At 45.2% G+C, this 142450-nt stretch overlaps 11 protein-coding genes and 1 pseudogene across 23 annotated transcripts in view; 5 read left to right on the top strand and 7 right to left on the bottom strand.

The window, feature by feature from the left end:
* The window catches only part of LOC114803388 (uncharacterized), an 80848-nt gene extending 46015 nt beyond the window's left edge, over nt 1-34833 (bottom strand). The window contains 4 exon segments of the mRNA XM_029002916.1: nt 29470-30848; nt 34225-34392; nt 34561-34648; nt 34772-34833. Of these exon segments, the coding sequence (XP_028858749.1) occupies nt 29470-30848; nt 34225-34384 (1539 nt within the window). The 5' untranslated portion in view covers nt 34385-34392; nt 34561-34648; nt 34772-34833.
* On the top strand, nt 4722-22021 carry LOC114803392 (zinc finger protein 420-like; annotated as a pseudogene).
* Nucleotides 34834-37532: 2699 nt separating the features above from the next.
* Nucleotides 37533-44644, top strand: tmem151ba (transmembrane protein 151Ba). The gene is made up of 2 exons (XM_029002986.1): nt 37533-37909; nt 40651-44644. The coding sequence occupies exons 1-2, from the start codon at nt 37826-37828 to the stop codon at nt 42100-42102; spliced, it is 1536 nt and encodes a 511-aa protein (XP_028858819.1). The 5' UTR covers nt 37533-37825; the 3' UTR covers nt 42103-44644.
* Nucleotides 44645-45182: 538 nt separating this feature from the next.
* drc5 (dynein regulatory complex subunit 5) lies at nt 45183-50307 on the bottom strand. 3 transcript variants are annotated; one of them, XM_028953321.1, is made up of 5 exons: nt 50258-50307; nt 48686-48831; nt 47193-47761; nt 46585-47034; nt 45183-45777 (listed from the first exon to the last, which is right to left on the bottom strand). In XM_028953321.1, exons 2-5 carry the CDS (start codon nt 48828-48830, stop codon nt 45607-45609), a joined length of 1335 nt encoding a protein of 444 aa, XP_028809154.1. In that variant the 5' UTR covers nt 48831; nt 50258-50307; the 3' UTR covers nt 45183-45606. The 3 variants fall into 3 exon arrangements, with proteins under 3 accessions (XP_028809154.1, XP_028809153.1, XP_028809152.1); XM_028953320.1 differs by having other exon boundaries at nt 48686-48835; nt 50258-50303; XM_028953319.1 differs by lacking the exon at nt 50258-50307 and having other exon boundaries at nt 48686-49706.
* Nucleotides 50308-51094: 787 nt separating this feature from the next.
* Nucleotides 51095-56672, bottom strand: rnf8 (ring finger protein 8, E3 ubiquitin protein ligase). 4 transcript variants are annotated; one of them, XM_029002947.1, is made up of 8 exons: nt 56461-56672; nt 55637-55765; nt 54150-54755; nt 53869-53931; nt 53431-53487; nt 53237-53344; nt 52764-52968; nt 51095-51556 (listed from the first exon to the last, which is right to left on the bottom strand). In XM_029002947.1, exons 1-8 carry the CDS (start codon nt 56581-56583, stop codon nt 51318-51320), a joined length of 1530 nt encoding a protein of 509 aa, XP_028858780.1. In that variant the 5' UTR covers nt 56584-56672; the 3' UTR covers nt 51095-51317. The 4 variants fall into 4 exon arrangements, with proteins under 4 accessions (XP_028858780.1, XP_028858781.1, XP_028858783.1 ...); XM_029002948.1 differs by having other exon boundaries at nt 51360-51556; nt 52757-52968; XM_029002950.1 differs by having other exon boundaries at nt 51456-51590; nt 52757-52968.
* A 204-nt stretch (nt 56673-56876) lies between these two features.
* LOC114763377 (alpha-1,6-mannosyl-glycoprotein 2-beta-N-acetylglucosaminyltransferase) lies at nt 56877-59260 on the bottom strand. The gene is made up of 2 exons (XM_028953024.1): nt 59115-59260; nt 56877-59029 (listed from the first exon to the last, which is right to left on the bottom strand). Exon 2 carries the CDS (start codon nt 58944-58946, stop codon nt 57714-57716), a length of 1233 nt encoding a protein of 410 aa, XP_028808857.1. The 5' UTR covers nt 58947-59029; nt 59115-59260; the 3' UTR covers nt 56877-57713.
* An 11897-nt stretch (nt 59261-71157) lies between these two features.
* On the top strand, nt 71158-73750 carry thbd (thrombomodulin). Its single transcript, XM_028953200.1, has one exon. It carries the CDS (start codon nt 71240-71242, stop codon nt 72704-72706), a length of 1467 nt encoding a protein of 488 aa, XP_028809033.1. The 5' UTR covers nt 71158-71239; the 3' UTR covers nt 72707-73750.
* A 3436-nt stretch (nt 73751-77186) lies between these two features.
* Nucleotides 77187-81121, top strand: tlr5b (toll-like receptor 5b). Its single transcript, XM_029002676.1, has 2 exons — nt 77187-77200; nt 78428-81121. The coding sequence occupies exon 2, from the start codon at nt 78435-78437 to the stop codon at nt 81069-81071; it is 2637 nt and encodes an 878-aa protein (XP_028858509.1). The 5' UTR covers nt 77187-77200; nt 78428-78434; the 3' UTR covers nt 81072-81121.
* Nucleotides 81122-82692: 1571 nt separating this feature from the next.
* Nucleotides 82693-124611, bottom strand: disp1 (dispatched homolog 1 (Drosophila)). Of its 6 annotated transcripts, none has more exons than XM_029002937.1 (8): nt 124488-124611; nt 95127-95694; nt 87876-87905; nt 87423-87546; nt 87123-87250; nt 86638-86741; nt 86453-86550; nt 82693-86375 (listed from the first exon to the last, which is right to left on the bottom strand). In XM_029002937.1, exons 2-8 carry the CDS (start codon nt 95651-95653, stop codon nt 82860-82862), a joined length of 4527 nt encoding a protein of 1508 aa, XP_028858770.1. In that variant the 5' UTR covers nt 95654-95694; nt 124488-124611; the 3' UTR covers nt 82693-82859. The 6 variants fall into 6 exon arrangements, with proteins under 6 accessions (XP_028858770.1, XP_028858773.1, XP_028858772.1 ...); XM_029002940.1 differs by lacking the exon at nt 124488-124611 and adding an exon at nt 124068-124156; XM_029002939.1 differs by lacking the exon at nt 124488-124611 and adding an exon at nt 109545-109680.
* Nucleotides 124612-125557: 946 nt separating this feature from the next.
* LOC114803414 (transcription factor Adf-1) lies at nt 125558-128076 on the bottom strand. Its single transcript, XM_029002942.1, has 2 exons — nt 127925-128076; nt 125558-126219 (listed from the first exon to the last, which is right to left on the bottom strand). The coding sequence occupies exons 1-2, from the start codon at nt 128052-128054 to the stop codon at nt 125735-125737; spliced, it is 615 nt and encodes a 204-aa protein (XP_028858775.1). The 5' UTR covers nt 128055-128076; the 3' UTR covers nt 125558-125734.
* Nucleotides 128077-129501: 1425 nt separating this feature from the next.
* On the bottom strand, nt 129502-135728 carry tdrd15 (tudor domain containing 15). Its single transcript, XM_028953414.1, has 4 exons — nt 135720-135728; nt 131080-135339; nt 129606-130467; nt 129502-129515 (listed from the first exon to the last, which is right to left on the bottom strand). Exons 1-4 carry the CDS (start codon nt 135726-135728, stop codon nt 129502-129504), a joined length of 5145 nt encoding a protein of 1714 aa, XP_028809247.1.
* Nucleotides 135729-136909: 1181 nt separating this feature from the next.
* Nucleotides 136910-142450, top strand: part of rfx6 (regulatory factor X, 6) — a 7578-nt gene continuing 2037 nt past the window's right edge. For 2 of the 3 annotated variants that reach the window (XM_028953312.1, XM_028953314.1), the window contains exons 1-15: nt 136910-137433; nt 137744-137897; nt 137981-138104; nt 138216-138277; nt 138360-138437; nt 138527-138554; nt 138731-138838; nt 138916-138993; nt 139252-139365; nt 139456-139505; nt 139591-139750; nt 139818-139959; nt 140043-140152; nt 140244-140361; nt 141809-141931. In XM_028953312.1, the coding sequence (XP_028809145.1) occupies nt 137355-137433; nt 137744-137897; nt 137981-138104; nt 138216-138277; nt 138360-138437; nt 138527-138554; nt 138731-138838; nt 138916-138993; nt 139252-139365; nt 139456-139505; nt 139591-139750; nt 139818-139959; nt 140043-140152; nt 140244-140361; nt 141809-141931 (1528 nt within the window). In that variant the 5' untranslated portion in view covers nt 136910-137354. The remainder of the gene's footprint in view (nt 137434-137743; nt 137898-137980; nt 138105-138215; nt 138278-138359; nt 138438-138526; nt 138555-138730; nt 138839-138915; nt 138994-139251; nt 139366-139455; nt 139506-139590; nt 139751-139817; nt 139960-140042; nt 140153-140243; nt 140362-141808; nt 141932-142450) is intronic. The other variant, XM_028953313.1, reaches the window with a different exon arrangement.

Raw genomic sequence — 142450 nt, 5'->3', positions numbered from 1 at the left:
CACAAGGTCTCAGGGGGCACAACATAACCTGTGACAATTTTTTCACAAGCTACAACTTGGGTCAGGAGCTTCTAAAGAGAAAGCTCACGATGGTTGGAACAGTCCGAAAGAACAGGGCTGAACTCCCTGCTGAGCTGCTGGTAACCAAGAACAGGGCCCCTCAGTCTTCCATATTTGCCTTCACAGACACTACAGCTCTGGTGTCTTATTGCCCCAAAAAGGGGGAAAATGTTGTGCTCATGAGCACTTTGCACAAAAATGCTGAAATCAGCACACGAAGCGACCAGAAACCAACTATGATCCTAGACTACTGTATCAGCCTACAACGCATTTGTCATTTGGACGGAGATCGTTCCTGAGTGGAACGTGTCAAAGCTGTACAAGAGGCGCATCTTCCTTGAGGAGCTGGGGAAGGCGCTTGTGGTACCGCATATACAACGGAGGCAGCACATGCCAAGGACCCCAGCTGCTGCAGCTACAGTGAGGGAGATCCAGGAGAGGACTTCACCTAGTACACCAGTGCGTGAGGTAAGTGTGTGTGTGTGTGTGTGTGTATGTGTCTGAGAGTATGTTACATAGTAATCATCATCCTCTTCTTTAGGTTGCTGATGGGGGAAAAAGGAAGAGGAAGAGGTGCCAGGTCTGCAAGCCATCTGATGATGTCAAGACAAGCACGACCTGTGTAAAATGTATAAAATTCATTTGCACAAAACACACTGTGATGACATGTCCCTCATGTGCTGTGTAGACACACACACCATGTTCATTTCACCTATTAATTTTTGTGTATTTGTGGTTCTAAACATTTCATAGTGTTTACTATCACAACATGTGACGACATGTCACTTGTGTGCTGTGGAGTTCATATTGCTGATATCTTATTTTGTTGATTTGTTATTTTGTTCCAAAACAGTGCTTAAATAAAGTTTACTTTCAATACAAATCCTCTTGAGTCATTAGTTTTGATTTTAAGTCAGCGGGTCAATTTGACCCAGAACAGTAGATATGTTGCATGTTACTTTATCTACATCACTAAATAAAAAGAAAAAAAAAGAAACGAACATAACAGGAGGGTTAAGAAAAAAAAAACAGAAATTAAAAAATTTACATTTAAGGCATTTGGCAGACGCCCTCATCCAGAGCGACTTACAATGTGCTTTCATGTTACCATTGATGATCAATTCTGGTTCACTAGGACCCCCAACTATGAATACAAGCTTTTTATTCACTCTGTTGTAGTTTCTATACATAAGAAGGTTACAAGTTAATCTAAATATTCTATAAAGAGGAAAGTACGGAACACCAAAATAATATGCATGGTTTGCTCGTTCCTGTTACCATATCTTCTGTTCCTCAAAAATAAATGAAAAACGAACACAGTGAGCCCAGAAATCCACACACAATTGTCCACAGTATGAAATGTAACTGAAGAACTAAAACCCCTGTGCTGTAGCACGGGTAAACTATAGTCCCAAACAAGGTGTCGGAAATTCCACCTCAGTACCCGGGCCTGCTCCTGGATGCAAATAATCACGGCGAAATAAAAAATAAATTCAATTCCAGCATTACGCGCTGACGTCAGCCGCCTATCGGATAAGATAAGATCAACCTTTATTAGTCCCACAAGTGGGAAATTGCAATTGTCACGGCAGAAAGTGGATAGAAGCAGAAGGTAATAGCAGCACAAAAAAAATAAGATAAATATGTATCTGTATATATCTACAAATTTACAATTTAACAAAATGTACCAAAGTGTGTTTGTTTTTCTGTGTGTGTGTGTGTGGTCAGCTGTGAGGTCTGTGTTATAGAGTCTGATAGTGGTTGGAAGAAAAGACCTTCTGAACCTCTCCTTCCCACATTGTGCCACTGAAGGAGCTGCTCAGTGCTGTCAGAGTTTCCTGCATGCGGTGGGACATGTTGTCCAACAGGGATGACAGCTTAGCCACCATTCTCCTGTCACTCACCATGTCCACTGGGTCCAGAGGGCATCCTAGAACAGAGCTGGCCTTCCGGATCAGCCTGTTCAGCCTCTTCCTGTCCCCAGCGGAGATGCTGCTGCCCCAGCAGACCACACCGTGAAAGATGGCTGATGCCACTACAGAGTCATAAAAAGTCTTTAGGAGTGGCCCCTGTACTCCAAAAAACCTGACCCTCCGCAGCAGGTACAGCCTGCTCTGCCTTTTTTATAAAGTTCACTAGTGTTATGAGTCCAGTCCAGTTTATTGTTCAGGTGAACACCAAGGTACTTGTAGCTCTCCACAGCCTTAATGGCCATACCACAGATGTTAAAGAGACAATGGCAGTAATGCATCAAACATTCCAAACAAATAAGAAAATTCCTGTGTTTTCTGTGAGTGGTTCTCCTTTCTACACATTATCACAGATACAGTTATGCTAAATAGCAGCTAAATGCTCATTCACACTGATGTCTGGGATCATTCTCACTTTTAATGCCGAAACCTTTTCTTCACTATTCTTTGTCCAGCCCACTTCCCCACATCCTCCAATCAAATTTAAATAAGAAAACACTCTGTGATTGGCTGTAAAAGACTGCAGCAGCTCACGTGTTCTACAAGCCTTTATATGTGAACAGAGAGAAGTTGGAGTTTGTTGTGCTCAGTGTAAAATTAGCTGGAACTGAGGAATCTCCGGGGAAACATTTCAAAAAGTGACTGTGTGTCTTTATCTGACTTTTTATACCCCAAAACCTGCTTTGTCGATTTTATTATATTTTCCATGTGTCTTTGTAAAACAATATTTTTCTGTCAGGAATAATTCTAGAATTAAGTTTGGTTGAGGGGATAATTGTAGAATAATTACAACAAGTTCTGCTTCATTCCAAGGTCTCAAGATGGATCCCAGTCCATCTCTGTTTCCTACTGATCTGTGGAGTGTAGACCAGAACAACACAGATGTTAAACCAGAAATATCTTCAGATACCATCACATCTCTGAACTGTGGTGAAACACTGGAACCGACAGCAACTCATGTGAAGAAAGAGTCAGATGATGAAGACTATTCAGGTGAGTGAAGTTAAAAAGATTGGAGGGTGTTAAAGTGATTTGAACATTAGTAGGAATTTTAGAAGCTTTCACTGTTTGCCAAGAAACACATGGCTATGAAGATTAAGAACACATAAATACTGAAACCCTTACAAATAGTCTTGCATGAGGTGGAATCATGCAAGGAAATAAGAGCCACTCTATGTTAAATGTAAAAAACGGTGATTATTTTGATCATTAATAGAGAGAATGGGAATGAGACACGGTGTTGCTAGACAGGATGATAATTATTGTGTTTGTACCATAATTTTACCCTCTGTACAATGTACAATCAATTATTCCAAAAATCCCATAATGTAATAGAATTTTATCCCTTCAACTTACTGTATTTCATTAGACCGACAGTAAAGATCTCTGTTTATATCTGGCTGCATGGACATCCCTTGTGGTAGCGCACAAAGTAAACAATGATGAGTGGTTTAAGTGCAGAGTTGCAGCTAAACATTCTCTTTCATACTCAGCATCGCCATAAGAAGCCAAAAAACACCGTCAGACTTACAGAAATGAATGGGACAAAGATGGGTGGTTAAAACCTGTAGCTAGCTTTAACAGTAAAGCTTCCTGATGCTTTTGTAACACTCAAATGGTATTCTCGGCTGTTTATTGTAAGGACCAGTGTGGCCAGATCCTAAATGTTTAAGTATCGTACAAGCTGCCAAACATTATCGTATTATTGTAGAAAATTTCCATTCAGACGTTGCTCAGAAAACCTACACACACCATAGACTGTTCAGAACAGCGCCTCTACCTAAAACCTGGAGCATTTCTCCCATTAATTTCTGTAAGTCTAATGGAGATGTTGCGTATGCATACTCTTTGAATCTTCCATAATGTCGACTCTGCCAAGTAAATCCAATTAAAACGCTCATCATTGTTTACTTCACCACATGTTTGCATCACCACTTGTTCGGCAAGACAAAGCATGGGATTTTTAGTTTGTGTTATCAGTGTTTAATGTCGCCGGATCATTAAAATATCGTTACCAATCGTGCATTGATTGGTTGTAAGGTGCGGGAGTCGACGGATTAACAAGACAGTTATGTCTGTGCAACATAACTGGTAAATTTATTGGTAAAATTATCATACATTATGACATTTGGAATTATTGATTTAGGATCTGGCAACACTGATGAGACTTTTTGAAAGTTGAAAGAGTGATGTTTGTGTTTCAAAATAAAGCTCTGTCTGTGAGGCTTATAGAGCAAAGAGCTATTTCTTTTTACCAAATTTTATTTTCTTTGTTGCGGGAGACGAGATTCCATGTCATCTGATTATTGTATTTTTAACTTTTCATATTTGTATCAAACAAGGGTTATACATATATTTCTGTAATCACAAATACTAACACCTACTTTAAATAGTATAAATTGTTCCTATATTTGCAGAAACAGATCAACAATGTAAAAACAAAACTGAAAAAGAAATGCTCCAGTTCAACAACTGTATCTACAGCTCAAGACCAGAGAAAAACTCTGAAACACGACAGAGATTCCTTTCTGGAGAGAAGAGCCACCAATGTGTAGAGTGTGGGAAGAGTTTTACACGAGCATCAAGCCTTCAAACGCACCAGAAGATACATACTGGAGAAAAGCCCTACCAGTGTGTGGAGTGTGGGAAGAGTTTTAGAGACACATCAAACCTTAAAATACACCAGAAGATACATACTGGAGAGAAGCCCTACCAGTGTGTGGAGTGTGGTAAGTGTTTTACACAAGCATCACACCTTAAAATACACCAGAGGATACATACTAGAGAGAAGCCCTACCAGTGTGTGGAGTGTGGAAAGAGTTTTACACAAGCATCAAGCCTTCAAACGCACCAGAGGAAACATACTGGAGAGAAGCCCTACCAGTGTGCAGAGTGTGGGAAGAGTTTTACACGAGCATCAAGCCTTAAACTACACCAGATGATTCATACTGGAGAGAAGCCCTACCAGTGTGTGGAGTGTGGAAAGAGTTTTACACGAGCATCATGCCTTCAAACGCACCAGAGGATACATACTGGAGAGAAGCCCTACCAGTGTGCAGAGTGTGGGAAGAGTTTTACAGAAGCATCAAACCTTAAAATGCACCAGATGATTCATACTGGAGAGAAGCCCTACCAGTGTGTGGAGTGTGGAAAGAGTTTTACACAAGCATCTAGCCTTAAAATACACCAGAGGATACATACTGGAGAGAAGCCCTACCAGTGTGCAGAGTGTGGGAAGAGTTTTACAGCAGCATCAAGCCTTAAACTACACCAGATGATTCATACTGGAGAGAAGCCCTACCAGTGTGTGGAGTGTGGGAAGAGTTTTACACAAGCATCTAGCCTTAAAATACACCAGAGGATACATACTGGAGAGAAGCCCTAGGAGTGTGGGAAGAGTTTTACAGAAGCATCAAACCTTAAAATGCACCAGATGATTCATACTGGAGAGAAGCCCTACCAGTGTGTGGAGTGTGGGAAGAGTTTTAAACAAGCATCGGACCTTAAAATACACCAGAGGATACATACTGGAGAGAAGCCCTACCAGTGTGCTGAGTGTGGAAAGAATTTTACACAAGCATCAAACCTTAAAATACACAACAGGATACATACACGGTAAAAACTGAGTGTAATTTTATAGTAGATTTTAACTCAAAATTAGAGTAAAATTTGAATAAAATTTACTCTATGGCTGTTGACGTTAATTTACTTAATTTAGTGTCAAAATTAAGAATGAAATGTGTAAAAATATTTAACACTGATGTTTATTCATACTGTAAAATATGGCAGTGGTTTGCCTAACGAGTAAGGAAAAGGACAAGTCAATGTTTGTGTGACTTTAGTGCGACTCGAGTCCCCATGTCTGGTGAATGTTCGCTAACGCTTCTACTGAGCTGTGCAGACAATGCATTCTGGTACTAATCCACACTGTGTAGAGTTGAATCTCCATCAAACCTTCAAATATATGAGAGGATACATACTGGAGGGAAGCATTAAGTGTGTGCAGTGTGGGAAGAGTTTTTCAACTAAATCAAACCTCAAAACACACTGGATGTGAATAATTTTATGAAAATGTACAGACAAATGTACAAGTGTACAGACATAGTTGAATTGATATCAGATATGATCATGCCTGTAAATTGTGGTAAAACTATGGAAGCAACATTGAATAATGAGAAGCAGGACAAGGTTAATGAAATAAAATTGGAGCAATTTAGTCAGTGACGGAATTTCTTTAAATATGGATTTACTACCACAAACTAAATTTTTCCTGCCAGAGTTTTCCTGCAGTAATGTGATACAGCACAACTACTATGCATCCAGATTTTTTTTAGAAAGTATGGAAAATTCAGCCCCCCTTCAATTTTTCACTTTGTTATTGCAGCTATTTCCTCAAATAAGTTTCTCGTTAATGGACACACAGCACCCCAAAGGAAGATGGCGAGAAATAAGATTCTCTGGTCTGATAACTAAGATAACCAGCATGGAGAAAAGCAAATTTTGGCAGATTTATTAACAAAGAATACATCGCATTGTCCGAAGTTTTCAGACCGTTTGCACAATATTTAGTAGAAGCAGCCTTTGATCTATTACAGCCATGAGTCTTTTGGGGAAAGATGCAGTATTTCACACCTGGCTTTGGCCATTTTCCCTTGCAGATCCTCTCCATTTTTTGGGAGGTAAACATTGGTGTACAACCATTTTTGTGTCTTTCCAGAGATGCTCAATTGGGTTTAACTCAGGGCTCTGACTGGGCCATTTGAGAACAGTCACAGAGTTTTTTGCGGTGTGCTTAGGGTCATTGTTAGGCCTGCAGCGACGCGTCGATGACGTCGACGACTAAAAATAATCCATGTCAAATGCAGTAGTCGATATATCACGCCCACTCACCACATGCACATGGGCGACCAAAACAAAGCAGCATGGATAATAAAAGAGTTGGCAACGAATTTCCTAATCGATTCCTTGTGTCGCGCGACGCGGAGACATTTGATTGTTAAAAAAAAACTTTATTTGAACACACACGGTCTCTCTCGCGCACAGATGCAAGCAGAGTTTGGCGCCTCATAGACAGCGCGGAGCAAAAAAAAAAAAAAACGATCGGAGGTAGAGGACTGATACATGGCGGAGGCAGAGAAGAAAGGGAGTTCAACAGCAGGGTCACTACAGAATCCTACTTTTGTTCCGCTGTGAAGTGAGGAACATAATGTTCCTGGAGCTGGTGTTTACTCGTTATCCAGCTCGACAAGTTAGCGTTAGCGTGTTAACAACAGTAGTAAAGCAGGGGTGGTATAGTTACTTTGCACTTTGCATTAAAAGACTAAAGACATGTTTTTATTCACTAGCCTTTTTTGGACCATTCATTTTCAATCTGTTGTCATGCAAAGCTTTTCTTACCTAGTCATTTTGTCTAGTTTCCATTCCAACACGCTCGCCTATGAACCAGAAGACCCAGGTTCAAATGCCACTTACTACCATTGTGTCACTGAGCAAGACACTTAACCCTGAGTGTCTCCATGGGGGACTGTCCCCATAACTACTGATTGTAAGTCGCTCTGGATAAGGGCGTCTGATAAACGCTGTAAATGTACATATTAGCTGCAACTAACGATTATTTTAACAATCGATTAATCTGTCGATTATGTTTTTATTAATCGTAGATTCGGATAAAAAAAACTAAAAACAAGAAAAGCATTCATTTCCAACCCTTTATTCAAAAACAGAACCAAAATCTTTTTAGCTGTTATAATAATAATAAAATATAATAAAAATTGACTAAAACGAAAAACATACACATGTATCTTTTACATCTGCCAAATATACTTTTTTTTTTATATAAAGTGCCATCTGAGCTGCCAGAACGATAAATCATTTATAAAAAAAATAAAGAACAATTCAAATCAGAAAATTTAACAGGATTTGTTTGAATGTCAGTTCTCTACACTACACTGCAGATGCACACACTCGCAGACACAAACTCTCACACTGACACACACACACATTCTCTCTCTCTCTCTCTCAAGCTCACTTGAAGCTTATTCATTAAATTATTACCATCAATGTAGTAAGTGCAAGGTTCATTTATACACCACATTTAAACACATCTTAAGATGACCAAGTGCTCTAAAATAACAAATTAAAAAGTACAACACACACAAATATATGTCAATAATAACCTATATGGGACAAAGCACAGAATATACACTGCAAAAAATGCTTTTCTAACTTTAAATCAAGATACATTTACTAGACACATGAAATAGCATAAGAAATTATGTTAAGTGATTGTTTGCTTATGTTACGTCCCCGGTCTAGGGTCAGGGACATAACAAATGGGACATATGAGTATAAACTCCAAAACGACGCAACAACACTTAACGCTACTCTTTTATTACAACAAAGACATTTAAACAACAACAGAAACACAAAACAGGTCTGGGCAGTCTAAGTCCTATCTTCTCGTCCTAATACTTCACTTCACCAACAACAGTCTATCTTCACCAACAACAGTCTATCTTCCTCAAACACTCTCCTCCTCTTTTCACCAACTCTCTCTTCTTCACCAAAGCAGCCACCATTTTGAATCCTCTTCCCGATTACAGCCCACCAATCACAGCAGGAAGTGGGAGGAGTCCAATCATGGGCTGATGAGGAGCCACCCTGCAACATTACACAGAAAGAAAGAGAGAGACACACACACAAACACAACAGAAAACACCCATAGTCTGTCACGGGACGTCACACCCCCACCACCAAAAATCAACGTACTATGTTGATTCACCCCAAAAAAAAACTAAAAGGCCCGTGACAAGGCGTCAGCCAAAACGTTGTCCGTCCCACGTTTGTACTTAATTTCTAAATTGAACCCGTGCAAAACCAAGGACCAGCGCATAATACGCTGATTTGTGTTTTTCATCCGAGATAAAAACACCAGGGGATTGTGGTCAGTAAAAACTAAAACAGGTTGTGCGGTAGACCCAATGTATACTTCGAAATGTTGCAATGCTAAAATCAGTGCTAGCGCCTCCTTTTCAATGGTGCTGTAGTTCACCTGATGTTTTAAGAACTTTTTTGAGAAGAAGCAGATGGGATGATCAACTCCATCCGCATCTTCCTGTAACAGCACAGCCCCAGCTCCAACCGCACTGGCATCCACCTCCAGTTTGAAAGGGCGCTGGAAGTCAGGAGCAGCAAGAACAGGGGTACTGCAAAGAAGGGTTTTCACAGACATAAAAGCATTCTGGCATTCATCGTTCCAACTAAACTGTACTCTGCCTCGCAGCAGTTCAGTCAACGGACACACTACCTCCGAAAAGTTTTTACAAAAAGCCCGGTAGTATCCAGCCATTCCCAAAAATCGGCGCAGTTCCCTTTTCGATGTGGGAACTGGGAAGGCAAGAATGACCTGAATCTTAGCAATCACAGGTTTTACCTGGCCTTGACCCACCTCTTTACCTAGGTAAGTCACAGTGGCTTTGCCGAACTCACACTTTGCCAAGTTCAAAGTCAGCGATGCATCCTGCAGCCGCTTGAACACAGCTGTCAGAGTGTGGATATGCTCGGACCAAGTGGACGAATAGACAATAATGTCATCTAAATAAGCGTCGCAGTTTTTAATTCCACAAAGCACTTTAGCCATTAGACGCTGAAAAGTTGCTGGTGCATTACGTAACCCAAAAGGCATAACCTTATATTCTAAGAAATTATCCGGTGTGACGAAAGCAGAAATTTCAGAAGCTCGGGGAGTCAACGGAACTTGCCAATAACCACGAAGCAAGTCTAATTTACTGACAATACGAGCCGAACCAACCCTATCAACACAATCTTCCATCCGGGGCAATGGAAAGGAATCGGGTCTAGTTACTGCATTTACTTTTCTGTAATCAGTACAGAAACGAACTGTACCATCAGGCTTAGGTACTAACAGACAGGGACTACTCCATGGACTACAGCTTGGCACGGAGAACCCATGTTCCAACAAATAATCAACCTCAGACTGCATTACCGTACGCTTAGTGGGATTTAGTCTGTACGGGTGCTGTCTGATTGGGGCATGTTCACCAACATCAATGTCATGCTTTAACACTGTAGTACATGATGGAACATCACCAAACAATATCTTATATGTCCGAATTAAAATCATAACCTGCTCCCGTTCGTTAAGAGGCAAATGTGACAGATGTGCATCTAAGTTTTGTAAGATCACACTGTTGTGTAATCTGGGCGAAGACACAGGAACATTTCCTAGATGTAACCCATCCTCCTCGGGAGAATATGCATCCAGCAGGGGCATAGAAGCCACGGATAACACAGCAGCTCCTTTACCTGGTGGATCTACATTGTCCTGTGTTGCATCACTGTCTCTCATAACGTATTTCTTGAGCATGTTCACATGACATACATGCATTTTACGTTTACGGTCAGGAGTGCGAACAACATAATCAGTGTCACTTAACTGGGACTCAACCACATAAGGACCTGAGAATTTTGCTTGGAGAGCAGACCCCATTAGTGGTAATAAAACCAGAACTCTGTCACCCGGCTGAAAAGATCGAGAGACTGCTTTCTGATCATATCGGGCTTTCATAGACCCTTGTGCATGTTGTAAGGAAGCTCGAGCAGTAGCACAAGCATTATGAAGCCGTTCCCGAAAGGAACTGACATGATCCAGCACATTAGTCTCTGTCAATGGTTCAGCTACCCAGGCTTCTTTAAGAAGCTTGAGTGGACCACGCACGGTGTGACCGAATACAAGGTCAGCAGGACTGAATCCCAAAGACTCCTGAACAGTTTCACGAATGGCAAACAACAATAGTGGGAGACCCTCATCCCACTCTTTAGCCGAGGCTAAGCAATAAGTACGGAGCATGGACTTCAGAGTTTGGTGAAAACGTTCCAATGCTCCTTGCGACTGGGGATGGTAAGCACTTGATACCAGATGCTTTATTTGTAATTCCTCCAAAACTTGCTTAAAAAGGCGAGACAGAAAATTCGAACCTTGGTCCGTTTGGACCAATTTTGGAAGTCCAAAAGTAGAAAAGAACTTCACTAAGGCTCTCACTATATTCTTAGCCTTTAGTGAGCGTAACGGAACTGCTTCCGGGAAACGTGTGGCACTACACATTATCGTCAGCAAGTATTTAAAACCTGTTTTGGTACGAGGAAGTGGACCAACACAATCTAAAATTATCTTCGAAAATGGTTCGGTGAGGACAGGCACAGGACAGAGTGGCGCGGGTGGAATTGACTGGTTCGGTTTACCAGCCAATTGACAAACGTGACACGATCGACAATATTGAGCAACATCGGATTTCAACCCAGGCCAAAAGAAATGGCGCAAAATCCTGTTATATGTTTTTGTTACTCCTAAGTGTCCAGACATCACGTTGTCATGCCCTAAACACAGCACCTGAGACCGAAATTTAAGAGGAACCACCACTTGATATACTGAATTCCAACCTACGTCATCAGCAGTTGGAGGATTCCACTTCCTCATCAAGATCCCTTTATCCCAGAAAAAGGCTACCGAATTTGCAGTTATGTTGGCCTTGTCAACAACAGCCGAACGACACTGCGTTAAAGTAGAGTCTTTTCGCTGCTCCTGGGACATAAGCGTTTTACTTACAGGCAGCGACATTGTTTCATCATCATGGACATTAAGAGTGCGCGTCCGCGGCGCTCCCTCTACCACTCCGCCGTCTGATGGCGCTGCACGGGAGACCAGAGGGTCAGAAACAGCCATAAACGTATCACACAGCTCATCCGTACTCTGCCGGCGTGCCTGCGCTCGGGTGACTGCACAAGCAGGGAAAACTGACTCATAACCCGGCACCACTGAAGAGGGTGGAACCGCAGGGTTATCAATGACCTCCGGAAGGGGAAGAACTTTCCCTCCAGCCAAATCGTTCCCAAGAATAAAATCGATTCCCTGCATAGGCAGTTCGGGGCGCACTGCGACTTTGCACGAACCTGAAAATAAAGCACAGTGCAGGTTTAGAACGTGCAGTGGCACTTTAACGATGCCTAATTCAATACCCCGCACCAGTACATAAGAGCCACAGAACGTGTCATCAGAAAAGGGCCAGACATTCGCTAAAACAAAAGACTGCGCAGCACCGGTGTCTCGTAAAATGCGCACTGGCACTGTACTACTGTTTCCAGCAGCTGCGGAAACTGTACCAGCAAGCACAAAAGGTTCATAGACAGGATCAACCATAGTGGGGACACTCACAGCAGACTGAACAAACCCAACCCCTTTTGGTGAGGATTTAGGAGGTGAACTGTGCTTCTTTAAGAGTTTTGGGCATTTAGCGATGAGGTGGCCGGTCTCGTGACAATAAAAACATGCGCGACCATCACTAAAGGAAACGGGCGAAGATCGAAATACGTTCCGATCCCGTCGGAAACTCACATCCCGATCTGGTTTTCGTGAGACTGAATAAAACACAACTTTATGAGTAAGCACGAATTCATCTGCGCAGACGGCTGCCTGCGCCAGCGTGGACACTTTCTGGTCGTTTAGATGAGTGGCAACAGCTTCCGGGACGCCGTTTTTAAATTCCTCCAAAAGGATTAATTCACGAAGCTGTTCCCATGTACTGACCTTACTGGAAACACACCACCGGTTAAACAAAGCTTCTTTCTCTCTGGCAAACTCCACATACGTAATTTGCTCACCCTTCCTAGACTTCCGGAATCTTTGACGGTACGCTTCCGGGACAAGTTCGTACGCGTTCAGAATTGAAGTCTTTACCACATCATAGTCAGAGCTCTGCTGCAAAGAAAGTGAAGAGTAAACTTCCTGAGCCTTGCCCACAAGAACACACTGCAGTAGCAGCGTCCAAACAACTTTAGGCCACTGTAAAGTTGTTGCTACTCGTTCAAAGTGACTAAAATATTTTTCCACCTCGTCCTCAGAAAATGGAGGCACCAGTCTAATATGTCGGCTGACATCGAAAACAGGGGTTTGCGACTCGACAGACAGGACAGACTTGGAAGCTAATTCAAGTTCGAGACGCTTAAATTCTAGGTCTCGTTCTTGACGTTCACGCTCAAACTGGCGTTCGCGATCACGTTCTTCCAACTCCATTTGCTTAAGGTGCAACTGGCGTTCGCGATCATGTTCTTCCAGTTCCAATTGCTTGAGTTGTAGCTGATGCGCTAGCTCCTTTTCACGCAGCCCACGAGCTTCTCGGTCAGCCCGCAGTTTTGCTGCTTCAAGCTGCATCTGCTTCTCTTGCAGTGACATTTCCTTTAACCGAATTTCACTAGAGAAACTCTCGCCGGACTCTTCCAAGCCCTCAGCAGAAAGTGGACTACCAGATTTAACCCATGGTACACCCTTTTCCACCAACCCAATTTTTAACGCTGTTACTAATAAGTCTTTCAACTTTCTATCGGCACTGGCAATGGGTATGCCATAAAAGTCAGCTACACCCAATAGCTGCTCTTTGGTTAACTCTGCTAACATCTCATCGGAAGGGAACTCAACAAAACCCTCAAAACCTTTTTCCATAGTGACCTGTAATTCTAATCTCACAACAAAATATAATTTGAATTACTTTGTGAACCCACCAAAACAAGGAGAAACTACACAGACCCAACTACGGCTCACTGGGATGTATACCAGAGTCAGTCTGCTCCTGTGGGATTCTAGGAACTCCAGCTCCTAATCTACCTAACCAGCCAGCTACCTAAGATCTAGCTAGTCTTCAGGGAAGTTACCAGTTTTAGGCACCTTTAAACGCAAGCTCGCAACATTTCCAGTCTCTGACTGAGACAGAAATGCTCGACGCGTACCTCCCCCTGGATTTTTCCCCAAAAACAATAAACCAAAACAACAAACAAACATAACAAACAGCGTCCGTTGGAAGGACCCGCTCAAGGCAGAACCCAGCTGGACAGCTCTACCTATCCAGAGTTCACCAGAAAACCCACATAAACAGAAAAAACTCAAACTTACCCAGATGAGAACAGTTGCCAAGGTCCACAGCCTACACAATATCCTACCTACGCGATAGGAAATCCCGGACGAGCCCCCAAAATTTGTTACGTCCCCGGTCTAGGGTCAGGGACATAACAAATGGGACATATGAGTATAAACTCCAAAACGACGCAACAACACTTAACGCTACTCTTTTATTACAACAAAGACATTTAAACAACAACAGAAACACAAAACAGGTCTGGGCAGTCTAAGTCCTATCTTCTCGTCCTAATACTTCACTTCACCAACAACAGTCTATCTTCACCAACAACAGTCTATCTTCCTCAAACACTCTCCTCCTCTTTTCACCAACTCTCTCTTCTTCACCAAAGCAGCCACCATTTTGAATCCTCTTCCCGATTACAGCCCACCAATCACAGCAGGAAGTGGGAGGAGTCCAATCATGGGCTGATGAGGAGCCACCCTGCAACATTACACAGAAAGAAAGAGAGAGACACACACACAAACACAACAGAAAACACCCATAGTCTGTCACGGGACGTCACAGCTTAAAACAAGCAAAATTATCTGCCAATGGGGTAAGAAAACTAATCTTAATGAGAAATAATCTCAAATTGAAGTTTTAAGCATCACTTAATTTTCTCATGCCATTTTTCTTGTCTAGTAATCTTGATTTAAGATTTTTTAGATATTTGGACTGGAAACAAGACAAAATTACAAGGTAAGAAAAGCTTTTGCAGTGTAGCTAAGCATGACAGCAGATTGAATGGTCCGAAAAAGGCTAGTGAACAAAAACATCTTTAGTCTTTTAATGCAAAGTGCAAAGTAACTATACCACCCCTGCTTTACTACTGTTATTAACGAGCTAACGCTAACTTGTCATGCTTGTCATAGAAGTAAATTTTTTCCAAAAAGCTACTCAAGTAAATATAACTCGTTATTACCATCCTCTGTTTTGATTGTGCATAATTAAAGTAAGTTATAAAGATAAATGAAATAGAGTAAAAGAAGAATAAGGCTTGTTAAATAAAGTTGTAAAAAAAAAATGACCTGCAGGGATGGAAGACAAGATTCTGGCAAAAATTAATGCAATTCTGGATAGAAATAAATGTTGTGACTCCATTTCCTTAAAACTCTCCAGTATTCAACCTGATGGCCACAAGGATGCAGGTTCAACGAAGCTATGCATTCCTGTCTTCAAGTCAGCCTCCAAACAACGTTTTGGCTAAACGTAGGCATTAACTATTTAGACTGTTCTTAGCTGTTTGGTTAACTTTTCTCAAACTTTGAAGGTTTCCTAAAGAAATTCACCTCAGTTTACAAATATTAACCTTAGCTAAGCTAGCAAAGCTATGCATCCCTGTGTTCAAGTCAGCCTCCAAACAACGTTTTGGTTAAAAGTAAGAACTATAATACGGGATTTTATAATGGCCAAATATAATCAAAACAGTTGTTTAGCCTTACCAGGGTTTGACATTCGACAGTAATGTAAAGAGTTTTTTGTGATTATTTAATTTTGTAGAATACTTTACTTTACTTTACTTTACTTTATTTGGCAGACGCTTTTATCCAAAGCGACTTACAAAATATTGTATTTTGAAAGCACTGGGCATTTCAAGTTGTTATAAGTAGTTTGTATGTTTCATTTTGAAATTAAACATTTCACTATTAGTAATTTGTATGCAACTTTTCATTGATATACAAGCAAGTGCCCTTTATCATATCGCAATCGCAATATTGATCTCAATCATTGAAATATGTCTTTTTTTTCCCCAAATTGTGCAGCCTCACTAACAACAACATTTATTTCTTATATAGCTCAAGATCATATACATTATGTCTCAATGGGCTTAAGCCCTAAGCATAATGTTTCTAAGAACATGTTTTTTTTATTATTACCATTAAAACACTTCTTTCTTAAACATCTTGGGGAAGGATTTGTGCATGTATTAAATGTTAGGTTTGCCTTCTTTAAACAGCTGACACCACTTAGCTGGCGCTCAGTTCATCACATTGTCACTAAACGGGAGGGTTTAGTGACAATGTGATGAATTGAACCTGCAACCTTGTGGCCATCAGGTTGAATACTGGAGAGTTTTAAGGATTTCATGAATTCACTAAAAGTGGAGTCACAACATTAATTTCTATCCAGAGTTGCATACATTTTTGCCAGAATCTTGTAGACAGATGCAGCCTCTGCAGCACATCACACTACAGAACGTGAGCCGCACGGCAGAACACTGCTGCAGGTCACCTCTTCCATCCCTGCAGGTCATTTACTCCAAGAGATGCAGGACCATCAAAGTCTCACCCAAATAAGACTTTCATCTAAAATCAGGCAAAAATTCTGAAGAAACACGGCCCAGTGATGTCTGTGTATAATGTCTCATTGAACATATATACCTTTTTCTTGCACAATAGTTTGCTTACTTTTTTGTTTTACAACTTTTTACTAGCCTTGTTCTTCTTTTATTCTATTTCATTTATCTTTATAACTTTGATTATGCACAATCAAAACAGAGCAGGGTAGTAACGAGTTATATTTACTTGACTAGCTTTTTGGAAAAAATGTACTTCTATGAGTAGGTTTACAACACAATACTTTTACTTGAGTACATTTGTGAATAAGAAACTGTACTCTTACTTTGCTACATTGGGCAACACTTGACTCGTTACTTCACATGACACCATTCATACGTAGCCATGCAATCACATGGCCGCACACAAACCGGGGCAGTGGTGGCCTAGCGGGGCAGTGGTGGCCTAGCAGTTAAGGAAGTGGCCCCGTAATCAGAAGGTTGCCGGTTCGAATCCCGATCCGCCAAGGTTCCACTGAAGTGCCACTGAGCAAAGCACCGTCCCCACACACTGCTCCCCGGGCGCCTGTCATGGCTGCCCACTGCTCACTCAGGGTGATGGGTTAAATGCAGAGGACAAATTTCACTGTGTGCACCGTGTGCTGTGCTGCTGTGTATCACACGTGACAATCACTTTCACTAAACCAGGGCAGCATAGTGGCCCAAACTTCACACAAAACAGATATGGAAATGATAAAATGCAGATGCCACTGTCTTCAGTGCTAAAACCAAACTAAAGGATACAGAAAGAATTCAGAATATTTGTCTTTCATATAGACCCCTTTAAACATTTTGTTAATCGGTGCCATGAGCTATGTAGACATTATAGCATTGTAATTAGCGTTGTCATTTAGCTGTTCTATTTAATATATCAATGCTAACACATACATTTAACATAAATAAGATAGTTTGTACTCTCAGATTTATTCCATTAATTACTTTAATAACAAATCATACTTTAATAATTAATACATTATTGTGGCATACCAGATTTAGCACATGTATATTTCTTTTTGAATATATTGTTTCTAAAAAGTAAATGAGATATAACAATCCTATAGTTACTCATTACTTGAGTAGTCTTATCACAAAATAATATTTGTACTCTTACTTGAGTAATTTTTCGATGACTACTTTTTACTTGTACTTGAGTCTGATTATTTTGGAGAAACGGTACTCATACTCGAATAAAATGTTTAGCTCTCTACCCAACTCACCATGCATTTTACTGCGTGTTGTACTGCTATAACTATGCATGTGACTAATAAACATGTCAGCGCGCCCCCTGCTGGCGGCGATGTGAACGGTAACGAAAATATGGACACATGTCACCAAACAAATAAAATCTGCTTTCGGGTCTTATGTGAAAAATCACAGAATGAATTTTCATAAAACACAAAACAAGCTCGCTGTTACACGTAACACACTTTAAGAGAAAAAAAAAACAGAAATTAAAACATTTACATTTAAGGCATTTGGCAGACTTACAATATGCTTTCATGTTACCATCGATGAAGGGATCAATTCTGGTTCACTAGGACCCCCAACTAAAAATACAAGCATTTTTATTCACTCTGTTGTAGTTTCTATACTACAACCTAAGAAGTTAATCTAAATATTGCTCGTCCCTGTTACCATATCTTCTGTTCCTCAAAAATAAATGTAAAACGAACACAGTGTGCCCAGAAATCCATACACAATTGTCCACAGTATGAAATGTACCTGCGACGCAGAACTAAAACCCCTGTGCTGTAGCGCCGGTAAACTATAGTCCCAAACATGGTAGTAGAGACAACATTCCAAACAAATAAGGAATATTCACGTGTTTTCTGTGAGTGGTTCTCCTTTCTACACATTATCACAGATACAGTTATGCTAAATAGCAGCTAAATGCTCATTCGAACTGATGTCTGGGATCATTCTCACTTTTAATGCCGAAACCTTTTCTTCACTATTCTTTGTCCAGCCCACTTCCCCACATCCCCCAATCAAATTTAAATAAGAAAACACTCTGCTGTGATTGGCTGTAAAAGACTGCAGCAGCTCACGTGTTCTACAAGCCTTTATATGTGAACAGAGAGAAGTTGGAGTTTGTTGTGCTCAGTGTAAAATTAGCTGGAACTGAGGAATCTCCGGGGAAACATTTCTAAAGGTGACTGTGTGTCTTTATATTTTTATTCCAAGAAACCTGCTTTGTCGGTTTTATTATATTTTCCATGTGTCTTTGTAAAACAATATTTTTCTGTCAGGAATAATTCTAGAATTGATTTTGGTGGAGGTTATAATTGTAGAATAATTACAACGTGTTCTGCTTCATTCCAAGGTCTCAAGATGGATCCCAGTCTGTCTCTGTTTCCTACTGAGCTGTGGAGTGTAGACCAGAACAACACAGATGTTAAACCAGAAATATCTTCAGATACCATCACATCTCTGAACTGTGGTGAAACACTGGAACCAACAGCAATTCATGTGAAGAAAGAGTCAGATGATGAAGACTATTCAGGTGAGTGAAGTTAAAAAAATTGGAGGTCGTTAAAGTGATTTGAACATTAGTAGGAATTTTAGAAGCTTTCACTGTTTGCCAAGAGTTACATGGCTATGAAGATTAAGAACACATAAATACTGAAACCCTTACAAATAGTCTTGCATGAGGTGGAATCATTTTTAATTAAGGAAATAAGAGCCACTCTATGTTAAAATTTAAAAAGGTTGTTAGTTTGATCGTCAATAAAGAGGATGGGAATGAGACGCAGTGTTGCTAGACAGGATGATAATTGTTGTGTTTGTACCATAATTTTGCCCTCTGTACAATGTACAATCAATTATTCCAAAAATCCCATAATGTAAGAGAATTTTATCCCTTCAACTTATTTTATTAAAACGACAGTAAAGATCTCTGTTTATATCTGGCTGCATGGACATCCCTTGTGGTAGCGCACAAAGTAAACAATGATGAGTGGTTTAAGTGCAGAGTTGCAGCTAAACATTCTCTTTCATACTCAGCATCGCCATAAGAAGCCAAAAAACACCGTCAGACTTACAGAAATGAATGGGACAAAGAATTCACTTTTACTGGGGGACGGTGCTTTGCTCAGTGGCACCTCAGTGGTACCTTGGCAGATCGGGATTCGAACCAGCAACCTTCTGATTACGGGGCCGCTTCCTTAACCACTAGGCCACCACTGCCCCCTGGGTGGTTAAAACCTGTAGCTAGCTTTAACAGTAAAGCTTCCTGATGCTTTTGTAACACTCAAATGGTATTCTCGACTGTTTATTGTAAGGACCAGTGTGGCCAGATCCTAAATGTTTAAGTATCGTACAAGCTGCCAAACATTATCGTATTATTGTAGAAAATTTCCATTCAGACATTGCTCAGAAAATCTGCTTTGATAACACACACCATAGACTGTGCAGAACAGCGCCTCTACCTAAAACCTGGAGCATTTCTCCCAAGTCTAATGGAGATGTTGCGTATGCATACTCTTTGAATCTTCCATAATGTCGACTCTGCCAAGTAAATCCAATTAAAACGCTCATCATTGTTTACTTCACCACATGTTTGCATCACCACTTGTTCGGCAAGACAACTGAAGCACGACACTATGGGATTTTTAGTTTGTGTTATCAGTGTTTCATGTCGCCGGATCATTGTAATATCGTTACCAATCGTGCATTGATTGGTTGTAAGGTGCGGGAGTCGACGGATTAACAAGACAGTTATGTCTGTGCAACATAACTGGTAAATTTATTGGTAAAATGATCATACATTATGACATTTGGAATTGTTGATTTAGGATCTGGCAACACTGATGAGACTTTTTGAAAGTTGAAAGAGTGATGTTTGTGTTTCAAAATAAAGCTCTGTCTGTGAGGCTTATAGAGCAAAGAGCTATTTCTTTTTACCAAATGTGATTTTTATTGTTGCGGGAGACTTTAACCAATTCCATGTCATCTGATTATTGTATTTTTAACTTTTCATATTTGTATCAAACAAGGGTTATACATATATTTCTGTAATCACAAATAGTAACACCTACTTTAAATAGTATAAATTGTTCCTATATTTGCAGAAACAGATCAACAATGTACAAACGAAACTGAAAAAGGAATGCTCCAGTTCAACAACTGTATCTACAGCTCAAGACCAGAGAAAAACTCTGAAACACGACAGAGATTCCTTTCTGGAGAGAAGAGCCACCAATGTGTAGAGTGTGGGAAGAGTTTTACACGAGCATCAAGCCTTCAAACGCACCAGAAGATACATACTGGAGAAAAGCCCTACCAGTGTTTGGAGTGTGGGAAGAGTTTTACACAAGCATCAAACCTTAAAAAACACCAGAAGATACATACTGGAGAGAAGCCCTACCAGTGTGTGGAGTGTGGAAAGAGTTTTACACAAGCATCAAGCCTTAATAAACACCAGAAGATACATACTGGAGAGAAGCCCTACCAGTGTTTGGAGTGTGGGAAGAGTTTTACACAAGCATCAAGCCTTAATAAACACCAGAAGACCCATACTGGACAGAAGCCCTACCAGTGTGTGGAGTGTGGGAAGAGTTTTACACGAGCATCATGCCTTCAAACGCACCAGAAGATACATACTGGAGAGAAGCCCTACCAGTGTGTGGAGTGTGGTAAGTGTTTTACACAAGCATCACACCTTAAAATACACCAGAGGATACATACTGGAGAGAAGCCCTACCATTGTGTGGAGTGTGGGAAGAGTTTTAGAGACACATCAAACCTTAAAATACACCAGAGGATACATACTGGAGAGAAGCCCTACCAGTGTGCGGAGTGTGGAAAGAGATTTACACAAGCACCAGACCATAAAAAACACCAGAGGATACATACTAGAGAGAAGCCCTACCAGTGTGTGGAGTGTGGAAAGAGTTTTACACGAGCATCAAGCCTTAAACTACACCAGATGATTCATACTGGAGAGAAGCCCTACCAGTGTGTGGAGTGTGGAAAGAGTTTTACACGAGCATCATGCCTTCAAACGCACCAGAGGATACATACTGGAGAGAAGCCCTACCAGTGTGCAGAGTGTGGGAAGAGTTTTACAGAAGCATCAAACCTTAAAATACACCAGAGGATACATACTGGAGAGAAGCCCTACCAGTGTGTGGAGTGTGGAAAGAGTTTTACACAAGCATCAGGCCTTCAAACGCACCAGAGGAAACATACTGGAGAGAAGCCCTACCAGTGTGCAGAGTGTGGGAAGAGTTTTACAGAAGCATCAAACCTTAAAATGCACCAGATGATTCATACTGGAGAGAAGCCCTACCAGTGTGTGGAGTGTGGGAAGAGTTTTACACAAGCATCTAGCCTTAAAATACACCAGAGGATACATACTGGAGAGAAGCCCTAGGAGTGTGGGAAGAGTTTTACAGAAGCATCAAACCTTAAAATGCACCAGATGATTCATACTGGAGAGAAGCCCTACCAGTGTGTGGAGTGTGGGAAGAGTTTTAAACAAGCATCGGACCTTAAAATACACCAGAGGATACATACTGGAGAGAAGCCCTACCAGTGTGCTGAGTGTGGAAAGAATTTTACACAAGCATCAAACCTTAAAATACACAACAGGATACATACACGGTAAAAACTGAGTGTAATTTTATAGTAGATTTTAACTCAAAATTAGAGTAAAATTTGAATAAAATTTACTCTATGGCTGTTGACGTTAATTTACTTAATTTAGTGTCAAAATTAAGAATGAAATGTGTAAAAATATTTAACACTGATGTTTATTCATACTGTAAAATATGGCAGTGGTTTGCCTAACGAGTAAGGAAAAGGACAAGTCAATGTTTGTGTGACTTTAGTGCGACTCGAGTCCCCATGTCTGGTGAATGTTCGCTAACGCTTCTACTGAGCTGTGCAGACAATGCATTCTGGTACTAATCCACACTGTGTAGAGTTGAATCTCCATCAAACCTTCAAATATATGAGAGGATACATACTGGAGGGAAGCATTAAGTGTGTGCAGTGTGGGAAGAGTTTTTCAACTAAATCAAACCTCAAAACACACTGGATGTGAATAATTTTATGAAAATGTACAGACAAACGTACAAGTGTACAGACATAGTTGAATTGATATCAGATATGATCATGCCTGTAAATTGTGGTAAAACTATGGAAGCAACATTGAATAATGAGAAGCAGGACAAGGTTAATGAAATAAAATTGGAGCAATTTAGTCAGTGACGGAATTTCTTTAAATATGGATTTACTACCACAAACTAAATTTTTCCTGCCAGAGTTTTCCTGCAGTAATGTGATACAGCACAACTACTATGCATCCAGATTTTTTTTAGAAAGTATGGAAAATTCAGCCCCCCTTCAATTTTTCACTTTGTTATTGCAGCTATTTCCTCAAATAAGTTTCTCGTTAATGGACACACAGCACCCCAAAGGAAGATGGCGAGAAATAAGATTCTCTGGTCTGATAACTAAGATAACCAGCATGGAGAAAAGCAAATTTTTGCAGATTTATTAACAAAGAATACATCGCATTGTCCGAAGTTTTCAGACCGTTTGCACAATATTTAGTAGAAGCAGCCTTTGATCTATTACAGCCATGAGTCTTTTGGGGAAAGATGCAGTATTTCACACCTGGCTTTGGCCATTTTCCCTTGCAGATCCTCTCCATTTTTTGGGAGGTAAACATTGGTGTACAACCATTTTTGTGTCTTTCCAGAGATGCTCAATTGGGTTTAACTCAGGGCTCTGACTGGGCCATTTGAGAACAGTCACAGAGTTTTTTGCGGTGTGCTTAGGGTCATTGTTAGGCCTGCAGCGACGCGTCGATGACGTCGACGACTAAAAATAATCCATGTCAAATGCAGTAGTCGATATATCACGCCCACTCACCACATGCACATGGGCGACCAAAACAAAGCAGCATGGATAATAAAAGAGTTGGCAACGAATTTCCTAATCGATTCCTTGTGTCGCGCGACGCGGAGACATTTGATTGTTAAAAAAAAACTTTATTTGAACACACACGGTCTCTCTCGCGCACAGATGCAAGCAGAGTTTGGCGCCTCATAGACAGCGCGGAGCAAAAAAAAAAAAAACGATCGGAGGTAGAGGACTGATACATGGCGGAGGCAGAGAAGAAAGGTTCAACAGCAGGGTCACTACAGAATCCTACTTTTGTTCCACTGTGAAGTGAGGAACATAATGTTCCTGGAGCTGGTGTTTACTCGTTATCCAGCTCGACAAGTTAGCGTTAGCGTGTTAACAACAGTAGTAAAGCAGGGGTGGTATAGTTACTTTGCACTTTGCATTAAAAGACTAAAGACATGTTTTTATTCACTAGCCTTTTTTGGACCATTCATTTTCAATCTGTTGTCATGTATAGATACACTGCAAAGCTTTTCTTACCTAGTAATTTTGTCTAGTTTCCATTCCAACACGCTCGCCTATGAACCAGAAGACCCAGGTTCAAATGCCACTTACTACCATTGTGTCACTGAGCAAGACACTTAACCCTGAGTGTCTCCATGGGGGACTGTCCCCATAACTACTGATTGTAAGTCGCTCTGGATAAGGGCGTCTGATAAACGCTGTAAATGTACATATTAGCTGCAACTAACGATTATTTTAACAATCGATTAATCTGTCGATTATGTTTTTATTAATCGTAGATTCGGATAAAAAAAACTAAAAACAAGAAAAGCATTCATTTCCAACCCTTTATTCAAAAACAGAACCAAAATCTTTTTAGCTGTTATAATAATAATAAAATATAATAAAAATTGACTAAAACGAAAAACATACACATGTATCTTTTACATCTGCCAAATATACTTTTTTTTTTTTTTTATAAAGTGCCATCTGAGCTGCCAGAACGATAAATCATTTATAAAAAAATAAAGAACAATTCAAATCAGAAAATTTAACAGGATTTGTTTGAATGTCAGACCTTGTTCTCTACACTACACTGCAGATGCACACACTCGCAGACACAAACTCTCACACTGACACACACACACATTCTCTCTCTCTCTCTCTCTCTCTCTCTCTCTCTCAAGCTCACTTGAAGCTTATTCATTAAATTATTACCATCAATGTAGTAAGTGCAAGGTTCATTTATACACCACATTTAAACACATCTTAAGATGACCAAGTGCTCTAAAATAACAAATTAAAAAGTACAACACACACAAATATATGTCAATAATAACCTATATGGGACAAAGCACAGAATATACACTGCAAAAAATGCTTTTCTAACTTTAAATCAAGATACATTTACTAGACACATGAAATAGCATAAGAAATTATGTTAAGTGATTGTTTGCTTAAAACAAGCAAAATTATCTGCCAATGGGGTAAGAAAACTAATCTTAATGAGAAATAATCTCAAATTGAAGTTTTAAGCATCACTTAATTTTCTCATGCCATTTTTCTTGTCTAGTAATCTTGATTTAAGATTTTTTAGATATTTGGACTGGAAACAAGACAAAATTACAAGGTAAGAAAAGCTTTTGCAGTGTAGCTAAGCATGACAGCAGATTGAATGGTCCGAAAAAGGCTAGTGAACAAAAACATCTTTAGTCTTTTAATGCAAAGTGCAAAGTAACTATACCACCCCTGCTTTACTACTGTTATTAACGAGCTAACGCTAACTTGTCATGCTTGTCATAGAAGTAAATTTTTTCCAAAAAGCTACTCAAGTAAATATAACTCGTTATTACCATCCTCTGTTTTGATTGTGCATAATTAAAGTAAGTTACAAAGATAAATGAAATAGAGTAAAAGAAGAATAAGGCTTGTTAAATAAAGTTGTAAAAAAAAAAGTTAGCTAGCTATAGTGCAAGAAAAAGGTATAAATGTTCAATGAGACATTAGACAGAGATCACTGGGTAGTGGCTATGGATTCTGCTAAAGTGCATGGTGCAGAGATTGTGCAATGACCAGAGTAGCAGTAACAGATTACAGTAGACAACAGTGAACATTGAGATGGTCTGGTGTGGTGGCACGTCCTCATTTGGCATTCTTATGGCCTGAGGATAAAAACTCCTCCTGAGTCTCTGTGGCCGTGTTTCTTCTGAGTCTGTTGCCTGATTTGAGATGAAAGACTTATTTGGGTGTGACTTCTACTTAACAACTTTGATGGTCCTGCATCTCTTGGAGTAAATGACCTGCAGGGATGGAAGACAAGATTCTGGCAAAAATTAATGCAATTCTGGATAGAAATAAATGTTGTGACTCCATTTCCTTAAAACTCTCCAGTATTCAACCTGATGGCCACAAGGATGCAGGTTCAACACACTAAACCCTCCCATGTCCCTAAAATGAGTGCCAGCTAAGTAGTGTCATCTGTTAAAGAAAGCAAACCTAACATTTAATACATGCACAAATCCTTCCCAAACACGTTTAAGTAAGATGGTAATGGTAATTGACAAGAAATATAAAAAAAAAAAACATCCTGGTTTTTATAAACATTATGTTTAGGGGTTAAGCCCATTAAGAGATAATGTATATGATTTTGGGCTATATAAGAGTTCAATGTTGTTGTTAGGCATTTCATCAATTTCTGTCACTGTTCCAGTGACCTTTCACCTTCCATATGTCTATCATGGCCTGGTCCGAGGCGCACATTCGCAGACATGGTGCTCGGTTGGTTGCCAAGTGCTCGGCAGGCAAGCATGACGAACTGGTGGTGGCCTGTGCCGCTCACAGGAATAATATGTATCAGGAAACCAGGAATCAAGTGACTGGGCAGAGAAGCGAAGGTGTGGGGCATGCTGTTGAGTGGAGCCGAGGCCAGGTATTGGTCGAATCCGAAAGGGCAATCAGCAGGAAAAGAGAGCTGGAATAGAGAAAAGCAGGAAAAGAGAGTAAAAATAAATCAGTCAGTCAAAAAAGCAATTCCTGCAGAGGAGTTGTGATTAGGGCTGCACGATGTGTGGATATATGCGATATGATAAAGGGCACATGCTTGTATATCAATGAAAAGTCGCATGCAAATTATTAAGTGTGAAATGTTTAATTTCAAAGTGAAACATACAAACTACTTATAACAACTTGAAATGCCCAGTGCTTTCAAAATACAATATTCTACAAAATTAAATAATTACAAAAAACTCTTTACATTACTGTCGAACGACAAACCCTGGTAAGGCTAAACAACTTTTTTTATTATATTTGGCCATTATAAAATCCTGTATTATAGTTCTCACTTTAACCAAAACGTTGTTTGGAGGCTGACTTGAACACAGGAATGCATAGCCTATCTTAGCTAAGGTTAGACTTAAAAACGGGATTTTATAATGGCCAAATATATTCAAAACAATTGTCCAGCCTTACCTATGAAATGTAATCCCCCTGGATCTGGTTTGGAGCGTACAGCGGTTTGTACAGCCCCAATCAGCACAAGAGTGAGGCATTTTTATGCCCTTCTCTCCATAGACATGTATATGCTTCACTCCACAGCAGAGCCTATCGCAATATGGCGGCGACGTTGACATACGTCTACCCATATGTCTATGTGAGTCATGAATCTGAGGTCTCCATTGAACCAAATCAAGTCATGTGACCAAACACGTCACATTCAACTGAAGTGAGACTTCAGTCAGCTTGCAAATTTTGAGAAAATGATTGATATGTTTCCGATTCAATCCATGTAATCATTTAAATCGCAGCATTTTGCGTTCATGTAATCGCACAGAACTGACATCGTGATCACGATTGCGATTAGATTAATCATGCAGCACTAGTTGTGATGAACAGGCGCAGTCGAAAACCAGGATGCGGTCCACCAAAACAGGGTAATCCAAAAAGCAAAGTCATACATGGGAAGACAACGCATGAAAACGGCAGTAGCATTGCTCAATGAGGCAATGACAAAGCGGCGTCTTCCTGGTTCTTGTGGTATTGTTGAGAGACATGGATGGAGGCTTGTTCGTGCCTCTCTCATTCTCTCCACTCAGCACGCCCCCAACACACTCACACTGTGTTCTTATACCTTGCTGTCTACCGTGTGGGTCTGAAGGCCGAATAGCTTGAGCCAGCACAGCTAGTGGACAAAATGTTTATTGGAGCTCAACCTTGCAAGGAAAAAATTATTTCAATGAAAAACAAGGGACAGAGAATAAAGAAATGGGAGCAGGGGCTAAGAGCTAAATAAAATAAGAAACATTGTGTGTCTATATATACACACACATAATAAATCAATCGGTTGCATTAAAGTACATATATAAGCATACAAACAATCACATAACTTAATAGCCATTTGGAAATATCAAAATATATGGAAAATTCAGCCTACTATCCACCCTTATTACACACAGCATCCCACATTGACAGAAAAACACAGAATTGTTGATATTTTTGCAGATTTATTAACAAAGAAAAACTGAAATCACATGGTCCTGAGTACTCAGACCCTTTGCTGTGACATTCATGTATTTAACTCGGGAGCTGTCCAATTCTTCTCTTGAGAACCATCTCAAGGATGATCACTATGAACCATCTGACCTCTACAACTAATACAAAATGGAGCAGCACGACTAATCTTCAACCTTCCCAAATTCTCCCCTCTGCTACGTTCCCTCCACTGGCTCCCAGTAGCTGCACGCATCAGGTTCAAAATACTGATGCTGGCCTACAAAGCCAAACATGGAGTAGCCCCATCCTACCTCACAGCCCTTATTACACCTCGCACTGCACCTCGTATACTCCGAGCCTCCATCTCTGAAGGTAAAAGGAAAACATTCATCTAGACTCTTCTCTCGGTGGTGGAATGAACTTCCCCAACAGGTCAGAACAGCTCAGTCACTGAGCACCTTCAAACAACAGCTCAAGACCTTCCTCTTAAGAATATTTAGATTAAATTGTAATTTTCTTGTTGTCGAACTTGTGTACAGAATCTACAACAGAGTGAATAAAATAGATGTATTCATAGTTGGGGTCCTAGTGAACCGGAATTGATCTCTTCATCGATTGTAACTTAAGCACGTTGTAAGTCGCTCTGGATAAGGGCGTCTGCCAAATGCCGTAAATGTAATAGTAAATGTAATGAAGGTGAGTCCAGCTGTGTTTGATTATACTGATTGGACCTGATTAGAAATCCACACCCCTGTCTATATAAGATCTTACAGCTCACAATGCATGTCAGAACAAACGAGAATCATGAGGTCAAAGGAACTGTCTGAAGAGCTCAGAGCCAGAATTGCGTCAAAGCACAGATCTGGCTAAAGCGCATGCTGGCCTCCATAATCCTTAAGTGAAAGATGTTTGGGACAACCAGAACCCTTCCTACAGCTGGCCGTCTGCCCAAACTGAGTTATGAAAGCCTCACATCACATGAAGCTTGCTTAAAAACAGTTTAAAGATAGTGAGAAATAAGATTCTCTGATTACCAAGATACCCAGTATGAAGAAAACCAGGTACTGCTCATCACCTTTCCAATACAGTCCCAACAGTGAAGTATGGTGGTGGCAGCATCGCGCTGTGGGGGTTTTGCAGCTGCAGGGACAGGACGACTGGTTGCAATAGAGGGAATGATGAATGCGGCCAAGTACAGGGATATCCTGGACAAAAACCTCAGTACCTCAGACTGGGCTGAAGGTTTTCCTTCAAACAAGAAAATGACCCTAAGCACACAGCTGAAATAATGAAGGAGTGGCTTCACAACATCTCAAGTGACTGATCTCGAATGGTCCAGCCAGAGCCCTGACTTAAACCCAATTGAGCATCTCTAGAGAGATCCAAAAATGGCTGTACACCAATGTTTAGCATCAAAACTGAAGAGGATCTGCAAGGGAAGATGGCATAAAATCCCCAAATCCAGGTGTGAAAAACGGCATCTTTCCCAAAAAGACTCATGGCTGTAATAGATCATGGGTGCTTCTACTAAATATTGCACAAAAAGTCTGAAAACTTCGGACAATAATTATATTCTTTGGACAATGATACATTCTTTGTTAATAAATCTGCAAAAATGTGGGGAGGAATATCAAAAAAAAAAATGTATGTCACTGACTAAATTGCTCCAATTTTCTGCTTCTCATTATTCAATGTTGCTTCCATAGTTTTACCACAATTTACAGGTGTAATCATGACGTCAACTCAACTATGTCTGTACACTTGCAGGGCTTTTCATAAGATTATTCACATGTAACTTCTGGTGTGTTTTGAAGTTTGATTTAGCTGTAAAACTCTTCCCACACTCCACACACCGGTAGGGCTTCTCTCCAGTATGTATCCTCTGATGAATTTTAAGGCTTGATGCTTGTGTAAAACACTTCCCACACTCCACACACCGGTATGGCTTCTCTCCAGTATGTATCCTCTGGTGTTCTTTAAGCATTGATAGTCCTGGAAAACTCTTCCCACACTCCACACACCGGTATGGCTTCTCTCCAGTATGTATCCTCTGGTGTACTTTAAGGCATGATGCTTGTGTAAAACTCTTCCCACACTCCCCACACTGGTAGGGCTTCTCTCCAGTATGTATCCTCTGGTGTACTTTAAGGTCCGATGCTTGTGTAAAACTCTTCCCACACTCCACACACTGGTAGGGCTTCTCTCCAGTATGGATCCTCTGGTGTATTTTAAGGTCCGTTGCTCGTATAAAGCTCCTCCCACACTCCAGACACCGGTATGGTTTCTCTCCAGTATGTAACCTCTGGTGTATTTTAAGGTCCGATGCTTGTGTAAAACTCTTTCCACACTCAGCACACTGGTAGGGTTTCTCTCCAGTATGTATCTTCTGGTGTATTTTAAGGTGTGATGCTTGTGTAAAACTTTTCCCACACACCACACACTGGTAGGGCTTCTCTCCAGTATGAACCCTCTGGTGTATATGAAGGCGCAATACTCGTCTAAAACACTTCCCACACTCCACACACTGGTAGGGCTTCTCTCCAGTATGTATCCTCTGGTGTGTTTGAAGGTATGATGCTTCTGTAAAACTCTTCCCACACTCCACACACTGGTAGGGTTTCTCTCCAGTATGTATCCTCTGGTGCATTTGAAGGCCTGATGATCGTCTAAAACTCTTCCCACACTCCACACACTGGTAGGGCTTCTCTCCAGTATGTATCCTCTGGTGCATTTTAAAGTTTGATGCATCTCTAAAACTCTTCCCACACTCCACACACTTGTAGGGCTTCTCTCCAGTATGTGTCCTCTGGTGTATTTTAAGGTTTGATGCTTCCCTAAAACTCTTCCCACATTCCACACACTGGTAGTGCTTCTCTCCGGTATGTATCTTCTGATGTATTTTAAGGTGTGATGCTCGTGTAAAACCCTTTCCACACTCTACACACTGGTAGGGCTTCTCTCCAGTATGTATCTTCTGGTGTCTATTAAGGTCCGATGCACGTGTAAAATTCTTCCCACACTCCACACACTGGTAGGGTTTCTCTTCAGAAAGGTTTCTCTGTCGTGTTTCAAGGTTCTTCGTTTGACCGTAGACACACTTGTTGAACTGGTGTGTTTTTTCTTCCGTTTCCTTTTTATATCTTTGATTCGTAAATTTGTTTACAATTTCTGCAAATATAAGAAAATTTGAAGTGAACATTACACTGTTTAAAATATGTTGAAGTAGTTGTGATTGCAATGTAGTTCTATAATGTGTAACAATTGTTTGAAACGAATGTGTGAAGTTAAAAATCAGAAGACATGGAATTGTTTAATGACATCTGGTTATTCCTCTGATTTGGTAATAAGAAATGTATAGTAGATCTGACTTTTCAGATCCATTTAACAACTTTAAAAGACAAATCTAATTACACTTTTGACAAAACCTCATTACATTCTGTACAGCATTGTTGTCAATAATTTCCTGTAAACCTATGGAATCAGATTTGTGGCAAAAATAAGATGTTGAAATGTAAAACAAGAGGTTGGAATTTTGACAACCTTTTTGCTTACAGCTCACTCATTTTCGATCGTGAGACTTTCAATTTAGATTCTCGTTTTTCAGTAACTTCTCTCCCTTTTTACGTTTACCTATATAAAAAACATATTTAGTTGAGCGTGGTGCGCAGTGAACACACTCAGTCTCTCTCACACACTGATGCCTGCAGAGTTCGGCGCCTCAGACTGGGCGAAGCACAAATAAAATAATGCGGAGGTAGAGGAAAGATACAAGGCCATATGGGCCATAATTCACCTGCATTAACACGTGGTGTTACGCTAAAAACACACACAATTAAAAAAAACCACACTCTCAGATTTAGGAACTACAGGAATTACAGGAACTATACTAAATTGGTTCACCTCTTATCTTCAAGACAGGTCTTTCAAAGTATCATGGGGATACTTTCTAGAGTAGGGTTACTCTAAGGTAACCACAGGGGTCCCACAAGGCTTGGTCCTTGGCCCCCTTCTATTCTCAATATACATTCGCTCATTTGGCCACATCATCCAATCACATGGGTTTTCTTATCACTCCTACACTGATGACACCCAGCTCTATTTGTCTTTCCCACCACTATTACAACAAAAATCTTGGCCTGTCTCTCGGACATATCGGCATGGATGTCTGAGCGACACCTCCAATTGTACCTATCCAAAACTGAGATTCTGATCTTTCCGGGCAACAACTCCCCTCAGCAAATCCTCTCAATTTAAATTGGCTCACAACTGTTAACACCTACGGCGTCTTCAAAAAGCCTTGGAGTTTGGATTGAAGACAAACTGAGTCTGAACCATCATTTTGCTGTGATCTCCAGATTAGGCCTTTTCTTTCACAACAGGCTACGCAGCTCCTCGTCCAGGCAATGGTCATCTCTAAACTCAACTATCGTAACTCTCTCCTGACTGGAGCCTCTGCAGTCACCATAAAACCCCTCCAGATGGTCCAAAATGTGTCAGCCTGCCTCATCTTCAATCAGCCGAAACACACCCATGTCACGCCTCTTCTCATCTCTCTCCACTGGCTCCCGTTAGCTGCTCACATCGAGTTCAAATCCTTGATGCTTGCCTATAGGGCTGTAAATGGAAGTACACCCTCTTATATCCACACCCTCTCAGATCTGCAAATGAGATGAGACTAAAATGCCCTCTTCACAGGGTCTCCGATCCCAATCGACTCCTGTTCTCCTTTGTTGTCCCTGGCTGGTGGAACAACTTGCCCTGCTCCATTCGACTAGCCGAGACTACTAACACCTTTAAGAAACATATGAAAATCCCACAGAGTATTTCAAACGAGTCAAACACTGCACAAAATTAAAAAGTTTTGTAACTCAAAATCTATAGAAACGAGAATTGCTGGTGTCTTCCTCTTGTAAGTAGATTTGGATAAAAGCGTCTGCTAAGAAAAGTAAAGTTTTTATGAGGAAAAGGGGCTGTTTTGAGCAACGTTTGGTCTGTGCACATCTGTGCATGTGCGCAAGACAACACCTGCTACGTGGGCTTTTTTTGCATGTGCTTGTAACATGTTTAGTCTGTTCATGGAGGAAAGTCTGGTGAAGCTTACAGAGAAGGAAGATCCACCTGAAAGAACAAGCTCACACTGCTGCTGGGGTCTCCATCACACTCTCTTTATTACGCTCACAGCAGCTCAGTTCCGCCACACCCGGGTAACCCGGACCTGTAACCGCTCTTACTTGAGATGGGGACAGTACACATTCCAAAACGTCATTATTTATATGTACAGGAAATAATAAAAGGGACCACGGGATCATGGACCAGTCTGCTCGGTTCCTCTGCGTAATGGAAAAAAAAAACAAAACCGGGGCAGATCACTAACTCCGCCCACAGTCTATCGCTGTGTAAATTTAAAGAGTACTACGCAAATATGGTTAAAAGCAGAGGGCACATTTTGTTGTGTCACTGTGTGCTGCACTGTTTCACAATGACAATCACTTCACTTCTTGCCTCTGCTTCCCTGCCACATCTACACCATCTAAGCAGCTGTTTTCTGCAGCATGCAACATAAGTGAAGTGATTGTCATTGTGATTCACTGCAGCAGAGCACACAGTGACACAACGAAATGTGTCCTCTGCTTTTAACCATTGTGAAGGAAAATGCAGGTCCAGCAAAAAGCTATTTCAGACTTGCAATATGAGGAGCACAAGGCTTACCTTATATTAAGGTGTCCTTCATCCTTATCTCTGTGGAATGTGTGAGCTCATCTTCTGTGCAGGCACAAGCAAGCACAAGAAAACACTGGCGTTTTTGTTGCGAAATCACCTGACTTGGTATATGCATGTAACTATAACACTTGGTGAGCAGTGGGCAGCCATGACAGGCGCCCGGGGAACAGTGTGTGATGGTGGTTCTTTACTCAGTGGCACCTTGGCTCTCACCTTAGTGTTTTGGGATTCGGCAACCTTCTGATTACGTTTCCGCTTCCTACCCACTAGACCACCACTGCCCCCATAGCATCAAAGAAAAGAGCCAGGAGCATGTGAACACTTTTGCATTGCAATGAAAAGTGTCTGAACAAAGGAAGCGAGGAAGCGAGAAAGAGTGTGTGTGTGTCAGTGTGAGAGTTTGTGAGTGTGTTCATCTGCAAAAGTGTGTGTGTCTGCATCTTATTATTATTATTGATTAATCAACAAAGTCAAACAAAGTCAGTCAGTTCAAAGCGACAATTTTTTTCATAAATGCAAGTGTTGTGTAAAACCACATGTTAAAATGCAGGCGAATTTGGCCCATGTGGCCCTGTATCTTTCCTCTACCGCTGCGTTATTTATTTTATTTATTTTTTGCTCTGCCCTGTCTATGAGGCGCCGAACTCCGCAGGAAAGAGAGCCCAAGTTTGTTCACTCCGCTTCGTGCTCAACTAAAGACACAACAAATCGATTATTAAATTCTTTTAGCAATAGATTTTTATTGATTTAATCGATGCGTTGTTGCAGCTCTACTAATGTCCAAATCACTTTAACGCCCTCCAATCATTTTAACTCCACTCACCAGAATAATCTTCATCATCCGACTCTTTCTTGATATGAATTGCTGTTGGTTCCAGTGTTTCACCACAGTTCAGAGATGTGATGGTATCTGATGATATTTCTGGTTTAACATCTGTGCTGTTCTGGTCTACACTCCACAGATCAGTAGGAAACAGATCCATCTTGAGACCTTGGAATGAAGCAGAACATGTTGTAATTATACTACAATTACCTACCCAACAACAACCAAATTCTAGAATTATTCTAGACAGAAATATATTCTTTGACAAAAATGCATGGAAAATATAATAAAACCGACAAAGCAGGTTTGTGAGAATACATAAAGACACACAGTCACCTTTAGAAATGTTTCCCCGGAGATTCCTCAGTTACAGCTAATCTCAAGCAGAGTGTCTTTATATAAACGTGATTGTGGGGAAGTGGGTCTGGACAACGAACAGTGAAGAATTAAAAGTGAGAATGATCCCAGACATCAGTCTGAATGCGTATTTAGCTGCTATTTAGCGTAACTGTATCTGTGATAATGTGTAGAAAGGAGAATCACGCACAGAAAACACAGGACTATTTCCCGGGAAGCTGCAGCTCTCGCTGGGTCTACTTGCTCTCTTATCTCAACTTTTTACCCCCAAGGAATGCGGCGGCGCCACTTACTGGTGCGGAGTGTCACTGCAGGTCGGTCTTCCTACACTTGTGTGTAGTCGGGTGACGTCATATAAGAGAAACGTGGTTATTTGGAAAGTTCGTTGCATTACGGCCGTTGTCTCTTTAAGAGCCGTCAGCGCCTAATATTGCCGAGAAAAGGTCTGGAATTTACTTTCTTTTTTATTTCGCCGTGATTAATTGCAACCTGCAGCAGGCCCGGGTTCTGAGGTGGAATTTCCGAATTTCCTTCTCGCTGTCGCCACTACCATGTTTGGGCTGTTTCAGGTGCACTACAGTTAACAGGTGTTGCGGGAAATTCTGTTCCCCCATGTTCCCCCTGGCGCGCGCTGATTTCACATCATGACGTCACACGCTACTGCAACGTTAGGCGACTTCTCTCTACTTAGACGTTTTCGCTGCTTTTTTAATGTCTTTACTTGAAGCGTCTTTCATTTTTACAGATATTATTCGAAACGATTGAAGTCACCGGAATAGATATGCAGTAGTCTACTTGTAAAAGTATATTACGAGTGACTGTTTCCTGTATTCACGTGTAATTATGTACCCGAGTGATTTCCAGATATGTCACATATCTAGTTTAGTGGAAGGAGAATGGAGAATAGAATACACACACACAGCAATATATTGCATGTATATACAGATATTTTAAATACTCTCATCCACTGTTTTCTCAGACTAGTATAGCGAACTCCTTATATTACATAGTTGGCATATTCTCTATGATATTTAGTTTTGCTGCTCATTTTCTGCAATGACTATATAAATTTCCAACTTGTGGGACTAATAAATGATAATCTCATTTTGTCTGACGTCTGGTCACCCTACCTAAAAACTAGGGGGAACAATTTTGCCAGGTACCCAGGATGTAACTGTCCCTCCACCAATAAAACATAATGTAATTATGTACCTGGGTGATTTTCAGACATCTCACATACATATTTGACCAAAAAAGTGTGGGTGAACATATATCTTTACTTGACATTGCATGAGCCAAAGGTATAAGTACACATTCCTTATTGTATGTCTGGTAATAAACAATTAGAAATTTTGTTAGTGAAACAAATGAAAATAATTTTACATTATTAATAAGCTTAGATCACAAACAAAGGGCTTTTTCCAAATCACACACACAATAGTAAAAAATGTAATTAATAAAGAATTTTCTAACACTTTTGTATTCCTGTTCGTAAAGCTACTCATAGAAGTACATTTTTTCCAAAAACCTACTCAAGTAAATATAACTCGTTACTACCTTCCTCTGTGAGACACCCTGTTTTGATTGTGCATAATTAAAGTAATAGTTATAAAGATAAATGAAATAGAATAAAAGAAGAAGAAGCAATGAACAATGTAGCAGTGAAAGATTACAGTAGAAAATGGTTAACATTGAAACATTGAGGTGGCACGTTCTCGTTCAGCATCCTGTGCATAAAAACTCCTCTTTAGTCTATCGGTTCTGGTCTTTTGCCTGATTTTGCTATTGAAAAAATATTTTTATTTGGGTGTGACTTGGGTTGTCTTGCATCTCTTGGAGTAAATGACCTGCAGGGACGGAAGAGGTGACCTGCAGCAGCGTTATGCCCTAAACTTTCTCAGGTGGTACAGGTGCTGTTTTGCTTTTTTGGCCTGAACCTTGATGTGTTCAGATCACATCAGGTCCTCCAAGATGTGGACACCCAGGTAGTTGAAGCTGCTCACCCTCTCGACTCCCCCAGCCGGAGGTAGTTTTCCTGGCACCACAATGTGAGGGTGGCGGTATAGGGTTTGGTTACCATCTGGGGTTGACTACTCAGTTGATTAGTTCAAAGGTTAACAAACCCCGAGACTGACACTCCCCTTTATAAGCCTACGCACAATATTGAGATGCGACAGCATTTTTTTTTATGAAAAATGTATCAGTATACACCGTTATCTGTTAATAAATACCTGCTGGCCACGGTCTGTCATAAAAACCTCACTCAAATACCTGCTGGCCAATGAGGCAAAGCCCCGTCCACACGATAGAATTGTGGCAAAAATCCAACCAAATTCTCAGGCGAAAATGAAAAAAGAGCAAGATGTAAATGAAAAATGTATGTTGTCAAAATTCTAACATCTCGTTGTTATCAATGTTGCATCTTCATTTGATATTAGGTAGGTTTTGTTTCAATATTTTGCAACAAATCCATATTAATGTTCCATATTAATGATGAATGATTCCATATTAATTCTGAAACAGATTTCCTGGCTGTAAGCCTCGCTGAACTACACGGGTACTGCAGCCCGCTGAGCAGAATCCAATGGTGTAATCACTATTCTTCACCATTACTTGAGAATGGCACGTATGTTGTCGTATGGATTTGCAGACATGATTCAAACCTTCCAGGTTAAACACGTTCCAGGTGAGCTCGATGGTCATACGTGGATTTTACAGGCAACGGGTGACTTTCAGTCCAATCCCCTGTCTTCTTGCTGGGAAGGCATGTGCAATGTGAACAACAACAAATGTGCACACAAGCAAAAGATTTAATGCTGGAGAATAAATAAAACAGAGAAAATGAAAAAATGATTTTTTTTTTTTGGTTGTTTTTTTATGTTTTGGCGACGCCTGCCGGCGGAACCGCGTCACTACAGTCGGCTGAACGGCGCTTAAGGTGGAACGGAACAATTCGAATAAAGAGCCGCGAATCAGGCGCCGAATTCCGCGGCGTCAGCGACGCGCATTTGTTTCCAGGGCTGCGGGTGGAGGATCACGTACCCGCCCCTTCAGCCCCAGGGACTCCGCCATCCTCGCCTCGTCCCCGCCACCTGGCCACCTGCGCTCCGGATCGTCGCGGTTCGCCTGCTGCGGGGAGGGGCGTGTTGGCTGCGAGGGGACCGCGGCGAGAGGGGGGAGCGTCCCGGATGATGCCGTGCGGCTCGGAGACCTACGCGCCCCCGCGGGTACCCACAGCGCCAGCATGTCCCCGGCATCGGCCGTGACGGCCGGCGAGAGCAGCGCCACCGGCGCCCCCGAGGACGAGGCGGAGTGCCGCCGGGAGGAGGTGAGCGACACGCGGCATCTACCCGGCCATGCTTCCCCCTCCAGGCCATCGGTCCGATCGACAGCCTCCTCTCGGCTGATGGCGTCTGAGCAGGTGTGAACGTCGATCGGAGCTCCAGGCCGCAGGAATCGTGGCGAGATGCTCAGAAACGTACAGGAATATGCAGCAAATGAGTGCTGTGTATGCATTCTATTGTACAAAATGTGTGTGTGTGTGTGTGTGTGTGTGTGTGTGTGCGTGCACATCCAGGAGTGAAAGCCATATGGACGTAAGCGACATGTTGCCAATTTTACAGGAGAAGGGGGGGATGCCATTTTTCATTTATAATAAATCACACTTCGCATAGTAATGGATGGCAACATTTTTTTTTTTTTACAGTTTTCTACACTTCACCTTCTTCATAGACACACCAGCTTCGGTGTCAAGTCTTTTTTTTTTTTATATTATTTCTACTAACTCTAAAGCTGTTCAGCATTTTAGATTTCACCATTGCCCGTGTTGTTCTAGCCAACGTTCTCCATAATCGAGCGGTGCTCCGTTCTGAGTGCCCTTGAGAAGTGTTTGAAATGTCATGAAATAGCGAGTAGGCTCATATTTTTACACACACTACCAGTCAAAAGTTAGGACGCAGCTGATTTACGGGTCTTGGGGTTTTTTTTTTTTACATTATAGAAAAAACCTGAAGACACATGACTCTGAACTAACGCGTGAGGTCGTGTAATAAACCAAAAAACGTGCGTCTCTCCTTTGCCGTCTCCTCTTGGCTTCTCTCCACCACCTTAAGTTGGACAACGGGGACAGTTTCCAACAGTCCTGAAGGTTTCACTCGCGTTAATGAGCTTTTGATGACGACAACAGTGAACAAAGCAGCCGTGAAGGTAAACGGAGGAGAAAACGGATTCATCAAACATACCTCGCTTCCTCCCGATACAACAAATTACTTTGGCGTCTTCATCCTAGTCTCCATAACCGCCACGGGGTAGGGGCGTCCAGACTTTTGACTGGTAGTGTGCTTTGTTTAGGGAACCGTGAGGTGAAGTTGAGGTGACCCATTCACAATATCTTGTACCACGGCCTAAAACTATGGCCTACCTACATGCTTTTTTCTTCTTCTAAGAATCGATATTAATCAATATTCCACTTTATGTGGAAAGTGTGGCCTTGGTTTGCTACCGTATTTATTATATAGCGAGTGTGTTGGAAAGAGCCTTCAGTGGTGTGTTGTGAGCTCTGAACTGATACTGCAACTCGAGAGGATCTCGAATCTATTGATCGAGCGGGATAGGTCCCTCCACCCTCCCACTGCCTCTCGTGTGGTCACATTGGGGGTGGGCTTGGGGTCGCCCCGTGTGACGAGGCGGCGGAGATAATTACGGAAAAAATGGGCATCTATTATTCAACGCCTGCTGCCGCGTTAAAAGCGTGGCACAGCGGCGCAGCATCGAGTCAAATAAACAAACTGACGGCTGGGAACTAGAGCGCACTGCCTGCGACACAGATGATAAATAATATTAATATGATATAAAAGATGGTGACCCCTGGTATCATCTGATAATCGTTATGGTAGCGATGAAGTCAATTGTCCAGTTCCGCAGGCTGAAATAGTTCTGTAACTGTGTCAGGGCCGTTGCTGCATGGTTCTCCGAGGTCCTTTGATTTAAACCGCGAGAGTTTTGTGGAACGTGTGCATTTCAGATTGGAAATCACTGGCGTGCAGATATTATTCGACTAATCTGGCTATAATCTGAAATGGATCTGAAAGGAGATTCAATTATCATGCTGGCACGGTGGGAAATATTTGATTATGACAAATGAAGTCGCCCAGCTCGCAAGCTCATGCATAAGGCATGCTGAAGCACTTAGAGCACCAAACTGATTAATATTTCAGAAGTGGAGAAGTGTATTTGTGCTCAGATGAGAAGTTTGGTGCAAGCCCACAATCACCAGTAGTGAAAACATAAAGAAAACATAAAATATAAAAGATAATATTGAGAATGAGATCATTTACATTACTACTGCATCTAAAAAAAAGATTTTAAAAGGTAACTCTTCAGCCCAACCAAGTACTGTCTGTATAAATACAATTCAGGTTGATTTTTGGTTGGTATTAGGTAATATTTTAATATTTATTAGATATTTAGAATTTTGATCCATAATAATCAATATAGAAATATAATCCATAATATGGGGGAATGTCTGGTGCTTCTCCAACACTCATTTACTCTCTTGCTATTGGTAGGGGATGTAGAAAATTCGGAACTAGGTGCTAAGACTCTATTGGTGGTTCCAAAAGGGGGCGTGGCTTATGGAGACCTAGGAATAGATTTTATGTTAATTGAAAGTGAAGTGATTGTCATTGTAAGACACTGCAGCACAGCACACGGTGACACAACGACATATGTCCTCTGCATTTAACTATCACCCTTGGTGAGCAGTGGGCAGCCATGACAGGTGCCCAGTGAGCAGTGTGTGGGGACGGTGCCTTGCTCAGTGGATCCTCAGTGGCACATTGGCAAATTGGGGTTTGCACATTGGCAAATCGCAACCTTCTGATTGCGGGGCCGTTCCCTTAACCGCTAGGCCACCACTGACCCCATATTCCTCATATAGAAACAGCAGTTTACATATGAAGGCTAACAACTGACCCTAAGGACGATGGGAGACACACTCTGCACAGTTCAAAGGGCATGAAGTAGCAAATTAGCATGCTAACGCTATCATTTTGTCTCTCTGTGCTGCAGCAACGGCCGGTGAAGCAGTCCCTGAGTAAGTCCTTGTGTCGGGAGTCTCACTGGAAATGCCTCATCCTGTCCCTACTCATGTACGGCTGCGTTGGCGCCATGGTCTGGTGCCATGTCACCAAGGTCACGCGGCTCACCTTCGACAGGAAGTCCATGATTTACCACGACAGCATCTGCGCCAACGGCTACATCTACATCCCGCTGGCCTTCCTGGTCATGCTCTACGTTGTCTACCTGGTGGAGTGCTGGCACTGCTACACCCACAACGAGCTGCAGTACAAGGTGGACGTGGAAAGCGTGATGGAGCGCGTCCAGCGGATGCAGCAGGCCACTCCCTGCATTTGGTGGAAGGCCATCAGCTACCACTACGTGCGGCGGACCCGCCAAGTTACGCGCTACCGCAATGGCGACGCCTACACCTCCACCCAGGTGTACCACGAGAGGGTCAACACACATGTGGCTGAGGCTGAGTTTGACTACGCCAACTGCGGGGTCAAGGACATCTCCAAGAACCTGCTCGGCCTTGAGGGCTTCCCCATTACAAGGCTGAGGTTCACCAAGTGCTTTAGCTTCGCCAACGTGGAGTCGGAGAATTCGTACCTGACGCAGCGCGCCCGATTCTTCACGGACAACGAGGGCCTGGACGACTACATGGAGGCCCGGGAAGGGATGCACCTGAAGAACGTTGATTTTAAGGAGTACATGGTAGCCTTCTCAGACCCAGACCGGCTGCCCTGGTACGCCTCCCACTGTGTCTTCTGGGTGGCAGCCGCGCTCACGCTGTCCTGGCCCCTGAGGGTACTATCCGAGTACTACACCGCGTGCGCCCACTACCACGTGGAGAAGCTGTTCGGCTTCGACTACGTGCCGGTCACGCCCACTGACGAGCGCCCGTACTGCCGGCACATCCCGCGGGTCAACACCATCGACAGCACCGAGCTGGAGTGGCACATCCGCTCCAACCAGCAGCTGGTGCCCAGTTACTCGGAGGCGGTGCTCATGGACCTGGCCCAGCTGTCTGCCTGCAACGGCTACTCGTCCTGCGCCGCCACCAGCGGTGGCTACCGGCAGAACTGCGAGCGCTGCCACCGGGCCATCAGCAGCTCCTCGATTTTCTCGCGGAGCGCCCTGAGCATCTGCGCCAATGGCGGCAGCCCGCGGATCCCCTTCAGCGCCAGTCGCTTCTCCTTGGGACGACTGTACGGCTCGCGCCGCAGCTGCCTGTGGAGGAGCCACAGTGGAGGCAGCTTCAACGAGCCAAGCTGCCCCACCGAGAGCACCCACTGCCTGTCCAGCCAACCTGCCCGGCAGGACGAGGTGCTGCCTCAGCCGCCGGACTACCAGGACGCGCTCTGCTTCCCCGTGCTCATCGTGCACCGCAACGAGGGCTGCATGAACCACGACCACCGCTCGCTGCATCGCAACGGATCCTGCGTGGAGACCTCGTTGTGACCCCTTGAAAGCTGAGACGCTGGACGTGGGAGGCGAACCGCCCCAGGCTCGCTCGACGAATGTACGGTTTGAGGATAAACACTCTTTACTTTGATGATGGAGGAATGTTTCAGCCTCCCCGAGGGAGGGATGCTACTTTGACGAGAACATCAAAACTGGGCTTCACTGAGAGATCTCATGGTAGCAAGAAAAGAGCAATACAGAACCTCCGGTGGATTCTAGTTCCAGTTATAATACAAGCCGATGGTCAAATGCGACATTTACTGCACCAACCAGTTATCTGTCTCGGTCAGGTAATCCATTCAGAACACTTGCATATTAGGGCTGTCAAATTTAAACAGTTAGAGGTTACTTTTAAATATTTAACGTGTTAAAATAAATGAACGTTTTGTTTTCTGTACACTCGCATGCTGCGCAGGGATCAATCGTAATTTCTCACTAGGGACAATATTAACCACTTAGCCTGCAATAAACCCAACTGACTGGCCAATATGTTAGAGTATTTAGGGAATTTGATTGGCTTCCCCATGCTTGAAGAGTCTGCCAGAAGCTGTAAAAAAGTGACCGACCCACAATTCAGTTTGGTTCCATTTTTTTTTTTAGATTGATTGACAGCCCTGTTATAGATCATAAATTACATGCACAGTGATCATTAGAGGTATCAGTAATATTTCAAACTTGACGGCCATTTTCAAAACGGAGTCACTGTTGTCTGTTACGATTCTGCTTTTCTGTATTGAGGCAGGATAAATTAACGTTGAACAATGTTCCCCATCACTATTTCTGTGGCTAGCAGTGGCACTCAAGCCATTTTTCCTCTAGTGGTTCATGAAGAAAGTAACATCTGAAATGAACAGCTGGTATATGGCTGCAAATAGGGGGAAGGAGTGAAGAGGCAGGACCATTTCACACGAAAACCACCACATGCAATAAGCATTCAGAAGGGCGTCGCTGCGACGGGTCTTGACTCGTGCCCTGTAATTACTTAATATCTTCAGCAACACATACAAGGGGACGCATCTTAACAATACAAGTTCATGGGTGTCACATATTCATGTAGGATGTTATAAATCCTGCCTCTACGCGTTCCACCTTTTCGTAGCACTACCTCTTTATTTTTTTTGTCATTTAAGTGCCTGATGCTCATCACTCACATGGCCTCCAGATGCTCTTATTTCTGATACTGTTTACAACTGATTAATCTTTAATATTTATGACTTTAACATTTTTTTTTTCGGGGGTAGTTAAATGCCACACTAGCAAACACACCCAAGACCCCCCGCTGCTGTTCTGGCTCTGTCGAGGGAAATAAAAGGTGCATGAGCGAGGCGGGGAGGGGGGGAGGGAGCAGGACCGCAGCGACATCAGAGAGGCCAAAAATAAACACGCACTCTATTTCAGATGCTGACGCCAGATGAAAGTGTTTGCGGGACGGCTGTTGTAAAATGACCAAAATCACTACAAAACCATTCCACTTTGTGAATATTTAACAGCATTTCTCAGTCAAAATTAAGCACGATGTTCTACAGATTCTCCCCCCATTGTCTGATTGTGGAGAGAGATACCCTAAAGTCTGCCTGTGTTTAACATCCCGATCTGGGCACGGATAAGCCAACTTCCAGCGTTGAGATGGGACAAAAATGGCCCGAGCACTTCCTGTGACCTTATAGGTGACCTTCGCACAACCCCGGTCTCACTACGAGCCCCAGACGCATGGCTGCCCACCAACACACACATACTGCTATGTAAATGAACGACACACACACACCTCTTCAGTTCACAGCTATGCAAGACCCAGTGAGTCTCAGGTGTCCATTTCTCCTCACCATTTCGCCCACCTACTGATCAGACAGGACATTGGGGTCTCGCTGGCGCCGAGTCGGTGATCGAGTCTGCTCCGAACGGATTTTCTAGCTCTGCTTTATCAGGGCCTATGGGTCTGTGGATAATTATGTAAGAAATGAATGTTACACACGATATTTAATGAAATAATCCGCATTGTAAACTGCATAACGTTCCCCACACAGACACATTTCTGCAGTTCTGTACGTACAACATGAGCTTCATCTTGATAAAACAACACAGACGTTTAGATCACATGGATGTCTAGCACAGTGGGTGTTCATTACCGACTGCTTTTATAACCTTCTTTTTTTTTTACATCCATTCCTGTATATTGCCGGACGTCCTGATTTTTTTTTTTAATATACTGTACATATGTTATCGCCTTGAGTCTTATGTGTACTGTTGAATGTGCCACAAAAGAACAGCGCATAAAACAAAAGTCTCCTATGCCGAAATGCGCTTTTGCCACAGCAGAAAGGACGAGATAAAGCTGTACAGATGTGTGTAGAGGTGAAACATAGCGCTTTTGAAACGCTCACCTTTTCAGAGTTTAGTCACTATCAACTGGTCTGACAGGAGTGGCACAGTTGGAATAATGACCTCTTGTCATTCAAAAAACTGGATGAAGCAGGCGACCGAGCGGTTGAGGTCCTCTTCTGTTTTCTGACAGTGTTTATTAGTCGCGTAAAGCTGGGACCGGGGCTAAGGTCAGAAAAACTTTTCTACTTCTCCCCTCGTGGAGATTGCCGAATTCCTGTAACGTCCATTTTGTACTGCGTAGGTTAGGTGTTTCACTAGTCTGTGCACAATATTCAGATTGTTCAGTAATAAAGGTGTTCAAATAAAAAAAAAAATGCTTCCGTAGGTCTGTTCATGTTGCCCTTTAAACACACCATGCACCATGTAAAGTAGTTTACCCATTAATATACTGTGGTATTCAGAGCATTAAGGCATTAAACCCGTGCACAGCAAAAAAATTGTGAAAATGGTCATTTGCTTTGGTCATTTAATTAAGAATGATATATAACTGAAGACACATGACAGAAGTTGTAGATGGTTCCTTTTTTACTTTTCTAATAATCTGAGGTACTGACCAAATCATGGCCAAAATATTTCCCTTTAGGCATAATGAACATAGAAGAAATGAAGGTTTACTTTGTTAAAGTAGCAGAATTCTACTATGTAATTCAATTGTAGAAGACAATCGTAAATGAAAGGTTTATCTCAAAGTGGAATGATACAGGTGCTTTTACTGACCATGGTTGTGCAAGTGAATTATTTCATGGATCTGGGGTAACAATGTTGCAAATAACAGAATTTTTACCTTTTTTTTACCAGACGCGCCTTACATCCAGTTGTTACAGGGACAGTCCACCCTGGAGACACTCAGGGTTAAGTGTTGGGGACTCAATGGTAGTTAGTGGGGTTTGAACCTGGGTCTTCAGGTTCATAGGCAAATAAGTCAACCACTATGCTACTACCACCCCGTTAGTCTGCATGGTAAGTGCACCCCATTTCCTGGGGTGATATGACTGTCTTATGGGCTACGGCTTTTAACCATAATTTGATGGCATTGGTGTCATTAAGAATCTTTTGTGCATCACTGCAGAGTTGACGTGTCTCGCAGCTCTGAGTGTATGCTGGTAAGGAGTCTGGGCTTTACTCGCTACTCGGCTCCGGCGTCTGCCTCCTCTGGAGCCGCTTTCGGTTGCCGCGCAGGATCTGGCCGATGCTGCACAAGCTCTCCTGTGCTATCTCTGTCAGACGCAGATCACACTCCAGCAAGGTGCTGTTCCGGGACATGCCCTCCTCCAGCGATTTACCACCATCCTACAATAAAAAATATACACAGATCGATTTAGATGCAGTCTTTTGTCTACATTTTATCCGCTGGTTAGCCAGTAGATGCTTCTTCCCTGCTGCAGACAGGAGAACTATTTATCTTTAAGGAATTTCAAGGTTGCAATCGTCTGGGAATACTGTAATAACGTGGGGGGGGGGGACCTAGACTATGGGCTGGAAAGTGAACATGCTGGAGCTTCTTACAGAAGCAGACCACCCCTTTCCAGGCCACACCAGTAGATTTTAGGTTCACGCTACAGGACAGCTTTTACGCTTCTCTGCTCCAAGGACCTGGCTTCCGGGAACAGGATGAGGTCATCGCCCCTACTGCGGACCTTTTCTGCGGCTAAAACAGAGACGGGAAGAGAAAGGGATACGCGGCGGCTGCGATGCTGGTATATATTACGGGATCCTGTCAGTGGCGTTTTAAGGTCCTGCCGAGAGCGCCAAGGTCATGCAATCCTGCGTCTCGCGTTCCGCAACGTCGGCAGATCTCGGTGGCATCCGATTTACGCGCAGTAAAGCACCGAGGAAGGACTACGCCTCCCACATCCCAATCCGTTCTTATTTATTCACCATGTCCACATCCTTATGCATCTTAAACAAGATGTTTCAACCTAAATTAGCCCACAAAAGAAAATATTCCTACTCTAAGCCTGTAAAAATCTCTGTATTAACACAATTTCAATACAATATCTTCATCTGGTTGAAATGATGTAGATATAAATTGCAACCAATTGTTTATTAGACAGCTTCCCATTAGACTGATTAAACGTCACTGTGTCAGGAACTCACCACTCCCAGCCTGTTGCAGCACAGCTTGATGCTCCTGAGCGTGGTGTTCTGGCTGAAGACCCGGGAGAGAGCACTGGCAGTGGGTTCAGTCATGTAGTTGGCCTCCAGGTGGAGGGTAACCAGGGTCCCGTTCTTCAGGAGGGCCCGAGCGGCGGCCTGGCCGCCCTCATCGCCCACGCAGTTCAGGCAAAGGTTGAGGGAAAGCAAGGTGGTGTTCTTGGACAAGGCGGAGGCCAAGGCCTTAGCCCCGTGGCCACGGATCTGGTTGTCATAGACATTCAGGGCCTTCAGCTGACTGCGGTTCAGAAGCTTGGCCAGGGCCCGTGCCCCCCGGTCACCGATGACGTTATGGGACAAGTTGAGCTCTGACAGAGAGGGGTGATCGAGGAGGTGCGTCACGAGAAGACGACACCTTTCATCATCCACTCTGCTCTGATGTATTCTGAGCACCTGAAGGAAAAAAATAATTCTAAACATCTAAAAATGTCCCACGTTCATTCATTATCTTGATGAATTCAATTAGCTGCACAATCTCTAAAAGTGAATTAGTGTATTAGGAAAATAAATTTGAAAAAAAGCGACAATAGCAGATGCCGAGCAGCTCATACCTTGAGGGTCCTACAAGACTTGAGCGCTTTACCCAGAGATTCGCAGTCCCGGAAACTAAACTCAAACAAATTCCACTCGAAATTCATGCCACAGCCTTTCACTCCATAGGCCAGGTGCAGCTCCTCTAAACGGGCCAGCTTATCCAGCAAGATGCCAAAATCAAAATGGTCTATTGAGGGCAGATCATCGCCCATGTCACTGGCTGTATCTACGCCATCCTCTTCCTCGATGTCCCGAGGCTCTCTGATTGGTGGGAGTAGCTGCGAGATTTTCAGCCTTTTCACGTAGTTCTTACAAAGGGGAACCATGTCCAAGACGGTTGTAGGGTCGGTGACGTCTGGGATGAAGAGCTCGATGATGCTCTCCAGGTGTCGCTCGAAGAACATGCGCTTCCAGCTGTCGCCGTAGGTGGTGACATCGCACAGGCCCCAGCGCTCCATGCAGCACTTTTTCCAGTAGCGCTCCTCGCTGATCAGATTGGCGGTCACATGCAACGGCAAGGACGGAGGCAACTTCTCCAGGACGCGTGCCCTGTGGCGCGGCAAAAGACGATCCAGCAGGGGGTTCTCTGCAAAGATAAGATTAGAGATGAGACGATCCTTCATTAGTCCCACGAGCGGGACATTTACATTGTCACAGCTGAATGTGGACAGTACAAGACAGTGGCTGAGTGTATTAAAATGTCTGTGTGTATATAAAAATATACACTTCTCACAATAAGATATTTTTATTTACATGAGTGCTTTTCCTATTTGCTCTAATTCGAATGAAATAAGTAAAAGTTCCCTTTAATATTACCAATACTGTGTGAGAAGAAACACCCCTTTTTTTTTTTTTACCCCAAACGTTTAGACAATAACAGGGATAGCCCCAAATAACAATCTCAGTTGTGGGTGCTTCCAGCTTGACAGCGACGTCTCATGCTCCTCACCAGCCACCTGATGTTGTTCTGAGGCAAGTGCTACATGCAGTTCTGCCAGGTCACGTGGGGGTGGGTATGATCATTCAGTCTCTGCTTCAACTGGTGCCAGACGTGCTCTATGGGGTTCGTACTATGTGAGGCACTCCAACTTCCTGAAGTCAAGCTGTGACAATTCTGCCACAATGTGGTGGAGCATTATCATCCATGAACAGAAATTTGGGGGTGTGCTGGCGGGATCGGGGGACGTTTCTGACGTAAGAACGTGCAGTGACTGATGTACAATAACCAAATCTGTTTTGCGCTGACTGGTGATGCCTGCACAGACTGTTGCACCTCCTCCACCAAAGCAAAGCCTGGGGGCCATGTTGACCTCAGCGTATCGCTCACCAATCACGTCACTTTCAATTGCCCCCCTATCCCAAAAATGTCTGAAGTGAAACAAACACTGTATGTATGACACCCACTAAGTCTCTCACAATATCCCCAGCTTATTTTGAGTAGTGTATATGCAATCAGGACATTCAGGGTATTTGAATCAGGCATCAAATCTGAACAGCAGTGCGGACGTACCAGCAAAGTTCTGCACAATGTGCTGAAGGCACAAATGCGTCAGCAGGGGCACCACTTCAAGGGACCACTCCGGATCTTCTGCAACGAGGCGCCGCATTTTCCGCACGTCTGCAGCAGGGATCTTGCCGGGGACAGGAGGATCCATCCTAACTGTCAGCCGGTCCATGGCCACATTCATATCCACATGGAGAACGTGAGAACGACTTGAGGACGATGTGCATGTTTGACTAGTGAAATTTTATGTAATTATGGAATTAGATATATTATATAATATGTATGTGTGTGTGTGTATATATATATATTCATTTGTCAAAAACAGCGAAAGCATGCATAAGTCCATGCCCCATAAGCGTGCTCCTAGTGGCCAATCACATGCTTTATATTGCCAGGACTGGGAGCCCATCCAGCCAGTCCGTAATTGCACTGGAGGTCAATTAAGCTGGTTGCCGAGTTTATAGTACAGTTTTCACCGTTGGTTTGGCACATTTCTTGAAACAGAAATGACATTCTCAAAACAACGTGGACAAATCTCCAAACCACAAATGCTCTTGGAACATTTGATGATTTAAAATTCATGAATTCATGATAGATTAAAAACTTTCGAGGCTGCTTGAAAGTGATTACTTGTCACATGTGTCACACCACAGCACAGCACACAGTGAAAAGTGTCCTCCGCATTTACTATAAACCAGTGGTAAGCTATGAAAGATGCATGGCCACCACGGCCCTTCTTACTGTGAAATCCTTTTTTCAGATTTATACATAATTGTATTCTGTTAGACTTCTTCCATGGTGACAAAACATACAGCCATTTTGACTCGCAGTGCTTGCACAATGCCAAAGGGATGCTGCATTTTGGGGACACTGGGGTCGCTTCCTTAACCGCTAGGCCACCACTGCCCCAAGAGAGATCTCTGGGGGAGATATGAGTTTTTGTGCTGGACCATCCAGACTGAATCTTCCAATGTAAATGAAAACAGAGAAGGTGTGTCCAAACAGGGTGGTAGTAGCCTAGAGGGTAACAAACTCACCTATGAGCCAGAAGACCCAGGTTCAAACCCCACTTACTACCATCGTGTCCCTGAGCAAGACACTTTACCCTGAGTGTCTCCAGGGGGGGACTGTCCCTGTAACTACTGATTGTAAGTCGCTCTGGATAAGGGCGTCTGGTAAATGCCGTAAATGTAAATGTAATATCTAGTTTTGAAGCGTGTGTGAACGGTTTTGGGAGCGATGTGAACTTTCTGCTAGTGAGCTCCAACGTTGCGCAGAACTGTAAGTCTGTTCGGCCAAATTACCTTACGGTTTTAAGAATGTAATTTCTGCCTCGAGAAATGGGCATCAGCGTATAAATGCAGTACTCGGGTGCAGTCTGCTACACTTAATCTTACTTACCGCGGCGTAATTTAACCAGGCTTCCCAACATCGCACAACGTGGCAACACTAACCTCACTATCTCGATACAATATTTTTCACCAGAGCGCCACTTAACATTCGCAACTTCGTCGATTTATTTTTCGACAAATTATCAGCGTCTAAACGTCCCTGTGTGCGCGATAGGGGCAGCCTTACCGTATCGGTAAATTTTTCGGAGAGAACGAACTCTGCCGCTACGCCAGTTGCGCGGCGGCCGTCTCCATGGATACAGACGCCGTCTTACGTCACGGGCTCGGGGGGGTCACGTGTGCAGGGAGACGGTCCGGTGGGAGTGCGTGGCCGAGCTGGGACCCCCCCGGCCGATGGGTCTGGGGTCGGATTTTTTAAAATTTATGTTTTATTTGGAAAATAATCGCACCGAGACAAATCTGCAGGAAACGTTGTACAAAATGGTTAAAACGAGGAATTATAACGGTCTGAATAAAATTCTGGAGGAACTAGTGCAAATGAAAGGTTTAACATTTATTGTTTTGCAAAACAATTTTGAAGCATTTATCATATAGTTATGTTTTATACTTTATTTCCTTCAGTAAAATTTGCCTGAAATCAAGTGTAAGGCCAGTTTCTTCACATTTGGTGCTAATTTTCACTGGGCCTAGAAGATTAATCGATCAGATTTTAGTGGCCCAACGTCAAGGTCGCCGGTGGTTGTAAACAGAGCTGGGGGATGGTCACCAGACACCAAACTGGTTTCCATAAAACATGTTTTTTTATTAATATATTCTCAGAATAACACGGTTTTAAATCTATTGTCTTAAATTAGGCTTTATACGGGGTTCGGTCACGACTCCTTCCAGCTGAGGACAAATACAAGTGGCATCATATATTCAGACTGAACTGTGACCATGAGAGAGACTATGAAGCTCGTGTCAATAGTGCCCCCTTGTGTTAAAAGTCTGTCAGTGGATTTTATGTTATTGATGTTTATTCTTTATTCTTTTTTGTGAAATAATTTCAGAGTGACCGTGCAACTGCTGAAAAAAATAAATATAATGCTGCTTTATTTGACTCCAACGAAAATAAGAAACTAACACAAAAGGCAACAGTACAAATGTAAAAAATAAATTTACAGAAAAGTAATGTTGATCTGCCATGCATTTCTGTGCATCTTCACAGTCTGGGCACAAATGTTTTCCAGCTTCCTCAGTGGCAATGAAAATGAATGCAGTCAGGGCAAGAAAACAAAGCCTTGACTCTAATACCAGTCATCATCATCTGAAAAGAGAACGTCATCATCGCTGGCTTCGCTGAGGAACGATGACGAGTCCCAGATCTCATCCATGGGCTGGAGGCTGGAGCCCAGTATGGACAGGCTGCCGCCACCGCTGCTGCTGCTGCTGCTGTCACCACCACTGTCTTCGTCGTCGCTGTCACTGGTCTCGATGATCACCGCTGCTGCTGCCCCCGGAGACGCTGATTTCTCTGCAGTCTGGCCTAGTGGGTCACAGAGGTCAGCACTGAGTCTCATCTGTACACAAGCACATAGCATACCTGACAGCTGTAATCATCATTATCATCATCATAATCATAATAAATCACTACAGTCAATTAAAATATCAAAATGGTTTGAAAATTTGTTTTCAATTGGGAGTTATAGAATCTTGCTCGGGACAATTTGTAACTTTAAGACTACTAGGGATGGGCAATATATTGGCTTGTTCCACGTGCGATGCAGTAAATGAGTATATCGTGACAAGTATATAGAGTACAAATCCTAACAACAATGTTAAACAGACATTTTGCTTTCAAGGTTCCTTTCTTTTCCCCGTCACAGCAAACAGCTCGTTCCCGTACCCATCCAGGAAACTCTCCTGGGGCATGTAAGTTTTTCCTTAACGGCGTAGTAAAGTGAAAGCCAATGGGAATTCAGAGACATTCATTTGGATGACTTTGTCCCAAAGATTTTTATGCCATAAAGGGACAAATTTAGCAATTATACAGAGATATACAGTACAGGCCAAAAGTTTGGACACACCTTCTCATTTCTCTATTTTCATGACCATTTACATTGGTAGAGTCTCACTGAAGGCATCAAAACTAAGAATGAACACATGAGAGTGATGGAGTGCTGCGGCAGATGAACTGGCCTCTACAGTCACCGGACCTGAACCCAATCAAGATGGTTTGGGGTGAGCTTGACCAACAAGTGCTAAACACCTCTGGGAACTCCTTCAAGACTGTTGGAGAACCATTTCAGGTGACGACCTCTTGAAGCTCATCAAGAGAATGCCAAGAGTGTGCAAAGCAGTAATCAGAGCAAAGAAACTAGAATATAAAACATGTTTTCACTTATTTCACCTTTTTTGTTACCACTTGGGTGGTAACAAAATGAACCAGAAGACCCGGGTTCGAATCCCACTTACTACCATTGTGTCCCTGAGCAAGACACTTGACCCTAAGTTGCTCCAGGGGAAGACTGTCCCTGTAAATACTGATTGTAAGTCGCTCTGGATAAGGGCGTCTGGTAAATGCTGTAAATGTAAATGTAAGTACATAACTCCACATGAAAACATTGAATGAGAAGGTGTCCAAACTTTTGGCCTGTACTGTACTGTATGTGTGTGTGTGGCAATATTATTGTTGGGCCATATCGCCTCAGCGCCTGAAATGCAGATGTGCGTGAACAACACACACCTCTCACCTTTCCTCTCAGTGATGAGGGCCTGGCGACGCTGTTTCATTTCGCCACTCAGTTTCTCCACCATACGGTCAATGCAGTTGTCCAGCACCAGAGAGCGAGTCTCGAACTGGATGCTCCGCCGGCAGGTGGGACACTCGTCCTTCCGTCGTCTCCACTGGCGTATGCAGTATTGACAGAAGCTGTGGGCGCAGTTCAGCGTCACCGCCTGCAGGGACAAAAACGGACCCCAAAATGCACAGGTAAAGCAGACTCAACGGGAGAACAGAAGAAGGCAGGACGCATGTGATGGGTGACCACCAGTGACTAATAGTCACCCAGTGCACACAGTGAAATGAGTCCTCTGCTTTTATTCATAAATTTCCCTCTTTTTGAGGCCCTTATCAGTCATACCAGGAGGGGCAAACCTGTAAATAGTGACGATCGGTAGAAACACATTTGCTACAAATCAAAATGGGCTCGTCAGCTCGGGTCACCTCAATGAAGAGCTCAGAGCAGATGATGCACTGCAGCTCGTTCTCCAACACATCGGCCATCTGCGCCTCAACCTCTTCTTTCTGGGCTGTCGCCTTCTCCTTTTCTTCCTGTGAGGCCAAAATACTTTTGATGTGCCGACGGAAGAACTTTTTTAAGAAACGGCTCCTTGTAATAAGATTTTGCCGAGTGTTACCTTGGTCATCGCCAACTCTTTGTCCTTGGCTTTCAACTCCTCAAAAACCTTCCTGTGCTGGGGTAAAACATCAAAAATGACCCACAAAAAGGATTTGTTCATGTAGTTGATTGTGTTATAAAGTGAAGTGAAGTGATTGTCACTTGTGATACACAGCAGCACAGCACACAGTGCACACAGTGAAATGTGTCCTCTGCATTTAACCCGTCACCCTTGGTGAGCAGTGGGCGGCCGTGACAGGCGCCCGGGGAGCAGTGTGTGGGGACGGCGCTTTGCTCAGTGGCACCTCAGTGGCACCTTGGCGGATCGGGATTCGAACCGGCAACCTTCTGATTACAGGGCCGCTTCCTTAGCCGCCAGGCCACCGCTGCCCCATCACTGCTGTTGTGTGTCAAGCGTGCAGCTGTGCAGCGCAGAGAAGCTGAAAATGGCTTTCACCTCATGCACAGCCTCCTCCAGCTGCTTCCTCAAACCCTCCACCTTCTGCTCAGCTTTTTCCACCTGCAAACGCAACATTTTCAGAGGAACCTCTTCAAGCATGATTTTATTTAAAATATTCTTCAGTAAAAGACACTTTGGAATATTAAAAAGAGCACAACCTCGAATCGCTCTGCATGAAGGGTTAAACCCTGGGTTAAAGGAGGCCGCACCTGGGCGGCGGATTTTTTAATTTGCATGCCCTTTTGCATTGGCAACGACTAACAAATCGGCCGTCTCACCTCCAGACGGCCCTCTTGCTCACCGGAGGACGCCTCCGGGGCCTCCACCTTGCCGAGCACCTGCTCCCCCTGGCTCTGCAGCTGGCCCTCCAGCAGCTCCCTCAGCTCCTGCTCCGCCAACAGGTCGCGCAGGTGCTGGTTGAACATCAACACGCTGTCCAGCACCGCGCCGCTTCTGTCGCCGGCGGCGTTCTTTGGAGGCGGGGGGCGCATGCTGGGGCCGGCCTGCTCGGAGGCTCTGGTGCTGGCGGGACACTTGCGATGCTGCGGCGGCGCGGGGCAGGGCCGTGCCGACGACTTGTCCTCAGCCGTGCCGCGGTACAGCTTGGAGTTAGAGTCCACAGACGTGCCCGGCGCCAACTCGTCCATGCTGTATTTCCTCTTCGTTTTAACAGGTTTGAGGGGGGGCGGGGCACTCGTTTCTTCAACAAGGGGCTTTTTCAGAAAGTCCTCAACATGGCGGAGGGGCCGTCGAACCAGAATGTACTGAAACTCGGCCGGGTTATTGTCAACAGACACACCCAACTGAACATGATCTCCCAGCTCGAGGGGACACTGGCTTCCAGCAGGCAGACGGTTTCTGTTGACCCACACGCCATTCAGACTCTGAAAAAGCAAACAACGCGCAATATGTTTTTACTTTTCATTATTAAGAGGCACAGCATAACCTCCATATTACATACAAGCAAGCAAAGGCTTTATAAGCTCTTCAAAGTAAACAAGACATATACTTTACACTGTGTAGTGTCACACAACATTTCTCCATGTGCCTTAAAGGTGCCACATTCTGATTTTTTTTTGCCTTTATATCGGTCTTGCTGATTCTGTATCTGAAGTCTCTTTCCGAAATTCAGCCTTGATGCGGAATTACAGCCACTTTGATCCAGTCCCACAGTGAGATTTCCCCAGGACGCACCGTTTCGGTGTCTGTAGCTTTAAATGCTAATGAGGAGGAGAGAGGCGGGACGAGGAGGAGAGCGGCCTATAGGAGTTGAAATGACGTCATCAAGCACAACGTTTGGTGCAGACAGGAAGTCTGCGTTTTTCCAGGAAAAATAAAATGAACCCACTGTTTCTTCAGAATCTCACGTGACAAAAAAATTTACATCCATTTTTACATCCAATCACCGAGCAACTGCAATGCTTCGCGCGTTCGGAAGCCACAGCGGTCGGTGGAGATAATGTTTTAGGGGAGGGGGTGGGAAATTGTATGGGTGGGACGAATTCCAGATCAGACCGTCTGAGCTGCCGCTCTCTGAACAGTGAAGAGAAATGGCCAAAGCACTCTTTACACCAATCGCCATTAACCAGTGGCTGACCAATTTAGAGAAAGAAAACTGTATAACATCATTTCCTGTTAATGCAGCATAATGTAAAGGCAGATCGGACTGTATTAATGCATCACTCCATTAATACATTTTATTAATCGAATAATTCATTAAGTTGATCATGACACATTAGCAGAACGTAAAGACTGCCATACACACCTTGTTGTCTGTTACCGTCCACTGGCTGTTGGCTTTCTGCTTTAATGTACAATGAGTCCTGGAGATCATGAGAGGGCAACTGTCCGACAAGATCTGGTAGGTGACGTTCATGGCACGACCAATCGTCACCTAAAAACACAATGCAGTCAAAAGTCAACCGCAACCAACCATCAACAGGGGTGTCCAAACGTGTTAATTGGGCCGCCGCCAATTCTGAAAATATAACGAAATCATATACTTGGCATAAACCACAGTGTTCCAAATCCAATGGCAAGACAGGGTGAATGTACGTGTTGAGACAGGTGGAATGTACAGAGCGGCAGGACAATTTGAGTCTTTCTTTATCCGAGAACGTTGTGATTATTTTGGTCATCACGCCTGTGGACGTGAGCCAGTGTCCCTCACCTCTGGCTTGTGGCCCAGCGGGTATGTTATTATTATTATTAGCAGGTAATTATGATTATTTTAAAGTTTGGACGCCCCGCAAACGTGGGGTTTTCCTGCGCTGAAGAAGGGAACACCGATTTACGTCGACTTTTAACTACTTGCTTTCACCGGAAAACGCGAACTTCACCATACGTAAGTACGTAAGTTGCGGGTTACGCGAAGCATGTCGGGATATACAGGTCTGGCAACTTAAATAGCTCGGAGCGTGTTAAGATTGGCACCCAGCTCACGCCAACAGCGCACAGTAACTCCCGCTTTTATAACGCTGTTGTCGTTGCTGCTTTTGCTGTCGTGTCGGTTTTCGGAAATTAACCGGCCCAGCTCTGCGCGTCCGCGCCTTCGTGGTTAGCACGGTCCTGAGCTAGCATGCCTGCTACCTCCTGGTTGTCGTGCAGCTGCAGCCAGTTCGACTGCTGGCCGACTCGCTGTAGGCACCAAATCCCGTCTGGCGGCGACTGGTCCTCCGCCGGGACGTGGTCAGGGCAGGCTGTCTGTTCCATCGCTTGTGTCGCGTCGCATTTTAGTCGCCAACGGCGCCGGCCGAGACGCGTCCGACGTGAGCCTTCGGGCCGACGCTTGTAAACCGAAGAGCCGCGTATCGCGAGAGTTGCCCGGCTCTCGCGATACGAGAGTTGCGCGGAGCCTCCAGAATAACCCAAGAAGTTTTGAATTCTTCATGTTCTGTTTTTTTTTTACAATAATTTTTGTACATATACATTTCTGAAGTAATTGAGTTATATTATTATATAAAAAATACCTGTATCATTATACTGTCAGTGACTGACAACAGATATTTAGATCATTTTATTTTCATTTCTCAACAATCATTTGCAACAATCACATTTAGTTACTTGAGAAACGTAGCTCCTCACCCATCATCTTTGGTTTACAATTAAAACAGATCGAAAACATCGCAATAAAAAGTAGAACCCACGGAAGCCATCGGCCCAGTGTCAGGAGGCAAGGTGGAGGTAAACGGGGCAAATTCAACTTTTGCTCCACGTTTGAAATGCCCTGATATGGGAGACCCCATAACTGTAATTCTGATACCTGAATAGGTAAGAAAGTTGCCTGCTTACAGTATGAAGTATACACACTCGTTCCTGAATGTGGCCGCCGTCGTTACATTCATCGGCGTGCTCACTTCGAGACACTTTGGAAACGGCCACGCCCGCACGGACAGAGGAAAAAGGCACGGACCTTCCTGAGGGGCAAAGGTCACAAAAAAAGGGAAACCGCCGCGACGTCCAGTCGGGCAAAAGACACAGCAACTATAAACAATCTCAGTTAAAACACTATCGCCGTTTCCCGTCGGAATGTCCGGCGTTAGAACCGGAGAGGCGTGGAGGAGCCCCTGGCGCGGAACGTGCACCGGGAGCCGCTCCGGGTGTCAGGTTTTGATTGGCTGTGAAACAAGAGAGCTTAACGTTCCCATTTAGACTCGCTGCGGAGTGAAGGTCCAGCATTAAGGCAGCTCTGGCGATTTTTCACCACCCTGACGTGTGCACACGTGTCATTCACATTCAACGCTCGCGCCGCACGGTCATATGGCCCTGATTTCCTTGAATGGCACGTTGCTAAGGCATTAAAAAAAAAAACAAAAAAAAAAAAACCACGAGAGCGTTGGGGCTCAGAGGCGCTTGGCGTAGGTTTTGCACAGCGCGTGGTCCCGGATGTCCCCCCAGCCGCCGTTCTTCACGTGAGCCCGGTGCTCCACGGGGCCCTGGCGCGTGATGGCGAGCGTGTCGGGGAACAGGGCCGCCTTCGCCTGCCTGAGGCTGTCCAGGATGCGAGCGTGGGCCTGCTCCGGCTGACAGGCGTCCTTCTGGTGCAGGCCGCAGTCCCCCGTGTGCAGCACCCGGGTCCCCCGCGCCGCCAGCACCTTCAGCGGCTTGGAGATGCACGTCCCCGAGAGGCTCTGAAGGGTCCAGTCCCAGTTGTAGTCGTCGTAGGTGCAGAACTCATCGCTGCAGCCCATCATCTTGTAGTAGATCTCCCTGGAGATGCCCATGCCCAAGTTGTGTTTGGTGGACAGCCAACCGGTGGTCTCCAGCTTCCCCGACAGCTCGTTGAAACCCGACGTGCCGTCGTGGTTGCCCAACGCCAGCATGTCGCAGTCGGGGCAGTGCGCTTTCCTGTGCCTCGACATGTTCTTCAGGAAGTGGTAGAAGTCGGGGAGCAGGTAGTTGTCCTCCTCGATGAAGACGGCGAAGCCGCTGAAGCCCTGGAGGGCGCGCACCCGTTCCCAAGCGAAGTGAAGCTTCCACCACCAGTGGTGCTTGGCCTGCGTGATGTGGGCCTCGCGGTAGTGGCCGTACGAGTCCGGGTGTTCCGCGTTCAGGCACCCGGCCTTGACGGCCGCCTCCTTCCCCACGTCTCTCGGGCAGTCTTTCGGATCCTGGCCCGGGAACTCGCCGGGATACAGCTGCTGGCTAAAGGGGTAGTATATCTGCAGGACCTTGCAGAACGTCACGCCTTGCACTATCCCGGCGATCTCCTCGGAGAGATGGTCGTGGCTGAAGATCACCAGGAACCTGCGCACCTCCGCCGTGTTCTCCAAGGACCTGACCAGCATCTTCAGGTAGGCGGGCCTGTTGTGCACCTGCACGACCAGCACCACCTCCGGCTCGTCCGGGAACCTGTCGGCGTTCAGCACCCGCTGGCCGTGGTTCATGCCGTACACGGACGCGCGCAGCGCGCCGGCGTCGCCGTACCGCGGCCGCGGGGGCGTGGCCTGCGCGGTCTCGCGAGACTCGGCGCCCGCGCCCGCGACCGCCAGCAGCTTGACGTAGATGAGCAGCGCGAGCGCGAGCGAGGCGAGCGCGAGGAGCAGCAGGTTCCTCCTGAGGAGCCGGAGCCGCATCTTCTCACCTTCTCACGCAGCCCATGCCCCTCGACTTTTCAAACTAGCTCCTGGGCTTTGCTCCCGTCGAGGCGAGGCAGCGCCTGCGAGTGGGAAATAAGGAAGAAGAAGAAGGTAAAAAGTCTTTATCAGAAGTAACATCTCAGATCCGTCGTCAGGCTCACTCACCCGCGCCGATGTGTCATGTGTCAGAGAAGCAGGAAGAGGAAAAAAGACACCGAGGCCGAGTCTCGCCTGCTGACGTGTACAAGTCAACCAACCGGACCGCGGTGAGACCAGGGAGCGGGTCCCACCCCCTCCGTGCTCATGTTTCATATTTTGAACCCACGGGAACAAAGTTAAAAAAAAAAAAAAAGTTTCTGACAACTACACCAAAAGTGAACGTATACAGAATAACATCAAACTACTTCAAATATATATATATAAATAAAAATAAGACAGGTTTACACCGGCATCAGAAACACGAGATTCATGCATAATAATAAAAATGCATTGATAATAAACCAGTTATACTTGTCTATACATGCCTGTCACTTCTGATCACAGACAATGCAAATGTAAAATAATTTCATTAGAAATGTCAGGTAGGTTGGCCATGATGACAAGTTAAACTGTAACGGGACTTTACCAACACTGACATTTCAGTACAAAGGTAAAAACAAGTCGTACATTTTTACACACATGCATTTTCCCCAGCAGAATAATCTGAGGCACAGGGCTGCTGCGGCAGTGGGTCCTATGCAAATTTGCAGAAGCCTGTTCTGCTTGACGGACCAGGCCGCATTTCACAACCTGGCTGCGCGGCAGGTCGCGATGAAGCAACTGGCGGTGGGCCGGGCCGCATGCATGAGTCCACCCAGAGTCACAGCAACCACAGGACCCAGGCCCGGCTCAGAACGCACAGTATCAAAATGCGAACAGTTCAGTTTTCCGCCCACGAGATGGCGGAGAAGCAACGTTTTCTTCAGTTTTTTTTTTTTTGGGGCCTGAGCAGTTCACCCACCCTCCCATATCATCAGGAACAGGAACAATAAATCATAATAGTATTACTCGATTATATAACAGTTGGATTCCTTTCTGCTTCCTTCCCTTCCTTTCACAAGTGTCTCATAGTAAACAAATTGTGCAATTTGAAGAGAATCTTTTGCTGTCAATAAGTAACTTGGACCTCATATTGAATGCCAGTCATTGTTGATCAATGTGAAAGTCCACTATGGTGGACTGATTTGTCCTTTTCCTTTCTGGGACTTTTTTTTTTTTTTTTTCTTTTAACCAAAAGTTCAGAAACTGAAAGCGAACATAACTGGACAACGTAGATGATCATCTAGATCATGCAAAGACAGGGAAAGCTTCTTATCTGTATATAGAACTAACTGGCAAGAATGTTGACGTCCCCTCTGATGTGAGGTTTTAGGTTCAGTTCCGGACACAACTGTTAGTATTTAATATAAAAAGAATAATCTAAAACTCCATAGAAATTGCAATACAACACAAACTGTAAACAATATATACATGTTATGCGATTATAAAACTAAAATAAAATTTCTCCCCCAAATTTTTGGGGAGTTTTGTGTTTACAATATATATAACAAATACAACATATGTGCAAATATATTTCTCTGGTTTAGTAAGTTATTGTGCACGGGGACAGTGATTTGCTCAGTGGCACTTTGATGGATTGGGATTCAAACCGGCAACCGCTTCCACCGCCAACGCTAGGCCACCACTGCCCCTTACGGGGCCGCTTGTGATTATATGAATGCTATTTATATTTACATAATGAGTATGTGGACTGAAGTGACAATTCTCTCGAAGTTTACCAACTGACTAAATTGACGCCAGCTGCTAAGTCTCACTCGATCTGTTAACCTCTCCTGCCGCGTTCCGGACTGGAGTCGGGGAATGCAGAGTAAAACTGGAATTATTTCTATCAATTCACTAGGGTCATGCTTGCACATTAAAGGTTGCACATGAACATCTGCTCTTTAGTACCTATTCTTTCTGTATGATCTGAATGATTGTAAAGTTGTTTTCACCATGTTGTAAAAAAATGTATTAAACGTGTTTTTTGATAAAATCATTGTCAAAGTGATGGTGACCGCCTATACAACGAAAATAAATAACCGTGGGCCTAACTCCTGTTCTTCTATAGCATGTGGTGAGCCAAATAAATACAGAGTGTTTATTATTGCAGGGGACTACTTTTCTCACTCAATCTCTCTCACGCGCTGGCTCAGTGTCTCACTTCTGTGTTCATTCAAGTTTGATGATGAGTGAAGTGAATGTCATTGCGGCACAGCACACGGTGACGCAACAAAATGTGTCCTCTGCATTTAACCATCACCCTTGGTGAGCAGTGGGCAGCCATGACAGGCGCTCGGGGAGCAGTGTGTGGGGACGGTGCTTTGCTCAGTGGCACCTCTGTAGATGGGGATTTGAACCGGCGACCTTCTGATTATGGGGCCGCTTCTTAGACCACCACTGCCCGTTCACCTGCACGCTACCACAACTCTTATGTGGCAAAAAAAACAACCGATCACAGACTAGAACAAAAGAAAACAGCCACACATATTTAACTTAACGTCTGTGATTGGTTGGTTTTGTGGCAAAAGCAGCATTTTGCAAGAGAAGAAATGAATATAATGCACAGAATAATTTTTTGTTTATTTTTATGCAGTTTTGGAAAATAACATGATAGGCGAGCAAGTGCCATTTATCATATCACATAGGCCTTTTTTTCCCGAATTGTGAAGCCATAAAATAAGAAACCAAAAATATCGCAGTTGCCCCCATGTGGCTTGCTGCAGTACAGGTAATGTGTCTGAATATGAGTCTTGGAAGGAATACGAATGTATAGATTAATAATATTTTTCTTAAAATAAAATTAATATTGTATTTTAGAAGAGCATTTGGCCCTCACAGTGTTGCCAGGAAAAACTCTGGCCCTTGGACAAATGTAGTTGCTAATCCTGATGAAGGGTCTTAAATATGATGAAAGTGGGCTTTAAAAAGTTTTAAATTTGGCTTCCTTAAATCTACAGAAACCCTGTATTGGAATAAAGATGTCATATTTCATAATTCTAACCTAAGCATAACCCATTGTGCAACAAGACAAAAAGCAATCTAATTGATTGGTTGCAAAATGCAGATTTTTATAAACCCAGGATTTCCACTGCTGATGTTGAGGTTGAATTTGATCGACTAAGTTCACTTTTTTATTTCCTCCAGTTGATGGTGCATTTGCACCTTGACACTAAAAACCAGCAAGTTCTCTTGTCTGAGTCCTCAGTCAAAGCCAGGGCTGGCGCTGCATCAGGAACATAGTTTCCGCAGAAAACTATGGCAGTTTTTTTTGTTTTTTTTACAGAAACAAGCCTCATAATTTCATAATGTTTGTGTAAAGCCAGGAACATTTCTGTTAGTCATTACTCAGAACCTCACAGGGCCAGGTTTTTTTAGTTTTTTGAGTCACACACTCAAGTCTCAGACTTCAAAGTGCGCCATTTTTAACAGATTTTGACACCGAGGCAGCTGAATCTTGGCGTCGCCGCTGCACGCGTCCTGCAGATAGATGGTACACGGCGCGTTATGTAAGTTTGAAAGGAATCTGTCACGGGCTGAATGTTCCTCCTCCAGTAACACCACACCACAGCCCAACCGGCCGGACATCTGGATCTGTTTAGCGGGGCAAAAAGTCACGGCAAAAAAGCGAGGCGAGAGCACGTGAACGCCCCACGCGGCGGTAGAATGTACGTCAGGGCTGTGAGGAACAAGTGAAAGCACATGACGCCAGTCCACGCCAGCAGACTGGGTGTGTGTGTCTGTGTTAGAGAGAGAGCCAGTGGGTGTGGACCCCTGGTCGAAAATATTCAGCAGATATCGGCACGGAACACAGTCAGCTCTCCAGATTATGTTAGGAAAGCGGAACGAGCGGTTGGTCGGTGTAAATGGGAGAGATCACGCACAAGCCGCGAATGTGTTACGAGCAACATCTGATTTCTATCCGCTACTGTTTATCTGGCAAACTCCGTCAGCGCCTGCGTCTGCAGGCAGCTTGGAGAGAGGGCCGTGTTCAGGATTTAGTTTTAGAGCGCCCGTCTGCCGTGTCAGTTTATTAAGGACGTGCGAGACAGCTCGGCCCCGGGGAGCTGCAGAACTGATGGATGGCCTCAGCTGCTGGGCCTTCGATAGCCTGGTCTTGTTGCGCAAGCCGTTCTCCTCAAGCATGTAAAATATACGTCTATATGGGCAGCAGGGAGTCCAAACTGTAAATACTGAAGGGGGGAGTCGCATTCCATGTGAGCAGAGTTTAATACTCTCTTCTTATGAGCCTGTGCTCATTGTTTGGCCATTGATCGTTATCAAGACCGCCTTGACTGACCTCCACAAAGGACTGTAACATAGAACTTTATCTCAGCATGATGGTAATGTGGTAATGTTATTTGACAGATATTTGGTGTTTTTAAAATTGTATATTGTGTTTTTTTTTTAATTGTATTTATACCTTTGTATTCAATGTTACTGTTTTGTATTTAATGTTACTTGTATGGGTCTGAGAGTAACGTAATTTCAATTCTCTGCATGTCCTGTACATGTGGCAGAATTGACAATAAAGCTGACTTTGACTTTGACTGACTTTGATGTAGTTCAGGTACGCTTGTGAGCAGGAAGGGAAGACCAAAATATTGCGAGAGGCCACATGAATGGAACAAGTAGACAGGATGTAAGTCAGTAGGATTGGCAGATCCCAGGACATCAAGAAGGGCAAGGTTGCTACGTCATCGAATGAAATCCAAATGAATGCCTTGGATCTGTGAGAGCCCTTCAGGAGCAGCAATACCAAATCTTACATCTACATATACATATGCAGTAGGATTGCAGGTAGACAAATCTGCTACCAACCCAGAAATTCTCCTCCCAATCAGATACCAATTACGTAATATTCCCATTATAACTTAATTTCATCTATTCCAGTGGTCCTCAGGCATAGACCCACAATGTCTTCCATTTATGATCTATTCATCTCCAGTGTGGCAAGCTGGTGTGGGAGGAAATCCTCTTTTTTTGTCCCACTTGACAGCAAGTGGTGAAACCACCCAGGAATTCACAACCCAGCCAGAGATGGGTGAGAGGAGCACAACAAACCCACACAAAAGCCCGTAATGCAACCCAGAAACAAATGCTTTTTTTTTTCATTTTTATTTTATTAAATATTTAATAAAACCAACCGCCTGTCAGAGGGTCACCAGAGGACGCAGCTGGACTGGCTGAGGAAATGCCAGTTTGTGGGTGAGCTTCTGAACAAAATGTGAGAATAACAATTATGGCTTTATGTGTGGGTGCCACTGAAAATGATTACTGTTCACTGGGGTCTCATTGTTCCTGACCCCAAAAATGTCATTTTATTGAAAAGTAAGACGCTGGCTAAAAGTGCCTCCAACAGACAATTTTCAATTCCTTAAAGTATGCAGCCGGAAAAAAAATAAGTTCGTAAGTTCAAATTCCATTTTTTCCCCCCATAAAAAGTAAACGAGGCTTCCCTGAATTCAGCAATGTTCAGCCATGGCTACAGAACAGCTGGAAACATCCGCATGTTCCCCGTTGATGATTTAATCTATTATTCATCATTCCCGGGGAAGATCAACAAACCACACACAGAAAAAAACACTATTCAGATCATTAACATACACTGGCCTGTCCTAAACGTGACCCACGTGTATGAGGTATGCAATGCTTCTATGATGCTGTTATGACCAGATGATTGCCTGCATGATTGTACAGATTGTATTATGATTAGACATAGATCATTGGCCACAATGCAGTGAACATGACCCTTGTTTACAGCCGTCATCCACACCGCCGTTGTCGAATGCAAATTAATTTTTTAAGAGGTGGGTATACTGTATTTAGTGCTGCCACATGACTTTAACACAGAAACTTAAACACAGAGCATTCAATTGAATCAGCGCTGTTTACAAGATGTTCCCAGAGCCTACCAGCACCTATGAATTTACTGCGGTGAAAATGTGAGTTAAATCACCTCTCCGGGTCCGAGCACATGTGGGTTGTTATCCACCATGAATACCTGGCGTTAGAATTCAGCTCGGCTGCTTCCAAACCCTCTGGCTTCAGTTGGAATCTGTGGTGGAGGTCGTTAATGCTTAACAGGGCATGGACAGTGATTTATTGGACATTCATTTGCGCCTGTGTCTTGTTGTTTTGACAATTGGTTAGTTCTACGGTGAAGGCGCTGTGGAATCAGCTCTCAGACCAAAGGAAAGGTTCATGTGTTCCATTTTTCAAGGGCTTTGCCGCATTTGCACCTGAGGTTTTGCTACGGCAAATGTCACCTCTACAAGCCGGAGGAAAAATAACGGCTGTAACAGACCCTGTTGTACAAGTCACTAAAACAACCACCACCACCACGTATTTCGAGTTGGAGATGCATCAGAATGCGATAGCTTCACGGTGTCAAATGACCTAAGGCAGTATTTTCACTGCACTATGTAAGATGTGATGCAAGATGTGATAATGTCACATTCTCAAGTTCCCCCATCGGAACGCTTGAATTAAAGCACTGATAGTCTGCATGGTAGTGGGTGTGGTCACGTGTGCGATGTCCGCTGACACACCATGTGTGCAAGGGGTATTAGGAATGTAGAGGACGGAGGGAAATGGAGTTGAAAGGGAGGAAATACATGCCGCAGGTTCCTCCCATTTTCTACTTTCTTTATAGTTCATTTCATCAGGTTTCCAGAAATAATTTGATACAAACACGTGAAGTAATTGGTATGTAGTTAGTAACGAGGTACAGGTAACTACAGGGTGGGCCATTTATATGGATCCACCTTAATAAAATGGGAATGGTTGGTGATATTAACGTCCTGTTTGTGGGACATTAGTATATGTGAGGGGGCAAACTTTTCAAGATGGGTGGTGACCATAGTGGCCATTTTGAAGTCGGCCATTGTGTCCAAATTTTGTTTTTTCAATAGGAATTGGGTCATGTGACATTTTTCACAAGAAAAACAATGGTTTTAACGTAACTTGATTCTTTCATGAGTTATTTACAAGTTTCTGACCACTTATAAAATGTGTTCAATGTCACCAACCATTCCCATTTTATTAAGGTGTATCCATAGAAATGGCCCACCCTGTAGTATGGTAGTAGGGTGGTAGTAGGGTGGTAGTAGCCTAGTGGGTAACACACTCGCCTATGAACCAGAAGACCCGGGTTCAAATCCCACTAACTACCATTGTGTCCCTGAGCAAGACACTTAACCCTAAGTTGCTCCAGGGGGGGACTGTCCCTGTAACTACTGATTGTAAGTCGCTCTGGATAAGGGCGTCTGATAAATGCCATAAATGTAAATGTAGTATGTAATATCTGGAGTGTTTGGATTGCATTTTTTCTGATATGTGGTCTTAATGTGGTTTTACTGAGTAAAATATACAATGTGCACAGAATTATAGAAATGTTCTCATGATTAATGAAAAAAAAAAAAACACCACTCATCTGATGACATTTTTTTTTACCTCACCTTTCAGGTAGATCCAAGCCATGCAGCAAAACACACATAAAAATTGAAATTCTACACCTGATCTGAATTCTACACACAATCTGTTATTCAGATTATTTTTTAGCGCTTCAACTACGATTACAACACTGTTAACCGTAATCTTTAAATGGCCAATTGTTGTTTCCCGTGTCCGAGTCAACGGCAAAAAATACATTGTCTCGGTAGCTGCCGGATGCTATAAAATAACTGTTATTGATGCTCTGTCTGAACGCGGCCCATAAAAATTCACCCCATGGGAGGGCACGACACAATGAGATATCCTTCCCTGGAAAAAGCATGCACTCTTTCATCAGGAAGAAGGCCATTTCCTACCCGCAGACTTGTTGACTAATAAGAGTGTCACTTAATCAGTTTTTCGAGAACTGGAACACTCGCGTGCATAAATAATCCTTGGGCTCGCGTCGAGAGCTCAGTCAAGGCCAAAAATAGTGCAATGGGAACTCAATGGGACCAAGACAGAGGTCAGCGGGGGGATAGAGCTGCTCCAAAGCCAAATCGGATGTTCCTCACACACACTTCACCAACAGGTAAAGTAACTGTCAGGTTAAAGACACACGGGAGGAAACGCATTGTTTGCCAGGATACATTTATCCAGTAACACTTTCGGACTGCGAAAGTTATGAGAAGAAAGTCCCATGGATGGCTTGTTAGAAGAAATACTATCATGAATTTTGCTGCCATTAGTAATTCATTTTTAAATCGCTGTTGCTCTGGGATTGCGGACGTACGTAACGTACACGTAATACGTTATTTGCATGGTTCTTGTGAATGATACAATTCATCATACAAATTTCTGATTTGGAAGTTAAGAGCGTGAGACAGAAGCGTCCTTCTGTCTCACAATTAAAAGTGACAGCCGTTATATAATAGGTTTGCCCTGGGTGACATTCAAAAAATCCATTTCAATTTTTTTTCCTGTCATGGCTGAGAAAGCAGGAAATATTTTATTTTTCTTTCGAACTCTATGTCTTCATAGCTGATTGAGGATTTGGCCACAGTCGCCGCCAGGGGAATGTCTGTCCAGCGTTGCATGAGAATGTCCAGTTTCTCCGAGGGAATACCAGCTGCTGTTTTCCAATTGTGTAAAGCTGCTCTGACCTTATATGATATTTTGCTAAATATAAATTTGAGGGATATTCAGTACAGATATATAAGTATTCATGTACTGAATTTTTTTTCCTCTGAAAAGATGCTGTGTGAACGAACGATCTCCCTGGACCTTCTGTAGTTTCCATTTAGGATCTTTCTTTTTTTTTGTACTTTTATCTACTTATCATCTACTCAACTGCAGGCAGGTGTATGCAGCAGAGTGTTAAATTGAGTAAAACCTCCCCATACATTGATACATACCTCCCCATACACTGTTGGTATGTAAAAAAAAAAAACATGCTGAAATGAATAAAAAATGATGCTGAAATGAATAAAAAAAATACGAAATAATATAAACTTATTTGGTTCTTCAATAAAACAATGTGTGTATAACATTTTGTGTGTATAAAATGTTCAGATTGTTTTGGCCTGCTAATGCACACAATATAAAATGAAACTTGTGTGGTCCAGTTGGTCTCACAAAATCTGAAATATGAGCCATTCAGTAATGACGGTCAATTAACACACTCTCATTTTATCTTTTTAATATAACAGAAAAATTTATTTTTTATGGAAAAAGCAGTGTTTTTTCTAGGATAAAAAAAAGCAGGAGAGCCACCTCTGAAAGTGCCACCACTGTGACCAGTATTAAAATACAGCATAGACCTACTGGAACTTATTTACACGTTTTATTCCTAATATGAATGTTATTTATTATTCACTGTCATCCATTGTGAATTTTGCAGTCAAACAGAGAACCAAAGGGTGAAAGCCATACAAAGTTCCCATATATACAAATTTATACCACTGACAAGACCCCTTTTAAAATGAGATTAAAGGTCAATGTGCAGGTTAAAGTTCATCAGTGGTATTATTTTGATAAAGCACTGAAATTTCCAAGTCACTGTAAATGCATCATGCCTGTGCTGTAGTACAGTGAGTCCTGACCGACAGCAGGCGGACATACTGGGCCGGGAAACAGATTAAATGTAATCCCAGTTTTCAGTCCCAGTGTGACTGTTGTCCCGTTAGTCAGAAACTAACGGGACAACCTCAGTCCTGAGTTCTTCGAGAAACAGTCTTTCTCTTGGGACCAGGAGTAAAAGTCAAGAAAGCAACCTTCATTTGCATAACCAAGTCCGTGAGAACTGAAATTTCTGTACGTTTACCCCACTTCGTTGGTTTTGGCTCTAAAAGATCAACAAGACATTAAAAAACCAGCTGATATGTACATACGAATAGCGATGTCATGGGGCACCAGATTCCTGGCCGCGTCTCCCCGTGCCAACACTCACAGCGCTGCGCTAATCAGACTTTATTCAGGAGTCCGGCAGAATCGAGTCAGCCGGATTCCGGGGCGGTTTAAACACAAAGAGGTCGCTGTCTGCGACGCTGGACGTTTCGGTGACGGAGGGTCGAGTCTGGGGCTATAAAGCCTGGGGGGCAGAATTGAACAAGAAGATGCTCAGGTCGACACAGACACGCAGGAAAATTCCGAGCCACTGGCACGGAGAAACGTTCACGTTGGAGAAGAAATAGGCTGGTAGTAGCCTAGTGGGTGACACACTCGCCTATGAACCAGAAGACCCGGGTTCGAATCCCACTTACTACCATCGTGTCCCTGAGCAAGACACTTAAATGCCGTAAATGTAAATACGCGTAAAATGTAAATAAATTCCTCCCTGTTCCCACGTTTGACTTGTATCTCCAATACTTTGTGATCAGAAAGGGGATAGAAGGATCCACACCGACATTTATTTTATCGCTTGAATAAATGCTGGATGCTCTCCAAGCAGCGTGGGCCCGCGCCGACCTCGCCAGGCCGCCCGAGCCGGCGAGGCCCACAAGGTCCCCGAAGTCTTCCTGTTGCTCCTGGCGTTGGAGACGGTTTTCCCTCCATTATTTACGAGCCACGACAGCGGCGTGGAAAACATGCCCAGATTCATGAGACGCGGCAGGAAGGTCTGGAAGAAACAACACGGCCTGAGTCCACCGGGTGGACATTTACATTTACGGCATTTACCAGACGCCCTTATCCAGAGCGACTTACAATCGGTAGTTACAGGGACAGTCCCCCCCTGGAGACACTCAGGGTTAAGTGTCCTGCTCAGGGACACGATGGTAGTAAGTGGGGTCTGAACCTGGGTCTTCTGGCGTGGAGATGAAGAGGTGGCACTGGTCGCTAGGAGGGGAAGGCGGAAAAGTGAAAGAGAGGAAAAGGGAGTGCTGGAAGCCACATCCTGTTTCAGACATCAGACGAGGCGTGTGGGGTGGCGTCGGACGATCCTGCGGGGCCTTTGGTTCCTTTTTATCGGCAGCAGATAAACGCTGAGGGGGAGTTCGGCCACGCGCGGGCTTTTGCGGGAGAATTTAACAGTTCAGTGGCTGCGTATGAAGCCAAACGCCATCGCCAAACTATTTGCGCTCGGCCGCGTTGAACAAAGCATCACTACCGAGTATTGTGTGGGTCGGTCGAGAAGCGAATTCACTTGTGACCCCGGCACTTCCTCCTGAGTGCTCCAGCTCCACCCATCTCACACACCTTCTGGATCAGCATTGGGGGGTCTTGTTTTTACTACATACAACCTTCTCTACACAAAAACTACCCCCTCTGCTGCTTTTATTAATCATCCGTGCATAATTCACCCACGCACATGTACAGGCTGGTAGTAGCCTAGTGGGTGACACACTCGCGATTCAAATCCCACTTACTACCATTGTGTCCCTGAGCAAGACACTTAACCCTGAGTGTGTCCAGGGGGGGACTGTCCCTGTAACTACTGGTTGTAAGGCGCTCTGGATAAGGGCGTCTGATAAATGCTGGAAATGTAAGTTGGAGAGAATCAGTAATAACATACGTGTGAACTCTCCCTGGACCCTTTGTAGTTTCCATGTAGGATCTTTTTCTTACTTTCATCTACACGACTGCAGGCAGGGCGTCAGACACTCGGATAAAAGCTCCGTATGTGTTGATGCTGTAGGTACATTACAGCCCTAAAGTTTGGACACACCTTCTTCTTTAATGTGTTTTCTTTATTTTCATGACCATTTACGTTGGTAGATTCTCACTGAAGGCGTCAAAACTATGAATGAACACATGTGGAGTTATGGACTTAACAAAAAGTGGAGACCTGACCTCCACAGTCACCGGACCTGAACCCAATCCAGATGGTTTAGGGTGAGCTGGACCAACAAGTGCTAAACACCTCTGGGAACTCCTTCAAGACTGTTGGAGAAGCATTTCAGGTGACGACCTCTTGAAGCTCATCGAGAGAATGCCAAGAGTGTACAAAGCAGTAATCAGAGCAAAGAAACTAGAATATAAAACATGTTTTCACTTATTTCACCTTTTTTTGTTAAGTACAGAACTCCACATGTGTTCATTCATAGTTTTGATGCCTTCAGTGAGAATCTACCAACGTAAATGGTCATGAAAATAAAGAAAACACATTGAATAAGAAGGCGTGTCCAAACTTTTGGCCTGTACTGTGTTTCAGTAATTATCTCCGGGAGGGGGGAAGGGGGGGGGTGGTGGTGTCCACTCCCGAGTTGAACTCCTGTCTCTGGGAGGAGAGAGTTCCAGGAAGCGGCAGCGCGCTCTGCTCCAGAACCCGTTATTCCGACATGGGGCGCCTCGCGCGCGTTCTCGTGCTCGTGGCCGCGCTCCTCCGCGGAGCGGGCGGCGGCGACGTCGCGCCCGAGAGCTGCGTGGACCGGCGCTGCTTCGCGGTGGCCGCGGAGCGGGCGGACTTCTCGCGCGCGGCCGCCGAGTGCGTGCGGGGCGGCGCGCGCCTGCTGAGCGCCCCGCTCGTGCCGGACGTCGCGTTGTTGCTGCGCGGCCTTCCCGGCGTCTTCTGGACCGCGCTGACGGAGCGGGACTGTCCGGACTGCCCCGGCGGCCCGGCGGGGTGCGTGGGGCTCTCCGCCCAGCCCCCGCGGCTGAGGACGGCGCCGTGCGGGGACCGCGTCGCCGGGTTCGTGTGCGAGCTGGAGCTCGAGGCGACGTGCGCGCTGGACGACGGGAGCGCGCTGCCCCACCGACCCCCCGGGGCCGTGCACGTGAACGCCACCGGGGACAAGTTCATCTGCGACGCCGACGGGGTCTGGCGCAAGGCCCCGTGGAGCTGCGAGGTCTCCAACGGCGGCTGCGAGCGCGACTGCGTGGACGCGCGCTGCGTCTGCGGCAAAGGCCGCGCGGTGGCGCGCGACGGCTGGAGCTGCGTGGCCGCCGGCGGGGACCCGTGCGACCTCGCCGACTGCGAGCACGTGTGCGTCCCGGACGGGCGGAGCTTCAGGTGCGTCTGCCGCCGCGGCTTCGACCTGTCCGCGGACGCCAGGAGCTGCGCGCCCGTGGACCTGTGCTCGGACCCGCGGCTCTGCCCGGGACGCCACGCCCTCTGCGTGGCCAAGAGCGCCGCGCCCGGGTTCGACTGCGCGTGCAAGCCGGGCTACGAACGGAGCGGCGCGGACTGCGTGGACGTGGACGAGTGCTGGTCGGGCCCGTGCGAGCAGACGTGCGTCAACACCGACGGCGGGTACCGCTGCGAGTGCATGCCGGGATACACGCTGGCGAGGGACCGGGGGACCTGCGAGCTGCACTGCCCGGCGGCGGAGTGTCCCGCGGTCTGCGACGTCAACGACGACAGCCAGTGCGAGTGTCCCCACGGCTTCCTGCTGGACGTCAGGCCGCGCGAGAAGGTCTGCGTGGACATCGACGAGTGCGACATGTTCTTCTGCGAGCAGGGATGCGACAACTCGTACGGCGGCTACGCCTGCTGGTGCCGCGCGGGGTACGAGCTGGTGGCCGAGTACAGGTGCGTCCCGGGTCCGGACGACGACGCGGCCGACGTCACGGCGACGCCCTCAGCCGCGCCCGCCACCGAAAGGCCGCCGGCGAGGTCGCCGGGCCGCGCGGTGGCCGTCGCGGTGTGCGCCGCCGTCGCCGTGCTGGTGGTGGCGCTGATCGCGCGTCACGTCGTGAAGCGTCGGAGGACGCGGGCGCTCGCGGTGGACGCGTGTGTCCTGAGCCAAGTGGCGTCGGACAAGCACGACATGCCGTCTTCTGGCCGACGTTTCAAAGCTGACAATTAGTTTGTGCATGTCACCAGCGGCGACATGGGGACATCATGGTCCAGTGAGGTCTCCAGTGGCCGATTATTTCTCACCCCAGTCCACAGTGAGAACAAACGCACCTACTTAGAGGACGAAATGGCTTTTTTTTTTTGGTTAATTGACAGAACGTCCACACAATGCATTCTGTGACGAGCAGAAAGTCATTTTGTGGAGAACAACATTTTGTTGTTCAAAAACATGCACATTGACAAAATGCATTTAGGACAAAACAAAAAATGTCCAACCTTCATACAGTACAGCCTTATTGTCAATAAAATGTAGTGAAAAAACTGAGGGTGGCTGTCTTGCTGTGGACCATCGTATAATTCGTTTTGTGGCACAGAATGTATTTTGGCACAGTATGAGCACTGGACCCTCGGCACCCCAAGTGAAGTTGCTGCTCAGCTTCGTTCAGGGAAGCCAACCACGATTTTCGACTTGAGACATCTCGTCACTCTACGTTTGGTTTGAACAGTCTTAATTCTCACCAGTCTCTTCAATTAAAAAATAGTAACTTGGTTCCCCAAACCAATTTTTTTGGGGCTCGTAACAGGGGGAGTGTTGGGAGTCTACTGGACTAAACAGTCACCCCTATAAAATCTGTCACCCCTAATGGTTTAGCATTGACGTGAATAAACAGGCTGCAGCAGGTTTGATTGGTTTATTTGCACGACGTCAATGCTAAAATATCAGGGGTGGCAGATTATTTCAATACTTTCAGGTTGAGCCACTTTTTACAGTGTAGAATTTGATGCGTCGTTGGAGTTGGAGACCTCCGTAGAGCTGCGTAACAGCGCCACCTTGTGGAACAATATAAACATGACCGAAATATTAACGTCACCAATTTCCACTGTTAATATTTTGGGTGGAACAGCTATTTTATACTGCAAAAGGAAATGTTGAAGAATGTGTTATTTCATTTCTTTATTTGTTGTTTGTATAATTTTTTTATTGCATAAATAACTGAATTTTTTAAACAATAAATTAAAGTGCAAGGAAAAAAATCATTTTGTGCTCCTGCTACATGAACATTTTTACAATAAAAATGTAAAACAAAATTACTTGATGGCATCCTGCCATTTCCTGACGTGGCATGTGAGGTGCCATTTTTTTACTGGCATATAAAGATAAAGATAAATGTTGGATCTAGAGTTTATTGGCCTAGATTGGTTTATGAGTAATTTTACAGTTCAGCAGCCGAGGTTACGGCAAAATTTAATCACCAAACTATTTGCACATGGAAATGTGGAAAGAAACATCACTATCGAGTACTTTTATCCAGAGCGACTTACAGTCAGTAGTTACAGGGACAGTCCCCCCCTGGAGACACTCAGGGTTAAGAGTCCTGCTCAGGTACACAATGGTAGTAGGTGGGGTTCGAACCTGGGTCTTCTGGTTCATACCAGTCCACTACACTGAAAAAAACAAAAAATGAATCAATCAAGTCACATGTAATATTTTTGCATTGAGGTAAATAAACAGGTTCCAGCAGGTTTGATTTACATGAAGTCAATGCTAAAATATTAGATGTGACAGATTGTAGCAATTAAAAAAAAAAAAAAGTTTAGCCAGTTGTTTTTTCAGTGAGGCACGGTGTTGAGTATTATGTGGGTCAGTGGAGCTCCACCCACCTCACACACACACCTCATGGACCAATGTTGTCTGTTTCTATACGCCACCAATCACATTTTTTACGGCGACTTTTCACCCCACTGCAGTCCACAACATCTGAAGGAATGTAATCTTTGTAATCCAGCTGCTCCTCCTCACCGTGCAAAAGCCAGGAAACGTCAACCCCCCCCCCCCCCAACACACAAACACACACACACACACATCTCCACTGCGGCCACGTTCATCAAGTTCCGGCCCAGACCACGTACAGAAGTGGGAGATGGAACAGATTGGCATCTGATCGGGGCCACACCCCCGCCCCCACATTCAGGGAAGTGCGTCTGCATCGGAGCGTCTTGGTTTTCCCGAGGACGTCTGAAATGTGAGGAGGCGAGACCCAACCCCTGATTTGACCTTCCCAGATGGTTCGGTCCTGGTGCATATGGGACGTACTCCACACAGAAGACCAAGAGGAACACACAAGGTTTACCTTCAGAGTTTGGAACCAAATCCAGGTACCAGCTGATGTCTTTTTTTTTGGGGGGGCGACTGCTCAGCACAGAGCGCTGGGCCGAGTTTCTCTGCACTGACGTCACAGGGAGAACTCGTCCGGCTTTCTGGTGACAGTTTACTGATGGCTCACTGCTGGTTCCGTTACACAGTGAAGGTAAAACCCCGCAGACAGACCAGGCAGGACGCAGAACCAGCAGCGAGGAGCCGAAGAGCCGAAGTGAAAGTATGAAGCTCTGAAGATGAACCTGGAACAAGGTTCTGTGACGACAAAGTTCCAGGACCACTTCCAGCGCCACAGTCGCGTTACGTCACAATTCCACCGAGGACACGTGCAGGGCGGAGTCATGAACATGAGAAACACCTGAGGTTCCACTGAAAGTCAATGCCAACAAAGAAACCTGTTGGAATTTGATTCCGACTAAACCGTGCCTGAACCCGTGCTCAATAAATCAGTCCCGCTAAATAAATACGGAGCCTGAAATGAACGATTGTATCGATGCGTTGTACTCTGGAGTCAGTATTCGCTTTCACAGACCCGTAGTCTGGAAAAAAAAATTGATCACCTGACAAGGCGGATCACCTGCAAATGCTGAAATATTTCAGTAATAATCCGCATGTCTTTCAGTCGGTCGTGGATGAAGAGATGAATCCAGACTGCTGGCTTCTTGGAGAGCCTGCTCGGACGTAAAGGTGTGGGGAGAAACGTATGCAACTAGGACAGGGGTGGGGGCCACATGGACTTTTTAATATTTGACAGACGGTCCGGGCCGGCACCAGATGCATACATATCAGACATAAACATAAAAAAAGGCCATACAGTCGTCATATTTACACCATCAGCAACGCAGAAAGTCAGGGACAGACCTCCTACACTGGAAACGACTGAAGTAATCCTCCTTTTTACTTGATGAAGTTGAGCTTTATTGTCATTTCAGCTACGTACGTGATAGACGGTACATGGTGAAACCAAACAACGTTTTTCTGGAACCTTCATAAGGTGCAAAAAGGGGACACATGCAGTGCAAAAGTAACATTTAACATAAAAACACGTAGACAACAATGAGACAGACAAGCGCTAAACAGGTGAAATGAATAATTAAATAGTGCAAATACCGCTGTGTAAAACGGAACAATGCATGAATAGATGATATTACAGACAGATAATATTTCAATATAACAGAAGTGCGAGTGTGTGTGTGTGTGTGTGTCAGACCAGAGTGGAAAGTCCCTGAGTGTTCAAGTGTCTGATGGCCTGTGGGATGAAGTTGTTCACTGAGTCTGGCAGTGAGGTCCCGGATGCTTCGGTACCTTTTTCCGGATGGTAGGATGGCAGCGTATGTGATAAATGTCCCGTATGGAGGGAAGAGAGACTCCAACGAGCTTCTCAATTGTCCTCACTATCCGCTGTAGGGTCTTGCGGCCCGATATGGTTCAGTTCCCAAACCAGACAGTGATGCAGCTGGTCAGAATACTCTCAATGATCCCTCTATAGAAGGTGGTAAGGATGGGTGGTGAGGAGATGGGCTTTCCGCAGCCTAAGCAGGAAGTAGAGACACTGCTGGGCTTCCTTGGCTGTTGAGCTGGTGTTGAGATTCCAGGAGAGGTTCTCCTCTAGATGAACACCGAGGTGCTTCGTGTTCTCGATATGTGCATCTTGTGCATTAGAGGTGTGCGTGTTTAATGGTTTGATCGGTTTCTTTATATCTAGTAGTACAAAGGAATGACAATGCATGTAAGAAACACGGCCTCTTTCTATCACATAATAAGTATGTGCCACCTAGTGAATGTCGCCAAAGTGCTGAACCGATAAGCCGGTAATCGTACATGATCTTGACTAATTTTGTTGGGCGGGTCAGGAGAATAAGGGGAACCACTTAGAACAGGAGTACTGTAGAAGCTGTGTGCATCATTGTCATACTGCAGGGGTTAACGCTTCATTTCGGACCGTTGTGCTTGTTAAATAAAAAATTCTAATAGTATTAAAAAAATCGTAAAGGTCTTACTCACTTAACACTTCATGATCAAACTTTGCAGATCAGTTCCATAGAAGCTAAGCTGCAAAATAAAATGATCATTTAACACTTCAATCATCAGACTATGGAGCCAAGCCGGTTTTGCCATTTTTGGTGAAGTTGGGGGAGAAGATGAATTTCTAACTTTTTTTTCCTGAATAAAACATTAATCTGCAGCATCTGGAGCTGGATCATTAGAAGGCCTGTCCTGCGGAAACCCCGCCATGTGACGCCTGGTGCGCGAGGCGGGCTGGGGGCGGGGTTTGGATCCACGCAGAAGCCCACGCCGGCGCGCGTAGGGAAGCGGCCGTGGAAACCTCCGAGCTCCGTGGGCGAGGTAAGAAGAACCGACTTGTTTCGCTCTATGGCCGCGTTAAGAAATCTGCCGTCGCAGAAGCGGGTCGTCTTTCCAGAAAAACCCCAAATACTTCGTCCACCCGTTCACGTGATCAACTTCCATTAAAGTCAAAGGCGGGAAATGTTCCATAATTATCGTATGGACCATACAGTGTACTTTAATTAGGATGACACGACATGCATTATTAAAAAAGCACTTTAATGCATTTAAAGTTTTAGTTTTCTAATTGAATACACATGAAGTATGGCAGAATACACAGGCAATACACTGAAAATTATATGTACATTACAGGCCAAAAGTTTGGACCCACCTTCTCATTCAATCTGTTTTCTTTATTTTCATGACCATTTACGTTGGTAGATTCTCACTGAAGGCATCAAAACTATGATTGAACACATGTACTGGCCTCCACAGTCTCCAGACCTGAACCCAATCCAGATGGTTTGGGGTGAGCTGGACCAACAAGTGCTAAACACCTCTGGGAACTCCTTCAAGACTGTTGGAGAACCATTTCAGGTGACGACCTCTTGAAGCTCATCGAGAGAACGCCAAAAGTGTGCAAAGCAGGAATCAGAGCAAAGAAACTAGAATATAAAACATGTTTTCACTTATTTCACCTTTTTTGTTAAGTACATAACTCCACATGTGTTCATTCATAGTTTTGATGCCTTCAGTGAGAATCTACCAACATAAATGGTCCTGAAAATAAAGAAAAAGCATTGAATAAGAAGGTGGGTCCAAACTTTTGGCCTGTACTGTATATTTCATATCATTACAGCCATCAGCACCACATCCGAGTAGCATATAAGGTACCATAAAAAAGAAAAACGTTGCAATTTATGTCAAGACATCTTAATATTTATCTTAATATGTACACAGCTGAACACCAAATCAAATCATCATCACGTAGTTATGCAAGGAGTTCTAAACAGATTTACGGAGAAACTGAGTCAACACCCATCAGCAATAGTTGGAGTGATGATATGTGCTCAGTGTAAATCTTGACGTTCGCGTGGCTAATCTGGCCAACGTAGGAGGTGTCCGTGTGAAGACAGAGCGGCGCTCGATTCACCTGGTTTCCTCTGAGTCATCGCACTCTGCACTAGAAGAGCAAACAAGCCTTGTTTTCTGGGGCGGTCAGGGTACATAAAGCCGACTGCACCGCACTCGCCCTTCCGTTTACTCTTCTTTTGTGCCTTTTGCTAGGAAAACCATGAGGAGCCACGCCGTCGTGTTCTTTTCTGGAATCTTTGCTTATCTGCGGTTGGCAGGATGCAATCAGAGGTGCCAGCAAGTTGGCTACTGTAGCATGATGAATCTCGCCGAAGTTCCACAGCTGCCATCGCACATAACTCACCTGGATCTGAGCCTGAACTTCATCAGTGAAGTTGATGAGACTTCATTCCTGGGCCTGGGGAACCTTCAAACCCTTGACCTTGGTTCACAGAAGATAAAAGACCTTGTGATCAAGAAACATGCTTTCAGAAGACTGACTAACTTGACCACTCTCCATTTAGGGGACAACGAAGGTTTGCAAATTGATTCAGAGGCATTTGTGGGACTGTCGAACCTACAGACCCTCATTTTGTTACACTCTGGTCTGAAAGAAACCATTCTTTCAGGTCTGTACCTCCAACCTTTGGTGTCTTTGGAGAAGCTGGTTCTCTTTGGGAATAAGATAAAGGTGCTTTGGCCAGCGCTGTTTTTTAGGAACATGACCCAGTTCCACGAGTTAGACGTCTCATTGAACGTCATGCAAAGCATCTGTGAGGAGGACCTACTTGGCTTTCAGGGCAAACACTTCAGCTTGCTGAAGCTCTCCTCTGTCTACATGAATGACATGAACCTTCCAGTGTTTGACTGGGAAAAGTGCGGGAACCCCTTCAGGAACATGTCCTTTGACACTCTGGACTTATCGTCAGATGGATTCAGCGTGGATAAAGCACAACGGTTTTTCGGGGCCATCAGGGGCACTGCGATCAATCATCTAATTTTACGACACAACATCATGGGCTCATCGTTTGGATTTAGCAACCTGAAAGATCCCGACCGTCTGACCTTCAGCGCTCTGAGGAACAGCGCTGTTAAGACCATGGACCTGAGTAAAAATTCCATAAATGTTTTAAAAAGTTCAGTGTTCAGTGCCATGGCCGGCCTGGTTAGCCTCACGTTGGCAGAAAATAAAATCAACATGTTTGAAGCCAATGCATTTTATGGCCTTAACAGCTTGATTATGCTGAACCTCTCTTGGAACCTTGTTGGGGAAATCTACGAGAAGACGTTCGAGCACATGCCAAATTTACTGGTGCTGGATTTATCGCGCAACCACATCGGAGCGTTTGGCTACAGGTCGTTCACTGGGCTTTCGAATCTACAAATTCTGAGTCTTTCTGAAAACTCCATTACGGAAATGGTCGATTTAACACCCCTACCCAAGCTGCAGGAGCTTTATCTGGACAACAACAAAATCGCATCGTTGTACAAACTCTCCGATTTTGCCGGAAGTGCCGTCATCGCCACAATGCACAACAACCGACTGCGAAACCTGGGCGATTTGTACCAGGTCCTGGCTACTTTTCCCAACGTGAGTTACATCGACTTCGAGCTGAACTTCCTTTCGTCGTGTTTCCATGATTCTGCTTTAACGCCTCATACAAGCCAACTGATATTCCTTAACCTCAAATACAGCGCTCTGCAACTAATATGGTCACAGGGCCGATGCCTGGATCTATTCGACCATCTTAGCAAGCTAATGTACCTCATGCTTGGCTACAACTTCCTGCAATCCCTCCCCCCTGGTATTTTCAGCGGCCTGTCCTCGCTGCATTATCTGGATTTGTCCTACAACTCCCTAACCCACCTGCCTCCGGATATTTTTCCTGCAAGTCTGAGAGCGCTGGACCTCTCCTTTAATTTCCTGAGCTCTCCGGACCCGAGCGTCTTCCAGCTGCTCACCAACATTGACCTCAGCGGCAACCGCTTCTTTTGTGACTGCAGCATCAAGGCCTTTCAGTCCTGGCTGAACGAGACCACTGTGGCTTTCAATACCCCCCTCTCCCAGCTGCAGTGTGAATTCCCCAAGGAGCAGCTGGGCACCCCCATCGCCAACTTCAACACCAGCACATGTGAAAAGGACGACGAGCAGTTTTTGGAGACGCTACAATTGTACCTGTTCATCGGAAACACCACGTTCATCATGCTGGTCGCCCTTGGCCATATTGCGTATGTGCGTTTCCGCGGCTACTGCTTCATTTTGTATAAGAGGGCGGTTTCTGTGGTGTTGGACAATTCCCCAAAGGCCCCGGAGCCTGATGGATTCCAGTTCGACGCCTACCTGTGCTTCAGTGAGCATGACTACCTCTGGGTAGAGGCAGCCCTCTTGAAGAGGCTGGATTCGGGGTTTGCCCAGAAGAACCAGATCCACTGCTGCTTTGAAGCCCGTGACTTCCTGCCAGGCGAAGACCACTTGGTCAACATTCGCAGTGCCATCTGGGGCAGCAGGAAAATCGTATGTGTTTTGTCAAAGGAGTTCCTGAAGGACGGCTGGTGCCTCGAGGCCTTCAACCTGGCCCAAACCAGGATGTTGGAAGAACTTCGAGACGTTTTGGTTGTGATAGTCCTTGGTGGCATTCCCCATTTTCAGCTGAGGAAGTATGCGGCCATCAGCACTTTCCTACAGAAGAAGGAATACCTTCAGTGGCCAGAGGACAGCCAGGACCTGGAGTGGTTCTACGACAAGCTAATAAGGAAAATTTTCAAAGCGAAGAAAGTAAAGACCCTCAGCTCCAGGGGACGTTCTAACGACATTGAACTCCAGAATGTCACAGCATCTGAGGGCACATTATCCTGAGTATCTGGACTAAGCTGATGGCTAATGATGGTAAATTGTGTCATATGTACCCACCCACAAGTGTATGATAATTCATATTTAAGATGTTCCATTTTTTCAACTGGAGGCCAGTGGTGTTATGAAATTATTTCCAGTGTGACGCTGCTATCTGATTTCCAGTTCGTTTTTTTTTTTTTTTTTTACCTTGTTTAAATTAAATAGAACTTGCTGAACTACCGACAGGGTAGACGTGTGCGTTTCCTGGTGTTTTGGGAAGGAAATGTAGAAAACATCGTCTGTGTGGCTTTCAAGACTGTGTGGTCATCAAAAATAAGAAAGAAAGCCATTGCAAAATATTGTTAGGGGAGGGGGAATCTGCAAAGATGAATTTTGTAATACATCAGCCACAATTTAAAGATGACAAAACATCTGCTTTGCCAACACACACACAAGATTTGTTTTGGAGCTATTTTAGGAATATGAGAAATTACCTTTATACATACAGCTGGTGGACACTAAATCACAGCTTGTGCAAATAGAACTTCAGGCCTTTGCCCAACAAATGATATTGGTAGGGAGAAGTCAATTATTTGTGCAAACAATCCCGAAAAACTGATCTGTAAAAAAAATAAATAAGCATATATATCAACTGTAAATCGTTGAAATAATACATTTGAAAACAAAAAGTTTTTGTTTTTTTTTTATTTAACAAACTGAAGACTTTGGTTGCTTAACTCCTTCAGTGTCGTATGTTTTGACTGTTGCCTGCTGGTGGTATATTTGCTTTACCCTAATTTTCAGGCCAAGATTCACAGACTGAAGTCAAATACATTAGTAAATGATTAGTTTGTGATAATTTAAATAATTCATGCCAGTCCTTTTTCAAATATTATTTTAAGGGCTTGTACACTCTCCCCTTTGACAGGTAGGTGGCAGTAGAGGGTCAGACTAAGTGGGTTGATTGGTGAATTTAATGGCTAAATTTTATCCAAATAATTGCATCAAACGAATGTGTGTCTGACACTTACTGACATTATCCCACTAGTAATATGCTTTTTAAAGTATCATAACATATCACAGCGATTGACAACAATATATAGGACAACACAGTAGCCTAACGTTTCTAGCAAGGCTTTAAATCTTCAATTCAAACACGTCCAAGTAATCTTTGGTGATGTGTGTGTAAGTATGATACACATTTCACAACAGCTATGTGCAACACACTACACTATATATATCTACACACACACACACACACACACACACATTGTATACAATATATATATATGTGTGTGTACTATATAGTTGTTGTAGAAGAAAGAGTGGATAAAATGGGATTATTATCCAGGCATGTGTGGAACTTGTGTTTTGAAAAAGCTGCTTCAAGGCCAAAGGGTTTCGAGATGAAAGAGCAACCCCACAGTCACATCATCAGGCCAAAGACTTTCTTGAAAATAAAACGTCTCGGCAGCTGAAACAATGCAACAGGTGTACTGGTAAAGAGACACGCCAATAAATACCTGCATGAGAGGCTGACAGTCAGTCACACTGTGGGAGGATATAGGGGAGCATAATCAACTAACAAAATTAAATTAAAGCATCTTTTTTATGTCATTTTCAAAAAACATCAACATAACACAGATTTAAGTGTATTAATATTTATATAAAAAGATAAATACTTTTATACACAATGCACACAGTATTGCTTCTGATGAACCCAAAACATTTCATTGTTGAGTGATGCATAAATTTACAATATGGCATAATTTAGTCTCTAGATAATTCATGTAGTTGTTGCTTTTATTTCGATTAACATAAAGTTTCTGCAGAGGTGTTGGAATTGATGGCAATAACAGGCACACTGGGTTCAGCCTTTGGCTTATGATACTCAACAGAATTGCACTTGTCCTTCGAAGTTCGATTAAAACAGTGAAGTTTTTTAGAAGAGACCGGTGCAGTCCTCTCCTTTCTTTCTTTATGGGACTTTTCACACCTCCTGACTTTTCCCTCGTGCATTCCCTCCTTTATGCAAGCAATATTAGAAGTGGCGTGTTTTGTGGCTTGGGGTGTGTGATGGCACGGTTCGCTCGTCGGAGGAGGAGGCTCCTCCGCTGAGTTCTGAATTTCGTAACTGACTTGGCAAGCTGTGGGTGTGTGAGAAGGTGCTGGGGTCAGGCCACAGTTACAGGGCCCAGTTCTGGGCATTTCGTCCCTCGTCAGGGCACACGGTGCCCCCTGGTAGTCCTGTGGCTGCTGCTGCTGAAGCTGGGCAGGATGCACGCAGTAGCCCTGCATGTGGCACCCGTGGGGACCTGTCCTTGACACTCGCGCCTGGACGCAGTGGTGATAGTGCGCTGCAGGGGCGCAGTGAGCGTAGTGCATTCGACAGTCAACGGGCTTATACGGTGCTTCTAGTGAGGGAAAGGCGGTCCCTCCAGAGGAAGCATGATGGCCTGTCATGGGATACTGTGGAACTGGACATGAGCTGTCCCCAGCTGCTAAGGTATTGTGATGCTTCGGCCTCCAGTGTGCACCCATTGGTGCCTGAGGCACTTGGTCTCCCAAGGAATTGGTATTGTGGGAATACTGGCACAAGCGTGGAAGATCGGCTCCTCGCAAGCTCAGTCCGTTTTCAGTCCTGGAGCCACCATTGTTGGCCACCCCGTTGTACAACTGGGTGTCCACCTCCGGGTTGTCTGTGGTGGTTTTCTCCGCATTCCTGCCATCCAAAGCCAGGGGTTCCAGTTCGTAGCGTTCATGCTCTACCTCGCTGCATCGGGGATCAAGCTGGTATTTGCTCATGTGTTTGCTCTGGTTTCGAGTGGAGGGGGTGGAAGTGGACTCCTCGGAAAACGCCTGGCACTGCATCCTCTTGGGAAGGGGGATCTGTCCACAAGTACCCTGAGGCCCGAGGCAGCGACACATGCACTGGAAGAAGAACGTGGCAAAGGCCCAGCTGATGCACATGATCAGCATTAGGAAGGTTCCAAGTTGCGTGTATGCCAGCACAGTGGAGGGCATCATCATCACTCCAGCCACAAATGTTGTGATGGCTGCCATAGCAATGGCAGAACCCATTCTGCTGAGGGAGAACACCACTTTTCCTTCTCTGTCGGGCTCTGGAGCAAGGCGATAGGCCACCCCATAATGCACAGCAAAGTCCACAGACAGTCCAACGGCAACAGAGATCGTAACAGACTCCAGGACGTTCAGCTCCCAGCCCAACAGCACTAGAGACCCGACTGTGACGAAAATAGTCCCAGCAATGGAGATGATGGCATAGAGACTTATAATCACGTTCCAGGTGGTGAGGAGCATCACACTGAATGCCACCACAACCGACAACGCCATGGCAATAAGAGTCCCATCAGAAAGGCTGTCCTGCAAGTCGTAGAACTCCAAGTTACTAACGAACCAGCCATAGCTCAGGCCTTCAGGGGCATTCTTTAGCTCTTCTTGGATCCACAAGTCCACCTCACGGTAGAACTGATGCATCTTTTCATAAGCCAGCGTGAACAGGTAGGTGCTCTGGAACTCGAGAACAATTGCCCGGATCGTGTCATTGATGTCAAACCTGGGCCCTGGCGTTTTACTGTCAAGATGGTAGATGGTGCTGCGATCCAGTTCCATGATGGCCCGTTTGATGCACAGCTCAAAAACATCCTGCTTGTAAGGAAAGGTAGACTGACTACAGCATGGGTAGACAGGAGCTTCATCGCAGTCCTGGTTGTCCATCCACTGCTTGAAGGTCTCCATAAAGCAACTTGTGAAGTCTTGTTCATCTGACTGGAACACAAAGCTCTGGTTCCTCAGCTTTTGGCAGAAATGAAGGATCCATTCCTGGCTAGCCGGGCTAGCTATATTGAAACTAGTATCCAGTGTTAGCTTGCCTTTGTTTTTGGGATTCAAAGGGTCCCCATTATCCACTGGTATCACACCCCAAATGATGGTGATAGGCATGTGAAGGTCCTCACCATGGTGAACCCGCTCAAACATGAACAGCTTCTTGTACTCTGCATCATAGCGCTCAAATGGGTGTGAAGAGCGGAATACTTGAAACTCTGAGAGCTCCAAAGAGGGCAGCTTCATTTTAGGGTTGACACAAACCACGTATGCCCCTCCAACTGTCAATGCCAAAAACCAGAAGAGCCAGAGGTAGCGGAGTTTAATCACAATCCACGGCAGAACCTTCTCAAAAAATATTCTGGATGCTTCAGACATGGAGAAGAGACATTTGTTGGCTCTCTGGCAAAACAATGTCCAAAAGGTGGTGGTGCTGTAGGGCCGTGGGTGTGGGGACCGGAAGCATGGGAAGAGGTTCAACAAATATCGTTCATGTAGGACCACCACAGCTGGTAGCCAGGTGACCATAAGAATGTAATTGACCAATATGGCGGTGCCAGCATAGACACCAAAGCAGCGGATGGCCGTAATGTTGCTGATGTAGTTGGCGTAGAAGGCAGCGGCGGTCGTGAAACTGGTGACGAACATTGAGAGAGCGGCATGTTGAAGGGTCGTGCTTACGGTTTCTGAGAGCTGAGTGTTAGGTCTGTCAAACTTGGTATAATTCCACACATCACAGAGCACAAAGGCGTCATCAGCGCCAATCCCCACAAGGATAATTAGGGCCGTGAGGTTCATGAAGGGGAAAAACTCAAAGTTGAAAACGACCCGGTACAAAAAGTACGAGATGATGAGGGAGCTGATGATGGCAAACATGGTCATCAGTGTGATGAACACAGACCTGGTGTATACACACATAACCACAAGCACAATTACAATCGCTATGGCAGGATACACGGTATCCGTTAGAAGGTAGTCCTGGAACAAGTTGTGTTTTATACCAAATTCTATGCCAGTGATCATTGTGACACCGTCTGAGGAGTTCCAGTTTTCAAAGTTGTCCAGGTAAATGTTCATCATGCTCTCACCCTTTTCCGTCGGAGAGAACAACATGCTATACTTCAGGGCCGGCGGTTGATAATCTGTGTTCTTTGGGTTCAAGAAGTCTTTGTCTACCAGGAAGTGAAGGATCTGGTAGACGGCATTGTACTTGGTGCACTTGCGAGGCACGTTTGCACACTTGAGCTGGTCCTTCCTTCGGGTTGTCATGTCCCAGCACTCCGGTCCCAGAGTCCCATTATGGTAATACTTGGCACAGGAGCGCAGGGTCTTAAGCGTCTGAGCCACATCCCGCTCTGTGATCTTTTGGCAAGAGGACTTGTTGGTGAGGACTGCGATGTAGTTCCCCAGGGTCCAGCTGGGACAACAAGATGCCGCAGAGGTTCGCTGACAGAGGCTCCAGTACTCGTGGTGGGAGCGAACCTGTGGAGAGCAAAAAAGATGGTGTAAGGGTATAGATCAAATATAGATTACCAAATATAAACATGTACAGTATGTACCCTTGTATTGTCCAAGCTGCACATGGATTTGATGGCTTGTATGCTCCACAAATTCTTTCCCTCAGCAGAGGCAAACACCAGTCTTGAATAACGTTCGCCTATCAATGGAGATATAAGTGTGATTTTCACAGCAGATAAACATCGTCGGTCTGTGCTCACGGAACCCACAGCTCGCCATGTTTTACCTGGAACGTCGCAAAAAAAGCTGTCTTTGGTGAAGTCCCACTCTGCTTGCCTTTTCTTTCTTTCGTAATGGTCCTCTGTCCATCTGTTTTCTTGATGACTGGTTCTGTTTTATAAGGAAGATCGAACATGAGTCAAGGATACACACGCCTTCATAAAGTAATGTCATACCGTTCTTATAAGCCACCTCAATTACTCTGACCAATGCCATTATCAAGGAAATATGCCAGGAGCCCTGCCAAAAGACGTTCCGTGCCAAATGCTTCCTGGCACTGTCTTTTCAATCAGACAAAGATGGAAAAGTCAGAATGGGAGGCGAGTCTGGATGTCCTGGGACCTTGAGACTCTCCTTCACTCCAGCGAGTTTCGGGCCTCAGAAACAATCAGGACGAGGACACGACTAGTCCGCCAATGCACACAATCAACTGTTTGCCAAATCCCGGTTTTCATCAAGGATGACGGACGGAAGGGAAGACTTTGTTCCTACCTCTTTGCCTGCTCATCCGCGTACTTGAAGGGATAGTTGGCAAGGGTCGCTTTGTATCCGGTGTTCTTCACCATGTTGTTCCAGGTAACCAGATGCTGACCAATGGCTGTGCCTCTCGGCTCAAAACCCTGTATTTACGAGAGTTAATATTAAATAGGCCAGCAACTGTGGCGGTGATAAATTAATCAGCCAATAATTCTGTTTTTCACTTAATTTCACACCAGTGGCCATTCTACTCTGATAAAGCAGCTTTTCATATGGTATTACAATATATACAAATATATTAATAAGAACTCTCACCAGCAGAGGATCAGAGAAGTCTGGCAGATCTGGCACCAGGACGCCCACCAAGGCACACACCACGATAAGAACCGTGCACACGCCCAGAACCACCACCGGCCAGTCGGCAATGAGCTCTGCATAGCTGGCGAGATGGTAAGTAGAGAGGTTGAGTTGCCTGGCAATCATCTGAATTCCGATTTTCAAACATTGTAATGTTTTAAGGAGAACGAGGCGATCGCTATGATTAAGCCAGTTAGAGGGTCCCTGGGAGAGCTGCGTTTGGGGGAGGTTATCGGACTGAAGCAGAACTAAGGTACGGGCAGACGTGCTCACATTGATCATGCTCAGTGAGTCAGTGTTGAAGAATGATTGCTTAGCTGGGTGGAACACTTTTTTTTTTTTTCCTTTAAAAGAAGAGAAACCAGGCTGACTGAAGGCAAGACCAAAAATGAAAACTTTTTGGCAACTCACCTTTTGGGAAAGCGAAAAGGCCTCGAAGGGCTGAAAAAGAACAGAGATAAATCACGTTTACATTTATTCAGCAGCCAATGGCAATCAAAACCAGACAGGGTCTCTGCCTATACAGGGAAAATGTTCTTCTTTCTCTTTAACACACACACACACACACACACACACACACACACACACACACAGAACTGCCTGCATACAGCCCTTTACAAGTCTGGTACAAAGGACCAGGGCTGTCTGTAGACAAATGTCCATCTACGGATGGGATGTCCCTGCAGCCAAATGATCCCCTCAGCTGCTCAGGACGGGCCTGGACTTCCCATCTCTGGGCTGGCTGGGGAGACGTGATTGCAGCTAAAAGGGAGGTGATGAATGGTATAGACTAGAGTGTTCATATTCATACTCACTTGCTTGGTCACATTGCTGGTGAATGTTGGCATGTGTTGGGTGGAAGAAAAAAAAGTCCCTACAGTCGGTATTTTGTGCAGGAAAATACAATATGGAAACAAATGCACTGTTTATGAATGATACCTGCTAATGCATGATGTAATTACCATGCAACAGTATTCAATATGGTACAAAAATACATTCATAAAAGTGTTCTTTGGCAGCTAAGTTTTGGTTATCCTCCACGCATCACCACGGCATCAGGTGTAAAACAAACACTTTAAACACGAAGCCTGTGAACCCCTGGAAGATTCCCGGGGACAGCCGATCAGCTGTAGGCCCTTCCAAAAATGTCCGGAAAGCAATATGCCCATAGGGCCAAGAGGTGGCTAGATTTTCCCCCCTGCTCTTCTTTAAAGGGAATCCGTGGAATGCTATAATTAACTGTTGCCATGGCACTGTGAGGGAAAGATGAACAAAAGCTATTGGCAGGAATGCTTCACCACAGGGTAACTTCTGAGGACGCAGTAAATCCCTTCAAAGTTTGCCGGACAAGTTAATACGACAACCAGATGTTGCAACGGAGCGTCTTTGAAGAGCATGCATGTTCCCGGAAAGGTGAATCCCATTAAGTCCCACTAATAGAAGCAAACTATGAGTCCTTTGCAATTAAGTGTGGTGTACACAGAATGACCTTTAAAAACAACTGTAGTGCCCTGATAATGGCTAATAATGTTTAATGAAGACCATGTTTTGCCATTCCAAGCTAAAACGGCACCAGGCAAAACAACGCCATGTAGAGCGAGGGGGTGAAATCTTGGGACATGGTCATGGTCTAAAAATGCACAAATGCAACTGACAAAAGTGTAATTAAAAAAAGTCCCCTGACGTGAAAATGTCACATTGTCAGATTATTTAACATTAATACAAGTTCCCCTGGCCTGTCTACGGTCCTGCAGTAGAAGTGCCGATGTGTATAAGAGCGGCAGCTCAGATGGTCGAATCTATGACATCATAAGGGGAAAGGTTACCTCCCGTTTCTCATGCTTTGTCCGCCCAGAGAATTTCCCGCCCCTGCCCTAAAACATTATCTCCACCAACCATCATGGCTTGAGAACCAAATGAGTTAAAGAACCAGTGGGTTAAATTTGATTTTTTTCTGGACACGTTTTTTTTCCGACACGACTTCCCGCCTGGTCAAACATTGTGGTTGGTGAACGGTGTTGATTACGTCATTTCCACGAATGCCTGCTCACTTCTATAGGCCGCTCTCCTCCTCGTCCCGACAGACCACAAAGACAGATAAAAAAAGCAAAAAAAATCAGGCTCTGAAAGATAAGAAAGTCTGAGCTGGCATGAAGTGAAATACTCTGGAAAAAGTGCAGGGGTCAAAAGGTTAAAAGCAGTGCAAGAGGAAGGACAAGCTAATTAAAAACAAAAAAAAAAACGCTGTGCTAAAAAAGTGAGAAAAAACAAAACGTTACGCACAGATTCTGCTTATTGGATTGTATTTATTTCTGTGACCCAGAAGACGATCTTCAACAGGAGGTGGCCGACAGCACTCACGCGCCCTACGTCCCTCCATTCTGGATCACGGATGCCCTCAACCGCATTTCCTGCTTGTCTTACCTATGTACTGTACGGAAATCCTGAGGACTGTTTCGACCTAGCGCTAGTGAACATGGCGCACGCTCAGTGTGAAAATGCAAGTGGTTATGACCGCAGCTCGGGGTCTGGGGGGGCGGACACCTGCCATCTCCACATTCTTCATGTTGAGATATGGCCGTTTACAAATTCCAAGCACACGGGGAGGATTTCCACGCTGCAGTCAGGAGTTCCAGGCTGTACGATGGAGCGACATCTTAATTATCTGCGGGCCGAGGGCATCCAAAAAGATATTCACGATCGTCAAAATGATCTCAAATCATAATACAATAGAAAAGTTCACTGATAAACTCACTGACTGGTGCTGACAGGAATCTTTGTGTAATTAACATCAGTCAATAACTCTAGCTTAACTACTGTAAGTAAGAAATATATATATATATGAGAAAGAGTTAATCTTGTTTACCACAAAACTCATGTTTTGTTGCGGAATGAAGAACAAATGCTTCAATATGACAAAATGAACTCATCCTTGGTAAACACTGACATCAATGTGATGAGACGTACGTCTAGACAGACATCAAAGCATCCAGACGGAGACCAGCGTCTTTGTTTGTGCAGCTTATGTGTGCGCGCCAGGTTGTTTGAACTCAACACCGGTGGCGGTTTCCCATATCTCCCTGAAAAATGATTAAAGTTAAAGTGAAGTGATCGTCACTTGTGATGCACAGCACATGGTGCACACAGTGAAATGTGTCCTCTGCATTCAACAATCACCCTTGGTGAGCAGTGGGCGGCCATGACAGGCGCCCGGGGAGCAGTGTGTGGGGACGGTGCTTTTGCTCAGTGGTACCTCAGTGGATCGGGATTCGAACCTGCAACCTTCTGAGTACGAGGCCGCTTCCTTAACCGCTAGGCCACCACTGCCTCTGATGAGTTATGCTTTCCTTATTTTTTACAGCTATTTATTACGACCTGCTGAAAAAGCTGACATTTATAGTCACGGGCCCGCGTGGGGCTGACAGAGAGACCGGTCATCCGTCCAATTTCAGCACCCACGTTGTGGACTTGCAGGGTCGACTGTGTAGTCGTCAGGCCCCGCCCCTGATTCGCCGTATCCTCGGCGATGAAATAAAAGCCACAGAGCACCGGCCCTCACACCCCTACCATTTCTTTACACATTACCAGTAACCATTAAAAGGATTCCCTGAACACTGAAATCAACCCCAAGTGTAATGATAACAATATGTTGTTTTTTTTTTCGTGGGAAAGGTTGCATTTTGCTGTGTCACACGTCATTAATATATATATATATATATATTTTTTTTTTCTTTTCTCGTCCATTGGCATCAGTCACCTTTTATGTCCTGTTCGGGACGGGCAGCGGGTTTAAGAGGTAGAAAGGGAAGATTTGAACCTGCAGCCAGGGTAGAAGTCAGGACTCTTTGATCCCGTTTTACGGGCCTGAACGGGCTTTGATCTTCGCCGGGCACCTCGGGCCCTGCGCTGGTGCCACGGTGTGCCGGAGGAGGCCGGGAGCGGTTCGCGAGACCGCGGCCGCTTTATTGACCTCACACAGGTGCGGCTCTTCAAAGCGGCGACGTCTCAGACATGATATTCGTGTCGGGGCGGATTTAGCCAGGAAAGGCAAACAATTCAGTGAAACCTACTGTGATCTAAACCTATAGGAAAGAGGGATTAAAGCAGGATTTACACAGTTGTAAGCGAACTCTCAAATCCCTTATACTGAACAGCTATGCACACGCTTCTGTTGTTTTGGGGCAAGACAGTCGACTGTCTTCTGTTCTCAGACTTCGAAGGCAGGAATTCAACTGGGGACGTTTCCTGATGACTATAAAATATATTCACCTCAGTTACGATTATTAAAAAAAAAAATTATAATAATTTCTGTGACTTTTTCTGTGCATGAACCACTTGGCCTATACGTTCAGTGTACATTCATAAGCATTATTTACACAAAAAAAAAAAAAGAAAAAAAAGATAAAGGTCAGATGTGAGAGTGTGACAAGCCCCGAGGGTCCAATCGCTCAACTTTTACAACAGGCAGAAGTGACTCCGGTTGTCAGAGCAGCTGATTGATGACGCCTGAGGGGGGAAAACACTACCGTGTAGTCCTGCTTAGAAAGAATGGAGTAACCGAATTCAACTGAGATATCTCTGAGATCTCACACACACACACACACACACACACACACACACACACACACACACACACACACACAGTCTGAATCTGCAGCACTCCGAAAGCAGAGAGGTAGCAGAAATAAATAGCACAAGTCTGCGATTTACACAATAACTGCTACTGTAACGTATGCATTATGACGTCGGGCCGAGACCAGAGCTATAAATTACACAACCACAAAAAAAAAAAAAAAACGATCACTGCAGAGATCAGCAGCAAAACAGAGATTCGCCCCCGTTAATTTGAAAAGACTTCTCGAGCTGGCGCCCTCGACGCCGCGGCGCCTCGGCCCGGCCCGTCAGGGCCTGCAGCCGTTCAGCAGTGAGCTCACGCAGGAGGACCTTCAGGCGGTAGCGCGTCGTACTGATCAAACATCATGTCCTACGCCCAAGATCAATTTCATGCCCAGACCGTAACCGCCGTCTGCATAACGGGCTGACTGGCGACGTCATTCTCAGGGACGCGACAGGTCGATGTGCTTTTATTAGTTCTACTCGGCACCATAGAAACCACCACACGACACCTTTCTTTCGGCAATTGTACAAATAAAGGAGTTGAGAAGACCTTGTGACCTTTGACCCTGGTGTGGTGTTAATAACGGCAGTGCGCTATGAAACGGCTGTTTATTACAGGCTGTGTTGTGAAAATGTTTTTGTTAAAATGGAGGTAGATTTACTCGGCACCTTCATTACTGCCTGTCTTCTTTGTCGAGTAACGTATCGATGTTACTCTCGTCGCTCTTGCGCGGACCGCGTGCCACGCCTCTGCACTTCACGTAGCCCGGCTTGTCCATGGCTAGTTCGTTTGACTCTCACAGAGGCATTAAAAGTGCAGTAGTGCACGGATCGCGACGCACGAGTTGCTGACAGGTCACACAGCCTGAGAAGCCATCACCCCCCCCACTGGCACAGCAGAAGGCCAAGGACACAGAATTCCCAACTTGCCGCCCTGCAGAGGTCCGCCTCCACCGACCAGTTCGCTTCCAGTCCTTTTTTTTTTTAAACTCAACCCATGTAATGTATGTACTGCAGAGTCTAAAGGAATTTAATAAAAAGGTTTGTAAGCATGTCGCCTTTACGTAAAGCTGGCCAAAAAAAAAAAAAGCTAAATAAACAGCAATAAGTTCCGGTGAAAGAATGAATGGAGGAACGCAGCAGCCAGAAATTCCCAAGAAATCGCGTAACGTAGGTGAGGTCGACTTTTGACCAGTGAAATCTAATAAATTCATGTTTGAGTCCAAAAAATTGGATAATTGGTGTTATATTGTGTTCACAAAAACGGCAAAGGTAACAGCAAAGATACCGCAAAACAAGATTGGCAGCAAAAGAAAAAAAAAAAAATATTCACATTTGTCCGATGTTACGTATAAAAGAAGCCTAATATATTATCACCCGATCCCCCCACCGTCTACTCGCCATGGTGCCACTTCGGAGAAGAGGGGAGGAGAGAAAAAAAAAAAAAAAAAAACGTGCGGCGTAATTCAAACCTGTCATCACCGAACAAGAGCGGCCGGTTTGGTAAACAGCCCATTAAGGCGGAGGGGCGCACCCCTGAGGCACATCTGCACTTCATTCCCCTGGAAGAGGGGAGGGACGATGGGCGTGGATGAGCGGTTGGGGGTGGGAGGGCTGGCGCGAAGCGATTGACGACCAAAAAAAAAAAAATATATTTTTTTTTTTAAAAAGCCTCCAAATAGTTGCAACGCCGTCCACTGCAGACATGCTCGCTGGTCGGGGGCGAATGCGGCGTCTCGCATCTGAAGCATCCGCAGCCACCCTGCCTCCGCGGCAGAGCATCTCTGTAGCGATGCAACAGGGCTGATTTCATTCAGAGGGAAACTTCAATTTTCCAGCCCCACACGCCAAACATCCCTCCAGCTACCGCAAACAGGCATTTACGTAACTAAATATATCACACGTGACGTACTCATATGGTTCAGCTGGTAAATATATGTTAATTGACATAACGAAAGGGAAGTGATTGCGAAACACTGCAGCACAGCACACGGTGACACAACGACACGTGTCCTCTGTATTTAACCATCGCCCTTGGTGGGCAGTGGGCAGCCATGACAGGCGCCCGGGGAGCGGTGTGTGGGGACGGTGCTTCGCTCAGTGGCACCTCAAGATTCGAACCGGCAACCTTCTGATTTCCTTACCTGCTTGGCCACCAGCGCCCCAGCCTGCCGTACAGCCGAGCTTAACAACATTAGCGTTATTTTCCGTTCTACAAAACATACTGAAGGTGGGGTGGTGGAGACCATCATCTGGATCTGGCTACAGTATTGACATACTTTTTCTAATTTCGCTTTATATACACACACACACACACACACACACACAGGTGGGTGGATGGCACAAAAAGAATACCGCTGTTCGTGCCAACGCTCTGTTTGTACTGTGTGCTTTGTGTGCGGCTGGGAAGAAACACAGGCGGACCATCGAACCATCAGCACCTCTGCCGGTGCAGATCCCCGCCACACCTTCACGTCTCCATTGACAACGGCCTTGACCCCAGAAAAGCGACACTCGCGAGCAGGCAGAAGCAGTAAGCCGGGGCGGGGCAACAAGGCGGGAACAGACTGCACTCATATTAGAACCACCAAAACATCACTTAAAAGGTGGGACTTTCTCGGAAGCGTACGGCAGAGCCGTGCAGCCTGACAATTTGGCCTGAGCCCGACCAGAGCCCAACACAAGCCCAACAGAATCCGACTCAACCAGACAAGCGTAGCTTTTTAAAAGCCCGGCTTTCTTCGCATGGGCTACGGACGCTAAACTAAGGCGGAAAGAAATCCTCAGCATCCATTTTCACATCTTCCTCGCGATAATTAAAACGCATCACCTGACGACGGTGGCCGAGAATTGCAAATGAAATGAACATTTCGTTACAACATTCATTTAAAGTCAATAAAACAAGTTTAGAACATACAAAACACTTTTACCCGTCACTAAAACAAACGTACAATTAGCAAATCGTATGGAAAGGATAGGTACTATAGATCGTGCGTTGGTGTTTGCGGACAGCTCACAGTCGTGGAATCGAAGAGGCGCTCTTACCCGAGAGCAGCCATGCTGGGCTGGTTCTGGAAGTTCTCGGGCCATGGGTTCTGCAGGCAGAAGGACTGGGAACCCTGTACACAGCAGGAACCCGTGTGGAGACCTGGGGGCATCGGATGGTTTTGGAACAGGTGGCAGTCGTGTTGGTTGCCACGGCAGCAGAGCGGCGGGTGGTAGGGACATCGGTGGCAGCAGGGGGCTAGAGGGGACGAGGGGGACGGAAGGAGCTTAACCAGGCCAGATGAGTCTTGGAGATGCGCTGTGGAGGAGGACGAGGAGGATGTTGAAGATGACGGTGGCCTGATGGCACCATTTCGCATGACGTCACGGTTCTGGTGCCCGTCGGGTAACTGCGCTGCCTCGGGGGAGTGTGAAGGGGAAGGTCTGGGGTCTTCCTCTCCCTCTGGCCCCAGAGTACCTGCGGAGGCTTCTGGGAAAGTAGAGACGTCAGCTGGTGTGGAGCTGGTGGGACTGTGGCTGCCATTGCTGAGGGTCTGGAGGTCACAGGTCCCCTCGGTCAGGGCCATGGTCCTCTCCCCGCTGGCCTGGTGCTGATCTCACCACCGTTCTGCAAATGAATAGTAGCAGAGTCTTTACACTCAACTCATAAGCCAAACCCCACTCCGTGTAACATATCGTTTCCCCAATTCCATCACCTGGAGGACCTCCTGCCACCATGTTTCCACTTCACCCCAACTTTTAATGAGGTTCAACTCTTCCTTAACAGACCAGTAATGAACTTGGCCGAATAAACCCTACCAGCAGGGGGTCCACCAGTAGCAGGATAGGGGATGGTTTTGAACTCAAGAGAAGAGCCAAGCTTCTCAGGGAGACATCAACATTACGTGACGAGTGACGATGTAGCGACATAACTCAGAAACAACAGTCAATGATATGAAACATGTTTGTGTTTGGGTGGTAGTAGCCTAGCGGGTAACACACTCGCCTATGGGATTTGAACCCAGAAGCCCCAGGTTCAAATCCCACTTGCTGCCATTGACAAGACACTTAACCCCGAGTGTCTCCAGGGGGGGACTGTCCCTGTAACTACTGATTGTAAGTCGCTCTGGATGAGGGCGTCTGGTAAGTGCTGTAAATGTCTGCGTTTTGCCTCTGCAATACTCGGATGACTCGATTCTGTGCTGTGGTTGCACTTTATTTTCAGCCCATAACGTTGTTTAAACGTTACATGCAGCACCTGGTTTTCCGGAGAAACGCTGCTTTGTTTCACCACGCACTGTCGCTAATGCAGCTGAAATGACAATAAAGTCCACTTGGCCTTGAACGCGTGTCAAAATGACCCCAAATCGCCACCTTTCTGTACAGAGCGGCGGCGCGGACCATCCTGCTGGCCCGCGGTCAGACGGAGCCGGCGGGTCCGTGAAAGAGACGAGTGTTTCATCTGATGACATTTGCACGCGGCTTTCCACTCTGGCTGTTGTGTGTGTGTGTTGAGTGGAGGGTTTAAAATAATCATCCCCCAACAGAACCGGTTGTGTTCACGGTTGACTTGCACGCACTCAGGGACGTGGAAATACTTACACCAGGTTTTCTGCCAACTTTTTATGCACGGACTCCCTACGCCTTACATTCCCGGGAGAGGCGACTTGCTGTAGTTTCAAAGCATCGGAAGTGTCATTATCGATCGCCGACAACGAGGAAGATTTCAATCCACTCAACAACACGAACATTCGGCAATTATTGTCTGAATAAGACATGAGTCTCGTTCGCAGGGCTTTACAGAGTGAACCAGTTGGGCGAATATCACCTCTGCATTTACATTTACGGCATTTACCAGACGCCCTTATCCAGAGCGACTTACAATCAGTAGTGACAGGGACAGTCCCCCCCCCCCCTGGAGACACTCAGGGTTAAGTGTCTTGCTCAGGGACACAATGGTATTAAGTTGGGTTTGAACCTGGGTCTTCTGGTTCATAGGCTGCTACCACCCCGCATGCATGCATGCAACACCACCGATCAACATTTACCCTCTTTTCATAATGTGCTAAAATCGGGATTTCCGCAGTACCCCGAACGGAATGAAGGCTCTCTGTGGGGACGGAAAACACGAGAGAAGAAGTTCCCAGCGCTCCCGGAGGAATTCCGCACGGGGCTGTTGGTCCCCGCGCTGGACGTTGGCGGGCAGGTGAGACTTCCCCACGCCGAGGCTCCACACACACGGGCTTCTGTGCGCCAAGCGGCAATGTGGCCGGATTGGGGGGGCGGAATATTAGTCAGGAAAACCAGGAACAGGACGACTTTCCCGCTCGTCCAGCTATGGTCTCTCGAACAATGCGACATGCGGTGTGAAAGGGACACCAGACCGGGACATCGCCACACTTCACCAATGCACAGCTACCACTGTAAAACGTGATGGTAGAGATCTGGTTACTGATCACCGAATCCCTTTTCACCACGTTTCAAAGGAATATTAACATGTTCGTAGTCGTGATATTCAAACGTTCATTTCTACAGTTTTCATATTCATTATTTACACACACACACACACACACACACACACACACCTGGTTTATTTACCCGCGACTTCGACAGTAAACAGGGCGCCGTGGAGACGCAGGGAATGTGCGGCTGCTGTTTGCTCGAAGACGCCGCGATCCGTCAAAGTCGGACCGACAAAACCCGACCAGACAGACAGACACACACACACACGCGGATCATCTCCCAGCGCTCGCGGTTAGGTTGGTATTCATCATTAAATCCCACATGCGTTATAATTCACGTACTGAAACACACACACACACACACACACACACACACACACACACACACACACACACACACACACACACACACACACACACACACACACACACACACACACACACACACAGCGAGAGAGAGAGATTACGCACGAAGCATGTAGCGGAGTGGAAGGAGAAATCCCGGCGCTCGCGTCTCTCCCGGACCCTCCGGACGCCGAGAATGCCGCTCCCGTGGCCGCGGCGGCGCGCCGGGGGGGCCGGAGCTGCGCGCCGCCGCTGATAGGACGGACGGGCGCGCGGCCGCGGGGCGTTAACCCATCTCGGGGGCGGGGCGTTAACCCATCTCGGGGGGCGGGGCGGCGCTGCGCTGCTCGGTAAGTGCGACGTTCAGCGCCACAACGACATTTACAGCGTTTATCAGTTACAGGGACAGTAGTTACAGGGACAGTCCCCCCCTGGAGACACTCAGGGTTAAGTGTCTTGCTCAGGATGGTAGTAAGTGGGATTTGAACCTGGGTCTTCTGGTTCATATGCGAGTGTGTTACCCACTAGGCTACTACCACGACAACAGCACCGGGTTCTGGGCGCGGTGATTATGTGATTATATCTATTTTTCATGATGGGCATATTTCACCTATCAGTGCAGAAACACACATACACACACAATTTTAAAACCAAACATGAACATCTTCCTGAGATATAAACCAAAGGACATGACACGCTTTTCCAGATTCCAGAATGTTCCATCCTCGGGAAATGTTGAGGCGCCCTCCCGGGCGGCGCATTCCACTCGGCTGGAGGCCGAGTTGCACAGCATCATGGGAAAGGGGAGAGGCTGGCTTTCATTTGGTCGGGACACAGTTCATGCGGCAGGAGCTGGGCCTCGGGGGACGGGGCGAGAGGTGTCCCCCCCGCAGACACCACGCACCAGGCCGGCCTGTTATCACCACTGGTGAGGAAGTCCAGGCCCCGTCAGGCCCAGAAGAAAACACATTTAGATGATGTAGTTGCATCTTGTTCATCACAGGGCGGGGTGTCATTTTATGATGCTGTACCTTGTCCATCCACCCATACGTGAAGTTAAACTTCTCATATTGAAGAATTGATTGGATTATTAGCTACGGAAGCCCAATATTTGCAGAAAAAAAAAAGAACAGGATCATGTTCTCCCACCATTTTAAATAGAAGCCCAGGATGGGACTGGTGGCCCATACAGAAGGAATGGTCTCAGGAGGCTAGGAAGCACTGAGCTCTTGGAGATGAAAAAGAGAAATAATGGGGCTGCCAGCCACAGAGAACATCGTGTCCCGCCGGGATGTCCGGACGTCGCTTCGAAAGGGCGGGGCCCCAATCAAATCTCATTGAATGGCCGCAGCCCATCCAGCTGGCATGGTTAGTTAACAAAAGGTGGGGTGTGATAAAAAAGGAGAGACGAGAGTCACCAGATCACAGGTTTGGAAAGCAGAAGGTGAGCTCCATCGTCTGGTTCAGACAAAAGCGGCATCCGTTCCAAAAAACAAAAAAAAAACAAAAAAAAAAACTCTTTTTGATTATTGAAATGTTCTCCGGGTCAGAAAACCTGCAGATTCCAGGGAGCCAAGGCTGCATTCACGCTTTTACTAAATGTGGCCAAGGTCTTTGCCTCCAGTGCATTCCAAGGACATAAAACTTCAAACGGCCAAGACGTAGAACACACACACACACACACACACACACACACACACACAGGTTTCCTGCTATAAATTGAACATGATGTGACTCGTTTTGATTTGAAAGCACGCTCACGGCGAGCCAATAAGCGCAGCCGTGGCTGAAGTCGGAGAGGAACTATCGGGTGATCGTATAACCCCACGGCGCACCGCTGAAACTTTACGTTAAGCGGTCGGGACGGAGGAGGAGGCGGGGCGGGGCGTCCCACGATGCAGCCCTCTGCAGCTACTGTGCGTGGGAAACCCGAATCCCTCGGACGCCTCACCGCGGTGCGGACTGACATCCCCCAGACCCGACTGACATTCCCAGCGGCATCAAGCAGAAGTCGTTTCGGGGGCCAAAACACTGAGCGTTGAAAAAAAAAAGTCCGTGTGGTGTGGCCCTCAGACCGAATCTATCCGACAGACCAACGGTCCATTCCACAGCTGGACAAATGAAACTCGGGGGGGGGGGGGGGGGGGTTGTCCACACGTGAAATGGGAAATTTTCTACTGGACCGGGCCTCGTGTCCACGCGGAGACGCCGCTTCAGGAGACCAGGCGCTGTTGTTTTCTAAAAACGGGCTCCGGAGCGAATTTCTCTTTTTCCCGCATTCGTGTTGACGGCAAAGCGTTTTATTTTTCTTTCCTTTTTTTTTTGTGCGAAGACCCTCCCGTATTAGCTTGACCTCTAACCTGACCTATAACCCCAAACGCATCCTACACACAACAATGGCGGCTTAACAACAATGGCGGCCTTATTTTCAAATTGAATCGCTGTACACAGAAGGCGTTCCAGTCGTTTATTGTAATAACGATGCGGTATGTGCGACCGGCGGGGAACGACTGTTGTGACACGGCGAGGTAAACCGGCGCGCTTTTGATAAGTGCGCGCCGCATTTACGCCCCTCAGGAGGTGCAGAGACACATCACAGCGCCGCGCGTCCCGACGAATCGCCGCACTTAACATACTTGAGGGGTGAGGCAACAAGCGCAGGTGCCGGCTCCAGTCGTGCTGGCATATTGTATTATGAGCATGCGCTGCGGCCACATGACCGGTATGGTTTCCATCATATCGGCAAGACGGGAATTCAAACCATAAAAACATTCTTGGCTGGGAAATGACGACGGCCGGGTTTCCCATCAACGCTCGATCAATGCCACGACGGACGGTGCTCCGTAGCCTGAAGAGAGATAGAGGCGCGAGGAAAAGCTGGAGCTTTAGGGAAGGGGGAAAAAAGTGTGATGGAAAAACAGGAAAATGAGCCGCGGCTCATCCAGACACGGGAAGCCGGATGAAAAGTGAAGAATGCATTATCATGATCTAATACGTCAAATAACAATCCTCCACATGACCCTGAAACCCCTGTGGAATACAGTAAGGCCGACTATAGAATTTGGGGCGAAATGTAATTTTTGAACAAAAAAAAAAAAAACGTGGGATTGGACTTTCCAGACTGATCCAAGGTCTGCAAGGAGTTTCTGGAGTTTGGCCCTCGTCCCTTCTCCAAGGCTCGAATTTTGCGTTTGTTCACCAGGCCGGCTTTGCCTTTGAGGGGCTTCCCAGACACAGCGCCCAGAGTCAATCTCATCCCTGGGCGGGTGCTCGGCAAACACTTGCAAGCCTCGGGAATTCCAGCCCATTCCCGTTTGATTGTCAGTCACGCTCTCGACGTCCGAGCGTCTGCCGCTTTTTTTGAACAGGGATGCCAAATTTCCCTGGCAGCCGAGGATTCCTTGGAGCGTATATCAGAGACGCCAAGCCCCACTGATCGGGTTTTTGAGCTGCCAGGGCACAGTAAGATCCTATACATCGGAATTCCAGCGGAAAATTCCCTAGTATAGGTCAAACGCTGTTAGAACATTTGTTGTAACATTAACACAACACTCTTCAGCGCTGTATGGACACGCCGAGCAGGAAATCAGTTCTGTAATTCCACATTCCTACTCCAGATGTACACATTTTCCCAGAATTCCTCTGACTTGTGTATAGATTTGGAATTGTGACTCTTATATTTGAATGTGAATCTATTATTGTTTTCGCATAAATACATTTTACAGTATTTGCTTAAGAACAGATGCTAAAAGTTCGACAACATGTGTCCTTCTAATTTCTAAAAAGCCTCACAATGAGGGTTGGAGGTCCTTGGCTCCACGGCGCACATTCCATGCCAACTCCGACCGAGCGGCTTCACTCCGTTTCGCCTCAATCAGCGTCTCAAGGACGGAGGGGCTTCGGGGACGGCACCCACAGATCTCCACTAATGGGGCCGTGGTCGGCAAGAGAGGAGCGGCTGGCCCGGCGCTCGGCGTCCAGCTCCCGGTGGGACGAGGGCTGAGCTGCAGCTGCTCTCCATGTGACAAGACTGACAAAAAGAGATGCAAAGCGCCGATTTTTTTTTAAATTCTTTTTTTGAAAGGGTGCTGACATTTTTACAAAATTAGTGTTGCACTTAGACTTTTAACACACTAAGTGGAGATCTGGTTATTGGATCTGTTCTCGGCAGAGTTATAATACTAATATGCACCGTAAGACCCCCGACGCGGCAGTGCACAGTGCATTAGGCGCTGCGAGTTTGAATAATGGCCGCTAAAAAGCCCCCCTTTTCATCACAGCCCGTTTTTTACCCGCACTTGGCAGCTCGATGGCTGCGCTGCATCATTATGGCATTTTATGGCTCCGCAGCTAACGTAACGGCGGCCGTAATTATGAATTTTATGGAGGTGGGGGGGGGCTCTAAAGACACTTCTGAGCATTCGGCCTCTGGCCAGCGACCGAGTGGTTATTTTGTGTTCTTTCCAAAATAAGCATTTCGGAAAGCGCAGGTGAATAATGGTTACTGGAACACGGGAAGACGAGAAAAAAAAAAAAAGTCCCAGAGGGAACGTCACATATGTGCCAATATGTACCCAGGCCACTACAGTCCAAAAATACACCAAGAATGCTATCGAGGATTAGGGATTAGTGAATTGTACACTACCTGTACAATTCAATGTTCAACCATTGGATTCTTCAAAATGGCTCCATCATGATCTCCATATCCGCGACAGAGTAGGAGCGTCCAAACTTTTGATTGGTAGAGCATTGTTTAAATCAAAGTCAGTCATAAACACCTGCAGTAGTCACATCAAGGATGTCATGTTCTGGACATTTTACAACTCATTTTATCATTTTCGTTTGGTTTTTATCATGTTATATTACTGGGAGAGATGGGATGTCAACATAATCACATTCAATCACATACTGTATAACTGTGATCAGGTGAAATTATCACGTCTCGGGTGGTAGTAGCCTGGTGGGTAACACACTCGCCTATGAGCCAGAAGACACAGGTTCAAATCCCACTTACTACCATCGTGTCCCTGAGCAAGACACTTAACGCTGAGTGTCTCCAGGGGGGGGACTGTCCCTGTAACTACTGATTGTAAGTCTCTCTAGATAAGGGCGTCTGATAAATGTCGTAAATGTAAATGTAAATGCAATACTGAGATTATCATAGGCACGGGGTTGAAAATATTTCTCCTGACCATCGTTCCCTGTATATTTCTAAGACTACTTTATTTACTCCATATATTATAACAACCTTATAAAGCTACTAAAAAACCTCAAATCTTCTCTGTTCATTACATGTGACAGGTGTTTGGCACAAAGTGTGCAAGTGCTCTCATACCCACGAGTCCTAGCGTCTCGCACGTACGTTGTGAGCTTAAAAATGTCCTTCTTGCGCTCATAAGTTACGGAGCCGTCACAATGTTTGTTCATCCTCGGCCCTGCACTTTCTCCCCCTTTCCGCTGACAGCCAGCAACGGTCCATAAACATGCCAGCAGGAGTGATTTGGGCGCGGGGGCAGGAGGGCCGGCCGGCCGGCCATCCCGCCGCAACGCGTTCAAGCTGGGGAGCTTCGTGCCTCGGGAGGAGCAATTACGGCGGTAAATTAGCGCCGTTTACAAGTTGCATTAAACTCGCAGCACTGACTTCCGCGGAGCGCCTGCATTAAAGGAGCCGTTCCGGAGGGAGAGAGTGAGAGAAGCATCTCGCACGACCTCAACAGCCATAACTTATGAGGCAGGCAGAAGGGGAAAAAAAAAAGGACGAATGATTTGTGCCGTAATGGCGTATAAGTAGTTTTCCAAACAGCCACTAAGTAGTGGGAGGAAAAGATCAACAATGGGTCTCGTAATGTGAAAGATCTTTTAAACAATAGTCTTGATAGAGAGAGAGAGAGAAAAAATAAAATAAAAAAACGAGTAAAATATCACAGCATTCGCAAGAAAGGCGCCCTTCGCCGTAATAAAGTGGCTAATCTGGTCGTCCCCTGTTTCCACATCCAGGTCTCATCATCCGGGCCACAGAGTAGCCTATTCACCACATGGTGGCCATTGTCGCGGAGCCCGCCAAATATTTGCTCTTCCCAGCTTTCCATGGGAAGAATGAGAAGACCCCCCCCCCCCCCCTTTGTACAGCGAGGGTCAGAGATTTGCTTCCTCCTGGCATCGAAGCTCCGGGTCTTAGCATCTTCAATCATCAATTGCTCCATTCAGAGTAAAAGTAGTTTTGTCCTTCACTCGGCGAATAAGGGGTGGGGAGTGTTTGCATGGACCACCAGCGGAACCTGCATGACAAAAGGGGGCGAGCACTTCAAAAACAGCGGCGTGAATGCAACAGACGCTTCCCCGCGCCGAAAGCGGCCAGAGGTAACATTCCGCAGACCAAGGAACACCGCCGCGTCGCCACAAAACCACCAACCAACGCAGAAGCGCCCACGATGCGAGATCTGCAGGTCACCTACCACAAGGTCACGTGGATCGCGTTCGGGCTGCGTGATTATTGGCGGGTTGAAAGATTTCAAACGGAATTTTACGTTACAGCGATGTGTACAGTAAATAACGGCTGCAGCTAAAGACTGAACTAAGTTTTTTTTTTTTTTTTTACCCAGTGGACAGTTTTTTTGTAATTTTGTTCTAGTGTATATTCTATAAAAAGTGATTGAGTGTTTTTTGTGAACTGATTCAGAATAATGATCATAAGAGTATATATTTATTACCCCCCCCCATAATATAATAATCGACTAATCCTACTTGAACCCAGCCAACATCATACACACGCATTATGTCACTAACATAACACGCTACAGGGAACAAAAAAATCTCTCGGTGGCTGCAGACAAGTCAAGGCCGAACAAACAGGCCGCAGAGCTTCGGCAGAAACAGTGATTCGGCGTCACTGTCTATGATTTGCTTCTCCTATCACTCTTATGCTGATGACACCCAGCTCTATCTGTCATTCCCACCAGAAGATGCTACTATAGCAACAAAAATTTTCGGCCTGCCTCTCAGACATATCGTCATGGATGTCTGAGCGACACCTCCAACTCAACCTATCCAAAACCGAGATTCTGATCTTTCCGGGTAACAATTCCCCTCAGCAAAACCTTTCAATTCAAATTGGCTCGCTACTGTTAACACCCACGGCATCTGCAAAAAGCCTTGGAGTTTGGATAGATGACAAACTGAGTTTGTACCATCATGTTGCTGCGATCTCCAGATCCTGCAGGTTCACTCTCTACAACATTCGCAAGATTCGGCCTTTTCTCTCACAACAGGCTACGCAGCTCCTCGTCCAGGCAATGGTCATCTCCAAACTCGACTATTGTAACTCTCTCCTGGCTGGAGCCTCTGCAGTCACCATAAAACCACTCCAGATGATCCAAAATATGGCAGCTCGTCTCATCTTCAATCAGCCAAAATACACCCATGTTACACCTCTTCTTACCTCCCTCCACTGGCTCCCGGTAGCAGCTCGCATTGAGTTCAAATCCTTGATGCTGCCTACAGGGCTGTAAATGGAACTGCGCCCTCCTACATCAACACACTACTACCTAGATACACCCCTGCACAGAAGCTACAATACTACCTCCTACATCAACACAATACTACCTAGCTACACCCCTGCACAGAAGCTACAATACTACCTCCTACATCAACACAATACTACCTAGCTACACGCCAGCACAGAAGCTACAATACTACCTCCTACATCAACACACTACTACCTAGCTACACTCCTGCACAGAAGCTACAATACTACCTCCTACATCAACACAATACTACCTAGCTACACCCCTGCACAGAAGCTACAATACTACCTCCTACATCAACACAATACTACCTAGCTACACGCCAGCACAGAAGCTACAATACTACCTCCTACATCAACACACTACTACCTAGCTACACTCCTGCACAGAAGCTACAATACTACCTCCTACATCAACACAATACTACCTAGCTACACCCCTGCACAGAAGCTACAATACTACCTCCTACATCAACACACTACTACCTAGCTACACCCCTGCACAGAAGCTACAATACTACCTCCTACATCAACACACTACTACCTAGCTACACTCCTGCACAGAAGCTACAATACTACCTCCTACATCAACACAATACTACCTAGCTACACCCCTGCACGCCCTCTCAGATCAGCAAACGAAAGGAGACTAAAAATTCCTTCTTCACGGGGTCTCCGATTCCAATCATGTCTGTTCTCCGTTGTTGTCCCTGGCTGGTGGAACAACCTGCCCTCCTCCACACGACTAGCCACTTTTAAGAAGCAGGTGAAAACCCTCTTGTTCAAAAAATATTACAGACAAATCTAACACTTACACACGCACATGCGTATACATTGCACAAACAATACAAAAATGTATAAATACATTATAATTTTTCCTCGTCTAGCACCTAACAATCTCCGAGCATGCTCTTCACTGACAAGTCTGAGCCTTATCAGGGCTCTTAGTTTGTAAACTCAATATTCTATAGAAATCGAACGAGAATTGCTGGTGTCTTCCTCTTGTAAGTTGCTTTAGATAAAAGCGTCTGCTAAATAAAGTAAAGTAAAGTAAAGTAAAGTAAAGTAAAGATTTGTCCCTTGTGTTGCCAGATCAGAAATAAATAAATAACTATATAAAAAAAAAACTGGATCGGCCTGGGAGCCAGAGACACAATAACAGGTGGCGTTGGAGGGGGTTTGGTTAACAGAATCAAGACGCGCTGCTTAAACATTTCGGGTCCCTCATTATGGCAATAAGAGCGGGTACATTATCCGAGGCCCCGGGTGATCGCGCCATTTACAACGGCGAATGATCAAAGCGCAGCCTTGCCGAGGGAGGCCGGCCCGCCAGAGAGTTGCACTTTATAACCATTTGCGTAAGACGAGACAGTCAACACAGCTGTTTGGTTCCCCCGCGGCCATATTTTGACTCTGGGGAGGCTGCGCCGCTCCCCCCGCCCCTCCCAACGACTCTGTCTACGACTCCATCATCCACAGCTTCGCCCCCCCTCGGTCTCCCCAGCTCGTCACTGTGGGGGCCTAATTGCGGCAGAACTGCTGAGGTCGGCAGGGAGGGGCAGCCACAGGTTCTCGGCCTGAGCGGGCGACCTCCGACGTACGAAGTCGGGCCAGTTACGAGAGAAAGGGCAGAACCTCCTGGCGTCCAGAGCCGGGTTCGAATCAGACATGGTAAACCGGTGGCACCAGTTTCACGCTTGAAAAGTACATTTGTTACGTTTCTGTGTCAAGCGCTGCAAGCAACGGACCCTCAATTCAACAATTCAGCACATGACATCACCCTTTTCAGCCTCTCTCCCACAGTTTGAAGTATTTTAGCGAGCTTTACTTTTCAGAATGACTTGATTCTTTACAAAAATATGCAATTGGCAACCCCAAAAAAAGGGGGGCACGTTACAAACAAAAACATTTAAATAAATATCAAGCAGAATTTAGGCACCCATAAAACCTATTGCAGAATAGATTGGGTGCTTAGAAATGTCTGTGCTTTGTGACTCGCTAAAACACGAGGTGGTGACCTTCCACACGTCATTTTCCATTTCTGCACATCGGACTGGAACGTCAGCTTCATGTCCAGGTACAAATTACTGTGTAAGTAATACAACAAACACTGCGAAAAGTGCCACTTTAGCATCATGCTAAATAGACTGAATCGAGTCGGGACACCAGCGGTGGTTCCTGGGCCAACTAAAAACACACACGCTAATGCTAGTGCCGGCTAGTAGCCATTGCTGGTACCTTCTAAAGCAAACAGGGCTCATTTCTACACAGCATAGACAGTTGGTTGTATATACATTACATTTACATCATTTATCAGACGCCCTTATCCAGAGCAACTTACAATCAGTACAGGGACAGTGCCCCCCCGGAGACACTCAGGGTTAAGTGTCTTGCTCAGGGACACTATGGTATTAAGTGGGGTTTGAACCTGGGCCTTCTGGTTCACAGGCAAGTGTGTTACCCACTAGGCTACTACCACCCTATATTCTCTATTTTCTGTGACTGTAAACTGTAGTTTACAGTCCCATTCCGGCCTCAGGGTGACAACATCAGTGGCCACCCTATCATTCTAGTCCAAAAATCAACTTTTTTTCAGTCTAAAAAGATCAATTTGAGTCTTAGCTCGTCATGACTTTGTCATTGCGTCGGTCTAACATATGGATCATGCGCTATTTTGAAAAGGAAAAAATGTCACCGGTGGGTTTTTACTCCGGTTCATACCGGAGTGTGTACACTCTATTGTGTGAGGCGTGCTACTACTTTTATAAGCGAGCTATTCCGCAAAACATATTTGACCTTTTCCACCACTACCTGCATTCCAAACATTGTAGAATTGCACGCTATAGGTGCTTAACCAGTGCCTGAAGAAATAATGGACAGCAAATGTTTTATATCTCACGGTAATTCAGTGGGTCTCAGAAGTGCATGTCTCAAATATGATACGCACAGCATTAAAGGGTTAAATAGCCCCGCGTTTTTTTTTGTGAGACATGCACGGCACCCCAAAATGATCCTGGCCACCCCACTTAAAATGTCCTGGCTCATCATGTCCACGGAAGTGACCCACACCCTTTACTTATATGAAGACGACGATCAGTTCTCCATCTGCCTGCATTTCACACAGTTGTCCCTGGTTTAAAAAAATAAAAAAAAAGGGATGTGCACCATCTGTAACACTGGTTCCTGTTACAGGTGAACATTTCATGGGCCAGCAGGAAGGTGCGCAGCTGCAGGCTTCCTGGCGAAGACATAAACGCGGTCGCGTGTGACTGACCCGTCCGTAACAAAGCTCAAATAAAACGGCGTCTTGTTTTCACAAAGCTTGCCAGAACGGGTTTTTGGAGAAGGGGGGACGATAAAAGGGAATGGAGGTATCCGACTCAGGTATCCGAACGAGGGGGCGTCGGAACTGGAATTATTACAGCAATCGATCAAAGACTGCCAGTCTGAATGCTGGTACAGCGCACCTTCAGGTCAATTTAGCAGAGGAAATGAAACCTTCTGTTTTTTAAATGAGCAGATGAGCAACTGTTTATATATATATATATATATATATAAAAATCTGATGTACAGCACAGAGCACAGAAACTGACCTATAGCTTAGCTCCTCCCCTCAATTGTGTATGTTCAGGAGGCCTGTCAAATATTATCTTAAAAAAAAATGATCTATTCAGGTACTCGTACATCATGTCTCCCAGAATCTCTCACAATGTCACAACAAAGCAGTAGATGTCTGAGGGTGTCTCACTTTCAATCACTCTGGACTCTTTGCACAAAATCTCTGCTCTTTTTTTTATCTTTATACATTGACTCTCACTCATTTGCACACCTTCACCCTACCTGTTACACATATTTTATGTTAAAGTAATAAAATTATAATATTTGGTTATGCTTGCAATATTTGCATATTGGATTTAATTGTATACTTGCAACATTTGCAATACTGAGGTCTGAGGCAGTCGCTAAAGCATTTCACTGCATATCATACCGTGCATGACTGTGTATGTGACAAATTTGAATTTTGAATTTTTTTAATTTTTGGCCAGGTCGAGGGGCCTGCGCTGTGCCAGGCTACATGCATGCAGTAAACAGCTTCGTTTTTCGCCCGCCTAGCATAACATACAGACGTAATTATGACGAATGGCCTACCTGCCGGGCGGAATCTCCCTGGCCCAGCGTGTGAAGCCGCTCACGCGCTCGGATCGGAAATGTCTTCAGCGCACAAGGCCCGCAGGAGGAAGAGCACATGAGTGCGAGTCCCGGACCAAGCGCCCCAAACAGCCCCCTCTGCTAAAGTCATCACGGGTGATATACTGTAGTCTGGTCCTTGAACTTGGCAGCTACGCATGTTTACGAGTCTCCAAGTGAGGTGCTGATATAGCAGCCCCGTCCAATGCGAACAAGTGACACCTTAAACCACAACAGGAAGGAAATGCGCAGCTTTACGAGGCACCGGAAAAAAAAATAGGGATTAATACAATTTCATTCTGGCCAACATACACAGCTATGGAGGACCTATTCACATTTTGTGGAAGGAGTGTGTGTGTGTGTGTGTGTGTGTGTGTGTGTGTGTGTGTGTGTGTGTGTGTGTGTATGTGTGTGTGAGAGACACTTCCTGCAGCTTCCTACTGCCACCTTGACCCAACCAGATTGACATAGGCTGCCGGAACCTGACCTGCTCTCTCATCATTAATAAGGTCATGAGGGGTCGGCGCGAAGATTACAGATGCTGACTTGGCACCGGAGGCCGTGGACAAAAGGCAGGAGGGGTGGAAACGAAAAGTGCTGGAGACAGTGGACATGTGGAAGGCATCAGGGGTGTGGTACAGTGACTGGGCGGATTCAACGAATGGTAACTGGCAGGAAAGACGGCTCCTGTGCCGTTTGAAGTATAGAAAAATGTTATTTGGCATTAAATACATGAACAGAAATGGAAAAAAGAAAATCAAGATGAGTGCCAGCATCAAAATATTTTTTGCAGGGCTGGCAAAACAAATGTGTTAAGTCACTCTGAGCATTTTAAAATAATGAATGCTTTAATGTAGTCGTGTCACAGGTATGCTTCATGCCAATGCTTGAGGGTGGGACTGTCTGTCGTACGTGAGCACAGGAGAAGCAACCAATCATTGTCTTTCGCTAAGTTACTGCATTTTTGTATTCATCATTTTATTTCCACTCTATTGCTTCAAGAGGGCGTCATATGGACTCTGGCCAGTCTTCATAACTCCACTTGTCACGCTCAACAGAAGGGATATTTTCAAATGGACCAGTAGCATCATAATGGACACGTAATGTACACCACGACACTAGACCACACTTTGGACTCCTCCACATCTACAACTGTTGGACGTTTTCCTCTTATTGGACAAACCATTACCAGCCCTGCACTGACACCACTTGCAGGCTCACTCTACCCTCTCTATATCAGTCCTTCCCAACGTCTCTTCCTTTCTTTTTTTTCTCTGTCCAAGAGTTTTTTGTGTGGAGTTTCTCCTTGTGTGCAGAAGGGTCAAGTGTGGGGCCTGTCAAAGCCCATTGAGACATACTGTATGTGATTTTGGGCTATATAAGAAATAAATGTTGTTGATGTTGTTCACTGCGTGCACAAAAATGTGATGCTGCGAAATAAAAACGATTGCACAACCCTAGCGCGAACCTTAGAAAAAATAGCACAAGCCCCAGAACAATCTATCTTCACCAAACTGGAAAAGTGAAGCTGAAAGGATAACTGCTGCAATTTTCCTCAGGTGCGAGATGAAGACGTGCTCGTTTGGCATGGAGACGTCGGTTCCACGTCCCCCGCTCCCTGTGAGGTGCAGGGACTCCACAGCCCTGTCAAGGTTGCTCAACAGCTCCAGCCGCGGCCATTCGCCCTCCCCCTCGGCCTCGCAGTCCGAGCCAAGGTATGTACGTATGTAACCATTTACCACAGGAAGCATGTGGTCCGTATTAGAGCACGGGAAAGGAACATCATTAGCATTTGACAAGAGGATAAATCAGGCTTTACGGCACCAGCCCTATATTTTAATGCATGGAGAAAAAAAAAAAAAATTTGATGTCTTCTAATTACATGAAGCTAATAAAAATCGGCACGAGCCGAAGAATAAGGTGAAAAGGCGACGGAATTTAATTCATGCGCGTTACTAGAGAGCTTGGGGAGACGAGAGGGATTTCCTGTTCTGATTTTGTCGCGATCTGACTTCTCCACTGCCGCCAAACGGCACCTCGATCACCGCTCGCCGCTGGACGTCGCAGGCGCAGCTCGGCCCAGGCCAATTACTGCAATCAAGTCTGGCCGGGGTCAGTCAGCGCACATTTCCAAAAGACTCAAATCCACGCCAGTGAGTCCAGGCAACAACAACAAAAAAAACCCCACAGGAATGCCTTGTATTTCTTATCATGATGACTTAAAAAAAAAAAAAAAAAAAGGCTCATGTTTTTTTTTTTTTTATTAAAACACAAATCATTAGGTTTTATAAGATGCCTCCGCAACCTAAAATCCCATGATGTGACCATGGCTGTGACCCACGTTTAAAATAGAATATCAGATTGCCAATATCCACAAAAATCGAGAACAAAAAGTGCTGAAATGTTTGTCTGCTGTAAATTTGTTTTCATTTGCTTGCCAAAGTCAAAGCTCCAAATTTCTAACGTTCGTGTGGTGGGTGTGTTAATCGTATTATTTTCCTGCTGAGGACACGACGTGACCCTCTACTGGGAATTTCAAACTAAACAGATTTATTAATAATAATAATACATTTTACTTATAAAACACACATTTTCACCTGAGAATCCCAAAGTGCTACATCATAAAAAAAAGCAAAAGAAACCGATTTAACCATAATTCAGTTGGGCTGCATTCAAAATGAACATTTTTCTGCACTGTTTTTTAAACGTCGATCCCATTTTAGTCCCAACTCATTTTGCCAACAGATTACAGATCAAGATCATTTTGTTCGCGAGACGTTCCTACTGATGATTGCTGACTTGCGAGGGCAGCAGAGCAGAGCAGGTTGACCGGGGCCCGTTGAAGAAAAGCAGCAGGACGATGACGTCGGCGCCGTACTTCGCTCTGAGGTAGGATTCTCTGGAGGCATGGGCAGCCTCACACTCCTCTCTGAACAGATCGCGTTTCTCTCCTGGTCCGAGCATTTGAGCCGTTTTTGGACGACGGCCACGGACTTCCTGCTATTCGTGGCCAAAATAAAGTGACCTTTGGGTCGCGTTTACTCCAGGACATGTTTGTATAACTCACCCATGTTACAAATTTGGCCTTCAATCATAATGTGTCAACAGCTTTGTCTTTAATCTGAAAGGTGACACTTTCCGCTAAGCCCAAGATATCAAAGCAGAGCTGGAAGGCTTTAAAAGCTGCGACTAAAGGAGAGCAGCTTCTACAAAAACCCCTACTTTACTATTCCCGGCGTGCCAGAAAAGTGGTGATTTACTTGATTCCTCATTGAAGCTAATAGCAGCGCAGCATTACTCATAACTAAGAGGCCTGAAGCTGCATGGGAGGGGGGCGGGATGCGCCAAGCGGGACTTTAAGTGGAACGTTGGCCGCCTGCTTTCGCTGTGCCACACAAGCCTAATTCATAAAAGCGGCGGTTCATGAATTAAAACCCGTCTGCATGAGTATTAATTAACCAACTCATTTCAGATGGAAAAAAAGGGGGCGCTTCCAGTGCCGTATGTGGAACCGGGTAGGACGAGAACATTAAACGGGTCACTTCCAGAGTTTTACACGGTTGCATTAATGCAAAAAAGTATTATTTCACAAAGTCCCAACTGGTTTTAGGGTCTCAGAGCAAGCATCCGTTTGAAAAACCCTTTCAGACCCAGCCACTGCGCCCCCGAAATTGAGCCTGTACCATTTACCCCGCAGTTTGGAGCTAATAGGAGACGTGTAATTGGACACGCACATCGAATACACAAAACAGCCGGGCTTCGGTTTGAACCGTTGCTGAAACCTAATTACGAAAGCTTACAGCCGAGCTTTCCGGGTAAACGGCAGAACAAGGGGGACGGGGCTCACGCCAAACTTTTTATCACAACACAAAGGCAAACGGTTCCACAGCTGCCTTCCTTCGGCATCAATTTAACAAAAAAATTAAAAAAAAAAAAAGGTCCAAAACATACACACAGAAAGACCAAGTCAACAAATCCACCCCTGTTCCGATACACTCCATAAATCCCTTTCACAGAGCCCATTAGCTACAGTAGCACGACTAAACGCCACTTAAAACAAGCCACAAGGAGGAAGCGATGATGCGCTGGCCTTTCAGAAATGCAAATTTATGACTTGCTGCTCAAACAAACGCAGTTTCTGTTTTTGAATGGGGAACAAATGTAATAAAAAATAAAAAAAACACCACACAGCATTTTAGCACTGCACAGTGTTTGGGGACGGTTCTTTGCTCAGTGGCACCTTGGCGGATCAGCAACCTTCTGATTACGGGGCGGTAGTAGCCTAGTGGGTAACACACTCGCCTATGAACCAGAAGACCCGGGTTCGAATCCCACTTACTACCATTGTGTCCCTGAGCAAGACACTTAACCCTGAGTGTCTCCAGGGGGGGACTGTCCCTGTAACTACTGATTGTAAGTCGCTCTGGATAAGGGCGTCTGATAAATGCTGTAAATGGGGCCGCTTCCTTAACTAGGCCACCACTGCAAATTAAAAATATACTGCTTATCTTGTCAGCATTCCATATTCAGAATTCCATGTTTTCCGTCATAAACATATCTATTCAAAGCTATGTAATTATGGAGCGGGTGGGGGAAAAATATTCTGCAGTATAACAAATCACATTTAAATCAACAAAGTGCTTTTTTGTAAAAATTACACATCCTCAACATAAAAAAAAAAACGTATAAAATAAATAAACCTGGAATAAATAAATAAAAAAATTAAAAAAATTAAATTGTGGTGCCCGCTTGCATAATGAACTGGAACCATGATAATAATGATAATAAATCACGTTTTGAATCAGCAGGTTTGTTTGCATGACCAAGAGTTTGCTGGCTCGCGCTAGTTTGCTTCTTTTCTGTTTCTGATATGAGTTATTGACTGTAAGTGGTCGTCATGTATGTTCTTACAAAAGAGTTGCTCTTCCGATTCATACAAAATACAAAACTTAGCATTAAGAGTCGAATTCCTTAATTTTCTGAGGACATCTGTGTTCCAGTAGTGGGCTACAGCAACCAGAAACACAAATTACACTCAATTCCGCGTTTTATAGCGGATTCCGTTTTATTTGTTGGATTCCTGGATTCCGTCCATGTTTTCCACTTTGCGGAAGTCATAGGGTCCTGCCCAGGGAATATTGTAAGTGGTTGACACAACTGGATGATAATCTTAACAAATGGTATCACATATTTTTCAAATGGTATCGTTCAGGTTTATTATATTGTCTGCAGCCACAGTGTATACATCATCGTGTTAGACTAATCTAAAGCCATAAATAAGTAGAATATGTCATCAAAATTGCTCTATAAAATACTTATTAAGATGCTGGTGATGACAGTGCCTGGGATGGGAGCTGCAAGGAACATAGTAGTCCTAGGAGCTCCATAAACTATGTCGGTTATGGCATGAATATGGAATTATAACCAGTATCAAACAACAGAAGAGTGTAGAGGAGGGAGAGTGCAGCAACACAACATACCACATTGACCATTCAAGAAAGATGAACACACACACAGTTGATTTACACAAGTCGTAATTAGGCAGCGAGGTGACAGGAAGGGCCTGGTGTCCCGGCGAAGACAGCCATTTCACCAACTTCCTTTGCCGCGAACTTTCCCTGCCCTTGAGCTCGCAGGCGGCTCCATGTCAGGGCTCACGTCCGCCCAGGCGGAGAGAAAGTGAGGTAAGTGTGCAGCGCCTCTGCCAAGTGTGTGTCAGTCTGTGTGGGGAGGAGAAAGCGACGCGAACAGCGCGACTCCCGATTAACTCTTACTTCCCTGCAACCACAATTACGGAACAAACATGCCCAAACGCCGCAGAAGGGCCTCTTTGTGGGTTGCCAGTTTTAGGCAATTTTAATCATTACAATAAATAGAAGAACGTTCTATTCTACCATCTACACTGACAACATGGTTGGATTAAGGGCAAGAATTTAATTTAAAAAATTATTTAAATGTCATTTGGTAGGAAATGAGCCCATGTTTGTCTTCGTCAAAAGCCCAAAGTTTAATTGGTCTAAATAAACATACAAAATTTTGTCTTGACCAGCGTGGGCATCAGCATAAAGCCCAGTCAAACGTACATGAACAAGCTATTCTGTGGTTTCGTGGGTATTTGGTGGCAGCCAATCGAAAATGGGTAGTACTCAAGTGCCCGTTTCCTTGGCATTGTAGTTGGCAGGGCGGCCAGAGCAAACCTTGGCAGCCAGGCCTCTTGTGGTGGGAACGTACTTTAAAAAGACTGGAGGAAAAAGTCCCGTTTCTGACAGGCAACACATGCAAGTATGGAGCTCTGAAGATCTGCCAGCACCGCAGACAACCACATTATTGTACACCGCGGAGCCTGGACAGGCCCGACCCCCCCCCGACCTGAAGCCCTGCTCAATGTCAAACCATCCCGGGTCCTGAGCAAACTGCCCCACCCCCGCACCGAACGACCCTTCATCAGTCTCGGGGAAGGAGAAAGGAAACCCTGCTCCGCCGTCTCTGACTACTTTAAAACCATTAAGAAAATTCAAGCCAAATGTCCTCTAAAGCAAGAACCGCGCAGCAAATGACCAATTAAGCTGTTTTTTGGTTTTTTTTTTTTTTTTTTTTTTAAACCAGCCACCGGGATAATAAGGCTGTTGATTTGTCAAATGGGGACCACAACAATCATAAACTTCCCACTTCTGTAACGTTCCCAAAACTGAACGTTTCTGAAATGGGCTGTATGGTAAATTCATTTGCTCGGCGGGACTTCATTATGGCTCTAACGCCACTCCGGCATGGCAGCTCCATCAACGGGCCTTGGCGGGTCAGGAGGTTGGGCGGCCTCCAAGCTCGGCGTACGAACTGCTTAAAGGTTCTCCCCTCTGGCTTGCGTCAGTCCGACGGACATTTCTCGAAGCGATTTCGGTGACGCACGGAGGGAAGATTTACAGGGCGGCTTGAAAAGGGAACGCAGTCCATTTCTTTCCCCCAGCCGGGGTGGCGTTCGGCTCGCATTTGCACATTTTTCCAATTTGTCTCTGATTGAATTAGGGGTCCGGGCCCTTGGATGTCATTCAGCCGAAATGCGGAGACCTTAAAAACGGAGGCATTTTTCATGTCTATGCATGATAAATGCTGTGGAGCTGCGTAGGACAGGTTGCACACATTGTATGGACCAGTGTAGGTACATGCATTAAAAAATCTGAATTTTCATTGAAGTCCAATCATCAGGACTTTGGTGAGGGCTTCCTGTGCTATCTCCAAATGGCCGCATCTTCAAAAGGGGGAGGAAAAAAAAAGGAATGGAATTATGAAAACTGGAGAAGGCTATATTTTATGCTCACATTTTCCCCACCACATGTTCCTCGTTTGTGACAACGAATGTGCTGAAAAACGTGAAAAGCAATTCTTCAACTTCACAATGCAAACTCAACCTCGTAAAAAGAGTAACATTGATTTCAGAGTGCCATTTATTTAATTTTTTTTACTATTTAAACATGCAGATGGTGTTCTGAACAAAAATCAGCACTGCTGTGATGTTCCAGTCTTTCATGGTTTTAGCTTATAATGTGAGAAACCAGCTTCTAAATATATTAATGATTTAGCATTCCTGTTAAAAATGAATGTGAAATGTAGCAGAACTAAAAGATTCTACAGCTTCTAGAAAAAAAAAGCGGCAGCTTGAAATCATTACTCACTACGAGGCTGAGAGCTTCGGAAATCTGTGGCAGGTGGTGTTGATGGCCGGCGCCAGGTGAGCTGACATGGGATGACAGAGAGCGATGGGGAGGAGCGTCGTGTGGTTTTCAACTGAAATGAGCCCATTAAGGCTGTCCTTGTGGTTCGCTTATAGAGTAAATCAGTCCTACAAAGACCATTTCTTTTGCATTTTCGTTCGTTTTGTTGAGCCTTCTTTCCATCAGTTGGAATACACAAAATATAATAAACGGCTACAGTGCATTATTTTTACATCATGGTATTAGTCATTAGTTATGATCCATAACTATCAGCAAAACGAAGAGGTCTGTTTTCTATATATTACATATTCAAATTTATTTTCAATTTCAACACTTTTATTATGTTTATTATGCAGCATACGCATACATACATACATAAAATGAATCAAATCAAGGGAAGCAGGAATTGAGTTAAGACGGAAATACAGTTGCTGTGAGCTACAACTGCCAATTCGGACACGGTTGCGTTGTTAACGTTTGTGCTGACATACTTGCATCCGTACCGTGCGCCGTAATCTGTAGTGTGCACTCCTTACCACCAGGGGTCAGTGCCGAGGCCGCAGACCAAATAAAGTAATGAATACGTGTCTCTTAAACTAGTCATCTGTTGAGTGTAGATCTTTGCCCCATATAAAATTACGCAGGTATTGCATCCGTGCCCGTTAATTTTTAAGCATGTGCACAAAAACCAACGCAAAAAAGAACGCAGTCAACAGCAAGTACATTTCATTACACACTCCATACGTCCGCCATAATTCAGGATCGCTCCCTGGCCCCAAGTGAAGGGGCTTTTGTTCAGCACTAATGAGCAGAACTGCAATGAGACTTCAGTCGGGCTCTTCATATGTGTCGGTGTGTCACGCCACGAAAGAACCCACACTTTACATTTACATTTACAGCATTTATCAGACGCCCTTATCCAGAGCGACTTACAATCAGTATTTACAGGGACAGTCTCCCTGGAGCAATTTAGGGTTAAGTGTCTTGCTCAGGGACACAATGGTAGTAAGTGGGATTTGAACCTGGGTCTTCTGGTTCATAGGCGAGTGTCTAACCCACTAGGCTACTACCACACTTCCACTCTGGCAAGCGCGGTCACAGACTTGCAGACGCAGCCCAGGTCCAGCATTATTGATCGTCCGAGTTCTCCCTGGCGGTGACGCGAATCTCAAACAACTCCCTGACGTCATTGGCCGATTTGTCCTTACTGGGGCCTAAAAGATGCCTAATACCTTCTGAGAACACCCCACAATGAGCTCAGCCGGTTCCTCCAGCGCTGCATTCCCCAAACGTGTCCATCCATGGGCCGCTGGCTGTCTCCGAGCCGGCCGACATCTCCGAGGGTGACGGAGAAGAACAACATCTTCACGTGGATAATTGAGGCCAAGTTCACGAGCCTCTGAGCCTAATGCGATTGGACAAGGTGGAGAGCCCCGGGTCAGGCAGCAGTTAGAAACATGTGTCAGCAGGAAGAAATCCGGCGATGGGTCAGCTCGCTCTGTTTGGTGCAACGAATCCTAATGAGCTTTTTTCTCTGCAGGAGCATTGAAGCCTTGGGGGGTGAATACATCTATGCAGTCACCCTGAACAGCACAAGCCCCGCTGCCAGGCAGGATTAAAGCCAGTCCGTCACCTCCAGGTCCAAAATCCACAGAACCTACTTCCCCAAACACCAATATCCAGTATAGCAGATCATTGTTGTGTGAGGTCTGCTGAAAACACCTCTATTATCCAATATCCTCAGTCACCAGACAGGCTTATTAATCAAAATGTCAAATCAAGTCAGATCAATTGTTTTTCCCACCAAGTATTTGACCTAAACAATGAGCTCAGGGTACTTTTCAGAGTAAAGGAAGGTGAAAGTGAAGCGATTGTCGCTGTGAAGCATAGCAAGCACAGCACACGGTGATGCAACGAAACGTGTCCTCTGTATTTAACCATGACAGGCGCCCAGGGAGCAGTGTGCGGGGACGGTGCCTCGGCGGTTCAGGATTTTTCCAACATGTTATACGGCAAAAAAAAAAGAATGTTCTCAACAAAATTTGTGCAATGCAACCTCTGCATCCCTAACTTAGTACTGGTAAGGCAAACCAGCTTCGGTGGGTCAGCAAAAGCAGCTTTTTTGTTCACTACACGCGCCCACAATTGCTCAAGAAACCAGCAACAACTGAGAGAAAGCTGTAGTCCTGCCACACGGCAGATATCAGTTCTAATCAATGCAACTCACCGATGGGGACGAAATCCAGACTTCAAAGGGAATCCTCCCGTCTGACTTTAAAACCGGCCCACCTGAACCGCATTACATCCTTTTGCCTTTGTCGTAAGCTTTTTTTTTTGTCGATCAGATGCCATACATTACAATAATATGGTCTGACAACTGTATTGAGTCCATTCCACATTTTTGGGGAAATAAAATAGTGGAACTAATACACAACACCTGTTCCTCTTCAGTAACCCCAATATATCAAATATACAAACAGTGACAGCTGCGCCGCAGACTGGGATGTTCGGGCGCGAGGCAGCGCCAAAGACAGGGCCGCACGTCGTGCCTCGGCCTCGTCCGGCGGGCCCCGGGTCGCAGAGCCAGTGGCTGAAGGTAATGGTTCCACCAGTAATACTTCACATACGACTCTGGAGGAGCACCGTGCACCATTGACTTCTCCCAGACGTGGAGGAGGTGCCATCAGGGCCCTGGTTTCAATTACCCGGGGCCTATAACGTTCTGCAATAGAGCGGACATGACGCACTGCCTGGTGGACGGCACCGCATCCAAATCCGGCTGGCCGTCCCAGCGCTATCAAATCTGGAATGACAAAAAAAGCCCCTCAGCCGGGCCACGTCACCTGCAATAACTCTGCAGGACTCCCTTTATGTAATTGTAATTACATCATTTATTTAAATTTATGTAATTGACAGGCTTATTGGTATTCATATAGATAGAGCTTTCTCAATTGTAACGATGAGAAAAAAGTTGTAAATTGAGTTTAAAAGGCCACATGATTTTATATCGCCCCCTTGTGGGCTCCTAAAGATAAGATAAGATAAGATCAACCTTTATTAGTCTCACAAGTGGGAAATTGCATAACCCGTTAACCCGTTAACCCCAGACTGCAAAAATGGAAGGCGGTAATATATCATATTTTTGGAACATTCCCATATCGATATATGTGAATCAGTATATGTCTAATATAGTCTACAGTTTTAATTAATTTTTTTCTTGCACAATGTCTATGCAATGTTACACTAGCTAATATGGTCACCATAAAATGCTATGGTTTTGGAATGCCGGGATTTATATCAATGAAAATCCACGAGAATAGGCAACATCATCTAGTCCTAGTCGTCTCCTCAACTGTAACTGCTTGGGGGTACCCTCAAACCCCAACCATCATTCTCGCATGTATCCTGCTCGGCAGCAGGAAGTGAAGTAAAGTGATTGTCATTGTGATACACAGCAGCACAGCACATTGTGCACACAGTGAAATTTGTCTTCTGCATTTAACCCATCACCCTGAGTGAGCAGTGGGCAGCCATGAAAGGCGCCCGGGGAGCAGTGTGTGGGGACGGTGCTTTGCTCAGTGGCACCTCAGTGGCACCTTGGCAGATCGGGATTCGAACCGGCAACTTTCTTATTACGGGGCCGCTTCCTTAACCACTAGGCCACCACTGCCCCCGCTAGACCACCACTGTTGGTAGAATTATTACATCAACTCTGTCGCAGAGGAAAAAAAAAAAACTGACAAGCAACACACCGGGCACAGCTGAGGTTTTATGCATCGAGACCATGCGCAGCTGTTCCGGGCAGCTGTCAGGGCGAGAACCAAGTCGAAATCAAAATGTGCACCCTCGTCCCGGGGCACAACTCGAACGAAGCCTCTGCATTCGGGGGGGGTGCGACTCTCGCGAAAGGAATTTTTGCGGCCCCCGGTATGGTCAAGGCCTCACAAGTGTGTGCTTTGTGCACTGGGAGGAAGAGCCACTCGAACTTTTTCCACTGCAGATGAAACGGAACAGCCATCTCGGTCCTAACTCCCAAAAAGCATGAAGAAACCAAACAAAACTAAATATCATCACAAGCTTGACTAGTTCACCCAAAACTTAATAAGAAAACAAATCAAACCTCAAATTTCACCTAAATTATGTAAATACTGTTGACATACGGAACAAAATGTGGTTTAGAATGAGAAAAACTTACAACTGCAACACAGCATTTGGCATAACAGCACCGCCTTGTGGACAGGTCCGACAAAGGAAATAACAGGCCATTCATTAATTCCACCTTCACATGGGGCAGTGGTGGCCTCGTAATCAGAAGGTTGCCGGTACGAATCCCAATCCGCCAAGGTGCCACTGAGCAAAGCACCGTCCCCACACACTGCTCCCCGGGCGCCTGTCATGGCTGCCCGCTGCTCACTCAGGGGGATGGGTTAAATGCAGAGGACACATTTCACTGTGTGCGCCGTGTGCTGTGCATCACATGTGACAATCACTTCACTTTATACTTTATTTTACATGGAAATAATACATTATAGCTGAACTAACTGTAGCATTCCAGAGTCATGCAAGGTCATCAAAAAATGATGGTGTGCAGGCAAGACATCTTGGCGAAGCGGTGGCCCTGAAGAAGCCGTTAAACGTTTGCGCTGGGACCGAGCGGAGCATGGGAAAACCATCATCCCTGCACTCCGGACTCCACTTTGACCCTGAATAAATCTCATCCGGACTTGTTCCGGCACCACTGATAAGAACAAAAAGAGACGTCAGCTACGAGGGTTACTGTCGGGGTCACCAAGACAGATGATCCACAAGACGAGGCGACGTATACGATTTATTGGGAGAGGTAAATAGATCAAACCCGAGAAGCATCGGATTATATGTCGTAGGCAGCTCTGCCCCCCCAAAAAAAAAGATTCATTTCCTGATTCATCTCTACCCAGATAATGAAAGGTCTTAGGAAGGCTGAGATGGACATATTAAACAGGGTGAAGGCCCACCCCACGCTGATTTATGGACAGAGCCACTCTCCTCCCGCCCGGGATCTCAGACTACCCTGACGTCACGGTTTGGCCGGGACACTCCCACCTTCATCGTCTTCGTCGTTGTTCGTCTGCTATCTCTTCAGCGGGAAAAGGGGGGAGGGGGTTTATCCATAATTCCTGAAGCCGGGCAGCCCTTCTCCAGGAATTGGGAAACAGATTGCATGAAGCCCCACAGGAACCAGGCCCGTCTGGATAATTTACTTCCACCATAAATGGAGGCATCTGTCGTTCTGACAGTTTTGGCTCACAGAAGCTTTTTTTTACTGTACAGTGTACACCATTCAAACTGTAACGTTACGATGAACCAACGTGCATGTTGGGACAATTAGGAGCTATTATCACAAGTAAAGAAATGACGGATTAGGAGAAAGAAGAGGAGACGGAAATTCAGCACAGAAAACCCATAACAATTCTACCAAAAAAGCAGAAATCAGAAGCCGCCAACCACATCCGGAAAGAGAAGGTGTCATGTGAAATAGAAATGACATAGAAATGTTACAACTTTCCTCTGTGTAGTGTCCAGCCTCTAGAACGTCAGGTCAACTCCCTGTCACTGTCCCTGCCACTCTGAAAACCATCTGGGGACAAATGCTCCATTTACGTAATTTCATTTCTCCATAGTTGCCTTAGAAGCCGGAGACAGATGGGCGAATACGTCACGCCCGGAGGCTGCCAGCGGTTCCAAAGTCGCTCTTATTCTGCACAAGAAGCGGCGCAAATCGCGAGAGGACAAATGCTGTTCAAAATCTGGACATGGAACTTAGTCTGACCTTTTCATGACCTTCTGAGGGTGGTTAACACACTCGCCCATGAACCGGGAAACCACAGAGTACCAGGTTCAAACCGCACTTACCATAATTGTAGCAAGACACTTAACCCCGACTGTCTCCAGGGGGACTGGGAGTGTCCCTTTTACTACTGATGTCCCCAAATCTGTCCCACTTCTGCCATAAATTAGTGACAGCGTGCTCTTAATCTTTATCCCAAATCTGATTACATATTTTCAACGAATAATTTATAATCAGATGACCAGGTACACCGATCGATGGGTGGTGGGTTCGAGGGTGGGTCAGCTGACCAGGTACACCGGTGGATTGGGGGGGGGGGGGGGGGGGGGTCAGCTGACCAGGTACACTGGTGGATTTGGGGGGGTTGTCAGCTGACCAGGTACACCAATGGATTGGTGGGGTGGGTCAGCTGACCAGGTACACCGGTGGATTGGGGGGGGGGGGGTCAGCTGACCAGGTACACCGGTGGATTTGGGGGGGTTGTCAGCTGACCAGGTACACCGGTGGATGGGGGGGGTCAGCTGACCAGGTACACTGGTGGATTTGGGGGGGGTTGTCAGCTGACCAGGTACACCAATGGATTGGTGGGGTGGGTCAGCTGACCAGGTACACCGGTGGATTGGGGGGGGGGGGGGGGTGGTCAGCTGACCAGGTACACCGGTGGATTGGGGGGGGGGGGGGGTGGTGGTCAGCTGACCAGGTACACCTGTGGATTGGGGGGGATGGTTGTCAGCTGACCAGGTACACCAATGGATTGGTGGGGTGGGTCAGCTGACCAGGTACACCGGTGGATTGGGGGGGATGGTGGTCAGCTGACCAGGTACACCGGTGGATTTGGCGGGGGGAGGGCGGTCAGCTGGTCAAAACAAAACGTACGCGAAACAACAGAATCGTAATTTGACGCCAATCAGAGCTGCCGGAGGGGAGGGTTCATTGAGGAGATGTTACCAGGGTAGCCGGGTTCCGGGCTTTATGGTTCTTTGGCCACGTAACGCGCTCTAGAGATCCAACAGCATGTCCAGAAACACGGGCAACGTTTTGGTTTCAGTGGAGGCGTAAGTTTTGTCTGGCGGACCTTCCTGCACACACACGCACAAACCACGTAGATCAAACAAGGCGTTCCTGGCGAGGAGGAGTTTCGTGGTCCAGTACGGTTCGGGTGGAAAGTCGCAGCTTTTATAAATAGATTATAACTCGATCGTTTAGAGCAAACGCTAGCAGCGCTGCATTCTACGCAAATTCGTGTCTCTGGAGCACGGTCGCGTTATGTTGCACGATATGTAGAAGAATGCGTAATAACAGCAGCACGGACACGAACACGCACATTCTCGCGTTAGAAATACGGGGAAGAGAGTGTGTTTGTCGTACCTGGACGTGTCCCGGGGCTGGGTACAGTAGGCGCAGGGCAGCTTGTCCCCGTTGTCTGTTTTGAATTGTGGTCAGGGTTGCCAGATCTTGCCACACGACGGAGCGGAGAGGACGGCATCCCGCAAAGATCAGCTCGGCGGTATTGATCGCGGTCAATTACGTAGTTGTCCAATAAAGCAGCTACTTTGGCTACAATGCAAAAATCGTCTTTTGACAAAATGTTCAAATAGTGGAAAAAATCGACTAGTGAATGTAGAAGAAACTGTTCTGTATGTAATTACAAACGCTCTGCTGTTAACTACTATGCAAGCATATTAACATAATGCCATAACGTTTCAGTTCAGTTCCCAGGTACGGTGGCTATAAACCTTTGTTTTTTGCTATTGCGGCATAACCACAGAGCGTCATGCGACTTTATTTCGGACGCGTATCGACGCACGGAAGTCGCTTACAACAGGCGGTCCTGGCAACACGGATCGCGGAGCTCTAGGTCGGAAGTGAGGTCTGCGGCGGACGGGGCAGGGAAAACACCGCGACACCAGGCGCAGCGTCGAACCCGGAGAAGTGCCGACTCTGCGGCTCCTTTGGCGGTCTCTGTCGGCCGTGCGGACCCCTGTCCGCCGCAGGGAGTACCGGGGCGACGGTGGAGCTTGTCCGGAGCTGATGGAGATCACGTCGCTTACCTGAGGATGCGTGCATTATGCGTTCCTGCGTTTGTGTGAATGTTACTTTGAAATGTACCACCTACCTAAACCGTGTTGCTAACCAAGAACATGGAAATGCTATTTAATACGAGTAACAACAATCCAACGTCCTTAGTACCAAAATATACAAACAAACGTGCGAGCCCGACGAGAAGAAAAAGCCCATTAAAAGTTGCACGGTGTCAACATGCTTCCTTCACACAAGTGGTTCCAGGTTGTAAGATTTATACATTGTGAGGTCAGCCGTTATATTACCAGTTCCTCGCATTAAAGAAAAAAGCTTCCAACACCGGTCCCAGGAAAGTTGATTATTAGAACAATCAAAAAAGAAAAAACAAGGGAATACTGAGAAAGGATTTTCCCCGTTTATGTACAATGGCTCATAACATCTGGCAACACAAATATGTAACAAACAAGGCAAAATGTCAGTAAGAACAGTCTTAAGATTTGTATTTAAGCAACCTCGGGTCAACCTGTTTTCCGTTTAGAGGAGCGTTAGATGACGTGTGAATTGAAAACCGACATTAAAAGTAAAAAATTGTTCTACTGAAATTCCGCTTCATATAGCAGCTGGTGGATTTTGAGTTTGACTGCACTCTTTTTTGCGTACGATAGTCGTCTGAGATACGGAAGTAAGCTGAAGAGGAACATCTCGTCCTCCAAGTCCTCGGTTCCATCCACCTGCCACTTCCTCTTGCGCGTGGACCCCTGGGAGCCCGAGGAAGGGTAGTGAGCTGAAGCCTCCAGTCCACTGTGCTCGCCCTCAATCTCGTGGATAACGAAAGACGAATTGCCGTCGGTGCGTCTTTCCTCGTCCCGGTCCTCGTCGTCGCGCTCGTCCTCCGCGTCGTCCATGGACGCGCTGGCCTGAGCCGACCTGGACTGAATGAACGGCGTGAGGAAGGACATCTGCCAGCTGTACTTCCAGCTCCTGTGACTGCTCCCAGATGCAAGGCGCCGTTGCTCCGACCGCTTGTCCTTGATGAACATGTCTCTCAAACTCTTCCATTTTCTCCGACAGTCCTCCTCTAAAAAGAAATAAAACAAGAACAAATGAAAACAGGAAAGGAGGAAATTCCCTTTGACCTCTTTGCTAAGATAAGAAGAACTTTATTCTGAAGGAAATTATTTAATCATAAACACTCAGTGCAACAGGAGGAATAAATATTAAGACCATAAAAAGTACTTGTGCTTTATTACTAGATACTTCAATATAAAGTTGTGACAAAAGCCATACAAGCAGTTTGCCATGTGATGTACGGGACACAGAAAACTAGTCTCACTTGTTAAATCCAACTTCCACAATAAAAGTCTGGGAACTCTACAAGCATTCAGAGAAAACTATTGCACCAAATAATTTTACGTATAACGCTTCAGAAAAAGAATGTTTATGCAATAAAAACTATATGCAACTAAAAAGGACAACAATGTCACTCGTCTAAAAGCTACACGAGTGCTGTTAAGTTTAACATATAGTCAGTACTAAGCATTACAATGTGTTGCATTGTATGAATATTATAATAAAGCCTGATGCACTATTCAATATAACATATATAAACTGAACTTTTGAATGTCTGGGTTATGATCATAATTTGCTTTCATTGAAATGAGTAACATTTGTATATCATAAATACACAGAAGAACCTTGAAATTAAATGATGTCCCACATTATCTGATTACCCATCAAGTGCAAATATTACTGAATTTTTTTTAGCATCTTGGTTTGATATTAATATCAAAAACATTAAAACTGGGGTAGTGATAGCCTAGCGGGTAAAGAAACGGACCCATTATCAGAAGATTGAAGGTTCGAATCATGGGGTGGCGGCAGCATAATAAAGCCATGCCAAAAGAACACGAGGAAAGATTTGTCCGTTATGTCTGATGATGCCTTAAACATAACACACTCATTCATAAACGGAGAAAGCCGGACCTGTGCAATCTCACCTGGGAAACTGTCAGCTTGTTACATCCAAAACTACGTCCAAAAGCTGCAGACAGTGTTGACAACTGCTACTGTACTGTACTATACGATATAAACCAAAAGTCATTTACGTTCAGTCAATTACATTTACGGCATTTACCAGACGCCCTCATCCAGAGCACCTTACAGTCAGTAGTGACAGGGACAGTCCCCCCTGGGGACACTCAGGGTTAAGTGTCCCACTCAGAGACACAGTGGTAGTGAGTGGGGTGCGAACCTGGGACCTCTGGCTCATAGGCGAGTGTCGTGCCCACTGGGCTACGACCATCACTCGCGTGATGGACATCTGGACCATCAGCACGTATTCCATGTGCAATGCTGGCTCTTGGTTTATAAGGTTGTCTGCTGCCCTGCCTGGTGGGGAGGTTGAATGGAGAAACACTGGTGCTGCTGCTGGTTCTGGCAGCACTGCTTTCAGAAACGGCTGAACTAAACTTCACTGATGAATTGGACATTCGTTTAAAAAACGAGCGTCACCGTGTTTGAACGTTGACAGTCACGTCGCCCCCCTCTGTCACCATGCATCGCCTATAATGTCACTTAGAAGACATGTCAGTCAGAAAACTACAGATGAGGCCGGTCAGAAATTGGTGTAAACGAAACGGGAGAGTTCCGGGTCCCCGAGATAACTTGCATACATATTGCGGACAGTGTGCACAAGTTCACAGCCACAACTAATGCAGTTCCACAGCAAGCTAGCTAGAGGCAAATATTCAGCTCGATGACAATAAAAAAAAAACTCATTTTACCTGGTAATTCAACTTGCAAGCTAACGGCCCTCCACGCTTTTGCCTTCCTGTCCGCGTCCTTGTACGAATTTAGAGTGGAATTGTACAACTCTGGGTAATCCGAAACAGCAGCAATTAGCCTCTCCTCCATTGTTATTTGGGTACGGAGGCAGGCTGCTAGCTACGGAGCCAGCGCGCATGCGCGAACCGCCGCCATCCGCCGCTGGGTTTTGTAGTTTCACGGGGGAACCGTAATGCTTTACTAGCTAGGCAGCGTTTACGCGAAGGAATTCATTAACATGGCTTTGCAGCAGCTGCGAGGTAATATTTTTCATGGCCCTAGATCATTTGACTCTGGATAAGAGAGTTGTCACAATCCGAATCAGTAAGAACTGTGTCGCATTTCTCTTATTTAAACAACCACAAATGTTCTAACCATTGTTTAACAGATTGCTATGAAAAAATAATCCATATGTACAGTGCAAAGTTACCAATAATACGATGTGCCAGGTACATTAAGCACTTTGCTCCAAAGTGACAAGGTGGCCGTGTGGTTATGACAATGAAGAAAGTGAAAGTGATTTTCATTGTGATACACAGCACACATAACGAAATGGTGACATGGTTGTGCTGTGCTGCAGTGTTTCACAATGACAATCCCTTCACCTTCAAATGTACGATGAATGGCTGCACCATTACTCCCCACGGCACACTCACTGTGCTGCCATTTATTACATTCCTGTTCGTATAACAACTATTACTGTGTACGTTTTGGGGCAGTGGTGGCCTAGCGGTTAAGGAAGCGGCCCCGTAATCAGAAGGTTTGAATCCCGATCCGCCAAGGTGCCACTTAGCAAAGCACCGTCCCCACACACTGCTCCCCGGGCGCCTGTCACGGCTGCCCACTGTTCACTCAGGATGATGGGTTAAATGCAGAGGACACTGTGTGCACCGTGTGCTGTGCTGCTGTGTATCACATTTGACAATCACTTCACTTTACTTTTTTTACTTTGCATATTTTTACCATGGCAAAATGTTCACTGTTATTCAACTTTACTATGGCAGCATCAAAGTGATGTGTGTGGTGCGTCCCATTGTTTCCCTGCCTTGCCCCACAACCATTATTTATTGTCAGGTATCAGGTTGGCACCTATTTTATCCACTGTCCTCTCCTGCAATTGTGGTGAAATAATTTCCATTTATTGCAGAACATATTCAACAACAACTGAAAGTCTCCTGTGCAGGTGAGAGTTCTCAATTCTGATAATTATAATTGCACTGAAGTCAAGTATTACGTCAGGCTTATTCAACAAAACAGTGAAAAGGCACATTTTCTTAGAACAAAATAAACATGACCAACATTATGAAAAAGTTACATTAATCTTGTAACTTCCAATAGGAGACAATCTCTCTTAGATAAAACAAAAAATCAACTTTCTGTACAACTTGCAATGAGCTTCAATGAATCAAACTTTTGCAAACAGTTAAAAATAAAGAAAGAAAACTACTATGAAACCAAAGCTGAAAAACTAGCAGCAATACTGGTGCTTTCCGTCGATGCTCTCATTGAACGAAGCTTCTCTTCTTGCAGACAATCTTCACATCTGAACACCTGGTGGTACAGTAAGCAGTGGTGAGTCTGTGGCACATAGTCACTTGGGGCTTATTAAATTGCAAAAATACAATTTGCATAAGTACTTACACTGTTTCATTCCAGAAGCGTTGTGCTGCGACGTTCTGTTCGGACTTTGACTAAGGGATGTTGGTCGATTGGTGGGTTCTTCCGCTACATCAGGCTGTGCGTCCCAATACAGCTCATCTTCAGCTTGCATCAGTCTTGAAAAATCATCCGCAGTGTCCAAAGTCGTGGATTTTTCCAATCCGAGGCCAAGCAATAGATCGATGTAGGAAGCATGACCAGTGTCAACCAGTTTTTTGGCAACATCAGCACCTTCTGTCACGATATCCACCTCCCACCGAGTCTCTGATAACTGCTGCCTGAAGCACACTTGTATCTTTTTCCCACACACCGACTCCTGGAAGATGTTGGTCGCATCATCTGACCATTTCTCCCCCTGTGCTGGCCGTATTCCTCTTAGTGAACACTGAAAAGTGACCATTGGTGTTTCAGCCAGATTGTTTGGCAGGTTCTCCAGAACATTGGACACGGTCTCTGTGGTGGGGAACATATAATCAAGAGTCACGCAGAACTCATCAGGTGTGGTTACACTAACAGCAAAGCCTGAGCATGCTACATCCATCTGAACAGGTGCCGTTAGCAGTTTTGGATGGGTCCTTTCAGACTGTGCTTCCTCCAGATTATTGTTAGGACAAACGTCAGGTGTGCTACCAAGTCGTGGGCCACTGCTCTCAGAGCATGGTACGGAAAGCATTTTACTCTGCTGAGCAAGCAGGTGTCCATTCACAATGAACTCGACGTTCCACAACTGAAGAGTCTCTGAATAAGACACAAACATCAGTCTGACACTCTCGCCCATCAATGGTTTGAGAACTTCCTTCAGTAACATGTCTGCTTCCTTCCACGTTTCATCGAATCCATTCAACTTGCAGCAAACAGTCCGTGGTGGAACCAACCGTAGATCAGGGCAGAGCTTTCTCAGAAATTTAACGTCAGCTGTTTCTGTGGTACCATGATCCAGAAGATAAACCATGCACTTTTGTTCTGCAGTGAAGACCTGGTGGATGGCTGCTCTACACCACTGCTCACTACTGCTCAATTTCACTAAACACTCGAGACCAATCATCAATTCTGCCTCAGACAAAGGGGCGCATTTAGCCAGGTGGTCATCTACAGCATTTTCCAGATCTCCACGATGTGTCGTTTCATCATCCAGTCTGATGCAAAGCACTCCATGCTCCAAAACTGAGAGAAGTGTACATCTTGCAGTCTGTCCTTCGGTGAATACCCGATGCAAGGTGCTGGCTTTCTCTTTTTGCCAAACAGTCTCGAGGCAGCTGGATACAGGTGAATCGGTTGCGGTGAAGGTAACATCTAATGTTTTACTAAAAACGTTACTTCCCACTGTGGATTTGTGTGCCCTTTTGCTAAGAGACCTTACACAAGTTGCTTGTCTGTGACTCCTATTGACTTGCCTTTTTTTGATATTCCAGCCTGGCCTTTTTGTTATTGTGGACGACTTGGTCTGCCTTTCTACCTTTTCATCATTTCTTGGCTGGCCCTCTTGGGAACTGCTGGCTGCCATGGATGGTACTGAAGCCATACCTAAGGTCAAGGGCTCTTCCTTGTCTCTGGTGTTGCTCTTCTCTTGTGATGCTGGTGGTGTATGTACAAAACTGTCTTCTTGCAGCTCAATCTTCACCTCCCATTGTGCTTGGAGATTGCGGATGAATTCAACAGTGAGTGGTTTTTTGTCCACTGCCGTTTCAAAGGAAGTGTTGTCTGCAAAACCATGATTTGTAGCCAGACAGCAGGGAATGCTCAGCCTGGGCTGTGTCAAGAAAAGCCCGGTTAGCTTTAGAGTGTTCTTCTTCTCAACAGAAGTCACATTTCCATAATCCACAAACGCCACCTTGAAATGGGTAGCCATGCAATCGTCTATGACAACCGCGCGGTAGAGAGCATTATCTTCGTCGAATTCAGCTGCAATCAGGTCACCGATGGTTGCTCCAGATGCTGGTTCAGTATTCTGCCTGAAAAGGGAGCTGTTGAGCTCTTCAACCATCTTAAGAATTTTCCATTCATGTTCTTCCAATTGAATGTAGAAATTATTTACAGAGTTCATGTGAGAAACAAACCCTGTCCCTCTGAAGCCAGGATTTAGTTTGAGCCCCGGCAGCCTTGAAAACTTTGTAAGTTCTACAGTGGACATCTCAGGTTTGACTACACTTTTAGTACATTTGGATGTGGTGCCATCTCTATTCTGGGTAGAGTGAGGGGGTGAAGCCTTTTGGTTTTCTGCTTGGAGTAATGGTCTTGCATGAGTAGACTTTCTGGTTTGTGCTTTTACTGTCAAGTTGAGTCTTGTATCTTCCTTTGCTTTTTCCTGACTGTGGTATTTTTTATTGCTTGGTATAGCCAATGAGCATTTGTCAGGCTTGACGTTTTCATTGCAGTCTTTTACCGGTACAATGGCTCTTTCTTCCTTACCATGTCTGATGAGTTCTCGGACCTTTTCATTTATGTGAGTGTCCTCATCAAACAGGTCACACACAAAACTTCCATCCTTGCCTTTGGCAACAATTGTAGCTTGAATAGCCTTGTTGCAAATTGCATTGTCAAGCCATTTGTTGACCTCTGCCAGTAAATCACCTCTAGTGACATTTAAGAGACTGCACTTGACAGCTTGCATAGGTGTCAGAAGCAAAGCTGTGGCACTCCTGGGAATGATCCTGAGGCTGCCTTTTTCGACAACCTGCCTATTTCCGTAGTCAATGAAAAAAGCTTCAAAAATCTGATCGTTCACGACAGGTTTTCTGATTGCTCTGTACCACTTTCCATCAGAAACATATTTTGCTAGCCACATATTTCCAGGATGAGCCACAGAGGCTGGATCAGAGGTTTTGGCACTTTCCTCTGCAATTTTGTTCAGTAGGTTTTCAAATTGTTCTCCATTTCGATCCAACTGGAGGTATATCTCCCATGGACTGCCCACATGTGTGACATATACCTTCTCTATGCTTCCAATTTCAAGGTCAAATGAAGAATAGAAAAAAGACAAAGGGCAAGTTGAGGAGACAAGCTGCTTTGGAGTTGCCATTCTGACAGCAAGGCCTTTCTCTACAAGATGCGTGGATGCTTTCTGAGATGTTTTGCAGAGGTCAACAACGTTGTACAGGCCCATGTTTGTCACATAAAGCCAACTGTGAATGATGCATGTGACAGTGGCTGATCCCTCAGAAACAAACTGACGTAGTGCCCTGGCTGCACTGGAATCCCAAACCTTAGCATCTTTGGGTTCAATCAAATTATAAAGGCTGCATCTGAACCCTTGCGCCTCAATTTCAATAAATTGCTTTGGCAGTGTTTGGAGATTGTGCATTGTCTCATTAATGGTCAAGCCATAATCTACAAAGACCACTTTATACATATCCAGATTTACTGCCAGAATGTAGCCTCTATACCAACGGCCATCATCCTTCAGCTTTGCGGCACAGACATGTGCACATGGCTGTAATGGTTCGGAATTATTCTTGTAATAGACCTGCATTTCATGCATCAGTTTGTCCAAAGTGCTAATTTTACTCAAATTTTGACACCAAAAATCTGATGGTGAATTGATTTGTGAACAGCAAACTTCAAGTTCACTTCCAGGAGCGTATTTATGGATTCTGAATATTTCCATCTGATTGTGTGCTTGTTTGGTAGTGTTTTCACTTTTGGATTTAGCATGTGAAATGACATTCTGCTTCTGCTCAGGAACAGTGGTTTTCTCTGGTCCACCAATTTGGCCACTGCTTTGTAACCTCTTCCCCAACGAGTTTTGCCTTTGATTGGAATCTTGACATATGTCAGTGGGCTCAGATGTCTTGACATTCTTCCAGTTCTCTGCCATTTCTGCTGATGTCATGAGATCGGTAATGCTGATGTTTGGATGGCTCCCCTTTTCATGCAAGTCCACAAGGAAATGGTTGCTTCTTTTGTGAACAACGTGCACCAGAAGAGCTTTGTTTGACACTGCTTGCCTAAAAAAATCATTTGCAGCCATCGTCCAGACATCTTGCACCGGAATGACATGAACCAAAGAGCAGTTCAGTGCAAAACCTGGTTCAGTTGCAAACCTTTTTGGCAGCTTCTTAACAAGCATGCTGGGCACTTTTTCAGTATTCCCAAAATCTATGAAGAATACCTCTGATCCATGTTCAAGAATGTCTGTAACAATGGCCCGGTAGTAATGCCTGTCTTTTTCATACATCGCACAGCAAATCGCCCCTGGCACTGGATCTTCGAGAACCTCTTCCTCCAGCTGCAGTCCACTGAAGTACTCGGTAAGTTTCATCATCATGTCTTCAAACCTTTGGTTGCTTGTTGCGGTTCTTAGCCAGAAGCTGGAAGGAGTATGGACATGCTCCACGTAGCCTTCAAACACTGCGCCTTCTTGGAATTCTTCCATTTGGACAGAATAATCCGGAACCAGAGGCATTTGTTGCAGAGACAACGTTGCAGGCAAACTGCTGTCAATCTCAAGCTCATCAGAACTCTTTCCTGCCAGCTTCTCACTTATTTGATCTGCATAACTTTCAGCATTATGTAGTGTGACAAAGTAAACCTTACTTTGACTGTCAAAGTCATCGATATGAACTTGCACGATTTCCCCAAGGAGTCCTTTCTTCAGTAAATTCATCTGCTGAGTATTCACCACCTCCTCCTTCTGGTTCAAGCAGGACATGGCACATGGGAAGGCCATGATCGGCTTCATGAGAAAATCTGAGGGAATCTCAGCGATATTTGTGCCTTCCACCAGTTCGCAAAATCCATAGTCAACAAACATGACCCTCACCTGAGCATTTAGAAAGATGTTGTGGATAAAGCCCCTGTGCCACTTATCATCTTTCCCTTTGACTGAACACATCAAGCCCAGGTTTCCTGCGTCACGGTTTCTTTGGCTCCTGGACTCACAAATCTTTGTCAGTTTTTTGGCCATATCTTCCAGATCTCCCTCCATGCATGTCATCTGGCAGTAGAATGCCTTTTGGCTTACCCCACCAGTGATGCGAACTCTCTCTTTTTTACCCACAGTAAGCTTGGGACCATAGACTGAGTATATGTTCTCAACCGCTGGTTTCAAAAGGAATTTGGGACTGATGTGTGCATCAATCAACATATCTGGGACTGGTCCACAGTTTCGATTGACTGGGACTTCTACCAGCATTTCTACAAGCATCAGAAACATGTCTGTGTTCACATATTTTCCCAAATCCCTCCTGATCAGATCCCCTGTAATGCCTGGTGCCTCCAGCAAAAGGACTTTATGGGGCAAAAAGGCGCAAATGAATCCACTAACAGTACTTCCAATCAGGGACAGAAAGTATTTTTCTGCCAGATGATCCCAGCATTCGCTGACTGGTAACACATTAGCAAAAAATCCACAGATGACCTTTGGGGGCAGCATGAGTAGTTCGTCTGTGGCACAGGCCAAATGCTTGGATTTGACAGTCAGGACATTTCCATAATCAATGAGGAAGACATCAAATAGTTCATTCTGCTGGTTTTGCACTCGACCTCTGAACCAGTGACCAGACAGGGCATCTTCTACCAAACAGAGCTCGCCAACCTTCACAGACACCTCCTTTTTTTCCGCATTCTGAATCTCAACATGTAGTATGTTGTAGTCTAACTCGAAGGTTGTCAAATACTGACCCTGGAAGTGAATCAATGTCTCAGCGGGTTTGCAGTCCACATGTGTTATTCTGATGTCCACAGGCCACAGCGCACATGATGCAGCGCCATGCGAGGCCTGAAAAAACACAAAACCAAACCATTTGCTGTCTGTAACAATATGGCCTATTTGTGCTTTAAAATGTCCATTAATTTCTCAGATGCCGAAGATAAGCCTTTGCTTATTGTACGACTATCGATTTTTTTTCATGTTAATGAGTGCAGATACTAGGGGAAATTTGATCAGAACACAGAATTGGCACTATATGATACACAAGCAATCATTTGTAGAAGCAATACATTGTAAAAACACTTACAGTTCAATTCTTGGCACAGACTGTAACAATCATTCATTCATAGATTACCTACCATTGTTTCTTTAGGAGAAAAGCCTCAGCTTTTAGCCCTATTAAGTGAAAAATGGAGAATGAAAATGAAATTTCCACCATTTTTCCCCACATTCCACATTGCTGAATACTCTGAGCATTTAAACTTAGTTTGGGACACTGCATAATGAACATCATATGCATCATATGGGTAAAAGCCTGCATTAAAATAATCAGTCATAATAAATGTCATTTATTAATATGCACATAGTAATGTAGTGAAATCTGTGAGGGTACAGGGAAATATATATTCATATATTGTAATTGTACAAGATAATATCCATGCTGCAAAAAATTCTTGATCCGCTTAAATGCCAGTTTTTCGATTTTCAGTCGCGCCAACTACAACGCAGAAGCTTGCCAATCTAACAAAGTAACGCTAACGATCCATACCACAGGACTTCATGTGCATCCGATCTCTTTATCCGGCCATGCAGCCCGCCCGCCTCACCACGCTAACCAGGGTTGCCAGATCGAGGCGGAAATGGACGCTCGCTCTTTCCTTCTTTAAAATAAACAACTGCTAACGACTACTGATGTTTTTCGGGAGAGAAAAAAAAATATTTAAAAATTGAGGAAGCAGAGACATTTAACTTTGGCCAGACAATGCAGGACCACCAGGCCCCAGCAGCAACAGATTTTTTGAAAGGCGTTTAAAGCACCGATATACGTCGCCCTGGTTAATGCAAGCCCACTACTTGTGGTTTTGGTTTATACAAAAATAATTTGCTGTTGTTGTAATGCCGTAAATATACACGGGAATAACAAACACAATCCGTGCGAAGTCGCTTACATTAAGCGGGCTTGGCAACATACACGTTCATCAATTGGCATCAATTTTAGTGCCGACACCTGTCGGATGGGCGAATGTTTTTTTCATATATCATTTAATTCACTAATACGCATGTCCGCAATCAAAATGTACATTTAACAACATGTTGGCACTTGTAAATTACATTACACTTTCAGCCTTTTACACTTATAACATACTGACCATTTTGCACATCTCAATTCATTTAGCACTTCTCTGCTCTTTTTGCACATGTTTGTCTTGTCTTGTGTGTCCTATCATGCACAAGCATCCTACATGATGTTGTCCAGTTATGTCCTTTCTGTTAATTGCACGGAAACGTTTTCTCTTATAGAGATCTGCCCAGTATTTAAGCTTTTAGTTAGTATAGTTGAGTTGTATATTTTTTCTTTCTTTTATGATTGCACTATGGGGGGGGGGGGGGGGGGGGGGTCTGTGTGAAACATTATTTCAATACATGGTATGCTTTGTAAACTAATCTTGAATCTTGATGGCCCCAGTTCTGCTTCAGCGTCTTTGCCCCGTTTCGCCACTAGAGGGGGTCCTTTCACGTTTATAGATGCCGGCGCGTATTTCGTCGAATATTACGCATCCAGTCAACGTGCGACTTCAAGTTCTTGGCCCAAAAACCACTCAGGTTCAATTGGTTTAAACCTTTATTAAAAAAAAACAACAACCACATATTATGCACGTTCCTATTCAGCTTTCCCGGACAGTCGGAAGAGTTGGTGGAACGGAAAGGAGCGGGGTGAAGCTGCCCCTTTCGGTTAATCATTAACGCGCCAAATCCCACTACCGCGTCCTCTGCAAATATGATAAATGCAGGCCAGGCTCTCGCCCCGGTGACGGCGGGTAAGGCTTCTCCCCGAATGGCCTTGCGGACAGGGGACTGTGCCGATGAAGAGGACGGGAGAGGACGCGCTCCTCCCGCTGCTTTCCCGGCTGGACGAGGAGGAAGACTCCGGCATCAAGTCAGGTGACGTCATGACATAAACTTTTATATTTATATAGATATAGATATAGAATAACAACTTCCAATTAACCTGGTTAAATAAAGCATGCATTGAAATCTGAAATTATATCTGCTACAGCTTTTTATTTTATTTTGATTTGAGCTTGCTTGCCACACATCAGAATTTATTCTATAAAATACATGAAACAAGCCTGAAATAAAACGTCAGTTCACGACCCCGCTCCTCAATTTCATGGCTCATTTATTTTCATTGTCCATATGGAGAGTGGCTCCTGGTGGTACGCGTCAGTGGAATGTTCTTGCTCTTGACTAGAAGCCGAGGAAAGCAGCGGCTCCGTGTCGTCGGACGAGGACCTGGACTCCCTGGACTACGAGCGGGACTTGTCGTTGGGCCACGGCGTGCCGAGGAAGAGCGTCAGTCAGATGATCAAAGACAAGAAGAAGCAGACCCAGCTGACCCTGCAGTGGTACCCCTGCCTTCGCCTTTAACCCCTGTCCGTCGGGATGCGTTCCCGCTTTTTCATTCCCTGTTGGTGTGTTTGCTTCTCAGGCTTGAGGAAAACTACATTGTGTGCGAAGGGGTCTGCTTGCCACGATGCATCCTGTACGCCCACTACCTGGATTTCTGCCGGAAGGAGAAGTTGGATCCGGCCTGCGCTGCTACTTTTGGGAAGGTAAAGCGGCCACTGACCGTAACCAATCATTATTATTATTATTATTATTAATATTAAAGCCCACCAGGGCTTTGAAGTCATTTTAAATGTGTAAAACTGTAAAATTTGCAGACAATTAGACAGAAGTTTCCGCTTTTAACGACCAGAAGGCTTGGAACGAGGGGTCACTCAAAGTAAGACCAGTCGGTTTTCAAGGGGTTAATTTTCTAGGATCATTCATTCATCCTGGAATTGTAATTATATCCTCTTCCACAGATATCATTACTACGGGATTGGGATTAAGGAGAGCAGTGCCTATTATCATTCCGTCTACTCGGGAAAAGGCCTGACCAGGTAGGTAATACTGAGGTCGGAAAGAAAGCTCCATAAGAAAGTTGTGTTTTTTTTTTAAAATGATCCCTTTTCAATTTACTTTTGAACAGGTTTTCTGGAAGCAAACTTAAAAACGAGGTAATACTGTACAAAAAAATTCTAATGTATTCAATGGATTTCTTTTATTAGGAGGAAAAAACAACTTTTTCATAAAATATGTACATTATAGATTAAATGCCAATTATTACCGCGCATGTCATTTGTTGAGATGCGCCGGATGTCACTGCTTTGCTTTTTGTTTGAATTGTGAACAGGGAGGATTTACCCGGAAATACTCACTGAGTTCGAAAACGGGAACGCTGTTGCCGGAATTCCCGAGCGCGCAGAACCTGCTGCTTCACAGTTCTGTTTCGAAAGAAAAGGTCTGTGCAAATTTACATATGCCACTAATATTCGTAACTAGTTCTGTGACACGACCTGCTGACCTCTGCTTCCTCAGGTCGACACCTTAATCATGATGTATAAAACGCACTGCCAGTGTATCCTGGACAACGGCATCAACGCCAACTTCGAAGAGGTATCCGTAGTTCCAAAGCTAGGGTGGTAGTAGCCTAGTGGGTAAGACACTCGCTATGAACCAGAGGACCCAGGTTCATATCCCTCTTACTACCATTGTGTCCCTGAGCAAGACACTTAACCCTGAGTGTCTCCAGGGGGGACTGTCCCTGTAACTACTGATTGTAAGTCGCTCTGGATAAGGGCGTCTGGTAAACGCTGTAAATGAAGTGCATATATACGCGTGCGCGGAACATGAAAAACTCCCTGCCTCTTGCAGATCCAGAACTTTCTCCTCCACTTCTGGCAAGGAATGCCCGACCACCTCCTGCCCCTCCTGGAGAACCCTGTGATAGTGGACATCTTCTGTGTGTGCGATTCCATACTTTACAAGGTGAAGCTACTTAACTTAAAATGCTACGTTTGAGTGGCGTAAAATACGTTCGTTCTTTCATTCATTGCCTGTCCATTTGTGTCTCGTCAGGTCCTGACCGACGTCCTCATCCCTGCGACGATGCAGGAGATGCCAGAGAGGTCTGTGTGGTTCTGTATTATCAGCACGGCGGCGCCGTACAGCGGTTCCACGACTACTGTGTTAAACAGGCAGAGTTATTTTTAGTCTCCTAGCAGATATCCGCAACTTTGCGAAACGCTGGGAACACTGGATGGTGTCGTCACTGGAAAACCTTCCGGAGCCGCTGTCGGAAAAAAAGCTTTCCATCGCGCGCCGCTTTGTGTCCTCGTTGAAGAGACAGACGTCCTTCCTGCATCTGGCTCAGGTACAGATGCTCAAAGGCGAGATCCGTCATCCACAGCGGCGATATATTGATTGCCGTATTTTGCCAGATCGCCAGACCGGCCCTGTTTGACCAAAACGTGGTGAACTCCATGGTCGGCGACATCGACAAGGTGGACCTGAACAACATCGGCTCCCAGGCCGTGCTGACAGGTTCCGGTGGAGACCCAGACTCTGAGTTGTACTCGGAATGTGAGGAGAAATCAGATTAACTGGCGCTAGGCTCCCCGTGAGTCCGACTGATGGACCGCCACCTCTTCCATCTGTCTTCCCAGACGACTCCATCGCGGTTTTCCAGGAACTGAAAGACCTCCTGAAGAAAAACGGGACCGTCGAGTCCTTCATAGACTGGCTGGACACGGTGCTGGAGCAGAAAGTGATCAAGGTTTGCCGCTCCCACAGGTTCTGGAGACTGAGCTTGCTGAGCGCGGTGTGAAGGTGTACTGTCCGTTCCTTTGTTCTTCGTTCTTCCGCAGCCCAGCAAGCAAAATGGGCGATCGTTCAAGAAGCGCGCCCAGGAGTTCCTGCTCAAGTGGAGTTTCTTCGGCGCTCGGGTCATGCACAGCCTCACCCTGAACAACGCCACCAGCTTTGGTAAGGATGTTCAAAAATCATCCAGCAGGGCATATCTTGTGAGCGTAACACAATTTTAAAAAGCTAAATGAATTAGTACCACAACTGTCCCACATTTACATTCTGAGATACGTTATAGATTCTTATTAAAGTTTTTTTTTTTTTTTTAAAGAAGACATTTAAAGACATTTATGGGGCAGTGGTGGACTAGTGGTTAAGGAAGTGGCACCGTCCCCTGCCCACTGCTCACCAAGGGTGATGGTTAAAAGCAGAGGACACATTTCACTGTGTGCACCGTGTGCTGTGCAGCTGTGTATCACAATGACTATCGCTTCACGTTCAGCTTTAGGTGGTCTTATCAGAATCATTTTTATTCGTACTGAAACATTGAGATTTTTCTCCAAAAAGTGTCATTAGAGATCATATTCTGCCCTGTAATCCTGTAATATAATAATTCAAATTATTTTATGTAGTAGCCCGGTACGTAACTCCTGTGACCAGAAGACCGACTTACTACCGTTGTGTCTCCAAGGGGACTGTCCCTGTTGCTACAGCGTGTAAATCATTCTGTATAAAAATAATAAAGGTACATACATATACTTGGTAGTATTTAAAAGTACTTTTATTATGAAAATGTCACTTTATTTTTATTTTACATTAATACGAGTTCCCCAAGCCTGTCTATGGTCCTGCAGTGCTCAGGCGGTCAGATCTGAAATCCGACCGTCATGTCTTGAAAACGTGTGAAACATTGCAGTTGCTCAATTAATGGATGTAAAAATGAGCTCAAATGTATTTTTTCAGTTCCGTCACGTGAACCAGTGATTTTAATTATAATTTTTCTGGAAAGTCAGCGACATGACTTCCTGTCTGCGGCAAACATTGCTGTTGGTGAGCGATGTTGATGACGTCATTTCCGCGAATGCCCGCTCAGATCCTATAGGCCGCTCTCCTCCTGGTCCCGCCTCTCTCCTCCTCATTTGCATTTAAAGCTACAGACACCGAAACGGCTGGATCAAAGTGGCTGTAATACTGCAGCAAGGCTGAATTTCAGAAAGAGACTTCAGATACATTATTAGGGGACCAATAAGACCTACTGTATATAAAAGTAAAAAAAATCCTAATAGGAGACCTTTAAGAACCAAATATAAGACCTTGGGTTGTACATTTTGTTTAGGGGCATCCTTTATCATTTTGACCATCTTTGTTTGAGATGAGGCAGAAGCCATAAAGTTTTGTTAGCTCTCTCAGGTCGTGTGGTCAGGACTCGGGGGACAGGTCCTCCACGCACAATGCAAACAGTTACATTACGTCCTCCTGGCCACACACAGGAGGCTTGGTGCACGGGTGCCGATTTGTGGAGAGGTCACGGGGTCAAATGAAAGTGGTTTCACTCAAGTAGACAAGCGAGTCTTTTCGCTTCCTCGAGGCGGTGTCTCAACGTTGCAGGTGTCCTCGTTCGTTTCAGGGTCCTTCCACCTCATTCGAATGCTCCTGGATGAGTACATTCTTCTGGCAATCGAGACGCAATTCAACAACGACAAGGAACAAGACCTTCAGAATCTGTTGGACAAGTACATGAGGAATGCAGGTATGTGTGAGGAGCACGGTGCTTTCACGCATTAGCACGTTTTCTTTGGTCCGAATCACTCGGTGAGTTTTGAACATTGTATCAATTATCCAAGGGAACCAAAATGCGGTGCTTCAAATCACACGAGAACGTTCTCTCTGCTGATTGGTCACATCTAATGCCATGGGAACAACAAAAGTAAATACAGAATGCAGAGGACATGGAGGACACATCACTCACATTTACAAGATTTTTATTTGTCACGTAGTTATAGCAGTGCAACATGCAGTGAAATGTTAAAGTAATAGTTATAGAAATAAATAAAATGGAATAAATATAAAAAAAAAACATTAATGTTCAATAAGAACATAAGTCACAGACACGACTGGGTAGTGGCTATGGATTCTGTTGAAGTGCATGGTGCAGAGATTGTGCAATGATCAGCATAACAGTAATAGATTACAGCAGACAACGGTGATCATTCAGATGGTCGTGGTGTGAGGTGTGGTGGCACGTCCTCGTTCAAGCACCCTTATGGTC

The sequence above is a fragment of the Denticeps clupeoides genome, chromosome 14, assembly GCF_900700375.1.
Source record: "Denticeps clupeoides chromosome 14, fDenClu1.1, whole genome shotgun sequence".
NCBI classification, from domain to species: domain Eukaryota; kingdom Metazoa; phylum Chordata; class Actinopteri; order Clupeiformes; family Denticipitidae; genus Denticeps; species Denticeps clupeoides.
Note: the sequence above shows the minus strand (reverse complement) of the source record. Positions and strands in the feature narration are given on the sequence as shown.

What these genes read in the sequence shown, in the direction of transcription:
- tmem151ba (XM_029002986.1), top strand. Translation starts at nt 37,826, where the DNA reads ATGTCCCCGGCATCGGCCGTGACGGCCGGCGAGAGCAGCGCCACCGGC. An exon ending in CGGAGTGCCGCCGGGAGGAG is followed by an intron (nt 37,910 to 40,650) that starts GTGAGCGACACG and finishes TCTGTGCTGCAG; the next exon opens with CAACGGCCGGTGAAGCAGTC.
- drc5 (XM_028953319.1), bottom strand. Translation starts at nt 48,863, where the DNA reads ATGAATGTGGCCATGGACCGGCTGACAGTTAGGATGGATCCTCCTGTC. An exon ending in CATTGTGCAGAACTTTGCTG is followed by an intron (nt 47,762 to 48,685) that starts GTACGTCCGCAC and finishes TTATCTTTGCAG; the next exon opens with AGAACCCCCTGCTGGATCGT. An exon ending in GCTGCAACAGGCTGGGAGTG is followed by an intron (nt 45,778 to 46,584) that starts GTGAGTTCCTGA and finishes TTTTTATTGTAG; the next exon opens with GATGGTGGTAAATCGCTGGA.
- rnf8 (XM_029002947.1), bottom strand. Translation starts at nt 56,583, where the DNA reads ATGGAACAGACAGCCTGCCCTGACCACGTCCCGGCGGAGGACCAGTCG. An exon ending in GGACGGTAACAGACAACAAG is followed by an intron (nt 54,756 to 55,636) that starts GTGTGTATGGCA and finishes TTGCTTTTTCAG; the next exon opens with AGTCTGAATGGCGTGTGGGT. An exon ending in AGCAAGAGGGCCGTCTGGAG is followed by an intron (nt 53,932 to 54,149) that starts GTGAGACGGCCG and finishes TTGCGTTTGCAG; the next exon opens with GTGGAAAAAGCTGAGCAGAA.
- LOC114763377 (XM_028953024.1), bottom strand. Translation starts at nt 58,946, where the DNA reads ATGCGGCTCCGGCTCCTCAGGAGGAACCTGCTGCTCCTCGCGCTCGCC.
- thbd (XM_028953200.1), top strand. Translation starts at nt 71,240, where the DNA reads ATGGGGCGCCTCGCGCGCGTTCTCGTGCTCGTGGCCGCGCTCCTCCGC.
- tlr5b (XM_029002676.1), top strand. Translation starts at nt 78,435, where the DNA reads ATGAGGAGCCACGCCGTCGTGTTCTTTTCTGGAATCTTTGCTTATCTG.
- disp1 (XM_029002937.1), bottom strand. Translation starts at nt 95,653, where the DNA reads ATGGCCCTGACCGAGGGGACCTGTGACCTCCAGACCCTCAGCAATGGC. An exon ending in CCTTTTCGCTTTCCCAAAAG is followed by an intron (nt 87,547 to 87,875) that starts GTGAGTTGCCAA and finishes CCATCTCGCCAG; the next exon opens with CTATGCAGAGCTCATTGCCG. An exon ending in GCGGATGAGCAGGCAAAGAG is followed by an intron (nt 86,742 to 87,122) that starts GTAGGAACAAAG and finishes CTTATAAAACAG; the next exon opens with AACCAGTCATCAAGAAAACA.
- LOC114803414 (XM_029002942.1), bottom strand. Translation starts at nt 128,054, where the DNA reads ATGGAGGAGAGGCTAATTGCTGCTGTTTCGGATTACCCAGAGTTGTAC. An exon ending in CTTGCAAGTTGAATTACCAG is followed by an intron (nt 126,220 to 127,924) that starts GTAAAATGAGTT and finishes ATTTCTTTTTAG; the next exon opens with AGGAGGACTGTCGGAGAAAA.
- tdrd15 (XM_028953414.1), bottom strand. An exon ending in AGCCAAGAAATGATGAAAAG is followed by an intron (nt 130,468 to 131,079) that starts GTAGAAAGGCAG and finishes GTTTGCTGCAAG; the next exon opens with TTGAATGGATTCGATGAAAC.